At 31.3% G+C, this 130,887-nt stretch overlaps 16 protein-coding genes, 1 long non-coding RNA gene and 1 pseudogene across 20 annotated transcripts; 10 read left to right on the forward strand and 8 right to left on the reverse strand.

Annotated features, from left to right (window-relative positions):
• Window positions 1-12,456: 12,456 nt before the first annotated feature.
• On the reverse strand, window positions 12,457-15,703 carry LOC124912658 (annotated as a pseudogene).
• Window positions 15,704-19,757: 4,054 nt separating this feature from the next.
• On the forward strand, window positions 19,758-20,874 carry LOC124920360. The gene is made up of 3 exons (XM_047460835.1): window positions 19,758-20,059; window positions 20,140-20,424; window positions 20,504-20,874. The coding sequence occupies exons 1-3, from the start codon at window positions 19,828-19,830 to the stop codon at window positions 20,704-20,706; spliced, it is 720 nt and encodes a 239-aa protein (XP_047316791.1). The 5' UTR covers window positions 19,758-19,827; the 3' UTR covers window positions 20,707-20,874.
• A 55-nt stretch (window positions 20,875-20,929) lies between these two features.
• On the reverse strand, window positions 20,930-22,535 carry LOC124920361 (protein EMBRYO DEFECTIVE 514-like). The gene is made up of 2 exons (XM_047460836.1): window positions 22,138-22,535; window positions 20,930-21,382 (listed from the first exon to the last, which is right to left on the reverse strand). Exons 1-2 carry the CDS (start codon window positions 22,486-22,488, stop codon window positions 21,068-21,070), a joined length of 666 nt encoding a protein of 221 aa, XP_047316792.1. The 5' UTR covers window positions 22,489-22,535; the 3' UTR covers window positions 20,930-21,067.
• Window positions 22,536-24,067: 1,532 nt separating this feature from the next.
• LOC124917982 (pentatricopeptide repeat-containing protein At3g47530) lies at window positions 24,068-25,877 on the forward strand. The gene has a single exon (XM_047458248.1). It carries the CDS (start codon window positions 24,130-24,132, stop codon window positions 25,828-25,830), a length of 1,701 nt encoding a protein of 566 aa, XP_047314204.1. The 5' UTR covers window positions 24,068-24,129; the 3' UTR covers window positions 25,831-25,877.
• Window positions 25,878-26,749: 872 nt separating this feature from the next.
• LOC124917991 lies at window positions 26,750-27,639 on the reverse strand. Its single transcript, XM_047458260.1, has 3 exons — window positions 27,499-27,639; window positions 27,340-27,404; window positions 26,750-27,202 (listed from the first exon to the last, which is right to left on the reverse strand). The coding sequence occupies exons 1-3, from the start codon at window positions 27,608-27,610 to the stop codon at window positions 27,059-27,061; spliced, it is 321 nt and encodes a 106-aa protein (XP_047314216.1). The 5' UTR covers window positions 27,611-27,639; the 3' UTR covers window positions 26,750-27,058.
• A 20,326-nt stretch (window positions 27,640-47,965) lies between these two features.
• On the forward strand, window positions 47,966-49,437 carry LOC124920365 (agamous-like MADS-box protein AGL65). The gene is made up of 8 exons (XM_047460839.1): window positions 47,966-48,192; window positions 48,270-48,329; window positions 48,426-48,444; window positions 48,537-48,601; window positions 48,687-48,702; window positions 48,785-48,846; window positions 48,921-49,220; window positions 49,292-49,437. Exons 1-7 carry the CDS (start codon window positions 48,008-48,010, stop codon window positions 49,075-49,077), a joined length of 564 nt encoding a protein of 187 aa, XP_047316795.1. The 5' UTR covers window positions 47,966-48,007; the 3' UTR covers window positions 49,078-49,220; window positions 49,292-49,437.
• LOC124912668 lies at window positions 49,322-50,026 on the forward strand. Its single transcript, XM_047453317.1, has 3 exons — window positions 49,322-49,419; window positions 49,504-49,913; window positions 49,986-50,026. The coding sequence occupies exons 1-3, from the start codon at window positions 49,322-49,324 to the stop codon at window positions 50,024-50,026; spliced, it is 549 nt and encodes a 182-aa protein (XP_047309273.1).
• Window positions 50,027-51,082: 1,056 nt separating this feature from the next.
• LOC124920362 (chlorophyll a-b binding protein 4, chloroplastic-like) lies at window positions 51,083-53,025 on the forward strand. Its single transcript, XM_047460837.1, has 3 exons — window positions 51,083-51,348; window positions 52,212-52,627; window positions 52,711-53,025. The coding sequence occupies exons 1-3, from the start codon at window positions 51,143-51,145 to the stop codon at window positions 52,845-52,847; spliced, it is 759 nt and encodes a 252-aa protein (XP_047316793.1). The 5' UTR covers window positions 51,083-51,142; the 3' UTR covers window positions 52,848-53,025.
• Window positions 53,026-53,950: 925 nt separating this feature from the next.
• On the reverse strand, window positions 53,951-54,997 carry LOC124920364 (expansin-A15-like). The gene is made up of 3 exons (XM_047460838.1): window positions 54,862-54,997; window positions 54,473-54,785; window positions 53,951-54,293 (listed from the first exon to the last, which is right to left on the reverse strand). Exons 1-3 carry the CDS (start codon window positions 54,995-54,997, stop codon window positions 53,987-53,989), a joined length of 756 nt encoding a protein of 251 aa, XP_047316794.1. The 3' UTR covers window positions 53,951-53,986.
• A 30,706-nt stretch (window positions 54,998-85,703) lies between these two features.
• LOC124920367 (2-hydroxy-palmitic acid dioxygenase mpo1-like) lies at window positions 85,704-86,797 on the forward strand. Its single transcript, XM_047460842.1, has 4 exons — window positions 85,704-86,064; window positions 86,278-86,340; window positions 86,464-86,535; window positions 86,617-86,797. The coding sequence occupies exons 1-4, from the start codon at window positions 85,726-85,728 to the stop codon at window positions 86,722-86,724; spliced, it is 582 nt and encodes a 193-aa protein (XP_047316798.1). The 5' UTR covers window positions 85,704-85,725; the 3' UTR covers window positions 86,725-86,797.
• Window positions 86,798-87,828: 1,031 nt separating this feature from the next.
• Window positions 87,829-89,727, forward strand: LOC124920366 (2-hydroxy-palmitic acid dioxygenase mpo1-like). The gene is made up of 4 exons (XM_047460840.1): window positions 87,829-88,245; window positions 89,132-89,194; window positions 89,271-89,342; window positions 89,422-89,727. The coding sequence occupies exons 1-4, from the start codon at window positions 87,907-87,909 to the stop codon at window positions 89,527-89,529; spliced, it is 582 nt and encodes a 193-aa protein (XP_047316796.1). The 5' UTR covers window positions 87,829-87,906; the 3' UTR covers window positions 89,530-89,727.
• A 6,069-nt stretch (window positions 89,728-95,796) lies between these two features.
• On the forward strand, window positions 95,797-96,840 carry LOC124912682 (NAC domain-containing protein 79-like). Its single transcript, XM_047453333.1, has 3 exons — window positions 95,797-95,992; window positions 96,098-96,381; window positions 96,460-96,840. Exons 1-3 carry the CDS (start codon window positions 95,797-95,799, stop codon window positions 96,838-96,840), a joined length of 861 nt encoding a protein of 286 aa, XP_047309289.1.
• Window positions 96,841-99,914: 3,074 nt separating this feature from the next.
• Window positions 99,915-101,925, reverse strand: LOC124918019 (NEP1-interacting protein-like 2). Its single transcript, XM_047458290.1, has 5 exons — window positions 101,736-101,925; window positions 100,867-101,045; window positions 100,685-100,768; window positions 100,446-100,610; window positions 99,915-100,358 (listed from the first exon to the last, which is right to left on the reverse strand). Exons 1-5 carry the CDS (start codon window positions 101,848-101,850, stop codon window positions 100,230-100,232), a joined length of 672 nt encoding a protein of 223 aa, XP_047314246.1. The 5' UTR covers window positions 101,851-101,925; the 3' UTR covers window positions 99,915-100,229.
• Window positions 101,926-103,394: 1,469 nt separating this feature from the next.
• Window positions 103,395-107,074, reverse strand: LOC124920368 (pentatricopeptide repeat-containing protein At5g61400). Of its 3 annotated transcripts, none has more exons than XM_047460844.1 (3): window positions 106,922-107,074; window positions 105,747-105,834; window positions 103,395-105,644 (listed from the first exon to the last, which is right to left on the reverse strand). In XM_047460844.1, exon 3 carries the CDS (start codon window positions 105,520-105,522, stop codon window positions 103,549-103,551), a length of 1,974 nt encoding a protein of 657 aa, XP_047316800.1. In that variant the 5' UTR covers window positions 105,523-105,644; window positions 105,747-105,834; window positions 106,922-107,074; the 3' UTR covers window positions 103,395-103,548. The 3 variants fall into 3 exon arrangements, with proteins under 3 accessions (XP_047316800.1, XP_047316801.1, XP_047316799.1); XM_047460845.1 differs by having other exon boundaries at window positions 105,747-105,827; window positions 106,917-107,074; XM_047460843.1 differs by having other exon boundaries at window positions 103,395-105,834.
• A 1,448-nt stretch (window positions 107,075-108,522) lies between these two features.
• LOC124918030 (pentatricopeptide repeat-containing protein At5g66520-like) lies at window positions 108,523-110,064 on the forward strand. The gene has a single exon (XM_047458298.1). It carries the CDS (start codon window positions 108,560-108,562, stop codon window positions 110,054-110,056), a length of 1,497 nt encoding a protein of 498 aa, XP_047314254.1. The 5' UTR covers window positions 108,523-108,559; the 3' UTR covers window positions 110,057-110,064.
• A 2,085-nt stretch (window positions 110,065-112,149) lies between these two features.
• On the reverse strand, window positions 112,150-116,542 carry LOC124920371. Its single transcript, XR_007097636.1, has 4 exons — window positions 116,263-116,542; window positions 113,326-114,241; window positions 112,467-112,628; window positions 112,150-112,384 (listed from the first exon to the last, which is right to left on the reverse strand). It is a non-coding gene; the product is annotated as an uncharacterized LOC124920371 (long non-coding RNA).
• Window positions 116,543-117,288: 746 nt separating this feature from the next.
• LOC124920370 lies at window positions 117,289-119,290 on the reverse strand. The gene is made up of 2 exons (XM_047460848.1): window positions 118,341-119,290; window positions 117,289-117,659 (listed from the first exon to the last, which is right to left on the reverse strand). Exons 1-2 carry the CDS (start codon window positions 118,998-119,000, stop codon window positions 117,573-117,575), a joined length of 747 nt encoding a protein of 248 aa, XP_047316804.1. The 5' UTR covers window positions 119,001-119,290; the 3' UTR covers window positions 117,289-117,572.
• A 162-nt stretch (window positions 119,291-119,452) lies between these two features.
• On the forward strand, window positions 119,453-125,794 carry LOC124920369 (LON peptidase N-terminal domain and RING finger protein 1). 2 transcript variants are annotated; one of them, XM_047460846.1, is made up of 18 exons: window positions 119,453-119,658; window positions 119,941-120,045; window positions 121,005-121,087; window positions 121,212-121,296; window positions 121,386-121,472; window positions 121,744-121,805; window positions 121,913-122,091; window positions 122,168-122,228; window positions 122,794-122,971; window positions 123,954-123,992; window positions 124,080-124,141; window positions 124,230-124,266; window positions 124,395-124,444; window positions 124,529-124,598; window positions 125,113-125,194; window positions 125,282-125,361; window positions 125,430-125,498; window positions 125,569-125,794. In XM_047460846.1, exons 1-18 carry the CDS (start codon window positions 119,602-119,604, stop codon window positions 125,611-125,613), a joined length of 1,431 nt encoding a protein of 476 aa, XP_047316802.1. In that variant the 5' UTR covers window positions 119,453-119,601; the 3' UTR covers window positions 125,614-125,794. The 2 variants fall into 2 exon arrangements, with proteins under 2 accessions (XP_047316802.1, XP_047316803.1); XM_047460847.1 differs by having other exon boundaries at window positions 119,944-120,045.
• The last annotated feature ends 5,093 nt before the right edge of the window (window positions 125,795-130,887 follow it).

Consider the following 130,887-nt stretch of genomic DNA (forward strand, 5'->3'; position numbering starts at 1 on the left):
CCAATCCACAAAAATACTTGGGAAGCCATAAACAATCAATAACTCTTGGATAGTATCTCACCTAATAGAATCAAATGTATTCATAAAGGAAATTTACTTTTTACCATAACCCTTAAGAAGCCCTGCATAAGTAGAATGTTATGTGAAATGGAACGACTAGATATAATTGTTGATTGCCCAATACTTACTAAGTTCAAATAACGTTCTTAAACCGGTTTAAAATTATTTTTGAAATGATTTTGTAAATAACATTGCAATAGGATATATGATGAAAGTCATGATCTTTTTAGGAGTAACATTTTTTGGAATCAGATTTAAGACTTTAGAATTCTTTCGTTTTAACATTTTCCTGTTTTAGAAGAATTTCAGCACCCATCAATGGTATTTTTACCAACAAAATTCCCCAATTACTCTTAAAGAAAGTAGCATTAAAGTCGTTTGGTTCTAAGATTTTTATCACCGTTCATACAGAAGACAACATGTTCAACTTCCTTTCTAGTAACAACTTCTATAAGCTTTTTATTCATCTGATCATCAATCTGCTTCAGTCTAATCTGCCCAAGATAGTTAATGTTGCTGGAATAATCCCTTCTGTAATGTATTTGCGTTGTATAAATAAAATTCACATTTATAAAGTTGAAATAAAAATACTCATATCTTTGTCGTTGTCGATCATCATCTTTTTTGTCGTCAACACTATGGTCTGAATATGAGAGACTTCAATTGTTAGAACAACCTAGTGGTCGTCTTACTCCTCTCATTCATCGTTATTTCGTTATTCGTCAAAAAAAAAAAAAGATAACAAATTTGATAAGAGACATTCATTTTATTTTTTCTCATCAGTTCACCGACCTCTTACACTCATTTCTCGGTCAACCAATAATATCATTTCTTATCTAATAAACCTCTCAAATTACTAATATCGTGACCTCGCTTTTGCATCAAATCATGTCAATATTATGAACATTTTTACCCTCACTTTTGACAAACCAACAAACTTATCATATCACTAACTTCTTTATATTAACTTCTTCTATAAACCAATAATCTCATTCATATTTTAACCACTAATATATTTTTTTCCAATGAATCTCTCGTTACTAATCTCGTGATATCACTTTGAGTATTTTGTATCTCAACCATCTCATATCATTACCACGACCATTTTACTCTCACTTCGGTAAACCAACCACCAATCCAATCGACCTCTCATCTCGTGACTTCACTTTCAACTTTGGTCAACCAACCATCTCATTCATACATTTAACCACTAATATAATTTTCTCAACGGACAACTATCATTATTAATATAATGACCTCACACACTTTCACATGTCTCTTATCTTTCGTCAAACCAACCACAAAAATCTCAATTGACCTCTCAACTCGTGACCTCACGATATTTTGTTATCGGCCTTTTATCTCCCGGCAAACCACATCACAATCACAATGTTACCAACACTTTCATGGAGATCGACCTGAAATTCGAGATGTATAGTCTATGAATTCACGAGTTAGGAACTTATTGTTTCATAATTTTCTTAGGGTTTAACCGTTCAACTAAAAATTATGGCATCTACTGTTCTCGTCTGTATGTGATCCCTGAAGACGATCTTAATGATGTGGAAGTAAGAACTCAATTTTAACTTTTTCTCACTTTTTTTTAGGAATTTGTTTTTGAGCTCTTTTACCCTCCTTAAATCTGTTTAAGTAGATTTAATAACTAAGTCACTAATTGCTTGTCTTTCATACAAACAAATGTTGTTTATCTGAGTTTTCATCAATTTACCATACTCATTCCACCTAAAATTTGTTTATATCCACCAACATTATCTTTCCAATTTTTTCATTGTCTAAGTCTGAACTGACTAACTTGAGTGTGTTTAATGCTCTTAACTCTTAATATGATTTACAATTTTCAAGGTAATCGAATTTTGTTCTATTAGTCAATTAATTGATTTAATAGATGAAATTGAATGGATAATTAAACATTTCTAGAGAGTAAACACTTGAACTATTATGCTCTTACAAGCATATTTAACATACATTTCGAAATGTAATAAAACAAAGGTGTACACTATCATGAGCAACCCAAATAAAACTTGGCAAGAAGGAAATGTGTGGAATGGAAATGCCATGAGCGATCCAGAAAAGGGAAAATTCCAGATAGACATCTTATTCCCAAAGGTAATTACACTTGATCATCCGCACCGATTTGAGCTCCCACCCGAAATTGAAGAAAAATGTGTCAAGGCATGGGAGTTTGTCATAGTCGGTCATTTTATGGGCAACATGAAAGCACCATTTGCTGAGGTTAAAAGAACGTTGATGGGTCAGTGGGAATCCTCTGGTCTAGAGAGGATCACAATCAATGATCACGGATTCTACTTTCTATCCTTCAGGAATGGAAGCGAAATAAAGTCGATCATAGAGAGCGAATATACTTTTATCAGGGGAAAAAGATTCAAGTTGTACAAGTGGAGCGAGGAACTTAATACTAATCATAGACCGCCTGAACTTGAACAAATCTGGGTGAATCTCAAGAATGTTCCACCACACATGTGCAACCCGATGGGCCTGGCCTATATTTCAAGCATTATAGGCAAACCACTTATGTTTGACCCAGCAATGGAAGGTTACGAGCGTACATCTGTGGCCAGAGTTAGTGTCGAAATCCATCCAAGTAGCTCTCTTCCAATTAAGCTTGAACTTAAAGATAGACTGGGAAATTTATTTGACATTGGAGTACAATACGAATGGAAACCAAATTGATGTATATGGTGTAGCACTTTCACACACGCTACGAATAAATGTCCAGTCAATAATAATCTAAAATCGAAGGCCAATAACAACACTCAAGTAAGCGATATCAATGACTCTAACCAGGCTCAGGTTGAGAGAAATGTGAACAGGTCTGAACTTAACAGCAATGAACGCACTAAAGATGATAAGATGGGCAACCAAAAGCAAGAACAGATAAGGGTAAGGAAGAAGATAGGAAAAAGAATGAAGTGGGTAAGGGTACAAGCTGACCCTACTAACGTTGATCATATTGGTCATGTTCAGGGCACCAGTCCTAGGGATTCTGTTTTCTCAAGAATAGGTCCTGTTCAAAATGTCAGTCCTGGTCAGGGTATCGGTCCTGATAAAGCTGGACATAGACACACCGGTCCTAGAGCTTCTCATAAAGCTACTGTTTCTAGCCATATTGACCATATTAATCCTGGTTTTGGACTTGTTGATCATGAAACTACTCAAGCTACTGGACTTGCTACTAAAGGTCCTGATGAAAAATGTGCAACCATTGCTGATCCCGGCTATATTGGTCCTAATACTGGCACAAGTCCTATTATTGTGGATGATACTATTGTTGGTCCTAACTTCACCGATCCCAATACTGATCAAAGAACTGGTCTTGATGTAACTACATGTCCTAGTTCCAAAGTTTCTGAAATTCAAAGATCTATGGGACGGGGAATATTTGGCCCATATGAAACAAGCAAAATTGGATCTGAAGGCACTCCAATAGGTCGTGAGTCTACTCTTCACAGTTCTAGGAATGCAAGTAGGAACCTAAAAAACAATGTCATCAAAATTCGAAATGACCTGACCCTTGGGCTCAAAGCCACCTTTCGAGATGATGAACAGGAGAATCTTGGAATAAGTAATAAAGAAGCTCTTGAGAATGGACTGGGAAATCTTGGGTTTTGTGAAATCAAAATATCAAGTGCAGAAGAAGACAATTTGGTCTTGAATAAGGCAGTGAGCCTTAATTCTGAAGTAGGGCGAATAAAAACCGATAACAAACATGAATCTAGTAGTGAAGAGGTTCAAAGTCAGAAAAGACCTACTAAAGCAGAACAAGATGAAAATCGAAGACAAAGCAGAAAAATCCTAGATCCAGAAGCTACTAAATCTATCACGGGAGAAGATTAGATCTACATGAGGCAACCCTCACTCAATGGCAATAGTATTCCATGTAATCAAACTGTAGCCATTGAGGATAGTGAGGCAAGTGATGCTTATGATTTCTCTGATGAAGAGGTCCAGGACAGTCTGGAAAGTCAGGAACCCAACACTTATATTCATTCATGAATATAGTGACATGGAACATAAGGGGACTCAATGACCCTCTAAAATGTAAAGAAATCAGGAGGATCATTGAGAATCAGAAGATCACTATTATGGGTATTCTTGAGACAAAAGTCAAAAGTCGGAACGTTGAGAAGGTTAGCAAACTGTGTATTGATAGTAGCTGGGAAATCATTCACAACTCAAATGAAAAAACGGACAGAATCTGGGTTATTTGGGATAACAAAGTTGTTGAGGTGATGACTCTTTTTTCGAATGATCAAGCAATCCTAGTGGAGGTCAAAGACAGAATCACAAGAATCGTGTTTAATCTTGCTATTGTCTATGGTAGCAACTCAAGCACGGACAGAAGACTCCTCTAGAGTTGTCTTAGAAACTTGATCGGTATTGATAAATCTTGGGCTGTCCTCGGTGATTACAACGTAACTAGAAACGAATCTGATCGTAGCCCAGAATCTGAAATTACTCGGGATATGATTGAATTTAATGACTGCATCAGAGATATGGGTTGTATCGAGCCTACCAATTCTGGGAACTTCTTCATTTGGTCTTCTACGAGAGGGAATGAACAAATTAGAAAAAGTGGAATTGACAGATGTCTGGTAAATGAGAACTAGATTAACCAATTTCCGAGAAGTCAACTTCATGTTTTGAATCCGGGTATATCTGATCATTGCCCGATTAAATTGTTCTGGGAAAAGGAAGAAAGGTTCAAAAGGCCCTTTAAATTTTTCAATTTCTGGATGGATAACGATAAATTCAAGGGTATCCTCGAAAGTGTATGGTCAACAGATGTCAGAGGTTCCAACATGTACATGGTTTTTGAGAAGCTTAAGCTCCTGAAGAATCATCTCCAAAGCTTTGACAAGAAGAAGTTCAACAATATCTCCAATAGAGTTCTGGCTGCTAGAGAAGAATTGGAAGAGGTTCAGAAAAAGTTATTAAGGGATGATAGTGATGAACAACTCAATGAAACATAAAGATATGCGCTTGAAAACTTCAGGAAGTTGAGTCTGCTTGGAGAGAATTTTGTTAGACAGAAATCAAGACAGAGCTGGCTTTCGTTGGGTGACAAAAACACAGCTTTCTTCTACAGAAAATGCAAGGCTAGAAACATGAGAAACAATGTGTACAGGCTGAAGAATGATGATGGTGAATATGTTCAGGGTCAAAAGGGTGTCCAAGATCTGGCTATTGATTTTTATAAGCAGCTTATGGGTACAAGAAAGCAGCATCAAAGTCACCTGAATACCTTGTATCAAATTATTGATAGGAAAATCTCTGCAGAAGATAGTCGCGAGTTGATAAGGGTGGTCACGAAGGTTGAGGTTAAAGAAGCTCTATTTAGTATTGATAGGAATAAAAGCCCGGGTCCTGATGAGTTTAATGCACAGTTCTTCAAAGATAATTGGTCGGTTGTGGGTAAAGATGTTACTGATGGGGTTCTGGAATTTTTCAAAAACAGGAAAATGTTAAAGCAATGGAATACAGCGGTCCTAACCTTGATCCCCAAAACTGCGGTACCTGAGAAAGTACAAGATTTCAGACCAATTTCCTACTGCAATGTGATTTATAAAATAATTTCAAAAATCATTTCTAAACGTTTTAAAAATGTTATAGGAAAAATAATAAATCTTAATCAATCTGCATTCATCCCCGGTAGGACAATCTCTCATAATATTCTTCTCATGCAGAGCCTATTAAAAGGCTACGGGAAAAAGAAAATATCCTCGAGAGTGGCTTTCAAAATAGATATCAAGAAAGCTTTTGACTCTGTTAGATGGGAAGCCATTCGAGACTTTCTGGTTGTTTCTGCTTTTCATATGAATTTTATCGATTGGATTATGCAATGCGTTTCATCATCATGCTTTGTTGTTAGCGTCAATGGAGTCCACAGAGGCTATTTCAAGGGTGAAAACGGGGTAAGGCAAGGGGACCCCCTCTCTTCTTACCTTTTCGTAGCTATCATGGCGATCTTTGAGAGCATCTTCGCGATGTTCCGAAAGAATCGTCCATACATCTTTCACCCATTCTGTGAGGTAGAGGAGGTAACACATTTATGATTTGCTGACGATTTGTTCATTCTAGCGCACGCGGACGTTGATTCCATTAAAACTATTAGGGCTGCACTAACGTTCTTTTCTGAGGTAACATGTTTAACTATTAATGAAAGCAAAAGTGTGGCATTTTATGGAGGCGTGAAGGACGAAACAAAGCAGGACATCTTCAACATCATGGGCATCAAGGAAGGCAGATTTCCCATAAGGTACTTAGGAATTCCGTTAACTGCGAAGCAGATCGAGATCTCACACTACAAGCCGCTGATTGAAAAGGTAAAAAACATGATATCTGGCTGGGCAGCGAAAAAACTTTCTTATGCAGGGAGGATCGAACTTATCAAAACCGTGGTTATGGGCATAGTTGGCTATTGGGCGCAGCAAATGGTCATTCCGAAAAAGGTAATGAAGGAACTCGACACACTGATGAGAAACTTTATCTGGGGTAATAGTGGAAGAGGAGGAAAGAAAGTCAAATAGACCGCTCTCTACAAACCGAATGACGAGGGAGGCATCGACTTGAAAAACTGTATCGAGTGGAACAAGGCTCTAACCTTCAAGCATCTGTGGGCTTTGGAGCGCAATCAGGAGTCACTATGGATCAAATGGGTACATACGAGATTTATGAAACACGAAACCAGCATCTAGACCTGCAAAATTCACGAAGGTATGAGCTGGTCTCTAAAAAAGATTCTTAAACTAAGAAGCGATATTGCAGATCTTTATGACATCCGACTAGGGGACGGGAACGGCACTCTATTCTGGCACGACCCTTGGTTTGAAAACCATCCTATCATCGACAAGAAGCAGTTTCAAAATACTCGTATCAGAAGGGACTGCGCAAAAGCGAAAATCAGAGACATCAAATACGGGAATTGGAACTTGCTCTTGAGAAGAATTCCAGAAGGAAAGAGGATACTTGATCATATAAGTAACATACAACTACACGACAGACCGGATATTCATGAATGGAAAGCTGAGGACAATGGGAAACTGGTATTGAAGAAAATATGAGAGGTAATCTAGGAAAAAACGCCGAAAGTAGAATGAGCTCCTCTTGTATGGTCAACGAAGATTATCCATCGACACCAGTTCATCCTATGGCTCGCCTTCTGGGAAAGACTCAGCACACGTGATCATATTAGTAAGTATATGAGCATCCCGGACGCGAGCTGTCTTCTATGCATAGGAAATGAAGAAACCATAGATCACCTATTCGGGAGCTGTTGTATTGCTTCGGAGTTTTAGGGACAGATTCCATAAAAGCCTAGAGCTGATCAGTTTCCCGAGCGAATGGAATGAAATCAAAGAAGCGGCACTACTCAAAGCCAAGGGAAATAGATTTGCAACAAGCGTGTTCAAGTGCGGCTTTGGAGCAGTGATGTATAACATTTGGCAAGAACGGAATGCAAAGGTATATGACAGAACCCGCAGGAGCATTGATGAGTTATGGAAAGATATTGTATCGGATTGTAGCGCCCTCGCGAGAACGTGGAGAGGAATTCCAAACACGGAGCAGAACTGGAATATCTGCAGGAACTGGAATTTACCGTTTTTTAAACTCACTAGAATTGAAAGCATTGTAAACAGATAATTCATTTACGTTTTTGGTTTTTTTCAGAATGTTACGACTTCAAAATCATTCTAGGCCTGTCTAGAATGATCTCTTAAACTCGTGGTTTTTTTTCCCGTTTTTGGGAATTTTTAATGAAATGACGCTAAGTCGTTTTTCCAAAAAAAATAAAAAAAAAAAATCCTAATGTATCTACCTCTTCATCTTAGGGTTCTTCATTTCCCCATTACTTTCACTCCTTTTATTCACCATTTCTTTAGCTCGTCCATCTATTTTTCATTCATTCTTCACCATTTCTATGGCTTGCACAACTTTGAACTATTCTATCTCCATTAATTTCCACATTTGTTAATGACTGTCTGTGGCCTGTAAAAATCTGTTTCAGCTTTTGATACTTGATGTTAGTGGCGCCGTTGGGGGTGGCGGCGGCGGTGATAGAAGAGATTAATCGGCGACGGGGAATGAGAATCTATATATTTTATTAACGGTTCAGTTGATTTGACTCATACAACCGAATTTGGTTGCAGAGAAAGAAGAGTCGACGACGATGGTTGATTGGCGTTGCTGCTTCCATTTGGAATTGGGGAGATGAACGTTCTTGACTAATGATCCAGAACAGAGGACCATCGCCCATGAGGAAATGCAAGTGTCGAATATTTAGAATTTTAGATCATAAGTGTTGGGTGTATATGAAACAAGATGTTTATGTCTTAGGTGGTGTTATGCTAAAGGCTCAATATAATTTTTTTTTAATGAGTAGACATTAATATCGTTCGATTTGGGAATTTAGGTCTGACCGGTGAATTTGGTTCCTTTTGTAAACATGGCCGACCATCGACAATTTCATTTGTGTAGATTTAAGAAATCATGTGTGACTGTGTGAGAGAGAGAAAATGTGAGATTTATAGTGTGCAATTTTTTTTAACAAGGTGAACAAAGAGTAAATTAAAGAGAGATAGAAATAAAGAGTTTGTTTGATATTTGATTATTTTAATAATCTTGTCACACATATATTATTGTAAAGTAGTAAATTTAAGTAAAAAAATATTAGAGATATAAACCGGGTTTGATTTAAGAATTTAAGGTTTGGTGGATTTGAATTTTTTTAATGGATTTAAAAATATAACCGAAAAAATATGGATGAAATGAGTGGATAAATATGTTTTTCCTAATTTCTATAAATTTTGAAAATAAATTTGGTTTGAGTTCAAGTTTCGAGTCGAGTCGAGATTGTAGGTAAATAGTCGAGTCGAGTTCGAGTCGAGCTCGAGCTCAAGCTGGTTTGAGCTCGGCTCGACTCATTTGCAGCCCAGCACTAACAACTTGATTAATATGCATATAAGGGAATTTTTTTGTATGACCACTGTGTGGCACATTGGACCTTAATGACATGTATCTTGTCATGTTATCATTTTAATTTTCCTTCTGATGATAAGTTTTAATATTTTTTATTTCACCAAGATGAGTTTCTTCCTACTATTTTCTTTTGTTTGTGACATTAGACTGTTAATTTAATAAAGAAAGATGTTACATTTTCTAAAAAACAACATTAAATAATAAACAAAATAAGTTGACAAAGTTTTGAATTATATAAACCTCTCGTTACAATTTCTTCATTTTATACTCATTTCTTAGAGTTAATTCTCCAAGTTCCTTAAATATCATCTTTTCCAAAGATAACTATAATTGCAAGAAAACAGTATAATTAGTTTACATTTTTGTCGTGATTAAAGATTTGTACTTATCCAACCACCAATCACCAACTTCCACCACCATAACCAATTCTTATAAAAAAAGGAGTGTTGAATGGTGAGCAAAATTAGGGACGATGAGGTTGTTCCGTACAAATCTTTAATCACCACAAAAATGTAAGCTAGTTCCATCGTTTTCTTGCAATTATAGTTGTGTTGGGAAAGATGATATATAAGGAATTTGAAAAACTGACTCCAAGGAAAAAGATCTAAAAACAAAATGTCTAAAGTCTATTTTTATACATGTTTCCTTTTCTAGCATTCCCTTATTGCTTAATTGTATTAATATAAAATGAAGATATAAAATGAAGAAATTGTAATGAGAAATTTATATAATTCAAAACTTTGCAGTTTCAAATTTCAATATAAACTTATTTTGTTTATTATTTATTGTTGATTTTTAGAAAATGTAACGTCTTTCTTTAATAAATTAAAAGTCTAACATCACTTACAAATACAAAAAGAAATCAGTGGAATTAAACTCGTGAAATCAAAAAATATTAAATGAAAAATATAAAACTTATCAACAAGGGAAATTAAAATGCACATATGGCAAGATAAATGTCATGAAGGTACAATGTGTCAAATAGTGGCCATACAAAAGAACTCCTTATGCGCAAATTAATCAAGTTACTAGTACAATGAAGGTCTCATTCTTTGCAATATAGAATATTAAAAGTTTTACGAGGTAATACATAAGAACATGATTCTTTTCTTTCATTTATAAATTACATAAAAAAAATAGTCGTTTAAGCTGAACAAAAACATTAGACCATGTATAAGAAGAGATTTAAATACTCAATTTCTAAAAGTAACCGAGTTATACAAATCATTGTGACGAAAATGAGAGAGGTAAAGATTTGATAAATATGTCAAAATGTCCAACATGCACTTCAAATGAAACATAAATGTTTGCTCCCTAGCCTTTCAAATTTTAGTGAACGCAATTCAAATTCCAAACAAAAAAGAACAATCAAATGTATGTTAGTAATAGTTACTTCAAGTGTTTACTCTCTGGAAGTGCTTATTTATTCAATTTCATCTATTAAATCAATCAACATAATTTGACTACCTTTCAAACTCTAAATCAAATTAATAATTATGAAAATGAAAAGCACCTAAACTAGTTAGTTAAAACTTAGACATATGAACAATAAGGAAAGATAAAGTGGTGGATATAAACAAATTTTAGGCTAAATGAGTATTGTAAATCTATGAAAACTCAGAACAACTTTGTATGAGAGACAAGCAATCAGTGACTCAGTTACTGAATCTACTACGAATTTAAGGAGAGTAGAAAGCTCAAAAACGAATTCCACAAAGCAAAACGTGCCATAATTTAAAGTTGAACGGTTAACCTCTAAGAAAATTATAAAATGATAAGTTCCTAACTCGTGAATTCACAAACTATATATCCCAAATTCCACATCGATCTCCATTAAAGTGTAGGCCATTGCACACTTGTCTTAGAGGTTTCCCCCCAAAAGGGGCCAAAGAACACGCAAAGTTATCAGAATTCTTACCTTGTCTAGACGAGTCAACAAGTTTAGACGAGGATGCCGTTGATACTCCGATTTTCTTTTTCACGGGAAACTTCATAGCCCTAACTAAATCTGTCTTACTCGAATCGAGATCTTGAATCATAACCACATCACAGATCTGCCATGCCATTGATCATCTTCTCGTTTATAGTCGCATTGTCTAAATTTGTCATACTCACATTTAGATTTTGAATCATAGCCGCATCGAGAGATATGTCTGTCGTTGATCCTCTTCCAATTTATATCCGTATCGTCTAAATTTTCCCTAGCTAAAATAAAAATGGTTAGAGCGCGTAAATGCTGTGGATCTCCAAAATTTGCTATCAAGCGTTACCTTTTTTTTTTACTTAAAAAGTTAGCATACTTTCTTTCAAAATCATATTAACTAGTATAATCTCTTAGAAATTCTCTTAACACTTATTATATTGTCTTTTTTAGAATTTGAAAGATCAAATATTTATTATAACAAAATAAGATTCTTATTAAAAATATTTTATCATTATGTCTTTAAATTTAAATGTATTTTGGATTGTCTAATGACAATGGGAATGCCTTTATCTCTCCGTTCTACTCAGAAGGAGATTTTTTTTACTATTCTTACATTCGTTACCATTTATATCATATTTGAAAATATTAAAATTCTCTTATATTAAAATAAAATAAAATAAATTTTTTTTATAATATATATATATATATATATATATACATTAAAATTTGGGTCACTCAATTTATACCATTTTAAAATAAATTCTAAATCTTTAATTAATATTTTATTTAAAAAGACTCCCTAATAAAATAATGTTTTTAGATAAATTTTATTCATAAATTTAAAATAATTAACACAAATTAAATAAATATTTTGAATAAATGTTATATTTATTAAAATCTAAAATAATTCAAACAAATGCTAAAATCAAAATTTTGAACATAAATAAATAATAATTTTGATAAATGATTATATTTTTAATCTCAAAATGATTAAAAATGAGTTGATAAATAAATTAAATAATTATTTGGAATAATATTATATCCATTAATCCCAGTTTAATTAAATTTAGGACGGAATTAAATTAAATCATTATTTTGGACAAATTTTATAACTATTTAAATCCCAAAATAATTAAAAATAAAGTTATACAATACACAATATAATAAATAAAATAAACAAAAAATTAGATTTTTATGTCTATTATTTAATTTTATTTATTTTGTCCTTTAATTAAAACAAGGAGACAAATGGATTGACCTAAATCAAACAAGGTCAAGCGTGCGACCAACCATGCTAACGCCCATGCTAACGAAAGCACACGGGATCCTCTGCTACCAAAATATAGATGTTCCGGTGTTTCTCCACACAAAATTTGAAATAAAATAAATAAAAAAAACTGTATTTACTGATTTACCCTTTCCCCTGTGAGAGAGGAACAGGGGATAAGGAAATTTTAGTAGCAGAGGAACTTTGCTCTAACGAAGGATACACAAATTGCCAAATACTGACGAAACACCAAAAGAGCGCACATTCGCGGTTGGAGGTCATCTTCATCCTCGCGAAAGCCGTATAAGAAAAGTCGCAAAGTTTGATCTTCACGGATACTTGACCAAGCTTGGTGATCATTGCTCCTATGACCGGTCAAATTATAACATAAATGAATAAGCCACTAATTTGTTTTTGACGAAATCCTATCATCTTCAAGGATTAACCAACTTATGGTACCTATAAATAGGATCTCCTTGCCAAGACGAAGGAAAAGGACCAACCACAACCATCAATCAAGTTCCAAAGAAATTCGGCATTTAAAATTTTCAAGCATTTTTAAAAAACCTTGTACATAATTTCAAAGCTCGATTTCAGATTCATCCAAAAGTTTCAATAAGTGTGTAAGAAGGTTCTTCAACTCATTATAAACAATCATTCATTTTGTAATTAATATCATGAACAAAAATTAAAATTCACACATTTTAGTTCATGTGTTTTTAAATATTGTATTATAACCAAATTTCTTGATTGGAACTTCATCCGAAGACGATTTATAAACTTTCTATCGATCTAATTGAATCAATTCATTCTAACTAAAATAAATCCAAATTCAATTTTAAATTCTCTAAAAGTTAGGTTTTTGTTCTTAAGCCTTAACTTAGAAACACCAATCTCAAAAGTCTCCTAACACATTCTAAATGATGTTAGGAGTATTTTCAAACTCGAAGTAAATAAAGCTTATTTGCCCAAATTCAATATTTTCGAATAAAGCTTTGTATTTCGATTTAAAAAATGGCTATGATGAGTAGCCAGTGGTGTTTAAATGCTTATTAGCCTAAGGAAGCTTTTCGAAAGCTCATAATTCAAATTAAAGCTTTCAATCGAAAAAATGAATTTTCGGATTTGTTTTATCAGAGCTTTGTTGGAACCCATGCTAGTTGAATGATGTCTTGGGAATATGATCAAAGAATTCTAAACGGGAGACGAAGCTCTCGAGTGTTTGAATTCACGATCAAAGCCCTCTAGTCGAAACTACAAACCTACAGTTTAATTTGGTCATCGAGTGGTTGAAGACGGACTTCAACTCGGTCAAAACTCAACCTCTAACACACGAGTTATTGCATGCCTCACATGTTCAACCCGTGCCCCAACCTATGGCATATTTGTTTTCAACTTTCAATTTTAAATCTTTATCAACATTTAAAAGCACTAAATTATTTTTAAAAAATCGGAAAAAATAAAAAATAACTTTAAATATTTTTAGAATATTTTCATAAAAAAAGAATTTATTAAAAGCCCATTTGGATTTATTTTTAAATCTATCTTGTTTAAATTGATTTTTCAAGTATCATTTTTCACAATTTTCGACATCAAACGCAAATATTAACATTTATTTAATATTTAAAATTTAAAATATTAAATTTAAATATATGTTTAAAATGTGGAAAATAATTGGATGAATAAAATGTAAGGATCCAAAATTTCTATATAAATTTGAAGTAGATATTTTTTTAACGGATACGAATGACATAGTTAGATTGCATTTTTTTGGGTATTACTAAATATCGAATCCAGCAAGAATCTTTAATAAAACTAGGAAGATTCTCGTGCGATACACACGCATAAAAATATAAACAAAAAATATAATAATATGTATTTAAAATTTCATGAAAAATATATTAAAATAAAAAATAGAATACTTTCCTTTCATATTTTATTCACTTCGCTAAAACAACTCATCTTCTCACATATTTTATCACATATTTTTTTCCAATGAACCTCTTATCTCGTAATTTTACACTTTGATTAATCAAATATTTGATTCATATTTTTTAACATTTAGTATCGTGCCTCACATTTTGATCAATCAAATATTTTATTCATATTTTTTAACTACTTTCAATTTTATCGGTCTTATTATTTATCGACAAACCACATCCAATCATACTTGGTTAAAAGATTGTACTTGTTTTGTTAGGTTAAAAGTTCGAAATATACGTATAACATTTTTTATTTTACTTTTAACTGTTTTAAGTTTATGGGCGGGTCTATCCACAATCTGACTCAAGTATTCATTACTCTCACAAAAGTAATGACAAAAGTTCGAACTCGGATTAAGCCCTATTTGTCATGACAAAAGTAAATCTCAATTAAACAGAAACAGATAGAAAAAGACAAAAGATTATACAGAAGTAACAAAACAAAGATATGAATTTGTCTTCGATCCGTTCCTAAATAACAAATTATTAAAAAAACCTGAAGAAAATGAGATGAAAAATAAAAAATCATCTTTGACAGCACAAATATATTATTAGCCTAGTTTGTTGCTACTTCATCCACGGGTGTCAGGTAGAATCTGATATACCCAATCTCTGCAATATTGTATTCCACAACCATAGGCAGTTTTGATGACAGTCTTGTGGTAACAATGTTCGATAATGTCACTGCTTTAGTGAAAGAGTTCAAATACCTTAATGCAAATGTCAATGGAACTGACTCGTTCATCTCAACTACGGTGGCATCTTCAGGCTTATCAACTGTAGTTCTGCTTACAAACAATATTTAAATTATCCTTGTAATCTCTAGTAGAGAACTTCACTCCTTCATTTGTCATAGAAATCACAACTGTATCGCCAATGCTGCTTAGAAATTTGCAGATTCGACTAAACTTTGATGAAGGCATCCGAACAAAAGCATGGTAATCCGCTTCAGGTATCCGAGATGCTAGTTGTCAATATCCATCAGCTTCATCTCATAATAAGATATTTCATCCGGAGTTGGACTTTCAAATATAAATGTAACAGTATGCCATCATCGGCCTGATAGAGATGATATCGTCGTTACTAGAAAATTTCAACAACTTAACCCAAGTTATTGAGATTCATACCCATGGATATATTGCGGTCACACTGGTAGTGTTCAAAGCCTTCGGGTTGAAGGAGAAGAGACACGAGAGCAAAATTTCTAGAGTTCATGGCCTGAATAGAGAAACCAGTTGATGAACAGTCAAATTAACATCGTTTACAAGGTCCTTGATTGCCTCTATGACCGTCTTCAAAAGACTTCCTTGTACGAGATCAGTTCCAACATCTTGAATCGGATATATTTCAATGGATAGAATAGTCACAATAATTTGGAGAATATAAAAAAAGTTTTTAAATTATTTGGATTAAATGTCCAATTTCGATTTAGGTACTGTTTGGGATATCCATTATCTTACTTTTAATAGACATTACTTTCGAATATGCTTAAATAATAAATTTTACAATGTATTAATTACTTAAACTTAATTTTAAATAACTCATCATAAATAATTTCTATCTCTATAAACATTTATCATTAAAATTTCATTAAAATCAAGATATTAAAGAATAGGCAATTTCGAATATCTTGATTTGTTTGAGGAAACGATTTGTTGATTGGAAATCACTTAGGTAATTTATATAGTAATCTTAAACACTTGGGTGAAAACTTTGGAGATTTCACATCAAATAAGACTTATTATCACTCTAAGCATTTAAATTATTATTATTTATTTTATTTGATAAGAAAACAGTTTAATTTTATTAATCTAATAAATCCTGAAAATGCAACTAATAATAGAAAACTTATCCAAATAAATTTAGTTTAAACTAGCAATAATTTCTTGTATTTCCATGTAGTTGTACCGATAAGAATATATACAAAATATTATTTATCTATAAATATTTTAGATAAAAATAATATTATTCAAATTTAATTAATTTAAAATTAATTTTATTTTGTAAAAATTAAGTTTAATCTAAATTTAACCCCTAAATTAATCACTCATCTTATGATTCACATTTTTTCATGTCTCTATATCCCTCGATAAATCACTCACCAAACTTAGTCGACATCTCTTTTACTCTCACTTCAACAAATTAACAATCAATCTCAATTGATCACACATCTCTTATCCATCGTCAAAACTCAACCACTAACCCCCAAATTGACCCTCATCTTGTGACTCACACTTTTTCACGTCTCTTTATCCCATCATATGCTTCTTTATCCCTCGACAAACCACTCACTTATCATAATCTTGTGACTCACACTTTTTTATATGTCTCTTAATCCCTCGTCAAACCAACCACTAATTTCGACCTCACACTCGACAAACCACCCACCACCCGATCTCTTTTGACTCACACTTTTTTTATATGTCTCTTTATCCCTCGATAAATCACTCATCAATCTTACTCGATCTCTCTTTTACTCCACTTCAACAAATCAACAACCAATCTCAATTGATCACACATTTCTTAACCATTGTTAAAACTCAACAACTAACCCCCAAAATGACCATCATCTTGTGACTCACACTTTTTTATGTTTCTTTATCCCCTCGACAAACCACTCACTAACCTTAATTTTATGACTCACACTTTTTCATATCTCTCTTTATCTCTCACCAAACCAACCACTAATCCAACCTCACACTCGTCAAACCACCCACCACCCGATCTCCATCTCGTGATCTCACATTTTCAAATGTTCGCCAAACTAACCACTAATTCTGACCAATCTCAATTGATCACACATCTTTTATCCATTGTCAAAACCCAACCACTAACCTCCAAATTGACACTCATCTTGTGACTCACACATTTTCATGTCTCTTTATTTCTTCATATGTCTCTTTATACATTCGGTAAACCACTCACTGACCTTAATCTTGTGACTCACACTTTTTTATATGTCTCTATATTCCTTGTTAAACTAACAACTAATTCCGACCTCACACTCGACAAACCCGACATTCATCTCGTGACCTTACACTTTCAAAAGCTCTCCAAACCAACCACTAATTCCGACCTCACACTTTCAGATGCTTTAGGATTCGAACACTAATATTAAGCATAAAATGTGAATACTATAACCGCTAGACCACTTGATAATATTGAAATAATTTTATTATTTTATATATATATATATATATATATATATATATATATATTATGTATTTATATATATATATATATATATATATTAATTAATGAGAGAGAAAATAATTAATAAAGAAAAATTAATTATTATTATTATTATTTAAAATGTCACTACATTATTATGGAAAAAGATAAAGGGTGAAGACAGAGAAAATTTATTATTTTTTTGACTAAATTATTCTTCCAAGTCATTCCCTCCTAAATTCTCTTTCCTAATTTTCCTCCTTCAATTATTTCTCATATATTTATTATAGTGTTATTATATATATAATTATTGATAAGACAATACATATGATTAGTGAAAGAAAAAAATATAAGATAAAATATATTTATATATGGTTAAGAAAAAAAATTTAATTAAGAAAGGAAGAGAAATATAAAAAAAAAAGTTAATTAAAAAAAGAGAATGGGAGGAAAAATATATATATATATATATATTAGGAGAAAAATAATTTTTTTTTTTCTATTAGTTAGTTAAAAAGTTAAACTTATAGTGTTAAAATTTGGTGTTGAATTTAAAATATAAAATCTTATTAGCTTAGTTGATTAAATGGTTGTACTTGTGTTTTGTATTGTAATGTTACAAATTCTAAACCTACCTAGTATTTTTAATTTTATATTAATTAAGAAAGAAAAATATAAAAAATTAATTAAAAAAAATAGAGTGAGAAATATATATATATATATATATACTTAAATATATATATTTTTCTAATATATAGATTAATTAGTTAAAATGTTGAATGTTAAAATGTCACATTTATTCAATATAGTGTTGAATTTAAAATATAAAATCTTATTAGCTTAGTTGGTTAAAAGGTTGTAATGTGCTGTTAAGTTGAAAGTTCAAAATTTATAAATAACATTTTTTATTTTATTTTTGACCGTTTTAAATTTATGGGCGGGTCAACTCAAAAACCAACCCAAATATTTATTTACTCTCACATATATATCTAAATTAACCGCACCTCTCTATTAGACAATTCAGACACTTATAAAATTAAGTCTTATTAAATTAAGCATTATTATATATATACTATATTTATATACGTAAAAATATTCTCTCGTCGTTAATTTAATTTTATAAAATAATTTTTTTAAAACTAAAATTATTATTTAAATTCCTCATCTCTTTTGTGATTCATGAAGAGATAAATTATGATTTTTAATAGTAAATCTAAAAATTAATAAAAATTAATTATTTTTAATTAATTACCTAAAAACATTTAACCAAAATCCAAAGCCAATCTTGACCGCACGGACTTTTCAGGCACTTACAAATTACAATATCATAATATATTAAATATTCATATTATACCAGATAATTGCAATTTATAATTGTCACCATGGTTAGCAATCATGTTAATTTAGTATTTATAAAAATTAATTATTAAAAAATGTGACCGGGAATATAGGTGAGTGAGGTCGATTTAATTCATTTTGACATTTGTGTGTATACATAACTTTACATGTCAAAATTTGAATTTTTTAAAGGGAAATATTTTACAATTTTGTTTGAACTTTCAAATCAATTAGCTGTATGACCTTTCTTCTAGCTTTGTAGGGTGGTAGAAGAAGCCAAATTTTTCATGGACAAAAAATAACTTTTTTTTACCCTACATGTTGTATTCATTAAATTATGTTCACTATTTACCAGGTCTTGTTTGGACTACATAGAAGTAATGTAAACATTTAATCAATATAAAAAAGAGAAATGATTGGGTAGGAAATTTGAGAGAGAATGACTTGGCGCGCAATCTGATTCGCTGAAAAAATAATAATTTTTTTCTCTCTTCTCTCTCGGTTAATTCGATGCTACACACTACATGTATCCCACTCATGAAGTGACACATATACAAAAAAAAATGAAGCATCACCTCCCTCATTTGTTGATTTTTTTTTCTTTATACATGTGACGCTTTCTTAATGAATAAATACATTACCCTTTATCATTTTTACATTCAATGATGTGGTGACTCGTCATTTACTCCTCTCATTCACTCTCTCAAATTTCCTCACTTATTACTCCTCTGTAAATAATCTTCACCCTAGTTAAATGTAAATTTAATTAATAGAAAATGAAGATATTTTTTTATTGATAAATAAAAAGGTTGTAATTAAGAAGAAAAAAACATAGGAAAACATGTCGTTATACGAGGAAGAGATAAGTTACTAAAATCAAAACTTTTTTCAACCGACAGCCTTCGGGCTGTCTTTCCATCGTCTCCAAAGGTCAAAGAGTCCCGCCACATCTCTTAACAGTCTTTTTATGTTCATATAAAACAATGATAAAGAGACAAAAACCTGTTTCATATTAAAGAAATAACCGAAAACCCAAATCTATCAACAAACAGCAAGAACAAGAAGAAATGCAGGTCTTCAATTGCGCCGCCATTACAGCGCAATCTTCATCCTTATTCTTCAGCTCCCCTGCTTGCCTTTTTCCGGCTAGAGCACAATTGAAGAAATGCAGGTCTTCATTTGGATCGAGATTCATAGTTGCTTCATCTTCAGCAGTAACACCGGCGAGGTGGGAGGATTGGGCGCCGGAGAAGGGTTCTAAAACGCCTTCATTGAGTGATGTAGTATGGCCAGCGACAGGTTGTTTAGATTAAATTGATAATAATTTGTTGTTGGATTAATAATTTAGTAATTTTTGAGTAATGGGTGGTGAAGAACAGGGGCATTTGCAGCTATGGCTTTACTAGGAAAGATTGATCAGATTTTGATATCTAAAGGTGTTTCATCGATTACAATTGCACCTCTTGGCGCGGTTTGTGCTGTTCTTTTCGCAACTCCGACATCACCTGGTGCGAGGAAATACAACATGTTTATGGGTCAAATTGGATGTGCAGCAATTGGTGTAGCTTCATTAACGTTGTTTGGTCCTGGTTGGATTGCTAGAAGTGTTGGTTTATCTGCAGCTATTGCTTTCATGATCTACACTCGTTCAGTTCATCCACCAGGTAATAATCCCATTGATAATTCTTTACATTCTTTTCAAATTAATGTTTTTTATTTTTATATATTTGTGTAATTATGTAGCTGCAAGTTTGCCTATTTTATTCATCGATGGCGCAAAGCTCCACCACTTGAACTTCTGGTTTGCCTTGTTCCCCGGAGCTGCTGCCTGCCTTATTCTCTGCCTAATCGTAAGTAATTTTATCGATAATGCCCTACTTTATACAGTTTTACCTACCCTAATAACAAACATTTCATTCTCCAGCAAGAAGCTGTGTTGTACATGAAGCACAATTTCAAATTCTGATGCATTTCATCGAGATAAGTCGAAGATCAAAACAATCAAAGCTCGGGTTTACATTTACTTTCTTATGAATGTATAGCTAGCTAGCAATGTAGAATAAACTCGGGGGTGAGTTACCTGTAATCATACAATTTATTTTAATTTGTGTAAAGAAAAAGGAATGCAATGAAATTGGAAATCAACATCTACCATAAAATAACCTCAAAAAATCAAGATTGAATCCATATAATGACACCAAATAACATAAAAAAGAAGAGAAACCACACCGGATAGTGATTGTTTATCAAAAAAAAAAAGTAGACAAAAAGAAAGTGCTCAAAAATTTCAAAATCAGCTGATCATCATCACCTTCTTCCACGGCCACCACCACCTCTACCAAACCTACCTCCTCTTCCACCACCACCACCACCAAACCTACCTCCAAATCCCCTGCTCACTTCAGATTTCACTTTCAGATTATCTGGAAGTGGACTAATGTGATCAACACACTTTCTGAAACTAAAGTCATCAGCTGAACCATTGTCTTTCACAATGAAGAAGCACCTGCTTTTGTATTCTGGGTGAAACCGAACTTGAAAAGCACGAACCCCATTACCAATTTTCTTCTCTGGTTCAAGATGACCCTTTTTAAGCAGATCCAGCAACAACAGGTACTCATACTATCATTGAAAACATAATTTGTTAGGGTTTTTAAAAGGATCTACAAAATTGTATTCTTAATCAATGTCCTGCAAAAGCTTCTGCATTTTTAACAAAAAGAATACAAAGAAACTCGTAGATGGCTAATCAAGATATCAAACAGACAATCACCATTTAGCAACAAAGATCAAACAACCAATAGAGATACAATGCAATCAAAGAAGAGGCTTACATACTCGATCTAACAAAATTGTATTCTTAATCAATACACTGCAAAAGCTTCTGCCTTTTTAGCAAAAGAACACAAAGAGACTCGAAGATGACTAATCAAACAGACAATCCCCAAAGTTAGCTTCTTAAAAATAACATGTTAGGGTTTTTAAAGGATCTATAAAATTGTATTCTTAATCAATATGCTACAAAAGCTTCTGCCTTTTCAGCAAAAATAATACAAAGGACTCAAAAATGGCTAATCAAGATAACAAACAGACAATCCCCATTACTTTGCAGCAGGAGTCAGCTTCTTAAAAATGACTTGTTAGGGTTTGTAGAGGATCTATGAAATTGTATTCTTAATGAATATGCTGCAAAAGCTTCTGCCTTTTTAGCAAAAAGAATATAAACAGACTCAAAAATGGCTAATCAAGATATCAAACAGACAATCCCCATTTCTTTGCAGCAACAAACAATCAATAGAGATACATACAATGCAATAATCAAAGAAGATAATCCCAATGGATTTCAGCAAAACAATCAATAAAGATAAATTAAGTACCTTGTTGATATCGATATTAACAGTCCAAGAATGAAGCAACTTGAAGAAGAAATCAAACATCTCAACCGACGACCCAAAGTTCTTCGGTCCCAAGCTTATAGGACTTGCTTCATCCTTCTTCTCCTCACCTCCTACAAGTTTCTCCATCCTCTCCTCCTCAATAGACTTCTCCTCCTTCAGCTTCTTCGCTACACCGCCTCCATTCTCGTCCGTTTCAGCGCCTTCGTCTTCTCTCGCACGCTTGGAGTTACCGTTATACTCCACGATGGCGGCGGTTTCTTCAACGAGTTCCATATCTACAGTAGAAGTAATCTTCTCTACTTCAGTAGTAACCGCTTCTAGATCGGCCATTGTTAATGAAGGTTTTAGAGAAACCCTAAATCTCAATTTATATCTACGAAACCCTACTGTCAAAAAAAAAACGTACGCAATATTAATTTGTTTTAGTCAAACATAATATATATCCTCAAATTATGCAATATATTTATATTTACACTCTTATTTATGATCACGCGAAATTGTGACCTTAATTTGTTTGGAATATCAACCCTACCCTAGAAATTGAATCTAATTGGTTTAAATTGAACCGGAAAGTTAATAAAATCGACCAACCGGAGTCAAATGCATTTTTTTATAATTCAATTGCAACAAATTAAGTTACATTTTTTAAATTATAGATAAAATTATTATTGTTTTTATTATTGTTGTTGTTTAAAATAAATTTTAGGTATATTTGTATTATTTAGTAATAATTTTTATAAACTAATAAAAATTTAGTGAAATATTTTTGTACCAATCTAAATAACCAAACAGCTTTATGAATTAAAAACAGTAACAATGAAATGACATTATTTCCTAAATAAAAAAAGTTAAATAAGTACGAACATGTATCATAACCTGATTAAATATATCCTATTAATTTTAATTGACTGCTAGACTCATTTAGAACATTTTGTTGAGAGAAATAACCGTTTCAAAAATTGATTATGTTATATTTATGTTCGTTAAATTAAATTAAATTAAAAGTGAATTGAGATTTCGAACATTTTTTTTAAAATATAATTTATGACTCTATTAAAACTATATATATACTTTTAACCATATAAAAATACGTTAACTTATTATTTATGTGGCATTTAAAATAAATAAAAGAACAATGTTACTAATTTAACTACCGAATTTTAATAAATTGAAAGTTTTGATTACAAATTATCTGAAATTCATTGTTAAAATTCTCACTCTACTTAAATTAGATAATTAAATTAGTAATATTGATATTTTAATTATTCATAAATGACACGTAATTAATAAGTTAACGGTATTTGAAACGGTTAAAAATAATTTTAACTTTAACAATAATGAGACTGAATTTGAATTCACCGAATTTCAATTTTCGAATTGAATTTAAACCAATTCGAATTCAATTACGGTTTTCGGTTTGATTTTCAAGTTGGGTTTCAACTCGAAAACAAATAATTTTTTATTATAATTATATTAGATATAATTAAATAATTATATGTTTTATTAGATATTAAATTATGTGAACGGATAACCTTCTCAATCTATTTGACTTTAACTCTTAAAAGTGGTTACATTGATAAAAAAAAAATACAAATGCAATTATTATAATAAATAGTACAATTTTGTAAGTGTGTTCAATAATTGATTTAAACCGAATATTCAACCATAAATAGAATTTGAATTTCACGATTTGGTTTTTAAATTTTTGTTTCAAAATAAATTTAAAAAATTTGAATTGAATAACTCGAAACTGAACTGAATACCCTTAAAAGAGGTTTAAAGAATATATATATGTGAATATCAATTGACCCTAATAAGAAGTCTTAAATAGACAATTTGAATTTGACCATTTATCAATACAAACAATTGTAATTGAAAAGTTGAATTACAAACAAGCCTTCTAATTTTCCCTCTTCTACCTTATATTTGTAAGCAAGGTCTAAGAAACAAACTGATGATAGAATCTCCAAAATGATCGAAAGATATAAATCGTTGATAGATCTCATAAGATCATCTTCTCAACCTGCCCAATTGCTTCAAATTCACGCCCATCTTTACCGCGCATCATTTATACACGATCCATATGCATCTCTCTGTCTTTTAACCTCCGTCGCCCGCTTATTCCATCACAACTTAACTTATCTCCGACGGATTTTCAATCTCACGCGAAACCCAAAATTGAATCATTACACCGCCATAATCAGAGCTTACTCAAACAGCAAATTTCCTCATGAAGGATTCAAATTATACAGAGAGATGCGACAGAGAGGTATTTCCCCTGACGCCTTATCGTCTTCTTTATCCACTAAGTCATGTACTAAAATGTCTTGGTTATTCGGTGGTTTACAGCTTCATGCTAAGATTCTAATAGATGGGTATCAATCCGATAGTTTATTACTAACTACATTGATGGATTTTTACTCAATTTGTCACAAGAGTGATGATGCATGTAAGGTGTTCGATGAAATGCCAATTAGAGATACTATCTCATGGAATGTATTGATTTCTTGTTACACCCGTAATAAACGAACTCTAGACGCATTATCTGCGTTCGATACAATGCAATCGCTAGAATTCGACTGTAAACCGGATCAAGTAACTTGCTTGTTAGCACTTCAGGCTTGCACCACGCATTCGGGAAAACTTGAATTCGGAGAGAGAATTCACGATTACATTGAAAGAAACGGGTACAGTTCCATTCCTAATATATGTCACGCCCTCGTATCGATGTATTCGCGATTCAATCGTATCGAAAAGGCTTACAAAGTATTCACCACATCTGCTAATAAAGACTTGGTCTCTTGGACATCGATCATCTCGGGTTTTGCGACGAATGGACATGGAAAAGTAGCGATTGATGCTTTTATTGAGATGGAGGAATCGGGTATTTCTCCTGATGAACATGCCTACACTGCAGTTCTCTCCGCCTGCAGTCGCTCGGGACTTATCGATGAAGGTTTGATGATTTTCGACCGGTTGTTAAAAGAAACCATAATAAAGCCAACCATACATCATTACGGATGTATGGTCGATCTTCTAGCTCGTGAAGGCTATCTCAAGAAAGCATACGATCTTATTCTTTCGATGCAGGTTAAGCCAGATGCTAAGATATGGAGAACACTATTGTCAGCTTGTAGAACTCAAAACCAAAATCATTCTGTCATAGCTGGGAATGTGGTTGAGCATTTGGTCGAACTTAGAGCTCGAGAACTCGGGGACTACGTATTATTACTGAATATATATTCTTCGTTGGGAAACCACGATAAGGTTGAGGAAACGAAGGCCATGATGGGTGAGAAAGGAATCGGGCTATCATCTGATTGCAGCACGATCGAAGTGAATCGGAAGTTGTATGAGTTTTTTGCAGACGATATCTCGCATTATCGAAAGACAGAAGTTTACAGAATGGTGGAAGAGGTTGGACAGCAACTGAGGATTGCGGGTTATGATGGAGATGGATTTGATTTGCATAGTGAAAAGTTGGCGATTGCTTTTGGACTTTTGTCGACTAATCCTGGATCGACAATAAGAGTTGCGAAGAATCTGGATGTTTGTTCTGATTGTCATAGTTATGTTAAGTTGCTTTCTAGTGTTTATAATCGAGAAATTATTATTAGGGATAGAACCAAATCGCATAGTTTCTGGCTTGGGCGGTGCTCGTGTAATGCCTAGTTTTGAATTCAAAACACTTTCTCGATCTGAATCTGAATATTTGTTTGACAAAAATTGAAACATTTCATTTGTGAGGTATCTCAACTAGAACACATGGTCCAAATCCAAGATTAGAAAGTGCCTCCAATTGGTGGATTGATCCTTTAAAATATAGGTAAACATTACATTATTCTTTCAAACCAACTTTTACTTTCATTTATGTCAATTGGGACTTCAAATTGTGGGACATTTTGAATGATTCAATAAATTTATGAATTTATATTCAATTTGTCAATATGTTATAAAGTAATGTGTAAGAAATTGTATAGTGGGGATGTTGGGGGAAAAGTAGTGGGGAAGAAGAAAGTGGTAGAATTCCACAAATACACCTCACATGTCCACTTCAATCATCACCATTTTCTAAGCTAATATAATATAATAAAATAAAATAAAAATGGGTAGGGCCTAACATAATTAGGTAATGATAAATGCTTCTTAATTATTGAATCTTAAATTAATAATAGGTTAATGATACAAGTATTTTTTTAGATTACAACATTGGAAACGAGATATTTTTTAAGACAATTTTTTTCAATTTGACAAAGGATCATATTTACATTTTTTCCATGTCTCAAATTAAAAAATATAAAATGAGAGGATTTGTTATATTTTACCTATTTATGTGGAGTTCACATTCACGTTTTATGTGTATATTTTTCACAATATGAACATGAACCCACCTTAGGACACATGGTATGAAACAACCAATTATCTCCCAACGAAGAAGGTGAGATCACCTATTACGGATCATTCTCTGCTCCCACTCACAGGGAGGGATAAAAGAGTAAAAAAACTTATTTTTAAATTGGACTGTTTTGCGCCTCATGGTGAGGAAGAACATAATAGCAGAGGATGATCGATAATAGATGATCTCTCAATCTGTAAAATAAATACAATTTGAAGAAGTGGACACTTTGGGGGCACATGGTAGAAAACAACATATCCTCCCATAATATAAAAGAGAGGTACATGGCCTTGTCTTATTATTTATAACAATAAAAAACATTAAATAATAATTTAACAACATTAATGTACCCCTAACACTAAATGGTGATACATATATTATAACCATGAGAAATATTGTTCTCAAAACTAAATTGAACTAAAATGGCTATAGATTACCCACAAATAATGAGTAATTCTAACATGTTTCATGAGAATTTTGGAGCAAATCATGTCCATGAACGAATCAACAATCAAAACAGCCTCGACCTAGTTGTGGCTTTGGATTGTGGCGATTATTAGCTCCTGATCCCGGGTAATCATGGAGCTCAACATCCATTCTTCTTATCATACTCGTCTCTTCCACATCAATCATTTTCTTCTCGGGTTCCTATCCATTATAAGAAGAGAGAAAAAACTCAACTCAACAACAAGAATATGAGCCATTCTCTTTAGGTTAATTAATCCGGAGATATATAGAATCATAGATCGACATACATCTATAAATCATGATGAGTTTGTACATACCAAATTGATAAGGGTGTTCTTCGAATCTTTAAAACCTTGAACTTCATGCATTATGGCTATTGTTCCTATAACACAAAAATGTAAGAGATGATGAAGAATATGAAGGAAATATAATCAAGATGAATGAGTAGAAATAGAATAAGGCTTTTGAAAACTCACTTGTAAGTGGAATGGCATTCAATGAGTTCATATGAGAAAACCCTAGTAGAACAACCACTAATATAAGGAGAAAATTTATCTTCATGGCTGCAATTCTATCTCTAGTAACCATTTACAGGCTTTCAAACTTTGTTGTGATAATAAAAGATAGCCAACTAGTATTTATATATAACAGCCAACTTATTATGTTCATGCACTATGTGTGGCTACTTTAATTTGCATGAGAATAGCCAACAATCTTGCTTTTAAAAGTCAAAAAGATGTTGCAATAAACCTTTTTTATTTGGTCAAAATTTCACATTCATGTATATTGAATTTAAAGAAATATCTTAAATATCATTTTGAAAATATTATTTTGTTATTTTTTCAATATTTTTTAAACAAAGATGATTAAAGTGAAGATAAAATGAAACATAAAAAATACAACAAATACTATTATTGTACTTAGATTGTCATAACCTTTTATAGTTGATTTTTTTAATTTATTTAATCACATTACATATAATAATTCTCTATTCCTTTCCATATATGTTACTACTACTTTTTTTTTTGTTGTTTTCAATACAATTAAAACTTGCAAGTTGGGAAATTGAATGTGAACCATATATAGAAAGATATGAAAGGAGATAGTACTGTGAGGTACAGTTGGATATTTTTCTCTTTATAAGTGGGGTGGGGGGGTTTAGTGGAAATTGTGAATGATCATCAATAAATTAAGTCAAATTGGAAGCAAAAGTGGGCACTCATGATATATTGCTAAGTGGACTTTGGAAAAATAATAATAATTGCACTTCAATAATATAAACAATTGTTTAGTCAAATTAATGATTTTTTTTTGTTACAAAGATCTGAGAAAGATACAAACAAACCAAAAAAACGTTAAAAAGGTGGGTTGATAATGTTTCACGCTGTAGAAAAAATATTATTAAGGAGATTCTCACGCCGTAAAAAAAATATTATTTAGGAGATTAGAACCGATATTACAATGTTATAGTTTATGGTGATAAACAACTTTATATAATACTCGGTCCCAGAGGCGGAGACAGGATGAAAAATTACATGGGGCTGACTCCAACTTGCATATCAGATTTAACTTTCTATGCTCCGCTTTTTTTTTTCAATAAAATTTCCACGATTATTAGAAGATGGAGACTCGTCATGCCCTCTCAATGCACACGCTTGTAAAGTGAGCAACCGAGTGCTTTCAATAGTTGTTGTAAGCCGTAATCTGTTATTTTGTTTTTCATCTGAAAACTATGCATTCAGTACTTTGTCAATATGACAAGGATATTCATTAGATTATCAAGATATTTAACTGTGGTGAAATATTACATCCTATATGCATAACAAAAGAGCATCTATTCCCATCATTAACTCGTTTTCAATATTTGAATCCATCTATTGTAAATGTAGGTTTATAGAGTTGCTTATGTTCAAACAATAAACATGGGAAACAAAAAGCAACATCTTTCAAAAGAGAGTATTCTAACCAAGTAAATTTCTTAAACCAATGACTTTGGAACCGTCGATTTTGATTTCCAAATTTGGTCGGTGGATACTCATCCTTAATAGGTTGATATGACCCCATCTTGATATAAGTTCGTCTAATTTCATCCCTTTGATTAGAAGGATATTCCCATATCGGAATACGTAATGCTGGATCAAGTTTAAGAGAACTTACATTAACATCAATTCTAGGAGATTTGTTAGGTTTTGAGCAGGGATATCAAATTCTTTATTTAAATACCGAATCAAACCAATGTAACTATTTTAACTTGTTTATTAATATTAGTTTATATTTTCTTATAAAATTTTGAAATAATTTAAAATTAAAAAATATAAAACACTATTATTATTTTAATTTTTATATTTTAAATCTTATTTATATATTAATTAAAATTTATGTATTATTATAAAATTAAAGGTGAGGTCGGGATTTGATCACTGACCTCATGTTCAAAGTTTAGTTACATAGTCAATTGGGCTATATGTCAAGTTTATATATAAAATGTTTTATTTTAAAATTTTTAATTTAGGTGGGGCTGAAGCCCACCCTAGTCCATGCGTGGATCCGTCCCTGCTCGGTCCCTTGAAACCATAACATATACAAAATTGAATTTAAAATAAAAACTTTGATTTCTAAAATGTCAAGTTTCATTTTAAATAAATTTTAATTAAATTAATATTAATATTTTGTTCAAAATTCTCCAAAAATCTTTAAAATTTTGTCGCAATCTTTTTCTAGTTTCGTTGTCATACCAACCAAAAAAATATATAATTTTTTTTTGTGTTAATCTTATTTTATTAAGATTATACACTAAAAATAATATTTTATTTTATTTAATATTCTCTTTCTTTTATCAAACAATTTAATATTCTTCAACAATTATAATTATTAAAAAGTTAGTTTGAATTCTCACCTCAAAAAGTTCTAATTTAAAGAAATGTTATAACTATAAGAGTTAATTTTCTAAGAAACCAAATGTCATTATTCAATTTTCATTAAGATTACCTTAAGATAGAGTGAACTGTGTATGATAATGCTACCATTATATATTAAAAATATCTGGAATGATTATGTTACTTACTCCTAAGAATAAACTCATATAAAAGATAACTGGAAAATATCTTGTCATTTTTCTTAGATTCATATGCATTTTTTATTATTATTTAAACATATATATTATAAATTAATAAGAGTATATATTATTTGTAGTTATATTTATCATAAAATTATCTTTGACTTAAATTATATTAGAACACGATCATATCCATTATCAAATTATTAATAGCAACAGAATTTATAATTTGATTTGATTTGCACTAGAACTTCCTCAAATAAGTATTTGTGAGCTCAAATTTTAGAATTTATATCATGTTTGACAATGGTTATCTTAACCAACCTGTTGGAAGAGTGAATCTATTTTCAAATTCAATTTTTAATTTACTAATAGATCATGACATTAAATTCGACAAGTATCTTTATTTATATCTCTATTACCGATTTGTCGAGTACTCGATTCTCGACGGGTACCTCATTACCTAATTAAAGTGTGAATTTATATATTTTATTAAAAATGTTACAAAGTAGAGATCGAAGATTAACTAAATAATAAATAACTTTAAAATTAATAATATTGAAGTAAAAAAACAAATAAAATCATTATTTACTCATATATGTATGTAAGTTGTAAATATTGAAAAATATAATAAATTTGTTGTTATTATAATTGGAAAAAAATATAAAGTAAATGTTGAATAAAATTTAAGGATTAAAGATGAATATATAGAAATTAGAAATAGAGTGACTAAAGAAATATATATTTTTTATATTAGAAAAAGATTTGGTGTGGAGCAATAAGTATGGGTTAAATAAATTATATAAATATTATGATGGAGGTAACAATGACATATGAAATGTCACGTTAATGCTTGCAAGATAAAAAAATATTTTTTTAATGTTAATATATTCGAGTTTGAGGTTTGAGTTTCACATATTCTCTATTTCTAACCTTAAACTCGATCAAATATCTTATCTACTGCCTCAAAAATATTTCTAACACTTCTCAAAATTATCATTAATCATTATTTTTCATCTGAACAAAGCTTAATAGGTAAGAGATTAAAAAATAGAGGGATATCACAACTTATAATATTATAAGTCTGAGGTTATTTTTATTCTTCGATATCAAAATTATCCTAAAATTAGGATCTAATTTGAATTTTTGGTCAGTTGGAAGGAGATGGAAATTCTCTTACCATCCATAAGTCGATTGGAACCATAAGTATGGGAAGATAAAAAATAATGGCAACTTATTTTTGATAAATATGAACGAAACTTTAGGGATTTATTGATCGTGCATAAATGCTCATTGTTAGAGGTTAAAACTATCATGAGATAGGGATCAACTCAATTAGCTAGGGTTGATTATCCATTTAATTTTCACTTATGAATATTATGATTTAATAATAATACTAATTTTCTCAATTAAAATAATAATTTCAAAATTTATAAATTTTATAAATTTGATTTGTTTGGAAAAGGTCAAACTCTGGCAATTCTACGTTAAAATTCTGATACATTTATTTTTAAAATCAAACTTTTAGGTAAGGTTAGGGGTGTAAGCAAAAAAAAAAACCGAATTGAACCGATGAAAAACTGACCAAATAATTATAAACTGACTTGTTAAGAACGACTACAATAATAGAAGGGGAGTTGAATATTGTTGTTGTATTTTTGACTTTTATGCGATTTTAATCCTGTTAAAGATTGAAAATATGTTTCTATTCTTCGATAAATTGTAGCAAACTCTTGAACGGTTTCAAGTGCGGAAATGCTTGCATGATTTAAAGCGGCATATATAAGAATAAGACGGTAAGAAGCAATAATGAAATAACACAAGATTTTATGGATGTTCGGAAATAAAACTCTTATGTCACCCTTTCTTCTGTTTCTAGAAGGATTCCACTAGAAGACTTTCATTTGTATAACCTCTACACAAACCCACTCAGATCACAATTCTTAACACCTGCCTGTTCTGAACTCCTTGCTATCACACTCTTTGTTGAACAAACAACATTCTGTCCAACTTACAATACTGAAATTACTATCAAATAATACAAGAAATTATCGCTCAGTGTAATGTAATGATTTACCGAATAGTTTGAACAATGATTTTCCTGAAAATGAAGAAAGAACTAGAAAAAAGTCAGAGAATTGAGAGACGAGAGAGATCAAGCGCATAAAAATATCAAGCGATTTGTCGTTGTACTCTAATGCCTTTTTATATTTGATGCATGACAACGGTCGAATCTATCTCATAGATACGTGTCAGCTTTTCGTTTGTTGTACACCTAACGTACGAGGTAGCGCGCATAAGAATAATATTCGTTGGTGCGTGGCGTGCATGATTGTAGTGCACGAACTTGATGGAATATTCGGTAGAACGTGGTGTATTGGATAGTACTGCTCGGGCTAATAGAATAATCATGTGTGGCAATTGTACATTTTTGGCGTATTAAGCTAGTTGTGGAAGTCTGTTAATAGCGAACACAACTGTCGGCGCAACACTACTGTTAGCTACTCGGTTGTTAACGTATATTCAGTTTTGCTGACATCAACTCTACTGCTCGTGAGTCTGCTGTTGGTTACTCATCTATTAGCGCAAAAAAGTTGTTGACGCAACACTGATGTTCGTTACTCTATTGTTAGCACAACACATCTGTGTGGATGGAGCAAGACTTCTGCCAGCGCTTCTTCAGCTCTGCTGTTTGAGCAAGTCTGCTGTCAGCGCTTCTTCAACTCTTTTATTGGAGTAATGTTGCTGCATGCGTTTCGTCAACTCTGTTGTTGGAGCAAGGCTAGTGTCAGCGCCTCTTCAACTCTACTATTGGAGCAAGGCTGCTGCCAATGCCTCTTCAACTCTACTGTTGAGGCAAGGCTGCTGCCAGCGCCTTTTCAACTCTATTGTTGGGGCAAGGCTGCTGCCAACGTCTCTTCAACTCTGTTGTTGGAGCAAGGCTGCCAGTGCCTCTTCAACTCTACTGTTGAGGCAAGGCTGCTTCCAACGCCTCTTCAACTCTGCTGCTTGAACAAGTCTACTGTCAGCGTGCTGAAGTCAACTCTACTGTTGTTGTTGCCAACGCCTCTTCAAATTTACCTACGCATTAAAATATTTACAGAACTTAGTTTTATTCATTTATCAACGCATCATCAAAATATTGATTAAGTTCATTTTAATCAATTAAAACGTTTTTCATATTTCAACTTGATTAACAATTTCTCTTTAATCTTAATTTAATAATTTCCGCATTTTTTTCTTTAACTTAATCTAACAATTTCCCCCTTTTGATGATGTTAAAATTAAGTTATAAGAGTAGTGAATTTAAGGATAAATTATATATTTATATATGAACATAAATACACAAAATATTCAGAGTATAGATATCCCCCTTTTTAATTTCTTCCCCCTTTGCTAGCTTTCTCTTCCAGGTTCCCCCCTTTAACGCTCTGCCTCCTCTACCACTTTCCCCCTTTTTAACATCAACATCTTCTATTTGATTGTCTGCTGCATGTTTGAGTAAGTATGTTACTTCGGCAATTTGCATACCAATAGTATCAATCTTCGCGAAGAGATCCCGATTATAACCCTCAATGGAGTTATGGAGAATAGTTTTCAACCTGGTCATAAATTCCCTAATAATGGAAATCTCAACACTGCCCCTCGTAACCTGGCTTAGGATTTGATCATGCGCCGATTCTATTGAGGCCGAGGCTTTGGAAGTAGCTGCATTCTGCTCCTTCAGGAATTCCATTTCACTAGCGATGGATGCAATACTCTGTTGCAGGGGAGCAATGGTGTCCTAGATGAGGCTACGGAGATCCACCGTTCCCAAAGATGACTCTTCTGGAGAATGAGGAGTCGACTGTTCAAGTTGGGAAACGGCTGGTAGAATCTATAGAGGAGTGACTTGCTGAGAGCTTTCCTGAATGGAAGCTGACTTTGGATCATTAGAAGAAGGATAAGATCGAGGAGAAGGCACATCAATCAGCGCTTAAGATAAGAAGTCGACCTCCTAAATCTCCGCACAGATGTCTTTGATAAGGCCAATTACCGCTACAGAATGATTGGATACAGCCGAAAAGAGTTGCTGCTCAGTCGGAAGGGATTGCAACTCGGTTGAAGACGAAGGCTTCTCGACAACTAGACTGACTTGCTGCTCAGAGTCTGAGGAGATTTACTGCACAACAACTTGGGAGAGAGGCTTCTCAGGAGCAGAATAAGATTGATGTTCAGCAGTAGAGAGTAGAGGAGGGCTGCTACTCAGCAGTTGGGAACAACAACTTTTCAACATAGAAAAGTTGATGTTCGACATTTGGAGAGTTAGGAATTACCATAGAGTTGGAGGCCAAAAAATCTCTACTTGAAGCAAAAACTGGTGCCATTTGCTGCTCAGCATCCCTGGAAGATTCAGTGCCATGTATGAATGGCATGGCTGTTGAGCTGAATGAGTCTAGGATCTGTTGAAGCTTGTCGTTTACTCTTGCATCCAACCAAGTAGTTTTATCAAGATGATCGTAATTTGCCTGTCTTTGGAGAAGTATTGGGTGCAGGGCACCTCCTATAGCGTTGACCGCGACTAATTCTCTCCTCTTGAGAGCTTCCTAAACGTTTTTAGTGCAGGCCCACTTCAGGATAGAATTCTCCATAAATATTCAAAGAAGGAATTCAAAGAACCTCCCGTGGAGCATTTTATTTCTCTAGTTGTCGAACATTCTCAGCCTCTCCGTCGTTGTCGTCTCAACCTCCTCCATAATTAGATCGATGGTTTGTTGCACTAGGGAGGGAGCCTTAGGGACAAAGACCGCTAGATCTTTTCATTTTCCTGCAACTTCCACTATTTTAAAATAGGATAATAGCGACGATGTTTACTGTCTCTATTGATCAATTTACTGTCGCTAAAGATCAATAGCCACAATAAATAGACCCGTTGCCATTCGTCACTACTGGTTCTGCAACTAAAAAATAGCTACAAGAATAAATACTGTGGCTAAAAGATGGCTACGGGAATAAATTACTGTGGCTAAAAGATGGAAACGGGAATAAATTACTGTGGTTAAAAATGTTATTACTGAAATAAATTATTGTAGCCAAATATACATAAATTACTATTTTTTTACCAAATCAATTTACCTATAAAAATGTTCAAATTTATTAAAATATAAATTTTTAATACTAAATTAAATCATTTCATTATCAAAAGAATCAAACATAATATTTGTATCATAAACAAATATAATTTTTAAATCTTATAAAGTGAGTTCAAAATAAAATCAAATATAAGTTTAAATCTCTTATAACAATTTTCTCCCTTTTACAAAATCTTCTTTTAGCATTATCATTTATAGTCATCAAAGTAATCCTTGTCAAAGATCAAACTGTGAAATATTATTAGTAATCATAAAGTACATAATATTTAAATCTTGGTAATCAATGATTTAGTTAATAAAATACTTAACCATCAATAGTTAAATATTGATATTGTATGAAAAATACAACTATTTCAAGATTATTAGTGAAACCAAACTAAAAAAATACAATTATTTCAAGATTATTAGTGAAACCAAACTCTCTCAGTGAAGAATACAACTATTTTAAGATTATTAGTGAAACACTCACCAATTGATAAAATATAGTTCTAATTTAGTAGTCCCTATTGAAAATTACAACTATTTCAAGATTATTAGTGAAATTAAACACCCCAACACCAACCAAAAAAAGTTGATATGATATGAATGAACCAAGATTCTTAATAAAACCAAACTCCTTAACCAATATTTTGAAAACTCACCAAGATATACAAGAACATAGACAACAACTAGCTTCACCAAATGACTAATATAAAAATTCTCTATGTAATAGATGAAATCCCACGTTATTCCACGTACTGAGCTGAAACGATAAGCAATTGATAATGAACTTAATTGAAGACATAAAAAATACTTTGTTCAATTAGATCCAAAACTAAATACCATAAAAAAAGGTTTTGTTCAATTAGATCCAAAACTAAATACCTACATAACTTTCCTGAAAGAAAATCTAGAGCAGAGCCAAATAATTCTGATAAAGCATTACCAAATCTAGAAAGGAATGAACTCGATAAATTTCCTATTTTCTCACTTCACAATCACGAAATCTATGTTCCCCTATTAGTTTAGAATTAAGTATAAGAAAGATAATCAGAATTCCAAAACTAAAGTTGGAATTTATAGTTCAATATTTTATTCCGATCAGTTAAGTAGGAATGACCTAATTCTTGTATAAGATATGTGAATATGCCTAAAAGAACTCACGTTTGAAATTAACATCTAGAATTGAAAAAACAAAATTACAACTAATAATGTTATCTATCATTATATTACTCATTTACATTCAATGGATTTTTCAAAAAAATCAGCAAATATAATTTTATGTCATTTCAAGACATTATACCTCAAAATCTGTTAATTACTCCTTGTTGTTGAGTTGAACAAGATTTTCATCATTATACTTGTTGGTAAATTCAGCCCCTTCAACATTGACATAGAAATTAGGGAACATTTATTTCTAAGTTTTACATTGTAAAAACTAACCTTGACTTATTTTATAGATTCTCAGAAATTGATGCACTCAATTGCACATTAGCTTGGAAGTTGTTCTTTAACAACACTTTTATAGCTTTAACTTCTAACTTCTAAGTTCTCTACTTTTGATTGTAGCAAATCATTATTCATATTTACCCGTTGTTTGGTTAGAATAGGTACTCTTAGATCTTTTGGCTTTACTCCACCTCCATAACCAAATACATTACTATGTTTCTGAGTTCCAAAGCATTTCTCCACGACTTGAACATAATATATTAATTAAAAAAATATCTCTTTTGTACATAATCATTTTGTCTATCATTTTATTGAATCATCACAAGTTTATTAAAATAACATAAACATGATAAAAATAAAATCAATAAATGAATTAATAGATTACAAAGATATAGCACGCTTAAGTTGAACAACTAAGTGAAACTCTTTCATAAATGGGATAACTAATTTGCATTCTTCCCAAATAATGTCTTTAAATAGGTAGGACAATATAGCACAATTGGAACTTTAGATAGAAATGGTATTTTAACATGACATCATACTTCAATAAACTTATAAACAAACTTAAAATATGTTTTTTTCATTGAACACTACATTCAGAATTTTATCTTGTAAATTATGTAAGCATCAACTTTTTAAAAATTATAGTCAATATATTAAAATACTATTTCGATTAATATTATTTGTACGGTAAAATACTAATAGGTTCAAATGCAGCCCTATTATGGGTAATGTTAAATATTATGTAAATTGTTAAATTAGAGAAAATAGACATGTATCATTAATTACACTCTCTGAATAAATGTTAAAGTACAATTTATTTTGATGAAATTTTTTAAAAGGAATACCAAAATAGATACATTTCCATTGATAAATATGTGGAGATCCAAACAGAAAACTATTGACCAGAAGAATATAAAATCTTACATAGATTTAACCATGTTGTTTATAGGGTTGTATTATGAATGATGAAAAAATTTTGAATTAGAAACATGACATGATCTGGGTAAAGTTTACATAAATTTATCTCGATGGCAGGATGCCCAATTATGTATTTCGAAATGCGAAGGCATCAACTAATATTCTTCTTCGACATGGAATCTTAAGGGTATACAAATTTTTGTTCACTACTAATGAAAATCTATGTTTTATGGGCAATTGATTATATATGAAATGTTGTGGGTGGGGAGTAGAGGATGTGATGGGGTTTAATCTTTTTTACTTTGAACATGTTTGATTCATCAAGTGAAGAGTGAGAAGAAATAATTTGTTAGAGATTTCTCAAACTCTCTAGTAATTGAGTTGAGGCACATCCCAAACCACAATGGAAGTTATTCTGAGGGAAGAGGGAAGGCAGGGTAGTTGTTGGCTGAAGCCTTCTGACAAAAGTAGTGAAATTGGATAGGATGAATGCTTCAGCTTCTTATAATCTTGGAGTTCTTTATAGAAGTCATTCATAATACCACCCACTTATATTATTAAATTTGGTGAAATCTAAATGACATATCCAAACCTATAATGATCTTTAACTCATAGTATATCCCATGTATGAACATTCAAAAATAGTTGAAAGAGGCAACTAATTGATTTCAATTTTTCATCTTATTCCATAATCAACCATACATGAATAAATGTATTTTAAATAAACAATAAATCCAAAAGATGGTTCAATTAACCTATTTTAGGGAAATTGAAAAATTCAGCTTCCCACATACTTCTGGACATGATAAATAGGAATTTAACTGTAATTTGTATTAGTTGATTAAGTTGTCCTTAGTCTCAAATAGTTTTTGAATAAGACAAAGAAGAAGTCCTTGTGGACATTTTTTTAACACCTTTGTGGACAGGTAATTGAAAAATATGAATAATCAACTATGGCAGAGACTAAAGAATATGAATAATCAACTGGTATAAAACAAACAAATAAAGAGGATGGACTTTATTTTTGTATGACCAAGAAGATAAAAGAATAACAACATAACTATCATACCTTCGAAGTGATCTCTTCGTCAAAATGTAGAAGTATTTGCTGAAAAATAACATAGTCTAACGAAACGATCTCAACGGAACATAATGTTGCCAACTCCGAATGCATCTTCTGACTTGGTCATCGTCAAAGTTTATCCGTCGTCCAGAGATCAAAAGAAGCAAGAAAGAAGTTGATGTTTTTAATCGATGAACTGAACAAGAATCAAGGAGATCGCACAAATAAAAATCGACGAACTGAATAATAGACAGAGAATCAAGGAGATCGCAATACGAAACAATCTCCTCGTCAAAATGTGTAAAAGTGTTTGCACACTTGAAAAACAAACCTAATCTAATGGAACATCTCAACATAACTTAACATAATTTGGTGTAGCTCAATATTTTTAATTCATTTTCTTTATTTAAAATAATAATTAATAATTAATCTTTTAAATAATTTAGTCACAAGATATAATAACTGCAACTAATTCCAGACACCTGTCGGATTGGATATTTCCTTTGTTTTTAAAAGTTGATCGAACCTGTTTGCCTATTTGACAAGCTGGACAAACCTTATCTTTACTAAATTTCAGTTTAGAAATACAAGTTATAAAATCTTTTGAACAAATGCTGTTAATTGTTTTAAAGTTTAGGTGATTTAGTCTTTTATGTAACAACTAGTTTTGATCATTTTTAGCAAACATGCATACATGGTCACACGTTTTATTCTTCCAGTTCATCTTATATGAATTTCCTATTCTACTTCTTGTCAATAGGGTGTTCCCCTACTGATCTTTAACAAGACATGTATATTTTTGAAAATCTATTATGTACCCGTTATCACACATCTAACTTATACTAATTAAGTTATAACATAGATTTTCTACTAACACATTATTAATAGTAAGGTTATCGTGGACAATCTTACCCTTACCCACATTTTTATCTTTACTATTATCATTGATGGTGATCTTTAGTCCTGTGCCCTTTGTTATGTCTGTCAGCAGCCGACTGTTGCCATCTGCCTTGAGAAGCCTCTGTCCAGATACCAAATAGAGTCATCCAGGTAGTTGTCCTTATTTACCTACACATATATATATACATTTACAACTTTGATACCCATATTCATTTAGGTCCATGGTTAATCAGTCCCTTGGAGATCCATATTTGAGTTATTTTTATGGATCTTTCACTTTGCGTTGTTAATAGTGCATATGATTTAAACTCGGTAGATGTCTTCCTTCCTGCTGATGATCCCTTAACTTTAGAAGATGAATTTTGATAAAAACTTCTTAACTTTTTGTCAAGTTTTTGTTTGCCAGACCAGACAGTTGCCCTATACTTGGGCTTAAGCTAGTTTGACTTTTGGTCAATCGGCTTAACATATATAACTTCATCTTTTAAAGTCAATTCAACACAATTTCGGTAAGTTCCACTATCAGTTAAATTTCCCTTGACAAAGCTTATGAGATTAAAATCGCCTTTTACTAGGTTCAACTTGTTACTGGACTTAGTTGGATTTCCCCCAACAAATCCTAGACCGGATTTGTATCCGGCAGGCCTTTACTACTGAATCAGCTGCTTGACAGCATTTTCTGACTTCGTCCAAGAACTAACCACATAGTTTAATCTTTGATTTTCAGCAGAAAAAGTCTGAATTATTTCTTTGAGCTTCTCATTCTCAACCGAGAGCTCATTTATTTTGTTTTTCAAAACTGCTAGTTCAATGGTTTGAGTTGAAAAACTTGTACTATCAAATTTATTTTTCAAATTTATTTTATTAAAAGAATCTGACAGTTTCTTGTACTCAATGACCATGTCATTGAATGCAATGGTTAAATCATCTCTTGTGAATTTGTCAGAGGTGAAGTCAAATACCTCATTGTCGTTTGCCATGAAGCATTTGACACTTTTGTCCTCACTTTCACTTGATGAGCTCTCATTTGAGTTACTGTCAGCCCATTTTCTCTTACTTTCCTCATCCAGTAGAGTTTTTTGTTCTTTCTTGTTCCTCCTATCAAAAGACGTCATCCCTTTTTAGTTTTTTGCAGTTAGACTTGAAGTGACTTGGTTTATCAAAGTTAAAGTATTTTAAGTTAGCATTTGATTCATTTTTATAATTATTTCTGTTTGAATTAGAGTTAAAATGATTCTTCCTCATGAATTTGCCAAACGTCTTGACAAATAATGACATAGCATCTTCATTGATCTTTTTCAGCAGACTTCACAGCTGTCGAAGCTGGTGACTCTTCAACAGTCATCAGTACTTTTGTTATGATGGACGTGTATGACTCATCTTCATTCCTTAAGTTTATTTCAAACTCGTAGGCTTTAAGATCATTGAACAGATCATACAACTCAATCTTATTGAGGTATTTAGATTCCCTCATAACCATCGTCTTGATATCACATTCTCTAGGAAAATCTCTCATAACTTTGATAACAACATCTCTATTGCTATATGTCTTTCCCAAAGTTGAGAGTTCAATGACTGCTGCTGAATCTTTCGTCGAATTCAGTCATAGTCTCTCTAGGACGCATCTTGATACTGTCGAACTTTTGTGTGGAAACCATCGGCTTATTTTCTTTTGTTTGGTCGTTGCCTTCACAGAGTTGAGCCAACTTCTCCCAAATCTCTTTGGTAGTAGAACATGACTTGATCTTGCTGAACATGTTCTTGTCCAGAGTTTTGTAAAGAATATCTTTGGCCACGTTGTCGAGGTTGACTTTCCTCTTGTCTTTAGTAATCCACTCGTATCTAAGCTTCTTCTTCATCTCAAGATCACCCTCAATTATAGTTGTGGTTGCACTGACCTTATAAATCTTCATGGGACCGTTAGTGATAACATACCATATATCATCATCTTTATTCGCCAAGTGTGTTTGCATTCTGATCTTCCAGTCATCATAATCTTCCTTTGAGAATATTGAGATTTGTTTAGGAGAAACATGATTCAGTTTTCTACAGTTGCTTGAGAATAGAAAACCTCGTTTTGATACCACTTGCTAGGATCGACTACAACAATAGAAGGGGGTTGAATATTGTTGTTGTATTTTTGACTTTTATGTGATTTTAATCCTGTTAGAGATTGAAATTTTGTTTCTATTTTTCGACAAATCGTAGCAAGCTCTTGAATAGTTTCAAGTGCGGAAAATGCTTGCAAGATTTGAAGCGACATATATAAGACTATAAAAAGCAGTCATGAAATAACACAAGATTTTATGGATGTTCAGAGATAAAACTCCTACGTCACCCCTTCTTATATTTTCAGAAGGACTCCACTAGAAGACTTTGATTTGTATGGTCTCTACACAAACCCACTAAGATCACAAGTCTTAACACTTGTCTATTCTGAACTCCTAGTTATCATACTCTCTATTGAACAGACAACATTCTGTCCAACTTACAATACTAAGATTACTATCAACTAATACAAGAAATTATCGCTCAGCGTAACGTTATGATTTATAAAATAGCTTGAACAATGATTTTCCTAATAGCGAAAATGAGTCAAAGAGAACTAGAGAATCGAGACACAAGAGAGATCAAGCATAAAAAATATCATAGATACGTGTAAGCTTTTCATTTGTTGTACACCTGATGTACGGGGTAGTGCGCATAAGAATAATATTCGTTGGTGCATGACGTACATGATTGTAGTGCGCGGACTTGATGGAATATTCGGTAGAACGTGGTGCACTGGATAGTACTGTTTGGGCTAGTAGAATAATCGTGTACGTGGCAGTTGTACATTTTTGGCGTATTAAGCTGGTTGTGGAAGTCTGCTGACGAACAACTGTTTCCGCAACAATGTTGTTGCCGCAACACTGCTGTTGTCGCAACATTGTTGTTTTCGTAACGTTGTTGTTAAATACTCGGCTATTAGCGCATCTTCATCTCTACTAACGTCAGCTCTACAACTCGTGAGTCTGCTATTGGCTACTCATCTGTTAGCACAACACAGTTGTTGACGCAACACTGCTACTCGCTACTCTGCTATTAGCGCAACACATCTGTGTTGATGGAGTAAGGCTGATGTCAGCGCTTCTTCATCTCTACTGTTGGAGCAAGGTTGCTGCAAATGCTTATTCAACTCTGCTGTTGGAGCAAGGCTGCTGCCAGCGCCTCTTCAACTCTGATGTTGAGGCAAGGCTGCTGCTAGCGCCTCTTCAACAATACTATTGGGGCAAGACTGCTGTCAACGCCTCTTCAACTTTGTTGTTGGAGCAAGGCTGCTGCCATCGCCTCTTCAACTCTGCTTCTTGAACAAGTTTTCTGCCAGCGTGCTGAAGTCAGCTCTACTGTTGGCAACCTGCTGCCAACGCCTCTTCAAATTTACCTGCGCATTAAAACATTTGTAGAACATAGTTTTATTTATTTATCAACGCATCATCAAAATTATGTCGTATTGATTTTAATTATCCTAAGTTCATTTTAATCAATTAAAGTGTTTTCATATTTCAACTTGAGTAACGATTTCCTCTTTAATCTTAATTTAATAATTTTCTCCCTTTTTCTTTCTTTAACTTAATCTAACACGACCGAACCGAGTTCTCGGCTTAAAATTCCTGTACCAACCCTGACCGGTTCGGTTGATAGTTTATATAATAAAAAGACGGACAGTTTAACCGACCGACCGTATATACATGTGTTTTGATATATTTTTAAACATATGTCTTTTTTTGCTTAGTGGTAAGGAACATAAGTTTTCTTTTGGTTCAGGATTCGAATCTAATCACACATATTTATTATTTTGTATATTTAATTTTTTTTTTCTTAAACTCAAAATTATTTAATTAATATTTTAATATATATTTTTTAAGTTAAATATTTTTTATTATTTAATTTATTAGAATTTTATTGATTTTTTTATTATTTAATTTATTATATTATATATATATATATATATTTTAAAAATGGTACGAAACTTAACTAATTATTTAATCTTTAATTATTATATTATATATATTTATTATTTTTTCAAATGATTAAACTAATAAATCGACTAAACCGATTTTATAACCGATCAAACCGAACCGACCTATAACCGTCAAACGACATATTAAGATTTTGAAAAACCGACACCAACAGTTATGATGATTTTTTCGATAAAAAAATTGACCGAACTATTTACACAATTAGGTAAAGCTATTTAAATAACCATAACCTTAAAATATCATACCATTCCTCGTCTTTTTCATAGTATCGATCAATTAATTACTCAAAATACTAAAATTACATCTATCTTAAATTATTATTATTTTATCATTATATATAAATACATTTTAAATATTTATACTAAAAATATATAAATTAAATAGCTTCTTCGAAGGAGAAGGTCAATTCCACTCATGAAAAAAAGATGGAAAAATATATATTTATTTTTAATTTTAATATATATTTATATTAATTAAAAAAACTTAAAAGGTTTCTGCAATTTATTTATGTCAAATTACAGTATTTTTAATTGTGTCAGTGTTGTTTTTTTAATTTGAGAAATGATAAACCCAACGAAACTTCAGCGAAAGCAAGGTCTCGAATTCTACGTGGCAGGGAGAGAGAATATATATATATATATATAAATATTAGAAAATGTTTCAGTTCCTAGTTCCCTCTCTTTCTTCTTTTCATTTCTCATTTCTAGCTATCGTTCTCTTTCTTATCTAGCGATTTGGCTCTCCGCTCCGGCATCCCGATTTCTTCTCTTTTCTTCATCTTCTTCCGATCAAAAATGGTAAGTTTTGAAGCTCTCCTTCGTGTATCTTCACTCCCTTCATTTAGGTTTAGGGTAGGTCCATGTTCATATTACTCTTCTTTTCAGGTTGGTGTTGGTCCAAGTACATCGCCCGACAAGACTCCAAGATCTCCAAGGACTCCAAAGTAAATAAGAATTCTTATCTTTTAAAAACGTAGATGATTTTGATATCGGTTAGGGTTTAGCGATTAGGGTTTCACGATAGAAAAGTATATAGCGTAGAAACGTTTTTGATATATTATGTCCCAAAAGGTTTATTAGTTGCATATTGTGTCCTGAAAGTATGGTTTCAAGACCCAAAAGTATGATTTAGGGTCCCGAAATGGTGGTTTCTTATCCTAAAAGTGAGGTTTTTTGTCCCGAAAGTGATGTTTTGGGACCTAAAAGTGTAATTTTGGGTCCCGAAAGTGTGGTTTCAGGTCCCGAAATGGTTGTTTCTTGTCCCAAAATGTGGTTTTGAGACCCAAAAGTATGGTTTATAGTTATATTGTTTTTGATATCCATAAAGTGTCCCTGAAATTGGATGTATATTGTATCCCGAAAGTTTGGTTTCTTGTCCCGAAAGTGTGGTTTCGGGACCCGAAAATATGGTTTAGGGCTATATTGTTTTTGATATCCATAGTGTCCTTGAAGTTTGGTGCATTTTGTGTCCCGAAAGTATTGTTTCGGGACCTGTGGTTTTGGGACCCGAAAGTGTGGTTTCAGAATAAGATACCACACTTTCGGGTCCCGAAACAACACTTTCAGGACACAATATGATGGTTTCTTTTCCTGAAACCGTAGTTTCAGGACCCGAATTGGTTCATTTATTTGATTATCTATCTACTTTGTGGTTTTTAAATGCTTATCTTTTGTTTTTGTAGAGCAAGTAAATGTTAAAGGAATGCCCAAGAAACTAAAGTAGCCCCAAAGCAGCCCCCCACAACTTGTTTTTAACTAGGACCTCGTCTTTTGGCTTTTCAATCTTCTTCAACTGCTGTCTAATGAACAAAAACAGGCTGTGAAGTTAATAATCTTTGGCTCTCTCCTATCATTATCGCTTTCAAGATACCCCGGAGAAATCTCTCGTTATCTAGTCAGACAATTTGACTATACTAAATGTGCATTCACCTTAGAGAGTGGCGAAGAAGTGAAGATCGAAGAAGAGGATGTTCAAATCATATTGGGTCTCCACATAAGGGAATTGGACATTGTAGAATACGAGCATAACGAGACCGATGACAATTTGAAGGCATATAGGACTCCATGGGGTAGCCCTGTTAATGGCGCCCCTATAATGACTGATATGCCAATGAAAATCATGCAGAACAAAACAACTGACAACAATTTCAAGATAGACTTCGTATTATTTGTTGTCAGCTGCTTTCTCTAGTGTGATCACCTGGGTCAACTAACCAGGTATATCTCATTTCTGTTTTTTCACTTGCAGCTGACAACATATATGTATGGTATATGCATTATTAAATAATTCTCAAATCTGTTTTTTTTACTTGCAGATTTAGAATTCTAAAATCTATTTCAGATGTTGATAATATCAAAAAGTTCAATTGGTGCAAATTTGTACTTGAAGGATTAGTTAAATCATGTGAAAAATGGAAGGCGGATAAAAACGACATTTCCAAGGACCACAGACGTTCCTTATTGTAAGTTATCACTAATTTATTTTCCTGGTTGTAAAAATAAATGGTTTTAACATATGTATGTTTTATTTTCAGCTGTGCTACGTATATAGGGTGAGCAACCCTGAACTGGGAGGAGTTGATGAACGTCGATTTCCTATACTGTCATGTTGGAATGACACAAAGTTGAAGTTTAGGCTAGATACAGAGTGGGCAAATGGAGGATTCGGACGTGGAAGCAATGTTGGATGCATTCCACTATCACCTCTTCAAAACGAGGAGACAGATGGGGATGAGGGGGAATACGAAAAGACATATCAAGATAGGGGGCGAACGAGGATGCATATAAGGGGGTGCTTGAGCCTCAAAAGGCAGCACCTAAGGAGGCAACACCTAAGAAGGCAACACCTATGAATTCACCGCCTATGAATTTTCCACATATGAATTCACCACCTCTGAAGATAACACCTCTAAACACAGCAACACTTCGGTGTGCGACTTTTATAGAGCGTTTGGTTTTCATTTCTAAAGCCACCCTGATGTTTGAAAAAGCCACTAGAAATTTGGCAAATTTAAGTTCCGTCTGGGACACAACGTCATTGTATGACAACGTCATGGATATCTTATACAAAGCCATGGACAATAATAAACTTTTTAGGGATGCCATACACAAATACTTCAAAGATCGAACACCCACTGCAGAAAATGAAGATGGTTTACACGAAGATATGGTACACGAAGAGGATGTACACGAAGAGGGGGTACCAAAAGAGGGAGTACCAAAAGAGCGGTACCAAAAGAGGGAGTACCAAAAGAGGTAGTACCCGAAGTGGGGGTACCAAAAGAGGGAGTACCCGAAGTGGGGTACCAACAGAGGGAGTACTCGAAGTGGTGGTTAGTCAAAAGAACAGAATTGGTGGCTAAAGAAAAAGTCAGAAGAAAAAATCCCTTGCGGAATGCGAAAATTCCGGCACGCCTTCAATCTCCATATATGATGAAGAACAAGGAAAGAAATCAACCTTACTTTGAGTCTGCCCAAATAAATTATCGAGATGAAATCATTATGGGGTTCATTTTTGCAAATGAAGATGATAAGAGTGCGAGGTAATTAACAATGTTTATATTTATTAGTTTAATGGTATTTTCGGGTCCCGAAACCAGCCTTTCGAGTATCGAAACCACACTTTAAGGTTTTAAAACCATAATTTCGGGACCCAAAATGCTAATTTTGGGATCCGAAATCATAAGAAGTTTCAGAGAAAGAAATAAATGAAGCCGGAAATATTTTAACTATTTTTTTGAAAAGCACCTCTAACTCATTCAACTATACTGTTAAAATAAATAAATCAACTCTAATTCAAGATTTTGATTTGGTTCGAATTATTTCAATAATCCAAAACCAAAAAACATAATTTGATTCACCTCTTCTTTATTTATTTTTCAAATAATCCAAGGTTAGAATGAAAGTACAACACAATTCTCGGTCCGGCGGGGCGCTCCTCCGATGAACGTCCTTACCCTCCGATCATCTCTTTCTCTAGACCCAACCGAACACAAACATGGACAATGTACAAATTCTCATAGGAAGATGTCAAATTTATAGTAACATGTTTGCGACCAGGTCCACTCCCTATTCTCTCGGTCGATTTCACACGACCGACATTACAGCACTTCTCTCTTCTTCACCCTCCCCTTTATCCACAATTTCTTATTTTCTGTTACCATATTTCTCTCCCCCTTGTTAGTTTCCGTTGCTTTCAATTCAATTCATCAAATACTCCAATCTCTCTCTGCTTTTTCCTACCACCTTTCGACTTCTCAGGTATTGCATAACATTCCTTGTTTTTTTCTTCTGTTTATGTTTCATTTTATACAATCATTAATCTATCTCTTATATGTTTATATGTTTGTGTGTGAATCTGAATATGTTCTTATAGAATTTGGGCAATTGAACTGATAAATGGAATAACTCACATATAAAATAATAATGGTGGAGAAAGTGCTATTGGTTTTAGTTTCTTAGAGTCATGGGAAGGGTTAAGTTGAAAATAAAGAGATTGGAGAACACTGCAAATAGACAAGTGACATATTCAAAAAGAAGAAATGGAATTTTGAAGAAAGCTCAAGAACTGTCGATACTATGCGACATAGAAATTATACTTCTCATGTTTTCGCCTACTGGAAAACCAACATTATTCCGTGGAGAACGCAGGTATGTATCATCATAATGATGGCCAACATAGACACATGTAAATTGCTAGCTTAGAATCATTTTGTTTATTACTTCAGCAATATTGAAGAGGTTATTGGAAAATTTGCTCAGCTAACGCCCCAAGAAAGGGCGAAAAGGTTTTTTTTTTTTCATTTGGTTTACTCTTATGTTCTTCATGTTGGAGATTCATTCATTGTCATGTAACAGTTTTTTCTTTCTTTTTCTTGGAATAGGAAACTTGAGAGCCTTGAAGTAAGATCTCATACATATCAGAATTAGAAGGATTTTTTACTTATTTGGGGTGGTTTTGTTTTTCATAGTTGATCTTCTATTTGAGAATGTAGGCACTGAAGAAAACCTTTAAGAAGATGGATCATGACGTGAATATACAAGAGTTTTTGGGTTCAAGGTGTGTCTTAACTTTGTGTTTGTCTACTAGCATTAACAGTTGTTTGTAAGATGAATTATGATCTTTAAATTGTTTTTTCGGGCAGGGTTAGATCAATTGAGGTAAGTTCTTGTCTTTTGAATTACAATTGGCTTCGTTTGTTTGTTATTACTCTTCAATATGATTTTCATTGCTCATATTTAGGAATTAGCCAATCAAGTTAGGACATTGAAGGCACAATTAACAGAAGTGCATAGAAGATTGAGGTGCCTAAATTTAGTTGTTTGCAATTCTCATTCATATTTTTTTCACTTATTTTTTCATTTTGAATTTTCATCAGCTGTTGGAGTAGTCCTGAAAAAGTTGACAATGTTGAACATCTTATGCAGATGGAAGATTCCCTAAAGGAATCACTCAATCGAATCCGAATACATAGGGTTTCTTCATATTCTTATAATCTAATTTCCTTTTTCAAAATATGTTATTATAGAATATGATTAGAGATGACCTCAAAAGTCACTCAAAACCATCTATTAATATTGATTATGAGAAATTATGTTAACTTGTTGAATGCTCTTACATAATTTTGCAGGAAAATTTCGCAAAATTCCCACTAATGTCAATGGAATCCACAAGCCAGGTAAATGGCCATTTTCCTAAATTTCTTCATTGTTGTAGCATAACCGCGTTTCCCTTATCCCTTAATCGCAGTTCCGGACTGGGATGTGCATGCCTTTAACAATGGCTGGAACATCAGAAGGCCAACCATTATCATGGCTTTCTTCTAACGAGGATCAACACATGACAATGTCGATTGAGCCCAATTTTCTTTCTCAGAGGTGAGTTAATACTTATTACATGGGCTTTGATCAAATTAAAGAAAGATCCTTAATTTAAGGTTTTTTTGTGTTGTTTTGGTATAGAGAGTTCGGTTGCAGTTCAGATCCATCAATTCAAACGTACTCCGGTTACATTGAGAATTGCAGAAACGAGATAAAGAATAATACGAATGGACAAGTTGATAACAGGGGACAGGAATGCGGGTCGCTTGATGATGGTTCATGCTTGAGTATGTTTATGAGAGACCAATTTTCTTACAATCCTTATAGTAATTTAGTTCTACATGAAACAAATAAAATGAAGTCTGAAACTGGGATTAACTGTCATAATAACCACCACCACCCTTTGGATTTTCACTTTGACGAGGGCTTTGGATCGACCCATGGACAGCAGCCTATCTTCGACAACATTCCTCCTACTCAGACTGCTTGGATTCATCCGCCCGATCCTTGTCCTATCTCTATTTTTGGTCAAAAGTCATTTGAACAGGCGGGTAACTCTCAATTCTTGTCATGTTTATCAATCTCGTTCTCTCAAATTTGTCTTGTTTTTGTTTTTGTTTCAGCAACAACGTTAAACATTGGAAGAAACCCGATTTGGAGGTAGGTGCAAGGATAAAGTTGTATAGTGGAGATTTTGTTTGTAATTAAAACTAATTATACTAGCATATTACAAATGTATTCATTTTTTTGTATTCTTAATCTTCTTCTATTCTTTTGTTCATGTTGGAGAAACCATTGTAATAAGACAGGATCGACGATCCGCACAGTTTTGGAGCTCATTATGCTTGGTTTGACATGTTCTGAGGTAGGTTTATAAAAATGGAAAACAGTACACCATTGTTGATATCTAACTGCTAGTAGTGATGTAAAAAATGATATCTTTACACACAACAAAAGACATATGACAAAAAAAAAATAACAAAACAAAAGAATTGGATCCTAAGATCTTCTAAAAAGCATTAAAATTTAGGGTACAAGTAAAACTGACCAAACTGAATAATTGACGACCTAAGCTCGGTTTAGTGAAGGTACTTATTATAGTTAAAATTAAAAAATATATTACATAATTTAGTTGGAACTTATAATTGATACATGAACATTTGTTTTAATATAATTAAATTTTCAACTAATGAATTATAATTGTCTTTTATTTCTCAAAACTAATATACATCGCTATTATAGAATCAATTAAACAGATAGAAACTAACCAATAAACTAAAAGTTTAAAACTAATTCTTAAACCAACATGCAATAACTTAATTTTGTATTTCCTTATATAAACAGATAAAACTAAATACCATTATCATGAAATTTTTGAAAATTAAAAAAGAATTAACATGATGATACCATTTCTCAATTAGAAATATTTTTATTAATTTAACTTGGGACAGAAAAGTTGTCCACGTGTTAGTGACCTTCCCCAATACATATGCCAACCTGGCATATATTCATATCCAACAACAACTAAAAAAAAAAAGATTTGAAGATATAACAGTCATCTTCAAGGATAAGGATGAGACATATTTGCTTCTCATTGGCTGATCCGAATTCCTCACAACCGTTGGATCCCCAAAAATCTAAGTAATGTACTACTTCTAATACACAAGCAACCATATCCACTAGAATAACACAAATCAAATACTACAAATATTCCACTTACAAAAAAATATGTCCATTCTCATTTTCCAACCTTCTCAAAAGACTTTTGCCAAAAAAAAAAATGGCAACCGTCACCACACAAGCATCCATGGCCGCCGTCGCCCTCCGGCCATGCACTACCAAATCAAGGTTCCTCACTGGTTACTCCGGCAAGCTAAACAGAGAAATCTCCTTGAATCCGGCGTTTTCCATTAGCCCATTGAGAATTGAAGCCAAGAAAGGTGAATGGCTACCTGGTTTGGCTTCACCAATTTACCTCAATGGCAGGTAAAAGAACCAGGCCGATTGGAATCACATTTGATTTAAATGATCCATGAAAAATAATGTATAGTTAAAGAAGAGAAAACAAAGAAATTGAGAAAACTTTGATGAAAAATTATCGAGCACCACTTATAAGATATTTAAGAAGCTTTTTTTGTATTAGAATCTTTAATCTAGATTAGTCCTTATCTCTAAAGCTGTGAAAACATACATTAATTTGCAATAAAAAACGGTTGATTAAGTAATTTTTCGAATTTTCTCTCAATCTTGAATCTCTTAGATCTAGTCTTAGATCGGAATGTTTGATTTAAGTAAGTAGGTTTAGGCATTCCAATCCTTTATCGATAACCTTTGAGTGTTCTTAAGAGTAAACAAAAACTCATATTTTTAATCTTAACATATAGGTAGATTATCTATATGGGTTGGAACTTTGCACTAATATAACTATTTACTATTCGGCCCATCAACCAAACTGTAAATGTATTTATGTTTTTACAGAAATAAATCATCATATTTATTATAAATGTCTAAATAAATTTTTTATATTTATATTTTAATAAATTACTTTAATTGGTTTTGTTTTTTACATTATAACAACTAATATACCATTACTAAAAAATAATATATATACATAAATATTGGAATTTCTTTGTTTGTTATTTGAATTTTTTATTTAAAGTTTATTGATGATTGTAACATTTAAATAGGTGAAATAAAACTGATTAAATGAAGGGTATTTTAATATTTGGATGAATAAATAAAATTTCAAAATATCAAAAATATTGGGTTATAAGTAAAAATTAAAAATTAAATATATATATGTTATATATATATATATCAAATAATTAACATTGATTGATATGTTGCAGTCTAGCAGGGGACAACGGGTTTGACCCATTGGGTCTAGCAGAGGACCCGGAAAACCTAAGATGGTTCGTGCAAGCGGAGCTAGTAAACGGGCGATGGGCAATGCTTGGAGTCGCCGGAATGTTACTACCGGAGGTACTTACATCCACCGGAATCTTAAACGTACCAAAATGGTATGATGCTGGAAAACAAGAATATTTCGCATCATCATCAACCCTTTTCGTGATCGAATTCATCCTTTTCCACTATGTTGAGATCCGAAGATGGCAAGATATAAAGAACTCGGGAAGTGTAAATCAAGACCCTATTTTTAAAAGTTATAAATTACCACCCAATGAAGTCGGATATCCGGGTGGGATTTTTAACCCATTAAGCTTTGCTCCTACACAAGAGGCTAAAGAGAAGGAAATTGCTAATGGTGAGGATAAAATAATATATATAATAGTCCTTAAATTTTATTCATTTTGTTAATTTTGTTCTCTTATTCTTAATTTGATGTAGGGAGATTGGCTATGTTGGCGTTTTTAGGGTTTGTGGTGCATAATAATGTGACGGGTAAGGGTCCGTTTGATAATTTGTTGCAACATCTCTCTGATCCATGGCATTCTACCATTGTTCAAACATTTGCTAGCAACTAAATCCAAACAGGTCGCTAGAAAAATAGAGAGATCAAGATCATGAATATGTTTGCTTAATCTATTTAATTTGATCTGTCTAATTAATTGATGAGATTTTAGAAGGTTTAAATCTATCAATATATCAAGTTGGGTAACAATTAATTAAATTAATGTTATAAATTCAAAACATTTAGTTTAATCTCATCTTAATTAAATATTGTTAATTTGGTAATTTTATAGATACATGTGAAAATAACCGAAATACTCTTTGCATTTTTTTTTCTTCTTAAAATCCACCTCAAACGTTATTGATTTTTTTTTCTGAGTTTTATCCTAAAAAACATTGTTTTATTAAATTTAAAAACAAAATTAGTTTTTAAAGCTAAAAAATTAAAAATATTTTTTAATTTTAAATATAAATTAATTTTATATAATTAAATAAAGAATCATTTTAATATTTAAATATATAAAATGATTGATTAAGTTGGAATGATATATGAAATAATATTTGAATTTTAGGATAAAATTCGAGAAAAATCTAAAAAAACAGTTCATCATAATCATTCTAAACAACTTTTCCATATGAGAATATGATTTGTAAATTCTAAATACAAGATTAATGAGTTGGTTTAGATGGATATTAACCAACAATTAAGATTTTCTCAATATCAAACTTAGGATACCAAATTAAGATAAGGAATAAGAACAATTACACACATTTTTGACTCATAATCCATTAAGGAAATTTATTTAAAAAAACACACACATGACAATGACACCTTATGAAAAGACATGACACATATCCCCAACTTAAAACCCAATAAAAAAAAAAACAAGAGCTTGCCCTAAAAACATATAAGACAGAAACCCCATTTTTGTCCTAAAAACATATAAGACAGGCCCCCCGTTGTTCATAAACAACCAAATTTACGGCCATTTTAAAACCAAGCCCACACCTTTTTGTTGGTTCTAACTTTTAATTTGATATAAAACTCTTAATTAGAACTCTTAAGATAAGTACCATAGAACCGTCATTAGTTCTATATATTACATATAACTGCAAATATATAGATGACTCAACAACTTAATTAAAACTAGAACATTTTAAACAAAAGATGGAAATAAGTAGTTTTCTTCAAGATGGAAATAAGTAGTTTTCTTCAGTTATATTGAACGCCCGCGAAGGTTTGTCCAAACGACCAGTTCGGCGGAGCCACATTGTTTGAGACCACGGTTCGTCCATCGCTAGTTGTAACCTTGAAAGACAGGGCTTGACCGTTAAGATAAGAGCTCGATTGCCAATTTTGCCCCCAGTTTCTTGACATCGGTTGCCACTCGGTTTTCGACCCCTTGATTGAAACTGCATGTACATCTCCTGCTCCGCCAACGTTGGTGATCAAAACCAAGTTGAAGTAAGAGTGTCCGTTAATAGTAAACCGAATTCCTCCACTCTTCTTGCATGAAACCCTATAATAGTAATAGAGATTATAAGTTAATTTGATCCTTCAACAATAGATCTGGGGTTTATTTGATAAAAATCACACATGCAAATGTCCCCTGTGACATATCAAGGCTGTCAAAAACTGTCTAATATGACGTCATCATTCAACATAAAGAAAAGAGAAAAAATGGACATATATTTATACCTTCTATAATTGACCGGAATAATGCCAGCTTTGTAACGGGCAATCTGTTGGAATACGGGTTGAGATAGATCAAAGTGATGGAGTGGCGGGTTGCACCACCCACCTGCATTACTGGGTAAGGCGTTGTTGGGCGGGCAGAAATTGGTAGCGGTTATAACAATTGAACCCGAAAGACACCATTTTTCATCTTGAACACACTTTATTTCAAAACATGCACCGCAGCTTAACCCATTATTAAATAGAGCCGTACTCAACGCCGCCGTACTTGTACCGTACCCTTGACTGTACAAATTCCCATACCCACACGCGCCACCTGCACGCGCCGCCGTATAAACAAAATTAGACATATCCCATATTAAAATTAATTCTTTTTGACATATAAGACATACCCATTGTTCCAGATGCATCTCCGCCACCGTAGAAGGTGGCCTGAGCATTGATCCAGGTCCCATCTTGTCCATGGACAAGAGAGAGAAGAGACAGAAAACCGATGAAGATCTGAAGGAGTGAAAGAAAGCTAGACATGTTCTGTTTCCGATGACCAGAGGTGAGATTTATGAAGAGACTATAGACCTTATTTATAATCTAGGATGAGTGAATGGAGAAAAGTTCTGTTTGATTTACTTATTTGTTACATTAGGTTTTTTCACAATTTCTTCGTTAAAATCGAGATGAAAAAACTTAACCAAACAAGGCGAATATGCAAAAAGGGGGACCTTAATACTAAATTTACAACCAACAACTGATTGCGCTGCACTAAGGGACCGTGTGGTGTTGTGGTTTAACCTAAAACCGACACCTGCGTCACGAGCCAACCTGTTTCCTCTGTTTTGTTGACGGGTATCATTTATTGAATCAAATCAAATTTGAAGTCTAGTAATAAATGAAAAACTCCTTTCAAATATTATAAAATTTCAAATTAAACTCCAAACTTTACTTCTTTTATTTGGGTCCCTTAAATTTTATTTTGTTTTAAATAACTATCTGTGTAATGAAAGTGAATTTTCTATTCTACACGTGTTAGAGGTCATACAAAATTTATGACAACATGAGAGATATAGATATAACATTGTAATTTTAGACATTTCTTAATTTAATTAATTAGTCTAGTTTGTTGTTATTAATATTTAAGAAAAAAAAACTTAGATAAAAATATAACACGTTCAACTGTTACATTTTAAATGATATTCGCCAACTATTTTTGTTTTAATATTGATAAAACAAATATGCTCGATTAGACACGGTATAGATATCTCGTGACATTGTAATGTGCTGTATAACATATTTTTTTAGTAAGAGAACAAATACTACATATTATAATGTGTTATAGCATAAACTATGAAACATACATTAGTACTACCCTAACATGTTTCTGTTTTTAAAGTAGTCTATTAATTAAACAAATTAATATAGTTTAATAATTTGAAAAAAATCTTTAAATATTAAAATTTTGATATTAAATTACAAATTATTTATTTTTCGGTTTAGTAAGTTTTTGTTTGGTTATAATTTTTTTATATCAACACATAGACATCTACATATAACTTGTGTATCTACGTGTATTTAACTTGTATATCAAAGAAAATAATCTTAAAATTAAATTCAAAATTGTTTAGTACTTTAGTCTATTGGACTATTCTTGATATTTTAATTTTTTGATTTTAAACTTCTATCCAATTTTGGTGATAGATTGGTTCGTGAATTTGAAGTTGAGATTTTGAAAGTTTAAAAACATGTTTGGTTATGAAATACCAATATTTGAAGTTAGATTTGAGTTTGAAGTTTTTTTTTTAAAAATTTAATAATATATATATATTTTAAATATCTTGTTTCAAAGTTTAATTTAAATAAAATAATATTCTAAAATAACATTTACAAAGATTATTATATATATTTTAGAATAAAATAATTAGCCCGGATATACATTATACATCCCAATAAAAGTATGACAAACTTATGTCTCGTGCCACACATAAATAGTAAAATCTTTAAGCTAACATAAAATTATTAATATCAAAATTAATAATTTAAATTATAATTTCTTAAATTAGAGAGATAAGATGAATATCAAATTTGAATGTTTGAAATAATTTATATATAATGTTTTAATAATATATTATTTAATTAAAATATTAAACCATTTAATGATAATAAATTGCTACTAATATCATTATTTGTATCTTTAATATTTTTACTTTAAAATTTAAATTGATAGTCATCTTTTTATTTTTCCTAGTAATTACTAAATACTACTGTATAGTACAGACAGTCATACTCTGTCCTATTTATTTTAACTTTTTTCTGAAAACACAGAACAGATGGTTATTTGAGTTTTGCTGTAAACAACTGTTTTGCATTACTATTATTTTGGTTTAATAAAAAATTGTTTATTGTTTTCAACACGTGGTTGTATATTTATTATAAAAAATAAAGAAATGAAACATTTTAAAATTTGAAATTATAGATGAAATCCAAAAGAAATCAAATATTTATAAAAAATTGTTGTATAAGCAATAACAATGGATACCATAAAATCATCAAGTGCTATAGCTATTCCTTTTACATATATCAAATTGGAATTTGAATTTACAAAATAATGAAATACATTTTTTATATAAAAAATAATATTTATTTAATTAAACTGTGTAAGGTATGCATACATGCATGCAATTAAATACTTGGAACTAATGTTCTGAACAAAGACAGACCATATTATATATATATATATATATATATATATATATATATATATATATATATATATATATATATATATATATATATATATATGTTGTTGGATGCCACTTTGTCGGCTCCACCACCTCCCAGGCTAATTCCAATTTTCCTCTGATAAAAGTCACAGAAACAGTTGTATTTTTACTGCAATAAATATATATATATATATACCTTAGTTGTATTTGTTATTATTTTCTTATTTGGATTTATCGTAAAAATTCTCTGTATTACTATTATATATTGAGTAGTCAATTCATTTTTTGTTTTAACAGTTGGTAAAAAGTAATCACATAATAGTTGTTTTACATCTTTACATATTCAATCTGACGGTAAAGACTAAAGATGGTTCCTTAGATAATAGTTGTTTTTCTATTTGAATTGTTTACTTATATTTTAAATTATTATTATTATTTATTTATGTTTATGTCTACTTTATTGTTTTAGTTGTATTTCAAAAATAAATAATATGACATTAATTTACCAAATTAATATTATCCAACATTTTAATCAATATAAGCATATATTAACCTCAAATTTTCAATGAAATGGAGATATATACAAGTATAGTTTCAAGATTTGTTTGGTTATTAAAAACATATTTTAAGATGGTGGCATAATAGACTGTAATTCGTATTCTTCTTGATTTCTAATTCGTTCGCAACATTTGAGGGATATTATAGTCGACTTTAGGGATCGAATGAGTTATGTCTGGTTTATTTAAGGGTTGTTGTGGTTGTGTAAAGTGTTTTCATATTTGGATGATATTCTAGTGTATTAGCTTATTCAAGCAACACATTTCTAATAAGACTCGATTTGTCCGTTTATATTTTCATGACTTTCTTAGAGGTTGAAGAATGTGGCCTAACGTATGTTAACTCATATTGTGGACTTGATCAAAGAACGAATACCTCGTTGTTTTATTCTTTTGTCGGATTCTCTCTATAAATGTTGTTTTTACATATTCTCGGAACATTTGCTTTATTGTTGTTATAATGGCTTAAGATAGTTTATCCACATAAACTTTAAAAAATTAATTTAATTAAAAACAACGATAAATATATAAATAGAGACGGTGGTAGTATCTAAGACTAAAACACAATCAAATTTGAAAATATTACAAATGCAAGAAAATAGTTATTTAAAATAAAATAAAATAATGTACCTAAATAATAGAAAAATAATTTATGTGTGAATATCAAACTCTGATAATAATTGAGGGGCAGAAAAAAGAGAATATAATTGCATGTTTTGGAATAATAAAGTTCTTAAAAAGAAGCCACGTACATATCTGAACCAGAGCCATGGGCTCATTATTTTCTGATACTAATGTGTTAGATTTTTCTCTCTTGGCTTTTTGTATAATGTATTTTAAGAGTTAATTTTGTTTTTTATTGTTATTTTTTAAATATTTAATAATAACATAGTTGGAATCCATAATAAATATTAAAATTATATATTTTTAATTAAATGTTACAAAATAATATATATCTTGATGTAATACAAATTAGAAAATGATGATATTTTATTAATTTCTATTAGACTATATATGACATAGTTGGTACCTTAGCATTTGATTGAAATTTGAATTATATCTTTGAATTTGAATTTTATTTTATTTGTTCATTATTTAATCAGTTTGAAACAGGAAAAAAAATATATAAATTGTGCAAATTCTTTATATCTGGGTGGACAGAAGGCAAGAAATAAATTTTCAAAAGGTGTATATAATACTTTTTTTTTTAATATTGTATTTTGGTAAAAAGAAATTCTGCAAATTTGACCAAAATAATAAACACTTCATGTATGATGTACCACTATTATTTGGGTTCTAATATGAATATTTTTTATTTTTTATTTATCTTTTTTATTAAATGAGACTCGAATTTTGAATTATGTTAGGAGAGATTCAAATTATCAAAATTTTAAAAATTTAAGACATTTTTTCAAATGAATAAACATGTATTTTCTTATTATAACATATCATTTTGAAATGATATTTATATACATTTTAGAATATATCATAAGTTGTTAAAATTAGTCTGGGTGATTAAAAATGTATAATTTAAGAAAAGATATGATAGGATAAAATTCAAATGTAGATAGATTTGATATTTTTTTAAAAAAATTTTAAAATGACATAACTTTGTGTTTGGATTATCAATTTGGACGTATTTTATATTTTAAATCAAATATTTTTTTTTTGAGATATATGTGCCATAAATACGGTTGAATGCTTAAAAAAGTGTAATATGAAAAATTGAAAAAAGGGATATTTGTTATTTAGTTTATACAAATAGAGTAAATTGAAAATGAAAATACTATTTAAAATAAGGAAACAGACGAGTGAGTTTGTTCATTTGAGAAAAGTTTAGGGTTTAAAATTTAGAATTCGTTTGAGAAAAGTTTAAAATGACTAGAATTTAATTAAATATCAGTTAATAGTTCAATTAATAAAAACTATAAAAATTCTGACATCAAATAACAATTGGGCAAATATTTAATGATTTGTTAAATTATTAAAACAAATTCTTTTTTTATGTAACAAAACAAGTAAGATTAATTTATCAAAATGTTTATAGATAAATATTATTTGATTAACTCTAAATAGGTTAATATGAAAATTTGATTTTTTTTTTTTATTGGAAATCGATATAATTTGAAACAATTTAAGACGGACAAAATTGTACACATTCTTACTTAAAAATTGATAGCGAATTTTTTGTTTGGCCCATTCAGATGAGCAATTATATGAGATTCCATTTAGTTTGTCAATTTTGATAAAGGCCAACTCCAATTACACTTTTTCACCCTCTTATATTAATTTATTACTAAAATTAAATAATAATGGTATAAAATACTTACCACCCTTTATTTTAAAATCGTTTTAGGTTTTCATCAAATGTATTTTTTTAATATAATACATATTAAAGGAACCATTTAATAAAATAACTATAAATTATTTATTATTTTATTTGTGTGGACTTTCTTGTAAATAATAAATTATCTTCTTTTTTTCCTAGTGCATTTAATACTATCAACTATCCTAACAAAATAATAACAATCACAAAAATTTATTATTTTATATAAAACATTCATGACTATGAGACAAATTAAATGAACATATTTTAAAATATTTTAGTATCAAAGTGTGACAATTTAATATATTCAATTTAAAATTTAATTTAATTTATTAAAAAATAAACATATTTAAAATTAATTTTCATCTAACATATGTAGTCAGACGAATATTATAAAAATAGAATATTCATAATGATGGGTAAAATAAATGAGTTTATTAGAGATTTTTTAGCACTCAAAATTGTGACTACATAAACAAAATAAACACATTTATAATGGACAAAATAAACACATTTATAATGGTGTGATTCATAGAATATTACTAATTAGTATTAAAAGCCTCAAATATAATATAAAATTATCTTAATTTTTTATTTTATTTTTATTGTATCATTGAATTATAATTAAATATCTGCAAATAAATAAAGTAAAATTTTAAAATTGATATAAATACCAACCAGATTAATAAATTAAAAATAAAATTAATAAATTAAAATTTGGTTTCGATCATATTTGTTTATACCAAATGTAATTAAAAATGTATCTATACATCATTTCTTGGTTTCTCAGATAGACTCAGTTCTAACTCTCAGAGTCAGACTTAAATAATATATTTTTTTTCAATAGGGAAGATGGTTGAGTGGACTAAAAAGTCGGATTAGCGGATTGCTAATCCGTTGTATAAGTTATTTACCAAGGGTTCGAATCCATCTCTTTCCGTTTTCATTTTAATTACTTTTGTTTTTCCGCTAACTTTGAAGATTTTAAAAAATATTAAAAGTTCGCAATAACATGTATGCTATATATGTTTATTTTAAAATAAACAGTGTCATGGTTTGTTAACATAGTTTTATAAAACAAAATGTCTGATTAATGAATGAAGAAAAGGATAATGTTCGAAAACAATAATAATTTAACAATAACAGCTTGAAAAATTAGATTTGAAGAAGAATATTAAAGTATAAGAAAACAAGTAATTGAATGTTTTTAAAAATGACTTGACAAGTAAATTATGATGCACAATACAATCAACTAATCCATATAAATAACAACAAAATGTATATATAAATTTTGAGTATGTATTATTTAAAATTTTGATTGATTACTTATTTTTTGAACTTTCAATTATTTTTATTATATTATTTAAAAAATAAAATTTGTTGTTAATTTGTATATTTTAAAATCAAATTTTAATTAAAAATAGCTGCAATCAAGTAAAAAAAAACGTTTAAAACAGTCAAATTTTCATTTTTTTTTAATTTGGAAAAATACTAAACGAAATTTATTTTTTCAATCATATTTATTTACTAAATATATAAAAAAAAAACAATTTATTTTGATTTTTTTTAAAAGTATGACTGAATTGAGAGCCAATAATATAGACAAGATAAAAAATAATAACATAAAAATTTATGCAATTTTAATCTTAATCAATTCCACATTCTTTAATTTGCAAGAAAATATAATGTCTTAACTCAAATTATTAGTTTGGGTATTTTGACTAAAATCTTACAATGTATTAAATCAAAGTTTTATCAGAATTAGAATCCATCTAAGTCATTATAGGTATGTGTCAAAGTATTTCTTGTTTTTTTGTTAATTTTCTGAAAAAACATTTAATGAGTTACTCTTTATTCAGTCTTTACTAAATTATGTTAATATATAACCCAAAAAACTTATTTGTTTTGCAATCTCAAAAGAAGAAGGTTGTTAGAGAATAAAGGCCTACATGGGCTAGTCACAAATAAATAACCAAAGTTTTTTTTTATTCATTTTCTAAAATTTAGTTGGGTTATTCGGCCCAAGATTTTGATACCTTTGACTAATGTTTAAAGAATACTAAGTAAAATTGCACAACAATCCAATTATACAGTATTATTAGTTATAATTGAATATTGAGATCTTAATAAATTATAAATTTCTCATTGAAGCTCTTAAAATTGAAATACCAATGATGAATGAACAGTACTTGTTTTTTACAAAATAAAATAAAAATCATATACAGCTCATTTACCCTATTGTGAATATCAAGTTGAATACAATTTTTGACTAACGGAGTTTCCTTGCACAATTTCAATTAATTAGTGACTATATACGGCTGAATTGGGGTTTTAACAAAAATAAATAAAAAATATTATAAATTATTAAAAAAAAATTGAAGTATATTTATTTTATTGATAAAATATTTTAATTTTTTTTAATAATATATATATATATATATTAATAAATTTAATACCGTTTTTTCGATTTAATTTTATTCTATAAACACCAAATTTTGGAGTTTTCAAAAACCCAAATTGGTTAAAGAGGGGTAGTTATTTTCGTATCAAATCTTTGTTAGAAATTAAATTAATAATAATAATAATTAAGGAGTTTTTTTTTTTTTGTTATTAAAGAGTCTCTTGGATTGTCCAAGCCTCTTGGTCTTATTAAATGAGACTCTTCATGTCTCTTAATTTAATGTCTAAGTTTTGTTTTAATGTCTAAGTTTTGTTTTTACTGTATATAAGTTTGTAATAGTATTTTTATTTCAATAAGCCAATAGAAAGAATTTCATTCCAGTTTAGTTCATTCTCTAAAGTCTTTATTCATTTCTAATAAGTTTATTCACGGTTCGATCATCGAAATCCTGTTTGTGATTTCGTTACATGGTATTAGAGTTTTGGTTGCATTCGTGAAAATGTATCGTAGTTATTTGATATGGAAAGTGATGGTCGTGTAGCTGGACTCGGTTTAGAGTTATTAAACCAGTCAAACTACCGGATATGGAAGACCTGTATGGAATCGTACCTGGTCGGAGACGATTTGTGGGACATCGTCGTAGACGATGGTGATGTAACTCCTGAGGATGTTGCTGAAAATGCGGATGCATCGAAGAAACGGAAGAGACTCAACGTGAAAGCAGAATTTGTGTTGAAGAGGTCAATCTCCCACAATATGTTCGAGCACATCATCAGCTATGAATCTGCTCGTGAGATCTGGGAAACGTTTGATCGTCTTTTCAACAAGAAGAACGAGGCTTGTCTCCAAATGCTTGAAAACGAGTTAGCAGTTGCGAAGCAAATCGGACATGTCTCAGAGTTCTTTCTTAAGGTAAAGAACATATGCTCATAAATTTCTTTATTAAACCCAGATAAGAAAATTTAAGAGGCTCGAACTAAGAGACATATTGTTCGAGGGTTTCGACACGAATATACGCCATTCATCACCTCGATTCAAGGTTAAGCCAACAACCTTCACTCGAGAAGTTTAAAAATCTCTTGTCATCTCAAGAGTCGTTGGTCGCACAAATGACTGGAACGAGTATAAAGGAGGAGTCGAACAATCCGTTGTTCGTGAAGAAATCGAGCTGGAAAAGGGAAAGTCGAAGAAAGAAACAAGTCAGTATTCTTCAAATACTCATAAAAAGACCTTTAAGTGTTTCAGGTGCGGTAAGACTGAACACTTCAAGAGAGATTGTCTAGTAAATTTGGATGAAAATTTTGCTAGTTCAATTATAAGAGAAAAGTCTGACCAGCGTGTTGAGGAGGAATGGGACAAGGCTTTTCATGTCGATGTGATGACTTCGAAGGAAAAGCAAATAATGTCGTCTCATGGTAAACATGAGATCGATCAAAGGTGGATCGTCAATTCAGGGTGCGGACATCACGTTGCTAGAGATGATTATGTGTTCTCATCGAGTCGAGATCATCATGGTGGCAGTGACATTGTCACGGTAGATAACTCGGTTCACGAAGTTAGAAAGGAATGATCGGCTGCTATTGATAGCGACAAAGGAGAATCTATTACTCTGAAGAATGTCTACCATGTTCCAGGAATCCGGAATAATCTATTCTCGGTAGAAAATGATGTAGACGCCGTAAATCTTGTATTGTTTGGTCCACATAATGTGAAGTTTTTAAAGAACGTGAAAGAAAATAAGGCGAATGTGGTTCACACTAGAACTCAGGTAAATGATCTCTTTTCCCTTTCAGCATCAAATTCATACATTGAAAAGATGAACGACAAAAACACTTCCTTTTTATGGCACGTAAGGCTTGTGCATGTCAATATGACTAAATTCAGTGTAATGTCTCGAAAGAAACTTGTCGAAGGTCTACTTGAAGATCTGAGAATTGAGAAGGGTAGTGTGTGTGAAGAATGTCAATATGGGAAGGCTCATCGACTTCCATTTGACAACTCTGTATAAGGGTCCTTTTATAAGCATGAAAATTTGACTTACACTTTTTTTCAAAATAATATTACTATGTTTAATAATATTAAAATAGTATTTTAGATTTTTATATTCAAAATAACTTAAAATTAATTTGAGAATAAAATATTTTATATATTTTACCCAAATTAAACCAAAGAAGGAGTTAAAAATATTTGATTGTGATTTAATCATAAATTATGTTTAATTTATGACTTAAGGCAATTAAATAAAATATCCAACATTCAAAAAAAAAAATTAAAATATGATCATAATTGTTATTATGATTCCAGAAATATTTTTTGTAAAATTTTTGGTGAAAAAATGGATTTAAAAGGGATTAAAAACCGATTTTTAATAACCTTTTAAATAAAAATATAATTGCATAATCCTGTGTAACTAAAATTATGTTTAATCTCTGTAGTAGGATTCTGGACCATCAGATGAGCGTCCAGATCTCATCCAACAGCCCAGACGCTCCTATGTAGTTGAATGTAGCGAAACCACGCGAGCGCGCCCACACTAAATTAACTAACGGGATAGACTAACCCTGTTAGTCAACTAGGATGACCGCGGACGGAACTCGACGTCCCGTTACACAAAACAATGTTGTTTTGTTTGTCTTCTTCGTTGGGATGCAGGGGTCGCCGGATTTGCGATCATCTCTAGCGCGTTTCTTTCAAAAGCTCTAGCTTCGGCCACATGTGATCAAATCCACTGATTTCTTTGTCTACACATTCCTCTTGTCAGCGCCTATGATAACCCTCTATCTAGAAGCTTTATCATGCCCTAGATAAGGTTACTAGCTGCCGAAAAGGATATCAAGGATAAGCCCGCCAGAGGTTAATTTCGTCTCAAATTAACCCTCATTGACCGACCTTCTCCTACTATAAATACCCTATACCCTTCCACTACCAAATCATCAAACAATATCCATCAATTACACCCCAATTCACTTCGGACGAAGATCTGCAAATTCCGACCAAGAATAATTTTTTTCAAAACTTTCTCCGGTGAGCCAAGCTTCGATCCAGACTTCTGGATCACTTCCAACACCTCCCAGGAGTGTTCTCCATCTGTTGTTATGAATCCAAAAGCCTTGAATTTCGATTTGTAATTGAAAATTTTGAATTTCTTCAAATTTTATTGTTTGATCTTGTTCTTATGCTTGATCATGTGTTTTCTTTGTTAAGAATCATTATGTATGTCATGTATAAGTTTTCTGTAAAAAGAAATAAGATCAAATTCACCAAAAACAAAATTTTGAAAAATTTGGTTTGAAAACTGATTATTTAAAATGTTTCTATTCTTAGTTTAAATTTGGATTTGTTGGTCCAGATAGTTACTATATATATGTTTGTAAACATGTTTGGATGATTTTCAAACAACTGTAATCAAGTTTTGATCTTGTTTGATCAATTGAAATTTGAGAAAAAAAAACTTGAAAATCTGGAATTTTGAAATTTCATGTTCTTGCTTTTAATATGGATTTATTGATTCAATTAGTTGTTATACATGTTTGTTAACATGTTATGATGAATTCTAAACAATTGTTTCATCACTTTGATTATGTTTGATCAAATTGAGTTTTTGAAAAAAAATAGATTTTGATTCAATCTTCAAAAACTTTTGAATGATGTTATGATGCTCTTGTTTTAGTTTAGATTAACTATATTCATCATTTCAAAGTTAATGGAACAAAAATCAGGTTTTAAATGGTCTAATTTAAAAGATCTCAAAATTTGACCTCGAAATGGTGTTTTAAAATTGATCTTTATAAGGACTTCAAAATCGTAATTTATATTAGGGCTTTTGTTTTTCATGATCATATGAAATTACTGTAGTTTACCGATCTTGATTTCATCATTCCAATCAAAAGTTATGGACTTCTGAAATTTTGGACCAAAACAAGAACACCCGGTCCTAAGGTTTTTTGACTAGGACCGAGGGCCACGACCAAAGTTATGCAGCTAAGACCGAGGGCCATGACCAATGTTCTTCAGTCATGATCGAGGGCCACGGTCGATGTTCTTCAGCTAGGACCGAGGGCCACAACCGACATTCTTCAAGTTTGTTGGTCCTAGGCTAAGGGAGGCTCGATCCTAAGGTTAGGTTTTCTCCGTCCTAAGTTAAGTGGAGGCTCAGTCCTAAGGTTAGATTTTTTAGTCCCAGTCCTCGATCCTAATCCTCGGTCCTAGCTGAAGAACGCTGGTCATGTCCCTCAGTCCTAATTGAAGAACACTGGTCGTGGCCCTCAGTCTTGACTTAAGAACATCGGTCGTGGCCCTCGGTCCTAGCTGAATAACACCAGTCGTGGCCTTCGGTCCTAGCTAAAAAACGTCGGTCGTGGCCCTCGGTCCTAGATGAAGAACACCAATCATGGCCTTCGGTCCTAGCTAAAAAACGTCGGTCGTAACCCTCGGTCATAGTCTATTTTGCAAAAAACCTTAGGACCGGGTGTTCTTATTTTGGTTCAAAATTTCAAAAGTCCATAACTTTTGATTGTGATGATAAAATTAAGATCCGTAAACTACAGTAAGTTCATATTATCACGAAGAATAAAAACCCTAACATAAATTACGATTTTGAAGCCTTTACAAGGATCAATTTTAAAACACCATTTCTAGGTCAAATTTTGGGATTTTTTAAATTAGGCCATTTCAAGGCCGATTTTTGTTCTATTAGTTTTAAAATGTTGAATATAGTTGATCTGAACCAAAACATGAACATCATAACATCATTAAAACAATTTTTGAAGATTGAATCAAAATCCAAATTTTTTCAAAAACTCAATTTGATCAAACATGATCAAAGTGATGAAACAGTTGCTTAGAATTCATCCTAACATGTTAACAAACATGTATAATACCTAATTGGATTAACAAATCCAGATTAAAAACAAGAACATGAAATTTCAAAATTTCAGATTTTCAAACTTTTTTCTCAAATTTCAGTTTAATCAAAAATGATAAAACTTGATTACAGTTGTTTGGAAATCATTCAAACATGTTTACAAACATGTATATCAACTATCTGGACCAACAAATCTAGATTTAAACCAAGAACATAAATATTTTAAAAAATTAGTTTTTAAACCAATATTTTCAAAATTTTGTTTTTTTTTATTTGATCTTGTTTCTTTCTATAGAAAACTTATACATGACATACATAATGATTCCCAACAAAGAAAATACATTATCAAGCATAAGAACAAGATTAAACTGATCAAATAAGAAAATTTGAATAAATTCAAATTTTTTTATTTACAAATCGAAATTTAAGGCTTCTGGATTCATACCAACAGCTGGAGAACACTCCTGGGAGGTGTTGGAAGTAATTTACAAGCTTGGATCAAAGCTTGGTTTATCGGAAAACTGTTCATGGCCGGAATTTACAGGTCGTCGATTGAAGTGAATTGGTGTGTAATTGATGGCTATTGTTTGATGATTTGGTAGTGGAAGGGTATGGGGTATTTATAGTAGGGGAAGGTCGGTCGAGGATGGTTAATTTGAGACGAAATTAATCTACGACGAGCTTATCCCTAAAATCCTATCTGGCAGATGACAACCTTATCTATAATGGGATAAGGCTTCTAGATAGAGGGCTATCGTAGGCACTGGTGAAAGGAACGTGTTGGCGAAGAAATTAGTGGATTTGATCACTTGTGGACAAAGCTAGAGCTTTTAGAAGAAACGCGCCTACGACGATCGAGAATCCGGCGACCCCTGCATCCCAAGGAAGAAGACGAACAAAATGATGTCGTTTTGTGTAACGGGACGTTGAGTTTCATCTGTTACGTCTGCGGTCAGACTAGTTGACTAACGGGGTTAGTCTCTCCCGTTAGTTGATTTAGTGCGGGCGTGCGCGCGTGGCTTCGCTACATCCGGCTGCGTGGGAGCGTCTGGACTGTTGGATGAGATCTGAGCGCTCATCTGATGATCTAGAATTCTGCTGCAGAGATTAAACATAATTTCAACTACACAGAATTATGCAATTATATTTTTATTTAAAAAATTATTAAAATTGGTTTTTAATTCCTTTCAAATGCATTATTTTACTAAAAAAAAATAAAAAAAAATATTCTAGAATCATAATAACAATTATGATCATATTTTATTTTATTTTTAAAATTTTTAGGAATTTTGAGATATTTTATTTAATTACCTTAAGTCATAAATTTAACATAATTTTTATGATTAAATCAAAATTAAATATTTTTAATCCCTTCTTTAGTCTAATTTAAGTAAAATATATACAATATTTTATACTCAAATTATTTTTGACATTTTAGAAAATTTCTTTAATTAAGATTTAATTATCATAATAATTAATTCTTAATTAAATTTTAATTCATTCTTTAAATTATTTTAAATATAAAAATCTAAAATACTATTTTAATATTATTAAACATAATAATATTATTTTAAAAATAAGATAGGTTAATTTTTCATGCTTACACATGTTAAATTAAATTTACAATAACTAAATAAGGTAATGTCACTTGTACTAATTTTATTTTTATGTATTTATTTTTAAAATTTTATTTCTGTAAAACTATTTGACGTAAAAATCTATTTTTTAACCATTAACTGAAACAACTTGATTTAGGTCTAATTATAAATGTCAATTTTAAAGAATCTAATTATTTGATTGTAAGTTCAATTAAATTATAAAACTTAAAACTAAAAACATATTTTATAAAAATAAAATGACCAAATATTTTTTGATAATATAATAAAAAACTAATTTTAATCTATTTTTTATCTTTAATTTTTTTAATCTAATTCAATCATACTTTCAATTTAAAATAAAATCACTCTCATTTCTTAATCATACTTTCAATTTAAAACAAAATGGCTCTCATTTCTTATTTTATCCTTTAAAAATATATAATTATGACAAAATATTTGATTTTCAAAACTGATCATTTAGTAGCTGTCACTTCTACCATGAAGAAGTCATGTAGCTTAACAATTCCATAATTAAGTTCATTTTGAGAAAAAAAAATAATATTGGGCTACAAATATTTGTTGGATAACCCAAATACAATATTTTTAAAGAAAGCCACTATTCTCATAAAATGTTTATATCATTACAAAATAACTTATACTACAATTGTGATTAAACACAAATAATCTTACAAACACTACTTAATTATATCATCTCTATTGTCTCTAAAACTTGATTATGTTCTTACTACATCCTTTCTCAAAATTCATTCTCCACTTAATCAAACTCACAAAATAAGCATATAACCCAAGCACCAAATACATCTCAATTCCACCTAATTAACCATTCGATAAAGAAAAAGTCAACGACATCAAAGTCATATATTTTTTTTTAGAACACGGGATCCGCTGCTCTTATGGAGTGCGACTAATCCCTGCAAGTTAAACACATAGTCTACAAACACATTTAACCAGACGCAGAACTTGTCGCCTGACGGGCTCGAACGCAGGACCTCAGGGAGACCAGGAGATATTCACCTCTTGTTGTCGATAGGCTAAAAGAGAAGATATCAAAAGTCATATTTGAATACAATTTATCTGTCAAAATTGTCTAAACTTGTTTTATTAAATTTATTAGTTACATTTCATACAGCTTATTTAGATTTTTTTTTCAAGTTTATTTGTTAAAATCGATTAAACTATATCAATGTTTTTCGATTAAACAAGTCGAAGAAGCAAAAGGGAGACATTAATACTAAATTTACAACCAACGACTAATTGCTCAACACAAATGGACCGTGTGGTGTTGTGGTTTAACCTAAATCCGACACCTGGTCACCACCCAACCTGTCTTTGTTTTGTAGACGGTATCATTTAATTAATCAAATTTGAAGTCCAGTAATTAATGAAAAAAATCTTTCAAATATTATAAAATTTCGATATTAAACTCCACACTTTATTTTTTTTATTTGGGTCCCTTAAGTTTTATTTTGTTTTAAATAACTATCTGTGCAATTGAGGTAAATTTTGTATTTTACATGTGTTTTAGGTCATACAAAATTTATGACAACATGAGTATACCTAAAAATCATAATGAAATTAAGTCTAAACATTATATTTTTCTTTTAGATATGTCTTCATTTACTAATAGTCTAGTTTGTTGTTTAAGTTTGTGAAAAAAAATACTTATATTAAAATGTAACACATCAAATGCTTTTAATATTGATAAAACTGATAGGCCCAGTTAGACACTATACATACATCGTACACTGTGCTATACATAAAAATGTTTGGTAAAAGAACAAAAAAGACATTACGTTTTGATATATCATAATAACACAACATACATTAGTATCACCCTAACTTGTCTCTATTTTTAAGGTGGTATTTTAATTAAACAAATGAATATAGTCTAATAATTTGAAAAATTCTCTAAATATTAAAATTTTGATATTAAAATCCAACTTTTAATTTTTTTTTATTGGGATCTTAAATTTTGTTTGGTTATAAATGTTGTATAAGAACACATAAATAATCTTAAAATTCAATTCAAAGCTGCTTAGTCCATTTGGACTATTCTTGATATTTTATTTTTTTAAATCTATCCAGTTTAATCCAGTTTTGATGATAATAGGTTCGTGAATTTGAAGTTGAGATTTTGAAAGTTTAAAAAATGTTATTATTATGAAGTACCAATATTTGAAGTTAGATCTGAGTTTGCAAGTGTTTTTTTTTAATTTATTAATATATATATATATATATATTTTAAAATATCTTGTTTCAGAATTTAATTTAAATAAAATAATATTCCAAAATAACACTTACAACAATAATTTTATATATATTTTAGAATAAAAGAATTATCACGGTAATAAACGAAAAAGGCCGATAAAAATACTACAAATTTATGTTGTGCCACACATAAATGTCTATAAAATTAACCAAAAAATCATAATTTAAAAAGTTTATTTACAATTTATTAAATTAGATCAATATAAAATTGATTATTGAAAGAATTGTTTAATAACATCAATAAATTATTACTAATATCATTATTTATACCTTTAATATTTAAACTAATAATTATCTTTTTTATTTTTTTTTAATTACTAAATACTGTAACATATACAGTCAGACCCTGCCCTATTTTTTTAACTATTTTTTGAAATTTCACCTATATGGGTTTTTGCTGTACACAACTGTTTTGCATTATTATAAAAAAAGTGGTCCAAATTTATTTTTAACACGTGTTTTTATTTATTATAAAAAAATATGAATTATCATGATAAAGTTTTAAATTTTGAAATTATCAAAAAATCCAAATCCAAATCTAAAGCAAAATCAAATATTTATAAAATTTTGTTGTTTTTTAAGCATTGATAACAATGCCATATCATAAAAGCATTTGTGTAAGTAGTTATTTCTTTATTTACCTATACCAAAATTGGAATTTGAATTTATTAAATAATGAAAATACATTTGTATATAACAAATATGAATTAATATAAATACAATAATATGCATGCATGCAATTAAAGACTTGGGACTAGTGTTCTGAACAAAGACAAATCATATTATATATATGTTGGATGCCACCCACTTTGTCGGCTCCATCAGTTTTCAGGCTAATTCCAATTTTCCTGTCTGAAACAGTTGTTTTTTTATTTTATTTTGACCACAATTAATATATATAATATCTTAGTTGTATTTTTTAATTATTATTTTTGTTTGCATTTAATGTAAAAATTATCTTTTTATTGCTATTATATATTGTGTTGTCACTTCAGATTTTTGTTTAGAGTTGATAAGAAGGAACCACATAATAGTATATTTTACATCTTTAAATATTCAACCTGACATTGAAGATTGTCACTTACTTATTTTTAGTTTTATTTTTAACTTTTTTATTATTATGTATATTTATGTCTATTTTATTTTGTACGCTTATTTCGGTTTAAATTTATTTAATAATTCAAATAAAATTAAATATCATTTCATTCTTTTCCCAATTTCATCCATATTATGATCACTCAATTTATTAACCAAAATACTAAAATAATATTTATTTTACATTATTATTTTTTATTTTATTTATATATATGAATACCCTTAAAGTCTTTTTTATCAAAAATAATCGCATCCTCAAAAGTATCAATTAATTATTATTATTTTCTCCTCTCGATTATTCAAATAACTCAATCCAAACAAGGCCTTAGTTGTATTTAAAAAATAATTAACATTAAACTTTTTTTGTTTGATTTATCAAATTAATATTATCCAACATTTTAATAAATATAAACGTATATTTAAGATATCTTTGGTTATTACAAAGTATATTTTAACAAAAAAAATAGATATTTTAAGATGTTGCGTAAAATAGACCATACCTCGTAATTTCTTGATTTCTTATTCCTTTGCAATATCCAAAGGATATTATATATAGTTGACTTTAGGATAAATGAGTTATGTCTAGTTTATTTAAGGGTTGTTGAAAGGCTTGGATTGATATTCTAATGTATAAGCTTGTTCGAGCTTAAAATGAACGCATTTATAACAAGACTCTTTTTGTTTGTTTATATTTTCATGACTTTCTAAGAGGTGAAGAATTTGACCTATGTTAACTCATGATACTGTTGAATTGATCAAAGAACGAATACCTTATTATTTATTTTTTGTTGGTGTTATTAAACGATTTTTTTTTATAGTTTGACGGTATAAAAATTGTTTTAACATTAAACATTAACCAATTTAGGGCTTATTGGGCTTGACTAGGTCCAGTTGGAGAAGTGTGTCTTTGATGTTAGTCAAGTTATGTATAATTTCCGAGCAAACAAATATATTAAGCATTCGGTTTAAGATTTAATTTGAAATCTATCACTGCTTTTAGTTTATTTACATAAATTTTAAACCTTTAATTTCATTAGAAACCGATAAACATATAAATAGCGACAGTGATATCTAAAACATGACCAAATTTGAAGCTGGAATCGAGTTAACCCAAAATACATAGGTGAGAAAATGGTTATTTAAAAATAAATAAAATAATGGACCTAAATAAAAGAAAAATAACTTATGTGTGAATATCAAACTTTGATAACAATATAGGGCAGAAAAAATATATATTGCAAATTTTGCTAATAATAAATTAAGGTCTTAAGAAGAAGACACATATTTGAACTAGAGCCATGGGTTCATTATTTTCATAATTAGTAATACTAATGTGTTGATTTCTCTTTTTTCTTTTTCTTTTTTCATAATGTCTTTTCAGTATTTAATTTTGTTATAATTTCCTTTCTTTCAGTGGTTAGCCTCATGTCTCTCACCATGTGGTTCAATGAATTTGTATCGATGTCATCCCATTTAATCACTCTAGTTAGACATATATTTCTATCTTGTACGATTAAACCGATATTTCTAATAAAATTTTTATGATTAGTAATACTACACGACTAAGTGAAGTCGGTGCTAAAAACAATTCATTTCTTGTCTTCAATTTACCCCATGAGTTGCATTTATTTTTTACTCGTAATCTGAAACTTCATTCTATAGGTATGGATGAACTGTCTTCATTAACTAGTTTACACAAGTTGGTTGCAATGTAATATACATATGGTTATATCCTTGAGTAGAGTTACATTCGTTGATGTTGAAGCTCTCAAAAGTTTGTCACATCCTTTACCAAGTGAAGTCCGTGCTACAAACAATTTTCTTTTGACAATTACCTAATTAGTGGATCTTTTATCCAAATTATCTAAATTTATATAAAATATTTCAAATCCCCTCTTCTAATTTAATAGCAATAAGAGGTGAATATTAATCCTAAGTTCCTAAGTTCGAGCTCGTCATGCGGCAAATTCTACGCTTGGTTAAATGTTTAAGTGTGTTTGCAGGTTACATACTTAATTCGTTGTCCAATTTTTTCTTATAAGATATTGCAAATTAAACTTATTTATTACTTCAATAAATCAACAAAATTAATTTTTTAAATAAAATTAAACAGTTTAAGAACATAACTAAAATTTAAACCTCCATCTTTATTTCTTAAAATAATTCAAACAAACTGAAATCAAACATTAATCTTCCAAAATTTAAACCAAATAAATAATTTAAAAAGTATATATATATATAATATTAGTTGAATGGACAGTTAAAAAATTAAATATATATATAACATATTACCTTCCTTAAGACAGACGGAATTTTATGTTTGAGTTTTGATAAGTTTCATGAATATCACTAATATCTATAGAAATTGAATTTCTCACTTTAATATATAGTTTCATCACACACCGCGTCAAACACACGGTATAAATACCAATTTTTAAAAATACTCAAAATTTGAATTATTTCATACTAATTGGTACGGAAAATTGTAAATTTTTAATAAAATTTTGCTATTTTGTAAAATGCACCGAACAACTAATTAAACGTTCGTTTTTGTGTCCAAACATAACCTTGCAAAAATACTCGGCATTTGGAAGAGCTGATACATTTAGATTAACTGAGTCGAAAAATTATAAAATTTGAATATAATATTGTTTCTCGGAATATTTCATGGAGGTGCTCCAGAATTAAAAAAAAAAAAAAAGAAAACCAAATCAACTTGGCCGTTCAAGACTTGATCAACACAAGTCAACATGCTTGAACCAATCAACCGTGTTGAGTGATGTTAGTGGCTTCTTTCACGAAACCTATGCACTCCTCTATTGATTCCAGCTGAAGGAATATCAACATCAACACAACTTAAAATAATTACCTAGGTCGCAATACTTAATGAATTTGGATAATTTTGGATATTTTGAAAGCTGAGAGAGTCTTCTACAAAACATCTTAATCAGATCTTGGTTTGAAAACCTGGAACACGACACAGTTTTGAAACAAGGAAATTTGCCCAAAATCATACCAAAACTAACATTCCCTCGGTTTTAAATCCATAACTTGAGCTATAGTGTTTCAAAAATGGATTTTTACTCATGTGTGGAAAACTGAGATGTATCCCGATCAGATCTCACTGGTCTTATGTCGTCATTCGATGTGTAAAGGACCTTCCATGCTCTCACAAGATGATGCAAGTGCACTAGCTTAACTCCTGTAGAGAAATGATGTTAGGTGCCACTTTTAAAATTCATAACTTTTGTTTTACTCAATCATTTGGAGAAAGTGAGCTGCCGTTGAAAAGGTCATTGAGTTATTTTTTGATTGATGCTAAGTAGGTTCGGCTTACAGCCCACGCAAGATTGCCCCATAAGTCAAGTTATCTAATTCGAGGCCATTGACGTTCCATCACAAAATGCATGGACCTATTACTTGTCTTGACAAGTGACAACAACATGAAATTTGTAGCTGACTAACTCACATTTCCAACAAACTCACATCTCCAACAAACTCAAGTTTAGCCTATATGGTGGTGTGAGTCATTTACAAGAGCCCGTGGAAGTTTCTGTTTACACAAGGCGGTTGAAGATGAAATTCAAAAATGGCTCAAACTTTAAAAAAATAATAACTTGGGCTACATGACAGAAACCAACTAGTTCAAGTTGGATAATGTAGCTAGACTGGTTACCTACTTAGTCCACTCGACCAAAACTTAGCCCAGGTCCAAGACACGGCCGAGTCGACTAATTAAGACGGTAACAATTGGAAACTAGCCTACCCCTGCCTTGAGGATATTTAAGAAAAATATTCCTCATTTTTAAGGTAGTTAACTGGATCCCGAAAACTATTTTCTAAATTCCAAGGAGAGATACACTTCAGAGAACTCTAAACCTAACAATGAAAATTGAGAGAGCTACCTCAGACAAAGAGGCTTGCGGCCAACCCAGAATCTGCACGTAGATCTTGTATTGCATTTTCTTCTACTTAAGGTGAGTTCTAATTCCATTGTAATTATATCATATTGAGGTTACAATAATGTAGTACTGACTAAATCATCAATTTGTTTGAAATTAAGTTTAAATTATTCATAATGATTGATTGTTAGATTTATTGGACGAATTGTTTCTCATTTTTTGGTTGGAGTGTTATTCACGGCGAAATTCTCATTGACGATAGATGTATGAAAAAAGACATGATTATTGTGAGTTGTTGTTGTATGTGCTATAAAGAGGTTGAGACAACTTCTCATCTACTTTTACATTGTCACGTTGTTGCAAATATATGGAGTATTTTGTGAAATTGACTGGAATACAATGGGTTATGTCGGAAACTGTTAGTGGTTATTGGGAGGCAGGGATTGGGGCGACTAAAAATGTGAGATTTAGAAGATGAGTCTCTATTCCTATAATTTTCTGGTGGATTATCTGGTTGAAAAAAAATCAGAGACTTTTAACAACGAAAGTAGGACGTTAAGGATTATTCATAATGCCATTATCATGACGATGTCGGAAATTAGATCTGGAAAACCAATGAATTCGTGTGGAGATCTTATTGCCCTTCTTGAAGATATTCGAGTCAATTAATTATTCTTATGTAATCAATTTGTACATAACTTTTTTTTTCATGTCATATTTTTATCGTTTTGTTTAAACGAATTTTTATTAAATGGAACATTTTAAAAAAAAATTGTTTGTTGATTGTTTGCTTACCCTTACCTGATTAGGGGTTTAAGGTTTATGATTTTAGCGAATCTTCAGACATTGAATCGTTACCAGACGAACAAGATGCGATGAAGAAGAGATTCCCGTAGTAACAAAATAATGTGCTGAGAATAATGATTTAATAAGAACAGATTGAAAATTGAGATTTGAAGAAGAAAATTAAAAAATAAGAAAACATTTAACTAACTCTTATTAATAATGATTTGACAAGTAAATGTAGAGAAGATGTATGATTGAAAAAGGAATAATTGTATATATGAATGAGAAATGTACATGTTATTTATATTACAATTTGTTATATGTAAAGTCTAAATATGGGTAAGAATTAGCTGTGCAATCGCTAAGATTATGGAGGAATATATTGTGACTTGATTGCATCTTTGACTTGCAGATTTTGTGGAGTCTAATATGGGTAACAATTAGCTGTGCAATCACTAAGATTATGGAGGAATATATTGTGACTTGATTGCATCTTTGACTTGCAGATTTTGTGGAGTAAGATTGTCTGGTTCCTTAACATTCTCCCTAAAGATGGACCTTCCATTGAAGAGGCCAATCTTGGATAATAGGAACTCAAAACGCGGGCGAGGGAGAGGTTTGGTGAGGCCGTCGGCGAGCTGATCATGTCCACTGATGTGTTGTACCCAAAGTGTTCCAGCTTGGACTTGTTCACGAACAAAATGAAAATCGAGAGCAACATGCTTCATTCGAGAGTGAAAAATCGGATTGGCGGAGTAATTTGTAGCACTTAAGTTATCACAATATATAACAGGTGTAGAAGGTAAGTGGATGTCGAGTTCTTGTAGAAGGGATTTTATCCAATTGAGTTCGGAAGTGGTGTCAACAATGGCACGAAATTCAGCTTCGGTTGAGGATCGGGCTATCGTTTTTTGTTTGCGAGATGTCCAGGAGATAACATTTTTGCCGAGATATATGATATAACCTGTAGGGGAGATGAAGTTATCAACATCGCTTGCCCAATCTGCGTCACTAAAGGCATGTAGTGATGACAGAGTATTGCGATGTAATTGTAAACCAAGGTGAGAAGTCCCGTGAAGGTAGCGGAGGAGCTTCTTGAGAGCTGTCTAGTGAGCTTCTTGCGGGTGTTGCATGAACTGGGCTAACTTGTTGACAGAGTAAGCAATGTCAGGACGTGTGAGGTATAAGTATTGGAGGCTTCCAACAGCAGAACGATAAGTAGTAGGATCACATGGAGGTGTGGATGTATTTTGTAGCAGTTGAGGGTGAGCAAGCATAGGGGTAGTTGATGGTTTGCAGTCAAGCATGTCATGACGTTGAAGGAGGTCGTGTATGTACTTTCTTTGGGAGAGAAGGAGACCAGAAGTGTTGTGTTGTACTTCCACCCCTAAGAAGAAGGAGAGTTGCCCCAAGTCCTTGAGAGAAAAGCGTTTGACAAAGTTGGAAATAAAAACCGAGACAAAATCAGGTGAAGGACCAGTTACGATAATGTCATCGATATAAACAAGTGCATATAGGAGATCGCCATTTTTTTGTAAATGAAGAGAGAGGGGTCGGCGAGAGATGCTGTAAAACCGAATTGTAGTAGATAGGAGGTGAGGGCTGTAAACCATGCGCGTGAAGCCTGTTTTAACCCGTATATGGCTTTGTTTAAACGACACACATAAGAAGGGTTGTTAGCGTCGATGAAGCCGGATGGTTACTGCATGAAGATTGTCTCTTGGAGATCACCTTGGAGAAAGGCGTTGTTGATGTCGAGTTGGCGTAATATCCAGTTGTGTTGGAGAGCAATTGAGAGGATGAGTCGAATCGTGACTGGTTTGATAACTGGACTGAAGGTGGCAGAGTAGTCAAGACCAGCTTGTTGATGAAAACCTTTTGCGACAAGCCGAGCTTTGTATTTGTGAATCGTGTTATCAGGATTATATTTGATTCTGAAGACCCATTTACAACCAATGACATTTCGAGCTTCACTAGGTGGTGCGAGAGTCCATGTATTGTGTTTCCGTAGAGCATTGTATTCAGCAAGCATAGCATCACACCAATGAGGGATGGAAAGTGCTTGTTTGGGGGTGGTTGGTAGTGACGTGGGTGAGGAGATAGTGGTAAGTTGGGCATACTTTGAGTTAGGTTTGGTTATGTTGTTTGTGAGACGAGTTACAGGACGAGGGAGAATGGGCGGAGGGGGGGGGTGGATGTGGTGGCGTAGGAGGTGTGTTTTGTGGGGGTGTGGCAGTGGTGGACGGTGTTGTAGGGTTATGTGATGGATGTGGTGGCGTAGGAGGTGTGTTCTGTGGGGGTGTGGCAGTGGTGGATGGTGTTGTAGGGTTATGTGATGAAATATGTATGAGAGGAGTGGGAAACCATTCGTGAGGTGAGGGAAGCGAAGTTGAATTTTGTTGGTTTGATAGACGGTGGAATGGAAAATCATGCTCAATGAAAGTGACATGACGAGAAGTGTAGATTTTGTTTGTGGTAAGATTTAGGCAGAGAAAAGCGCTTTGAGTTAGGGAACGACCAAGATAAATGCATGGTTGAGATCGAGGATCTAGTTTATTGGAAGCATAAGGTCGTAGTAATGGGTAGCATAGACAGCCAAAGGAGTGTAATTGGGAATAGATAGGTTTGACATTTAGGAGTCGATAGTAGGGAGAGTCATTTTGTAAGGTTGGTGTAGGTAATCAATTTATGAGATACACAGCGGTGGAGAATGCATGTGTCTAGTAAGTGACAGGTAGATTGACATGAGATAGGAGAGAGAGACCAGTTTCGACAATGTGACGATGACGGCGTTCTGTATAGCCGTTGTGTTCAGGGGTATGGGGAGGTGTAGTAAGATGTGAGATGCCATTAGCGCGTAAGGTGGGAGCCAATTTGATGAACTCGCCTCCATTGTCAGAGAATAGGGTTATGATCGTTCTTTTGAAATAGTTTTCAACTAATTTTTTGAAGTCAAGAAAGACTGTGAGAGAGTCGGATTTATTTTTGAGAGGGTAAAACCATACATATTTAGTGTAATGGTCCACAAAGATTAGATAATATTTGTAGTTGTCATGTAAGAGGTGGGGTGAGGTCCAAACATCTGAAAATAATAATTCAAGGGGAGTTGTAGACGTAAGAATGGATTGAGAGAAAGGAAGTTTGTGTGCTTTATTAATCTTGCAAGAATTGCAGTAATCAAGGGATGAAATTGAACCTAAATTACATAAATTTGAAATATAAGAAAAAATTTTAAATGACGGATGGCCAAGACGGTGATGCCATAGGAGAGCAGACGTGGTGGATAGCTTTAAAGTAGATGATGTGAGAGATGTTTGAAGGGCACATTTGTAGGAAGAAGACCAGGTGTACATGCCATGATTAAAAGTTCCTTGGAGTAGGATAGTGTTCGTGGAGATAGCCTTGAAACGAAAGGAAGAAGAGGTAAACTCAATTTGTGTATTATTATCAAGGCAAAACTTGGAGACAGAAATAATGTTTTGTGCACTTTTTGGAACATAAAGAACATTTTAAAAGAGTAAAGATTTGTTTTGAGAGGTGATAGTGAATGAACCTGTGTGAGAGATTGGAAGAGATGAGCCATCACCGATGATAACATCATCGTTGCCTGTATAAGGAGTGTGAAGGGATAGATTATCGAGATCATGTGTGACATGGTGAGTAGCACCGCTATCTATAATCCAGTCACATGGAGGGGCGTGAGATGAATAGGCAGTGTTGGCTTGAGGACGAGTGTAGCGAGATTGACGTACAAAGGGTTTGAGTGTAAAGTTAGGATGGGCGCGAGAGAAGTGGCGACAGACGGAGATGGTGTGACCAGTGTAGCCGCAATATTGGCAGACATCAGGTGATTTGGTGTTTGATGAGGAGGAGGGGTTGGGGTAGTGTGGTGAGGACTGTCGGCTGTTGTCTTTAGAGTATTGGGGTCGGGAGTAATTGTTATTTTGGCGAGTATTGGATGATGGTTTGTAGGTTGCGACAAAAGCGGTGGTAGGTGTTGATGAGGTGGAGTCGGTGGTGTTGTTTGTAGTTTGTAAGGGTTTGCATTGCGATAGGTTGACAAAGAAGATGGGATAGCCGGGGTCGGTAGGGTTTGGGACGGAGAAGGCGTTTGATGACATTGTAGGATCTAGACTTCTGATACCATGTAGAGAAAATGCATGATTGAAAAAGGAATAATTGTATATATGAATGAGAAATGTACATGTTATTTATATTACAATTTGTTATATGTAAAGTTTAAATATGGGTAAGAATTAGTTGTGCAATCACTAAGATTATGGAGGAATATATTGTGACTTGATTGCATCTTTGACTTGCAGATTTTGTGGAGTCTAAATATGGGTAACAATTAGCTGTGCAATCACTAAGATTATGGAGGAATATATTGTGACTTGATTGCATCTTTGACATGCAGATTTTGTGGAGTAAGATTGTCTGGTTCCTTAATAGTAAATTATGATGGACGATATACCCGTCAATTAATTCATATAGATAACAACAAAACGTATTAATAATAGATTTTTGAGTATGTGTTATTTTCTTAAAAAAAATTAAAATTTTGATTAATAACTTAATTTTTGAACTTTCAATTATTTTCATTATATTATTTAAAATTATTTCGAAAATAAAATTTGTTGTTAGTTTGTATATTGTAAATCAGTTCTTAATTAAAAAGGTGCTGCAATCAAGTAAAAAATAAAATGTAAATGATACAACAAAAATAAAATAGTCAAAATTTATTTTTATTTTTTAAATTGGAAATAATATTAAAGTGGAATTTGTTTTTTTTCAATCATATTCACATACTAAATACTAAAATAAATCAATTTATTTTGAATTTTGTTTTAAAGTAATTGTGATTGAATTGGGAGCCAATAATATAGACAAGATAAAAAATTAACATAAAAAATTATACAATTTTAATTTTAATCAATTCCGCATTCCTTGCAAGAAAACATAATGCCTTAACTCAAATTATTAGTTTTTGTAATTTGACTAAAATCTTACAATATATTAAACCAAAATTTTATAAGTTATAAGTAAGTGTGAAAGTATTTTATTATTTTTATAAAAATCATTTAATGAATTATCTCTTATATTATTTAAGAAAATCTTTTATAAATGAATGGTATTGAAAGTTTGTTGAGATAAAGAAAACAGATGAATCACTAGGTTAGGTTAGTTGCATTAATAATGTGAAAAACAATGTGCTTTGGTACATCATTGAAAAATTAATCTCTAAGCTTAGAAAACCACAGGCATGACTTAGTCTTGTTTGTTTGGCCAAAATAGTAGTATTGTTTCAAATAATATTACTTTTTAACTTTGACTTTTGTATATTATTGATAAAATAATGGAATTCAAGGTAAAAATAAAATAATATACCTCTTTATTGTCTTTATTAAATTAAGTTAATGTATAACTCAAAATAACTTATTTGTTTTGCAATCTTAAACCAAGAAGTTTGTTAGAGAATAACCTTAAAGAATCTATAAACAAACAAGGCCGGCTACTTGTCACACATTGATTAACCAAAGTTTTTTTATTCATTTTTTAAAATTTAATTAGGTCATACTGGCCAATTTTTTTACAACTTAGTCTAACCTATAAAGAATAATAGTAAAATTGGATAACATTCTATTAAGGTAGTTCAAGTGGTAGATGCGATTCCTAATAAATAAAATATCATTTGTTCGATTTTCACTTAAAATGTCTTAGGTTAAAGTGATTGTGTTATAGTTATGAACGGATCTATGTAGGGGTTCAGCCCACTCAAAAAATAAAATATAATTTTTTTTACAATAAAAATGTGACATTACTAGGGCTGGCAAAAAAACCGAAAAATCGATAACCCAACCGAATCGATAATTTACCGGTTTATTGGTTAATCAATTCTAACGGTTCCGATTAACCGATTTTTTACCGGTTAAATGTTTCGATTTTCTGTTGAACTATTTTTCTAGTGGTTTAACCGATAAACCGGTAATAATTTAATCACATATATTTATATTAATTATTTTGTAAATATTAGATATATTATAAATAATATTTAATAATAAATATATAGATGTGTTTTTTTAATTTTAAATTATAATTTGTATAGAATTGTTTTAAAATAAATTTAATTTATATAATTATTAGTTTAAAAATAAATACTTTTTAAATATATTATATTGTTAGAATAATATAATATACTATAAAATATTTCTAAATATATCTATCAAATATTATTATAAAATATTTTTAAATATATCTATAAAATATTATTATAATATATTATATTATAAGAATAATATAATATATTATAATATAGATAAAAAAAATGGAGAATAATATGACACAAATAAGGATTTTGAAAAATAAAATTATTTAATAAATTTAATACTTAATTTAAAAAAATTCAATTATCTGTAAACTGTTAAACCGGTTAATCGATTGGTACTGACCGAAACCAATAGTTTCAAAATCGGTAAAATCGATACCAATACTGATCGGTTAACCGGTTTATAAAATAAGAGGTAAACCGGATTTAACCGGAACCGTTTAACCCGTTAACCGACCGGTTGAACACCCCTATACATTACCCACTATTTTTTAAAAAAAATTTAATATAATTTATTGTTTTGTTTATATAATTATTAAAAAAATGGTAAAATTTAACTTTATTTATTTGTTTTATCCACAAAAAAATTAGATATTTATTTAAGTTCATCTTAAAATAATTTTCAAGCTCACCTGACTACTAAATCTTGGGTCCGTTCCTGGTTATAGTTGTTTGTTCGTACTAACCTTTTATATTTAAAAAAAAAATATTGACATCTTAATATATTATAATTCCTATTTAAGCTTTTAAAATTGAAATACCGGGTGAATAGTACTAGTTTTAAATAATTTAATGAAAAATAAAATAAAAAAACATATACAGCTCATTTACCCTTGTTGTGAATATCAAGTTGAATACAGTTTTTGACTAACGGAGGTTCCTTGCACAATTTCAAACAAGGATTATTGAGTATTGATTATGAAAGTATTATTTATTTATTTTAATTTTAGGACTGAATTTGAGTTTTAAAAAAAAATATTAAAATACTGATTTAAATAAGATAATATTTTAATTTTTTTAATTATATATATATATATATATATATTAATAAATTTAATAACGTTTTTTTTATTCTAATTCTATTTTATTCGTTCCAACTTTTGGTGTTTTCAAAATTTTCAGACCGGATCTCTCATTAGTTTGTATTTCTATCAATTGTTTTAATATCTAACCCAACAAAGAAGTATAAATTCAAGAAGACATTAAAGTGGACAAAAACAAGATTTCAAACTTAATTTAAGAAATCATTGACATTTCAAGACCAATTTAAAGCTCATGGTATTAGTCATTTTCAGCGTGTAGATTACTTAATACTAACTAACTTGTCTAAATGTTTTGAGGCGTGTGAAAGTTTGACACTGGCATAATATTTAACGACATTAAATAATAGCTTAATAACAATTAAAAATGATAATTATAATTCGCTCGGGGTTTTCGATCTGAATTGTCTCGTTTAAGATGTTTTTTTCTTGGTTTGACCGGAGATGAGGCGAAATGATATATGTGTCTCATGTTCCCGACTATGTCCCGATTCCGTTCCGAGAACATCACTAATATCTTTATTTATTATTCATATTTTATAATTTTAAGTTTATCTTTTATAATAATATGAATTTTATTGTGGATTTTTTTAGAATATTGTATAATAGGTGTCCCACGGGGATTCCTTAAAATCGAATGGGACGAAAATTGTTGTAAAGAAAAATCTTTGAATTAGAACATAACGGAGATGATAAACGCATTATCCGCCTCATTCTCATCCCTAATAACAATATTATTTCATTCATCAAAAAAAATAATATCCATATATTAGTTATCAAGGACTTGGTTATTGCTTATTAAAAACCACATATTTACATTTTTTAGTATCAAATAACAACTAAATATAATGGTTTAGTGTTTAAGGAGGTGAAACAAAATTTGGTTAAAAATATAAGAAAGAAATATAAATATTTATATATATATATATATCACAAATTTGTATTTTATGTTTTATTACATAAATATAATAAGTTTATATTATTTTTAACAAAACTAACATAACTTAATTAGTTAGATGTTATGTTAACATATTTTTATTTTTCTAATTTTAGACGCATTGTGAAAGGGGTTATGTTAACATAGTATGTTATGTTTACATAGAGATCTAAAGATTAAACTTTATTAGTGTTATTAATTTTAATTTTTATTTTAATTTTAGTCTTGTAAAAGGGGTCTAAATTACCGCCTAGCCGGTCATACCTAGAGCCGGTCCTGAACATATATTCTAAAAACATGCAAAGCATAGACTAAGTGCAATAGGGACCGTAACTTAACAATATTGTTATTGATTTATCAATACCGTGGTTAATACTCTTACTAATTATCATTTCAAAAGAATCCTTCAAATTAGCTTCCCTAGCTAGGTAGATTTACTAGTAAGATTAGACCAATAGTTTTGCATTCAATCATAGGTATAGTTACAAAAAAGAATTATTATCATATTTACTCCATGTAGAAGCTAAAGTATTCAATTATCATAAGCAAAATAATTGACCCTATTGTGAACCACTAATTGTCCCTTTTATAGGGACAATTTTCCCCTCAATTCCAAGCAACTCCTCTTTGTTTATGAGCTGATGGGTAAGATAGGATTGTTTGATCTGGAGAAACATTTCTCCTTTTATGGAGCATATCATAGTAATCCAATTAATATTTTGATCCATATTATATTTGTGTGGCCAATCTTTTTCACTGCCCAAGTTATCTTATACTTCACGCCCGCTCTTATCGAGTGCCATTTCCCCTGCCGAATGGGGTTGATTCCAAATATTGGTTTCGTCGTAGCGTTGATCTATTCTATGTTTTATATCTGTTTGGACAAGAAAGTTGGAACTTTGGCTGCTTTTCTCTGTTTTGTTTGTTGGGTTTTCGGAGGTTTGATCGCAAAGAATCTTGGTTTCTCTATGGCTTGGAAGGTATATATATAAATCTAAAATTGTGTTAATCTTTGTTGTTTTTAAAATTTTATTGTACTGTCTTTTTTTTTTTTTTATCATTTTCAAATTATCTAACATGGTACTTAGGTGCATGTCTTAGGTTGAAATTTGTGTCATTATTAACTTTAATCTTTAACTAGGATAAAAATCATTGAAAATGTAATTATTTTAATATTGACAATTACATTTCAGGTTGTTTTGGTGGTTCAAATGCTTTGTTGGACCGGACAATTCATAGGACATGGTGTTTTTGAGGTGATGGTTCCTAGCTTACTTCCTAGAAACCATGCACAAACATGTTTTTTTTAATATATGGAATATAAGTCATATGATTGTTAAATTCTTAACTGCGACTAAACGCTTTCTATGATTAATTAGAAACGGGCGCCAACGCTCCTTGACAATGTTCTCCAACCTATGCTAATGGCTCCTTTTTTTGTGGTGCTAGAGGTAATTAATCGACGCTTATCTACTAAACAAAACCGAATAATCGCTTAAGACAACCTAATCGTGATTTATTATCTGGCGCAGGTTCTTTGGTTGGGATTTGGGTACGAGCCGTTTCTTGGGTTCCATGCCAAAGTGAAAAACAACATTGATGCTGAGATTAAAAGCTTCAAGGAGAAAAAGACTATGTAAAAGTGATCTATGATCTTACTCAACATATGTTTTTGATGTAAAGAATTGTGGAAACAATAACTTCCAAATCAATGGATTATGTGCATTGGAAAACAAGTCTATTTAGAAATTAATAAAAAATCATTTATTTTAATTTTTTTTTTAAATTAAGGAAAACTAGCATGACACCCACAGTCATGATCCTTCGCTTCAACACAAAGCGTTGTTTTTAGATGAAATCGAATTCTTGACATTTTGGTCTTTTAAGTAGACTTTTATCACTGGTCTACCATGGTGAGTCATTTATTTTAATTAATTATAAACCGATAATAAAATCTTGGTTTATCGATCAATTAGATAAACGTGATTGAATTGAGGTACACAACTAATTAACCAAGTCCATACTCCATAGTGTGGAACCATACTTTTTTAATTTTAGAAAGCTAATCCAATCTTCAATAGTATGTCCCAATAACTTTGATCTCTTATATAATATATTTGCACTAGAATTACCTTAATGCCTCACACAATCACTTTTTTTTAATATAAAAATTTATTAGAGTCAATGATAGAGCATATGAATTTATGTTCTCAAGGTTATGAGTTTTTGAGTCTTCACACTCAAATTATTTATAAAAATAAATAAATAATAATAATAATTCTTTCACAAAAATATAAAAAAAAAAAAAATCTTTAACATTGTCTAAAAATTTATAAAAAAAATTACCTTTTTCATATATATTTTCTTTAAAAATAAATTTTATCTAAATTTAATCCATCTTTCTATATCAAAAAATACTAAACTTCTAAATTATTAATTTTAAAAAATAATTATAACTAAGGGATCAATTATGTAAGAAACCAAAGACAAGCTACCACATATGTTTTGCAAGACATTAAATTATTAATTAAAATATTTTTATTTTATTATTTTTAATATTTCAAAACATTAATTACATAAGAAAAGAAGTCATTATCCAATGAGAAGTATTATTTTAGGCAAAGTATTAAATTATCATAAATAAATAATTGAATCGGCTCTGGTTTTGTTAAGTCTGTTGTCCTGCCTTCCTGGCCTCCTTCTCTCCTTTCTAAAGCTATATATCTTGGGCTTCAATTCTTCCCAAATTGCAATTCCATCATTTTCGTTATCGTTCTTAGATCTTTCTTCTTACGGGTCCCTGAAATCTCACTAAAAAGCTGATGGGTAAGATAGGATTGTTCGATCTGGAGAAACATTTCTCCTTTTATGGAGCATATCATAGTAATCCGATTAATATTTTGATCCATACTATCTTCGTATGGCCATTATTGTTCACTGCTCTTGTTATCTTGTACTTTACGCCTGCCCTTATTGAGTGTCCTTTCCAATGTAAAATTGGGTTGATTCCCAATATTGGGTTCGTCTTTACTTTGATCTATGCTGGGTTTTATATCTGTTTGGATAGGAAAGCCGGGACTTTGGCTGCTTTCCTCTGTTTAGTTTGTTGGGTTTTCGGTAGTTTGCTGGCGAAGAATCTTGGTTTCTCTCTGGCTTGGAAGGTATGTATATAAAGACCTGATTTTTCTTAATCTCTGCTGTTGTTATTGATATTTTTATGGGTTTGGGGTTTGGGGAATGATTATGTCAGATTCCTATTGATTCAAATACTATGATATGAAAGTATTAGCTTTAGCTTAAATGAAGAAGAAAACATGGTTAATTCATGTTCTGCACTTATATGTGTGTTTGTTGAATGAGGAGACAGAGTAAGCCCTAACTAGATTGCTGATTTGACTTATTGGGTCAAGATCATTTCACATGAGATTTGGTCTTTCTTATGTGTTTTCTAATATTTATAATCTGGCGATTAAAAGATGTCTCATTTGCTTATTTTGGGGGATTTGTTATGGAACCCTCTTAACCTTATTTTTGGATATGCCATATTTCATTGATGGGTTTTGATAGTTTTGGACTGATTGTAGTAAGGGAATTTGTCTTGATAAGATTTGGCACACAATTTTGGTGGATCTTATGAAAAGAAAGGAACCTGAAGTTATTTTTACTACAAGGAATGATTTTTTCCAAGTTTTAAGATCAATTTCCTTAGTGTTGTCAGCAATATTCTAGGTGTGGGATATTATGGACATGATTTAGAGCCTTAGACAATGGGTTTTTTTTTTTTGGTTGAGTTTCATTTGCTTTGCGGGGTGTACTGTTGCTCTCTAGATGTCTTTTTAATGAAATTGATGTGGATAATGTACATGGCACTTTGGTACTTAGGTTGAAATTTGTGTCATTGTTAAACTTTGTCTATTGATAGGATAATTGGTGCAGTTTACCATGAAATAGTTGTAATTTTGATCATTCTTGGTATTTAAACGATTGAAACATAGGTTTACATGAAAATATTGATTCGGATTCTTAATTTCGACAATTACATGTCAGGTTGTTTTGGCGGCTCAGATAATCTGCTGGACTGGACAGTTCATAGGACATGGTGTTTTTGAGGTAACAGTTTTTTTTTTCTGAATCATGTCATATGGGTATTATCTTACTAACAATCCTATACACTTTCTATGATTAGAGACGGGCACCAGCGCTCCTTGACAACCTCCTCCAAGCTTTTGTAATGGCTCCTTTCTTCGTGGTGCTAGAGGTATATTATCTTAATCAGATCTCGTCCATTAAATAGAACCGGAAAATATTCTAAGACTGTAATTTATTATTTGTGGCAGGTTCTTCAGATGGGATTCGGGTATGAGCCATATCCCGGGTTCCATGCCAGAGTGAAAGACAACATTGACGCCGAGATCAAAATCTATAAAGAGAAGAAGAAGATGTAAAGGTAAAGGTGTTCCTTAAGATTGAACAAAACTCACACTGAAACTTATTTGTTCTTATGATGTAAAGATTGGTTAAAAACATATGTGGAAAACTCTCAACTTCCTAATACAGTGTGTGTGTAATCTAATTAAGATAATTTATATCGAGTCTGTTTGGAATATCAATAAATTTGATTATGTAGTTTAATCATTCCTTAAGTTTGGAATTTCAATAAACAATTTTTTGTACCATGATCAACAAACCTGACAAAAGTCTTCTCATTCGTATATATTTTCAAACGAGTCCCTGGAAGCCCACCAAGATTTTTCCTACGAAAAACCCCAGTAAACAGCTAATGGGTAAGAATCTTGGTTTCTCTCTCGCTTGGAAGGTTTTTTTAGATCTGATTTTTCTTAATCTGTGTTGTTGTTATTGACATTTTTATGGGTTTTGTGGGCAGATAGATTGTTGTGACATGAATGCTAGAATTCCCATTGATTCAGATACTATGATATGAAAAATGTTAGTTTGAGCTTTAATGTAAATTGTTGTGAATTCATGTTCTGCAAACGTTTGTTGAATTAAGAGACATATTAAACCCTGATTAGAATTGCTGATTTGGTATTGAGATGTCTGAAACTTAAAAGAATGACTTATAAATGCATTGGGTCAAAAACATTTCATAGGAAACAATAAATGTCAAGTTTTGAGGTTTGTTTTGGAGCTAGAGCCTTATTTGGGTTATGGTATATTCCATTGATGGGTTTTTGAGAGTTTTGGACGATTCTCGTTCAGAATTCTTATTATCTTTTGATGGATCTTATGAAACGAAAGCAACATTAAATTATTTTTAAGATCAATTTACTTAGTGATTAAGAGCACGAGACAATGATTCAATTTGTAACCTAGTAAGGTAACAAGTTTTGGAAAGAAATTTGTCTACAATATCAAATGATTCATATTCGAATTTTACTTAAAACGTTCTAAATTACTCGAAGTCATTTAAAACCTATGGTGTGAAAGACTCTTGGTAGATGAGATATATATAAGAAAGACTGGTTGATAGACCAAGACAATTGTATTGTCTATTAAGAAAAGGATTGCATTTGAAGGCTTGCCATGAAAATAGAATTGGAAACAACTTTTGTGACCTTTGCCTAATTTTCAAGTCCTTTGCCTAGGTTTGCGGGGTTTTCAACCAATAAAATACTGACATATGTTACCGTTGCTTTAGGACTGAAAGGGACAAAAAAACCTGATTGCCAGCTCGGAACTAATTCTATGGTTTAAGGGTCAACCCTTGAGTTAATTAACTAACCTTGGTTTGGTTAAAGAATTGGTGAAAAATCTTCAATACAAATTCTATTTTACATGTTTGTCTTAATACAAATTTAAGGGTAAAAAAACATGATGTAAAGGATGATGGTGGAGATAAGATAAACTAAGATTGTCAATCATGTACCAAACTAAGGGAGGAAGATAAGATTGCATAGTGCCATAAATTATATGAGGAGAAAAGAAAGAGAATAATAGTGGAGATAAAGCCACCATTACTATGGGGTAATGTTTGAGACAATGTTGGAGATGGACTTGATGTGGATAAGTAAGCATTCGTAACTTGATTGTCATCGTGGATGTGACGATTGTCGAAAGATGAGGGGAGAATCCCGTTACTTTATATATATTTCTGTGCATGAGTAACTCGTGATTTTTGCTAAGCAATTATCTAATTGAAGCTTTAATACTTCATTTTATTTTTGTTTGTTTTTTTCAATAACTAATTCGAATTGACTGTGAATAAATTAAAAGTATTTCTATTTAAAAAGATTTGGCTAACTTTGATCATTAAAAAAAAAAAATAATAATAAAAAAATTTATAAAATAGTAAGAGTGGAGACATGTGGTTGCCGTACCATTGAGTTTGGTAAGGGTGAGAAGTAGTGCAATTAGTGAAAAAGTTTGAAATTTGGGTATATTTTATTTTAATTTTAAAAAAAGGAACTTTTAACCAAAAAATTTTAATTTGGAAAATGATAGTTAAATAATTATGGATTTTGTGAATTTGTGGATGGTGTTATCCGTTTTATCGTAGGAAAAGAATGTTGTTTCTTACATTTATGAAAAGTCAAATCTGTTGTTCTAGATTTGGTGCTCCACCTACACTACCTTTATAAAAATTTATCATTTTATGAAAAGAGTTAAAATTAATAAAAATAAAATAAAAAGTCAATATATTGTGAAGGTGGTGTATGGTGAAACACCAAATTTAGAACAACAAATTTGAGCTCGATAATATGTGTTTCCAAACATGAAGACATTGATTCCAAATTTTTTACATTCTTCAAATAGTTGTTAAGGTAGTGTTAGTGACAATTTTGTTCCAGTTTGGATCGGCTGATCTTTGGTATTATTCCTTTCAATATGTTCATTTAAAAAAATGGTTTTGAATTAAATTTTGAATTTATATTAACTAACATGTATCCCGTGCATTTGCACGAGTAATAATATAAAACACCGTGAAAAAATATTACGGTAAAAATTTTATGGCGGGTCAACCCACAATCCGACCCAAGTATCCATTTACTCTCACATATATTCAAATTAACCACAGCTCTCGACCCGGGCACTTTAAAAATTAAGCATCATTATATATATAGATAGATTAATTAGTTAAAAAGTTGAACTTATATTGTTAAAATGTCACGCGTTTATCAAATTTTGGGTTGACTTTAAAATATAAATTGTTATTAGCCTAGTTGGTTAAAAGGTTGTACTTGTTTTGTTAGATTGAAAGTTCGAACCATATTTATAGCATTTTTAATTTTATTTTTAACCGTTTTAAGTTTATGGGCGGGTCAACCCACAATCCGACCCAAGTATCCATTTACTCTCACATATATCCAAATTAACCACAGCTCTCGACCCGACAAATCGGACACTTTAAAAATTAAGCATCATTATATATATATAGAGAGAGATTAGTTAGTTAAAAAGTTGAACTTATATTGTTAAAATGTCACGCGTTTATCAAATTTTGGGTTGAATTTAAAATATAAATTGTTATTAGCTTAGTTGGTTAAACGGTTGTACTTGTTTTGTTAGGTTGAAAGTTCGAACCATATCTATAGTATTTTTAATTTTATTTTTAACCGTTTTAAGTTTATGGGCGGGTCAACCCACAATCCGACCCAAGTATCCATTTACTCTCACATATATCCAAATTAACCACAGCTCTCGACCCGACAAATCGGACACTTTAAAAATTAAGCATCATTATATATATATATAGATTAGTTAGTTAAAAAGTTGAACTTATATTGTTAAAATGTCACGCGTTTATCAAATTTTGGGTTGAATTTAAAATATAAATTGTTATTAGTCTAGTTGGTTAAAAGATTGTACTTGTTTTGTTAGGTTGAAAGTTCGAACCATATCTATAGCATTTTTAATTTTATTTTTAACCGTTTTAAGTTTATGGACGGGTCAACCCACAATCCGACCCAAGTATCCATTTACTCTCACATATATCCAAATTAACCACAGCTCTCGACCCAGCAATCCGGACACTTTAAAAATTAAGCATCATTATATATATAGATTAGTTAGTTAAAAAGTTGAACTTATATTGTTAAAATGTCACGCGTTTATCAAATTTTGGGTTGAATTTAAAATATAAATTGTTATTAGCCTAGTTGGTTAAAAGGTTGTACTTATTTTGTTAAGTTGCAAGTTCGAACCATACCTATAGCATTTTTAATTTTATTTTTAACCGTTTTAAGTTTATGGGCGGGTCAACACACAATCCGACCCAAGTATCCATTTACTCTCACATATATCCAAATTAACCACAGTTCTCGACCCGGCAATCCGGACACTTTAAAAATTAAGCATTATTATATATATATAGATATGAGAAAATATTAATAAATTTATAAAAATATATAATTAAATTATGTTTGAAAATATTATCTTATCTAAATTAATATTTGAATAATATTCTTACATAAAAAAAAAAATATAAAACAAATTTATTAATTTATCTTGTGCATAGAAAAGTTTAATATGCAGCCAAACAAAAAGTAATATGGGTAGAATATAATATAATATATCGGTAAGATATTATCACAATATAATAAATTTTGATAATATCAATATTTTATTAAATTTTTTTTTATCAATTTAGTTATGTAAAATATAATCACAATACGATAAATTGTGATAACATCACTATTATATTATATTATTTTCCTTAAAAATTTAATCTAATGTCTATATATTAGACATAACATATGTAACTCTATGACATATTATTTAACAATTTTATTTCTTATAATAAGTTATCTATGACAAAGAAATTAATATTATAATATAATATAATATTGATATTATAGCAATTTATTATATTGTGTTAATATGTTAAAGATATATTATATTATATTATATTTTATAATATTTGAATTACTATTTTCTTATTCTTAATATTTTATTTTGTTGCGATTTTTTTATATAAAAAATGGACAACTTAAACTCTATAACTTATTGTAGCTTATGTACCAAACATGGTTCTTGTGACACTAATTTAATTTAGTTTAGTTTGAACACAAGACTTTTTTCTTTTTATAAAACCCTAAACACAAGCTTGAATTTCAAAGAGAAATTTAAACTTAGTAGGTTCATTCACATTTAAATTTGATTATTATAATTTTAAGCAAATACACTATCATCTAAAGTTGCATAAACACATCTACGTGTTTTGTTTGGTTTTGAAAGTAAGTTTCAATTAATTTGGTAATTTTGACGAAATTTAAAATATCATACCCTTTAAAAAAAAAAATTGCCATGAAAATTGCATTTAATGATATTTTATTTTTATTTTGAAGGATAAAATATTTTCATTAGCCAAAGATACAATAATGATGGTTGAACATTCAAACAATTTAAAAAAAATAATTATTACAAGTTATGACTTTAGTTATCATAATACAACATATCAATGTTACAAATGTAAAAAAAAAAGTGATTATTCAATTTTGTAATTCTATAGTACTTATTTTATTTTGAGCTCAATTCTTAGTTATTAATAACCTTCTCAATTTTATTAGTATTAATAAATATTTTTTATTTTATTTTTTTAATATGTATTTTATGGGTTTTTGTACATTTTATTTGAATTGTTCTTCATTTCATTATAGTTCTTTAGATAATTAAGCATTATAGAAACAATGCTCATTATTTTTTTAATCAAGATATGTTTTAAATAAGATTCAAAATTAAAACCATAGTTTAATAAACCATTCGACTAAACCTCTTAATCTCATCACTAAGTTATCTATGTGAGCTAATCGACAAAACTCTCATATTCACTAAATTTGTCTTCCGGATAAACTTGTACTATTTTTACTTTTTTCATTCTCGCTCATATTTTTTATTTTTATTTATATGTAACGGTTGCTTTATTAGATTCTCCGGATTATAATAATATTTCTACAAATAAACCGTTCACATTTTCTTAAACTGATATTTTACAACACGTGTTTATCGATCCGTATAAATGTGAATATTTTAAGAAAACAAAACAATAGTTTATTTACGTTAAAGTTGTTATTTTAGTTTAAAACAAACCATCCAAAAAAACTAAATTAATATAAATGATTTAATCAAAGAAGATTATGGGATTAGAATGGTGATTGAAATTGAATGTTATTAATTAATTGAATATAAAACAACCTATTAGAATTGCTAAAAATGAAGTGTACGTATGTACTCGTTTAAGAATTAACATACGATTTTACTCCAAAAAGAAAATAAAATGGTACCTAAAAACATTTAATCTATAAACCAAACAAACTTATTAATTTAATTTCTGAATTTAGTCACTGAAAACTTTGCAACATTTAGCAAAAAAAGAGGCCCATAAAGCAACCATCTTTATAGTTTCACTTATGTATCACGTCTCTAGCTATCTCCTAAGTTCTTGTTTGATTTTTTTTATCGAAAATATATTAATACCCTTTTAAGTATTTTTACCAAATAAGAAAAACCCACGTTCTCAAAATTATTATTTTTAAATAAACCTATACCAAACATGTCCTTATAGGATTAGTATTTATGAGAAGAAGGTGTTTGTTCTGTTCTTCCAATGTTCTTTCTTGAACATAACTAAATTCTTCAATTCTCCAATTTCAGAAACAACCCATATATCTTCTTCTGTAATGTGTATATTTGAATTGAATTGAATTATGTTTCTTTTTCCTAGATCTACAATAAAAGAAGAAGAAATTCAAAGAATGGATACTAGAGGGAAATCTTCTTCTAATGGAAAGGATGGAGATGGGATAGTTTTATTACCAGGGTTTCGATTTCATCCTATGGATGAAGAACTTATTACTCATTACTTGTCTCCGAAAGTAATTGACAGAGATTTCACTGCTATAGCCATTGGTGATGTTGATCTTAACCAAGTTGAACCATGGGATTTGCCTAGTAAGAATGTTTCTTTGTTTTGTTTTGTTTTGGTTTGGTTTGGTTTGGTTTGGTTTGGTTTGGTTTGGTTTTGGCTTACTTTTGGTGTGTGTTTTGGGGATGAAGGGAAAGCGAAAATGGGTGAAAAGGAATGGTATTTCTTCTGTTTGAGGGATAAGAAATACCCAACTGGTTTGAGAACAAACAGAGCAACTGCTGCTGGTTATTGGAAGGCGACAGGAAAAGACAAGGAGATTTTAGGGGGACAACATCAATCCATCATAGGAATGAAGAAAACTCTTGTGTTCTACAAAGGAAGAGCACCCAAAGGTGAGAAAACCAATTGGGTCATGCATGAATACAGATTGGAAGGAGAACATTCTCTTCAGAATCTTCCTAAATATGTTAAGGTAAATTTGTAATAATACCCATAAATGAATTTCATAACTTGATTCATTTCTGAATTCTGACAAACATTTTCTTGGTAGAATGATTGGGTGATTAGTAGAGTTTTTCAGAAAAATTCATCTGGGAAGAAAATACCATATTCTCATCCAACACATGTGCCCTGCTTCTCCAAACTTATGGAAGTTCAAGGAATCTGTTCGTCTTCAAATTCTATGATGAACCCACCACCGATGAATTCGATGTATACATCGACATCGAATCCTGTTCAGAATTGGTCGAATCTGCAATACCCGAGTCTGGTTATGAACATTGAGATGAACAATGTGAATGGTATCAGTGCAAACTATGTTGAAAAGAATGAGGTGGAAAATGGAGGAGTTAGAAATGATGATGATCGTGATGATGTTAAGATGAATTTGAGTGGACAATTGGATCTTGATCGAATGTGGTTTCGTTACTGAGATGCTCAATTATATATATATATATATTATATTGCAATGTTGGAACATATTACTATTATTATCTACTAATATTATGTATTTGTACTTGAATCTATTATTGTTATTATTAAGTATTACAAACAAGATGAACATTGAATATTGTTAATATACTTTGTTATATATATATATTATATAATTTGTTTTTGAATTTTAAAAGTTGGTATGTATAAGTTAATATTATTATTTTTAAATGATTTGAATATATTCATACTAGGTGGGTCATAGTTTTCTTTTCTATGCCTTATTTCAAAACTTTGTTATATTTTTGTAAATTATTAGTTTAAAAATGGGGGACAATGCATTAGTTTATTATCGCTAAAGGTTAATAAAGACAGTAGTTTTATCTATTACTCATTGTTATTTTTCCGTTAATAATTGTTTATCGTTCACTATCATTTCTTTCTTTTTCTTTTTTTTTTGTTAAATAATAGGGACGGAAATAATGAAGAACAACCTGTAATTCCTTTTCTTACTCAATTTAGATGCTATTTACTTTTATATAAATTTGGCAGTAGGTTGATTTTTTTATTTTCGTTAGAACACGGTTCTGTTTTTCTCATTCGGAGTGCGATTAATTCTCACGGGTTAAGCACATATTCCGCAAATCTAATTAACCAATTTAACATATAAGCGGAACTTGTCGTCTGACAGGTTCGAACCCAGGACCTCAGAAAGGCCGGTGAGCTAGGGTATTCATTTCTTTTATCGTAAACTAGAGGGGATGTAGTAGGTTTAGTATATTTGTATTTAATATATGTATATATATAATAAACTGCATTCTAATGTACTTTATTACAAAATAATTTTAAGTTGTTTGAATAATGAACAACTTTCAGATATCAAATGTTCAAGAGATGATATCAAGATTATTAATTGAATATTTAAATCATTGCTTAATCTTTTAATATAAATTTTAACAAAAGTATGATGAACTTTATTAACATAACTTTATTATTTCAACAAAAATAAGTTGATATTTAGATCTCTATACTTTGGGTTGTTTTGGGATATTATTTGGTCAATGATTTGTTTTGAAATAGATTATAATAGATACTCTAATTAATAGGATGTTAGAGTTCTTTTTTAATTTTCTTCTTAACCATTTAATGCAAACTATGATAAGAATGTATTAATCATAGAGATACAATCAATTTTGAAGATGTTAATAAAATGAAATTTACAAAATTATAATGCAGAAAAGGTATGTTTTGAATCAATAATAATTCTGGGTGGTGGGTTATTTTTGTAATATTATACATAAGATGGAAGCTTGATGATAACATGAATATCATTTGTTGGTTGAATTGTTCAATAATTAACATTGTGATTAGGCTTCTTAAACTTATTTTATATTATTAAGTATGAAACCAATTATTCTTGTTTGATGGTTACAAAAAAAATTAGGGTATATATTTTTGACATTACTCACTAATTTTTTAAATATTTTAATTTAATACATTATTTTTATTTAATTTTAAAAAATAGCAGTTTATCTTTATTCATTTAAGTTTTCGTTGTTTTTGTAAGTTCACCTCAAGTTTTTTTCAAAGCACGCCCCTAACTTGGATTTCTGGATCCGTTTTAGAGTTATTCTAACTTTCTATAGCGACAACTTAATAGTTCAATTAAAAAAAGTTAAATTTATAGCGAAAACTTAATAGTTCAATTAACAAAAGTTAAATTTATAAGTATAGATATGTTGAAAAAGAATTGAAGGATGGTTTCAAAATTAAAATATAAATGAAAAAAAGGAAGTTGGTGGCAAAAGATTGATAAAATTCACCAACTAATGTATAAAGTGAGTCAAACTAATTTATTCAATCAGTTTTTTTCTTACTTAATTTGACCCTTAAAAAAAATAATTTGTTAGAAGCTGAATTATTCACATTAATCAATTAACATATTAATATATATTTTTTGGGTATGAAAATACTTTATTATATCCTTTGTTAGACAGTTAGTTTGACTTTAATACCTTGTATTTAGCCAAATTAACTTACAGTTTATCATTTTAAACTTCTTTTAGAATATCTTTATATTTTTATTTTTATTTTGAAAATCAAAATTATATATTAAATAATCTTTATATATTATGATGTTTAATTATAGTCAACCATTTCATTTACATCCACACATTTTAATTTCTTTTTATAGGTTGTCTCCCACCAATTCTTAAAACCTTAATATCAAACTTCAATTGATTTTATAATTGAGTATCATTTTCAATACAAACTTTTAACTTCATTACAAGAAAATATATAGCATGGTCAACAATCAACATGACTTTTAATTATTATTTTTAACTTAAATTTATTATCCTAATTTAAATTAAAATATTTTCAATAAAAATATATATTTTAGTGTTTTAACTTATGTACCATAAAGACCTTAGACATAAGTCTAGTTTTTCACAATTGACTTGACTCAAGTCTAATTTCAATTCCAGACATTTATTTATTAATTTTTTAGAACGTTAAGTTTCGTACATAAAAACACACTTAATCATTTAACCAGGTGCATAATTTATCGTCTGACGGGCTCGAACCCAGACCTCAAATAGACGGAGGATATTCACCTCTAATTTTTTCACGATTGGCTCAGCAACTAGGAATAGAACTCTCTAAATAAACCAGAATTATCTTTATCGCTCCAAGTCAAACAATGCGAAAATCACAATGATCCAAGTTCAAAAAAAAGAAAATGTAAGTATCATTAAAATGTTACCAAATAATTAGTTAATCAAGTATCCATATTATAACCAAATTGAAAACAATAACCAAAACTACCAATTTGTTTTTTTATTATATAGGATGATAGCATGACTCCATATCAACTTAAGTAGCTTGAAGATATTCGAACTCGTGACATTCGGTCTCTTACAAAACACTCTTGTCACTTGAGCCATCAAACCTCGACAATACAATTCAAATGACTATGAAATCAACAAAACCAAAACCGTCTGATTAGCATGTTTTTGTTTCGATCATGTTCGCCTAGTTTAATCTAAAACACATAGCCTAATAGATTTTCAAGCATGAATGTAAATATCATAGTATGGTATATATAAAAGAAGTAGATAATGATCCATAACAACATTTATAAACACACACACAAAACTTGACATTTCTCTTCCCCAAAGACAAATGGGTATACAAAAGCTAATTCTTTTGCCTAGCATTAAGACCTAATTTGGCTCCTTTGATCCCTTATTAGAAGAATAGCCATATTAAGAGAAGATGAAAGGCCTAATTATCAATAATGCTCTAATAAACTTTCAGAACAACAAAACCCATGTACAAAATATTTACTAAATATATATATATATATATACACAAATTATGCAAATATTATCAGATTTTCACATCTTGTCGACATACCGGGCACGACCCATGTTTCATAAGCCACTTGTCCACACAAGCCAAGTGGAACATATGAAGACATTGGGGTAGACTTCTTGCAACTTCCCCAACTTCAATATCCTATTGTAAAAAATCAACTTATCAATTTATTATTCTGATAGCAGAGGTTTATGAATTATGTTAATAAACAGGAAACAGAACAAGAACCTGTAAACATATAGTGCAACAAACATTTGAAGCTTCCTTTTGTTTATCTGAGATTACATGGCATGGTAATCTTTTCAACGAATCGCCTGACAATCCTCTAGGTACAGCTACAGCTCCGTCATAGACATCATATATCTCATCATACGATACATTTGAAATACTCACCTGTGTTCATCAAAATCCCCCATAAGGAACAGTTCAAAAGGTGAAGATTATCATTTACATGAACAAAGAATTACCTGCCAACGATAAGATGTCAGCATTGTTTGTGGAATCTGTTCTCCTACAAATCTACCATGAAGAAGCTCCTCAAAGAGATCTGCCTGGTTAATAATAATGAATAGGTAAAGATCAAAAACCTTCATTTATGATTTACAATTAATCCAATTGATTCAAAAGAAGAATGCTATTGCTAACTAACCATGGGAGATGAAATCCTTGAACCGGAAAGCTCTGAATACCAATAAGCACGGGAAGCTTCTAAAACTTCTACAGAAAGAACAGCTCCAGCAACCGCGCCTAGTCCAGCGCCACGAATGATACCACTATCAGATGCTCTACCAGCCAAAGCACCAGTTACAGCACCTGTAATAGCACCAGCTGCCATTGCAACAACATGTATATCATTTTGTTATACCTTGAACTATAAAAGTATAATTGATAAAATATACAAGAATTATATTGAGATTTGTAGTGAAAAATTAATAAAAATATATAAAACCCTAACGGCTAAGGTGAATACAAAGGGAATAATCTAATTTTTATTCGTAACTCCTATTAAAAAGAGCATAAGATGCGTTCAAATGTTACAAAATGAAAGAAAAACAGTAAATAAGAAAACAACATGCAAATTTTAAATGCCAATAAGATCGAAAAATTATTATCTTTAGAAGCCCCTCTTTTTCGGATTGAGCAGAACGCGTGTAACATTGATCCATAGGTAAAGTTGTAATGTTCTATTTATACTATTATTAATAACTGTCACTTCTTCTTAGACCTAATACCATTTCCTATCACAATTGCAGAAGAACAATTAAGTAAAATCTATCTACAAACAAGGATCAATAAGAATCAATGATCAAGAAGATCAAACCTAGAGAAATTAGATGTTCATCTAGTATTGAAACAACAACAGTATTCATTGAATCGATTTGACAATCATTTTAGCATTTTAATTAAGGAATCGGGAGCACCGTCTCATAAGAAATTCGAAGATCAGGTAAGGATCATCATATTGAAATACAGAATGAAGAGATCAAGATCGAAAAGAGCAGAGCAAATGAATGTTACCTAGCGCGAAGAGGCCAGTAAGAGCTCCAGAAATTGTGTCGGCAATCAATTGAGGAACATAGTTATGAAGTCTAATATCAGTTCCTTCTGGCCATTCATCGATTCCTTCTTCCATTGAAATCTGCAAAAATTCGATCGATTGGCGGTTGTAAGCTTCAGATGTATGTCAGTTCATTGAAGATAGCGAACGAACTCGTTTGTACTATATAGAGAGAGAAAGAGTATTTCTTTTATTTATTTTTATAACCAAAAATCGATTATTTGTCTCTACAAATGTTATATTTATTCAAATAAAATAAGAGAAGTATAAAAATTCAGCGAAAACAAGTTTACGAATTCGACGTGGCCTACCAGGTTGTTTTCATATTCCGAAAACGCTCATTTCTGGTCCAAAACAGCCATTTCGAGAAGAAGAATAGATCGTTTCAGAACATCGTGAAACCGTTTCGGAACATTTTAAATTTCGTTGAATTTTTGGTTGAGTTTATTATTTTTTATAAAATAAATAGGCGGTGATACAATTAAACATCACATAAAATTGGACCTACATTTTTTTATAAAAAATTAAAATTGGATTGAATCACTTACAAGAGAATTAAATTTAAAAAATGTCAATTATTTTTTAAATATTTATTAATTTAATTTAATAAACACCATAATATTGAAAAAGAAAGTACTTGTTCTAACATTTAATTGACGATGGCCTACAACTTTTCCTACAGCTCACTGAAACTTCTAGAAGGTATTAAGAAACTTGAGAGTGAAGATTCCAATCCAATTTTATTTTATTTATAAAAACAAATTGGTCCAATTTATGTAATGTTGAATTGAATCACCACCTTAAATGAGTATAGTTGTCTTTGTCTATTTATTTTTTCTATAAAGAACAATATTGTTTGTGGAGGCAAATAATCGAGACTTTTGGTTATAAAAAAAATGAAATAAAACTCTTTCTCTCTCCTACAAACGAGTTCAATAAGATGTTCTTTTATCATTTTTTAATATTGAATCGATAACTAACTTATTTTTATATTTTCGATGGATGACTAATATTTTAAATTTTTTGTGAAATATTACTAGGATACATTAGTTGATGTCCGAGTTTTTGGGAAATTAATGAGAAGTTTGAATTGATGCGGTTGATAGGATAGACAGACATACATATTTAGGTTATCATTCCAATTATTTTTTTGGTAGACTATCTAGTTTAAGAAAAATCATTGAATTTTTAATGATCGTAGTCGTCTGATGCGTATCTGAAAAGTCGGTAGAGACTATTGAGAACTTAATTGTTCTTTTTGAAAACTTACGAGTTCGATATCTATTGAGTAACAAGTTTTTTCATGTCGTTATGTTTAAACGATTTTTTATCATTTTTAATATGAGAAATGATTGAGAGAATAACGTGACGCAAAAAAATAATAATTTTCATTCCCTCCCAAATCACTCCTCCCATAATATATATATTGATATTTTTCAAATATATATATATATTAATTTTGAAAAGTTTTTGTTCCAGAGTATACCAAAAATAATCAAAATAGGTCCATACCTTATTGGGGACCCATCCACCAACCGTTCAAGATTTTAATTTCTAAAAGATTACATTAAAAGCCTATAGTTTGGTACCTTATTTTCACTGAAAGCAGCTCAAAATGTATCTAAATTTCTACTTGTATAAATTAATACAATCAATTATACAAATAGTTCATTCTTGAAAAAAAAAAAAAAAAAAGCTAAATCTGTTACCATTGATTGATGTTCCTTCTTCCTGATCTTGATCATCCACCATTGATTCAATTCAAGGAATTATTCAGGAATTTACACAACCTAAATTGGTTAGATCTTCCGAAAAAATTGAAGCTGATTCGAAACAGCCAACCTCTCTATAACCTCTAGCCATCATACAATATATAAGTACATTAGGAACAATGCCCATTTTCAACATATCGGCGTGAAACATCGTCACATCAAACAAATTCCTCCATCGAAAATGACTCCGAACAAGAACCGAATAAGTATAAACATCCGGTTTCATGTTATGGCGTCGCATTTGTGAAAAAAACTCGCTAGCTTCAAAAATCTTCCCATTATCGCTAAGACCCTGTATTAAAGCAGTATAAACAACATGATTCAAATGAACCTGGCTAGTTTTCTCAGAGAATAGTTTCACCGCCTCCTCGGTTTTCCCCTCTTTACATAACCCGTGAATCAAGCAACAAAGAGTGAACACGTTTGGCGCGACCCCGTTTTCAACCATCTCTTTGTACAGACGATGAGCTGCCTTTGGATTATCGTTATTGAAATGCCCCGAAATCAAAGAAGTGTAGACCACAACGTCTGGCAAAATGCCTTTGATTAGCATTTCGGTGTATATTCCCATGGCAGCCTTTGTATTCTTCATTTTGCAATAACCGTCTATGAGAGTCGAGTAGGTAACTGAATTCGGTTCTATACCGTGTTTATTCATTTGGGAACAAACTTCTAAAGCTTTCTCTATATTCCCGTTTTTGCAATAACCGTCGATGAGAGTATTGTATGTGATGGAATTCAAACTAACCCCCTCCTCGTCCATTTTCTGTAATAAAATACTCGCCTCTTCCAGTTTTCCGACTGCACAAAGCCCTTTGATGAAAGAATTGTTGGTGAATATGTCGGGCAGAATCCCTGCCCGAATCATATTCGAGTGTAAATCTACAGCTGGGGGAAGATCACCGATTTGACAATAGCCTTCGATGAACGAGTTGTACACGAATATATTCGGAATAACCCCGAGTTTTGTCAGATAAGCGAAGAAGCTTCTAGAAGCTTCCAGCTCGCCGGTTTTGCAGAAAAGATCCATTACCGCACCAAACGTTACCACATTTGGAAACATGTTATGTTCCAACATGTCACGGAATAGGTTTATTGCCCGTTTGAAGTTTGCAACTTTACCATGAGCGTGGATCAGAGTACTGTAAGCAAATAGGTTGGGGAATTCGTTTGATTTCCTCATTTTATCGAACAATTCGTCTGCTTCTGCCAATTTACCGACGAAGCAGAAGCCACGTAGTAATGTTGTGTAGATCACCATATTGGGTTTGATTTCGTTCTTGACCATTTCATCAATCAAAATGCTTGCTTTTGATATGTTTCCGTCCTCACAAGCTGCGTCAATCAGTACACCATAAGTGAAAACAGTGGGAATTGCCCCTCGAGAGACCATCTCTGCGTATAACTCCCACATCAATTCGAATCTTTCGGTCTTGACTAAACCATCTAACAATGCATTGCAAGATTGTATAGATGGTAAATCTGCAGTCTTGCGATATACCCAATATGCTTCTTCAACTAAACCCATCTGGGATAGAGCGATGATTAAAACCCCATATACGTTAATAGTACGTCTAGATATTCCTAATTCGGTAATAACGTCATAAAACGAGACGCACGCCTTGTGGGGATTCCGTTTCTTGAGGTTTTCCTGGATGAGGTCTTTTATCAAACATCTGGCGTGCAGGTATAATCTTTTCCATACCAAGACATGAACGATAGCTGCATAGAGCCTGAGATTTCTCTTTGCATCTTTTTGGGTTGTGGCCCAGTTATACATCTCTAATGCTTGCTTAGTGCTTCTGCAATTGAGGACATTATCCACCATATTTGGTCGATTCAAAGAATAAGAATATGATGTTGATGAACATTCCTCAGTACAAGACGAGAATAACATTGAAGAGAATGGCTTCAAAACTATTGACGGATTTCCGGTGAAATTTTTGGATTTTGGCCGGAGATGCCTCCACATCATTCAGCTGAAAAAGGTGCTTCCTTTAATCGTCTCATGTCCAGTAACGGGAGAATGGTGGAAAATATAACGGAACTTGAAACAGAACAGTGTAGTCCTTTGGAGATTGCTGCAGCAGGTTTAGTCTGAGAAAACACAAGAGTTCCAACAAAATTAACTTCTAAAGGATCTGGTTTTCTTCGGTTATAAAGTTATTAAGGGTGCAAAAGCAGAAATAGAGAAATTACAGAGATTATAGCATCTTGACGATCAATTGTAGTTCGAAATAGCTTCTTCAGTAGTAGTATACAGCAAGTCTCCGACAGGGACTGTATCCTTCATAGTCAAATTCAAGATAATCAAATGACTCTATCAAATTCACTTCATTTTGATGTGTAGGCAATCCATTTGATTTTAAGAAGAAACCAAAAAAAATCAATTTCCTGAAATCTCAGATATTGTCTTCAATTTGGCCTTAGCAAGTAACCATAGATTTTTTTACCAACATGGAAATTTTTCAGCTACAAAGACAAAATGTCTACCATCTATTCTCATGCCGTACAAGCCTCTATTATTTGAACCTAAGCATATACAATCAGTCTACCATCTATTAAAATGTCTGCAATGGAGTTAAACATCATCTTCAATCTTGGTTTTAAATCAGTAGCCATTTGACTTTCCAGTTTTGTTTTTCAGTTCTGCAGCAGTTTCTGCAGACTTCAAATGCAAGAACTTAAAACATGAAACATGTTCATACCAGTTTTCCATCGAGTACTCTTTAAAGGCAAACTCATCTTTTCAGCTTGTTCGAGAGACTATCTCAAACTACAGCAAGTTTTTGAATCTGAAATTTTGCTTTGTCACATTTTATGTTTTCATCAAATTGAAGTTCAATTCTAAGTGAAATCAAGTGCACACCATCATTTAAAACATATGAACTGCAATTTGGTTAATTTTGAGGCCATTCTCATGAAAAGAAAGAAGTTAAGTCAACTTCTCTTTGAAAACGACTCTCAATTTGTTTGAAAAATAACTTCAATCAGCTAATTACAACCCTAGGCAACCTATTAAACTACAACTTGACCAAATTTCAAGGCATCCTATCTGCTATATCACAAACTACGACCTAAATTTCAGCAAAGTTTTAACAGAACAGTTTCTGAAACTTCCTTTTCTCACTTTCTACCTTTTCCAATCAAATCAACACCAAATCTTCACTCAAAACTCAAACTCTTCATATGCATAAAATCAGTAACTACATTCAATTCAATGTTCATCATCCTTTCATCAAAATCTCATTTCATTGCATTAGAATCAACGGTTATTACAACTAAGCAACTAGATTATGAACAGGATTCATCTTAAACTATCGCATCTTATAATAATAACATTCTAGTTTGTTATAGCAGTAAATATACCTTACTTTGATGATGATGAGTTGAAACGCAGCTGGAATTTGGAAGTAGAATAGGAGGCATCTTCTTCTTCTTCTTCCTCCCGGCAGCAATGGAGGAAAGCGGAAGCTCCAATGGAAGTTCTTCTCTTTCGGCTCTCTTCTCCAATGGAGGCAAAAATCGGAATCCCGGCCCTGGACCTTCTTTCCCTCTTTTTTTAAGTAGAAGATGCAAAAAGTTCAAAGTAGAACTCAAATTTATATTAGCAGTCTAAATTAGAACCTTAACCTTTTTAATATCCAATCTTCTTCTTCATTAACCTCTATATAAAGTAAGGGGCAAGTAGTTCGGTTTGTCCGGTTATTGACCAAGATGCACATTCAAATCGTTGACTCGTTGACGTCAGTTTACTAAACTTTAAACCGTTTAAACCGTTCATTAACGTCAGTTTGTTCGGTTTGATTTGAACTGTTTGAAGATCGATTGAATTTGTTTGATCCAATGAGATCCCATTTCATTTTGAGATTTATTTTACTATCATTTTTGTACAGTTGGGTTTCGATAAATTTTTATGAGTTACCGTTTTACTTTATTTTCTAATAAAATAATAAAAAATATTTGATTAAATGATATAAATACTTTTAATATTATTGAAATTTTATATTTTTATAAAGAAATAAATATAAAACTCTTATAAAATATGAAAAACAAATAAATATATTGGTGATGTTATATATTTAGTTTTATTTATTAATGTTCGGAGCAAAATCGGAATAAGATCAAAGCAGGAGCGGAGTCGAGTGGGGACACAAATATCGTTCTCGCTCCATCCCTGGTTAACTATCGGTCAAATCAGAGAAAAACCGCTCTTACTAATGGGGAATTTTTTCTATTTTAAATTGAGGTGATTAAATTTGAACTTTCAAAATAGAAACCATTTATCATGACTTCTGCTTATTGCATACATTGATCTAGGTATCCCTATTCTTGTACCCCTGAATTAACCAGTACAGTCAGAGGACCAAGAAACTACCCGATGTCTTACATCTATAACAAACAGCGACAATGATATTATTTTGCACTCTTTGCACTCTTCATTCTAGTTCCTACTACTTTTCTCCTTATTATTTACGTAAAAGTAGTAAGTCAAAATAATTGATTTTTTTTAAATAAAACTCGACTTCTAGTAACTAAACACGAGGGTTGCGCTCGTTGCGAAACTTAACACAACACCTTACGGCACGAGCTGACGACAGCCATACACCACCTGTGTCTGCGTTCCCGAGGGTACCCCTCTTTTTCAAGAGGATTCGCAGCATGTCAAGCCCTGGTAAGATTCTTCGTTTTGCATCGAATTAAACCAATCCTCTTTTATGTCTAAATAAAAATATTACCTAGTCTTTATGGCAATTTTGTTTTTACATGTGATCTCAACCAGGAAGATTCAGATAAATCAATTTTCTAATTCCTCACGCCACCTCGTTTTATTGTTCGTTTTTTATTTCTATTTTATTTAAATATTTGATTGAACGGTTTGAAGGATTTAAATGAAATTGAACCGACAAAAGACAAAACGAACCGTTGAAATCGTTTTTATAAAAATAAATAGTAATGTAATTCGCTTTGGTTCGTTAATTTAGGCTATCCAATCTTTTTTATTCATTCAAATGTTCATCACCAAAGCAATAACGTTCAGAGCTCTCCAACATACCATCTTCACTCTCTTGCAGACCTGCAATGGCGGCAGCATCAGAAATGTCACTCAAATTCATACCCAAGTGATCATCAACGGCCTTACTCAAAAGAATAACATCGTTGCAAAGTTAATCTCTCTTTATATAACCTCAGGCTTTCTCGCCAATGCCGATACAATTTTCAATCAAATCAATAACCCAAGTACCACTATTTGGAATCAGATGATTAGAGTTCATGGTAGGTCTGGGAATTCAAAGACGTCATTTGAAATTTATAAACAGATGGAATCAGCAAAAGAAGCTGTATCAAATGGGTTCACTTTTTCATTTCTTCTAAGTGCTTGTGCACGGTCTGGATTGCTGCGAGAAGGCCAACAATTACACGCGAAAGTTGTGTCTAATGGCTTTTCCTCGAATTTATTCGTTCAAACAAATCTAGTCAATTTATATGAAATCAAAGATGCAGCAAAGGTGTTTGATGAAATGTCTGAGAGAAATGTTGTCACTTGGAATACATTGCTTGAAGGGTATTTAAGATCAAATGATATAACCAATGCAGTTAAACTATTCGACGAAATGCCTGAGAAAACCATTGTTTCGTGGACGATGATGATTACAGGTTACGCGAGGAATGGTAGATCTAAACAAGCTATTTGTTTGTTTCAAATGATGCAGAAATCATCCATGGAATTCGACCAGGTTTCATTAGTGACTGCGTTATCTGCCTGCGCTGAAATGGGTAATCTTGAACTAGGGAAATGGATACATTCATATATTTACAATAACTTCAAGAACAAGAACAAGCCTTTATTAGTCTCATTAAACAATTCCCTCATAAACATGTACTCTAAGTGTGGTTTAGTTAATGAGGCCTACAATGTGTTCAATGAAATGCCTCAAAGAACATCGGTTTCTTGGACAAGCATGATCAATGGCTTCTCCAAACACGGCCTTCCTGACGAAGCCCTTAACGTATTTCATCAGATGCAAAGCGATGAAACTAAGCGACCAGACGAGATAACATTTATAGGTGTATTGTCTGCTTGTAGCCATGGGGGTTATGTTGAAAAGGGTCGTAATGTTTTCAATTCTATGGTTCGAGTTTGGGGAATTCAACCGAGAATTGAGCATTATGGATGCATGGTTGATCTTCTGAGCCGAGCTGGTTTACTCGAGGAAGCTTATAATTTGGTTGAAACAATGCCAATGAAGGCAAATGATGTAGTTTGGGGTGCTTTACTTGGCGGTTGTAGAATTCATAAGAATGTGGAACTTGGTTCTCGAGTAGGTTTAAGGTTGTTAAGTGATTTGGACCCGGGTAGAGCAGCCGAGGGATATTTTGTTCTTTTATCGCACGTTTATGGAAATAGTATGAGGTGGTGGGATGCAGCCCGCGTGAGACAGAAGATGGCGGAGATGGGGATGAAAACGAAACCGGGAAAAAGTGTGGTTGAATTACTCTGTTCGTAACCTTGAATATTGAATTTAAGTGTGAATAAGTTAAAAATAAATAAATATTAACTTTTGTCCATATATATATTCTTGTTATATGGGCTCATATCCCCAAACAAACATCCTAAGTTCGTTTAGTAAATTTTTGAACTTGGTTTGAGCTTTTATATTAGAGCTTGAATTGGTTCACGAGCTCGTTTACAACCTAGAAAAATGTTTGACGTTAGGGGAAGAGTTTCACCTTTTTTCGGGATTATTAAATATTATATGAAATTTTAAATGAGCCTCTAAACGAAATGTTTGAGATCATAAAAAGTCTCTAAACGAACATGTTTACAAGCTCATTAACGAGTCTATAAACGAACATTTTCACAAGTCTTCAATCGAACATGTTCACAAGCTCATTAACGAGTATCTAAACGAACATGTTCATGAACTGACGAGTCGAATATCTAAAAAATCTAACTTCAACTCTAACTTTTATACGAGCTCAACTCGTTAAAACTAACCAACGAGCTCTAACGAGCTTTTTTTTTTACCGAGTCCATAATCGAATAATTCATGGGTTTCTACTTTTAACACAAATTTCAATAAAAAAATGGAAAAAATACAATTATGCTTAAAAGTGGATTGAAGCTAGGGATGGCAATTTGAAATTGCCCCGCGAAAACCGAACCGAATTGCCCCGTTTGGGATGGTTTTTCCCCGAAACCGAATGGGAATGGGGCGGGGATGGTATTTGTGTCCCCCGCCCCGACCCGCCCCGCCCCGATTTCACCCCGAATCTACCCCGAATCTGTCCCGAACACCATAAACATAATTAAATATATTAAATTATCAATATATTTATTTATTTAATATATTTTATAAGAGTAGTAATGTTATTTCTTTATAATAATATAAATTTTAATATATTATAATATATATTATATTAAAAAACTTGTTTATATAATTTTATTGTATAATTTTTATTTTATTTTAAATAAAATTAATTATTAACGGTGCCCCGCGGGATTTCCCGAAACCGAAAAAAACCGAACGGGGTGGGGATGGTATTAAAAAATTCCCCGAAATTAAAACGGTGCGGGAACGGTAAATGCATTCCCCGCCCCGAACCGCCACATTGCCATCCCTAATTGAAGCCAATTGGAGTTCTTTAAAGAGCATTATTAACTTTTTTTTTTAATATTAAATTTTGTATGAATAAAATTTTCTATGTTTGGTATGAGTTATTAAAATACTTTTTAAGTGAATATAAATTGTAGTTTGAGTGTCAATTAGATATAAAATAATAATTTATTGGAAATTGTGTAGGCTTGTAAAAACGATAGTATTATTAATTTTTTTTTTTAATATTTTTATGATAATTAAATATTACTTTTTATTAATATACTATTCAGTAATAAAACAAAATAAAAATAAAGTAAATATTAAAATAGTAAATAAAATTAATTATATAAATATAAAGGTCAAATTATTCTTATACTACTTAACAAAAAAAAATTATACAATTTATAACTATATTTTACTCTTAAATCAAACACCAATAACATATATAATTTATACCTCTTAATATCCATATCAAATATCTAGATCCAAATTCAGTGTCCAATTGAGCACATCTTGAAGAAATCTCTAAAACAACAATTCATGATCATCAAAATGTTGAATTGTTGATGAGTCGTTTTGAAAACGGCACAAAAGTGTACCTTTTATATCAATCTTCGCGAAACAAAAGCGTTTCCAAATAGGGCGCCATGACAGTTTCAACCTAGCAAGGTTCTTAAAAAGAAATGGAGATCCAGAAAGAAAAGGAAAACAACTGACATGGCCTTATACTGAATCAAAGACAAATTGTTTTGGTAGATCAACGACGGAAATAATAAAAGCTTAGATAACACTAGATAACACGATAACGGAAAAAAAAAACACAACACAACAGACTTCCATGCAGTTGGTTATGTCTGCATGGAGAAGATAAGATAATTACTAAAACACAGACAAACATTAATTGTCCACCATCCATTAACAAGTTCTATTAATGAATAAAATGGAACCAGACATCAATTATATCAGAGTTTCAAACACCATTCTCTCCATTGCGACCTGAGAAAATATCCAAATTTCGTATGAGAGGAAAAGATCGAGAGAGAAAAAGAAAGACGAGATGTTTACACATACCAGTTGGACCAACTGCAACACAAACAGCATTAGTATGGATTGCCTGCTGTTTATACATCCACAAATTCAGCAGTTCATTGTCACTCAAAGGCATGAGAAGATAATCAGTCGCTCCAAACCTCAAACATTTCACAATGATAGAGATCTCATCCGGGCTCGACACAACTTGAGAAGAAAACAAAAATGAGAAGCAATCGAGAAACCAACACTTTCTTTTAATAAAAATAAGTTAAATTATTATTAATACCAACGACAGGAATGTGATGCATTTCTCTATCATGCAAAATATACTTCAACAATTTCGCTTCATTAGCTGCTAGCAGATTAGCTTCAGCAAGTATGATATCAATCCCCGGATCATCCCTATTCAATACATCGATCAACTCTCTAGCAGTCCTCGAACAAGTTACTGCATGAATAACATTAAATGTCTTTTTATGAAAAAAATACATTATTTGTTGGTTGTTGGGATAGAGAAAGGACAATTGGTGTTTTAGTAATTAAAATAACTGATTAATATTATGCAGGATACCAAATTAGGAAACAAACACAAATTAGGTAAACTAATGAGCATGTCATTAGTTTCTGCTTAAGACACTTTCAGGAATTGACAGGGATTTTTTTTTTATGATTCAAATCTCACCAACTTAACTTTATGAAGCATGAATAAAACTTTTTATAATGAGAAAATAAAACTGAAATAGATAAAGAAATGGAAGGCTCTACCCTCGTAAGAGAATCTGAGAAGAAGAGTAGATACTTCTTCGCATCTCTCGGGAATACTATCACATAGCAAAATCCTAAGTTGGTTATGAGCATTAGTTTCAATGCTCTGCCTTCCACAGGTATTGTTATTAGGGTTTCCTATCATAATACCCTTACTCTTGTCCATTTTTTTTTGGCAATAACATGCATGCAAATATAGTATCTGGTAAACTTATCACCACGAGTATATATATATATATATAGGTTACAGGGACACTTACAACATGTGACGAAAATAACATTTAGAAAACGTGACTAAATTTTTTTAAATAAAGGTATTGCTTGGTACTGCCATGTTCAAGCTGACAAGGAGTTTGGCTTGCCAAACTTTCATGCTTTACCTAATTGTTAGTTATTACTGACTGCAACTGCTGGCTGACATAAAGATACCTTTGCATCTTTCTCACTGAAAGAAAGACCTTATTCTGCCTGCAAAATGGAAAGAAAGAAAGAAATTAAAAGACTATTTGCAATCTTCTAACAATATTAATTCCTTCAACTTGCAAAGTTATGATATCAGCTTATAACCAAATCACGTTCTGTTGTCCACAAGATATTTCTCATATTCCCTCGCGTGTGCATGTATAAAGATGGCCAATATGAACCTAGTGCAGGTTTGCTGCAAAAATGGTTCTTGGCTAAGCCCATCCATGTCCTAGTAACTGCTTATTGATTAACATATTAATATCTACATTCGATCTTTCATAAAATGTTTTAGAGAAATTCATCAATAAATACTTATATATGAATAATCCATTCCCCTTAGATCCATATCTTCCTCTGTTTTTTTAAAGTTAAAGTCTGTATAAAAATAGTTGTCGCGATAGCGACTTCTAATAATACAACTGTGTCCATATAAAGTATTCAACATGTGCAGTACTTGATCGTTGTTCATTGAACAATTCAATCATCAACTAACACTGAATTGATTTTCATGCTATTTAGTTTATTTATTTTAATTGAAAGAATGCTTTTCCTAGTGAAGTCATATATGGTTTTAGCATTCATTTATATACTTAAAAGAATTTACCCTACCACAAAACATCATTAAGCAGCTCAGTTGAAAGGTTACAGAAATATTAAAAGGAAGACTTGAAAAGAGTATCGATGCTTATGTGCTCAGAATCTGAAGTCTTAAAAGTGATGCTTTTTTCGCACCAAACAGCATGGATGTGGATGTCTTCCTGAATCAGCATCGACCTTCATGAAACCATTAACACAACAAAAGCACGCTCTTCATGTCCTAGATTCTTTAATCTGCAAAATTAAAAGTTGCACCCTTCACTATGAAGATATTCAAATGGGACATAAAATCTTACATGTGTTAATTTTAGCATCTTGAAGAGAAATTAGAATTTATTGCATAACAATATAAGAAGCATGCTAAAGAAAGCCAGTGCATAAAGAAAGCAACTGAGCAACCACCATCATGGCATTAAATTTGACTGATGATACCAATTGTAACTTCTATTGATATCAAACTAAAATATATACAAGAATAATGGAAATAAAATAAACCTGACCATTGGATGTTGTGACAAATGTTCAATAGCGAAAACCAATCAAACTATAGAAGCAAAACAACTGCTGAACAATTGGCTGTCTTCCCACTTTCCAATCATGCTGCCTTTAAGAGGTCGTGTTTGAACTCTGACATAGGGTTCTTTGTTAAAAACTAATGTTTTGCACAAAATATCCCGCTTGAAGTACCATTGAAAAAACGGTCTAATTATGGGGTTTTACCTATATACCCTTATCTTTAATGGCTCGCCTATGGGGTGGGGGTTTCCAAAGTTCCCAGCTACCTTGAAGGACAGCCCATATAGAATTTCTTGTTCAACTCCAAAGATGATAAACTTTCTGTTCTGTGGAGTTTCTTTCTTTGTAGACGGTGAATATTTGTACTCTCCATATGAACCTAGAACCGACGAGGGAATGGGGGGAACTCTAACAAGAGTAAGGGTGAGGATGGGATTTTTTAGGAATTAAACGTGAATTAATAAAAATATAACAGGAATTAAGTGTGACAATTAAACTAAAACCATATAAGCCACATTACCAGATACATGTATTAACTTTTAAAATTAGTGAGAGATATGTTTCAGACTTTTTCTGTAAGTAAAGAAAACAATATCCGACACTATGTACTTTAGGAGGTATCCGAGAATTAAGACAAGTACAGGGAGGAAACTACTAATTATCCATACTTTTTATACCATATTGCGAGTTTTGAAAATCCTCACCCTTTGATCAAAGTCTCTCATTGGTGCTAAGTGATGGTGTCTGAGTTCACATGGAGTGTGCATATATTCATGGGTAGCATGTTTGTAGGAAAAAAGCTTCTCCAACATTTCATTATCCGGGATGGGCTTGTCTTTCAACTTGAACAAGCCTCGTCAATCTAAAAATAACAATTATAACAATAACATAAGTCAATTTTTTGTTTTTGAGACCTTGGTTTGTTAATGAAGGGAGCTAACACGATTCTCCCACTTAACTCGTGTCGTTCTTAGTGGGAATCTAACATAAGACATTTGTTCTCTTAAAAACATTGTAAAGAGTCTGAAATATAAAAAGTGTAATCAATAGTCAAACATATTGATTAATAAGTATGATAACTTCTAGTCTCCACAATCTAAATCAATAAACTGTATTTTTCAAATACACTTTTTTTAACAGTATACTAATAAATACACTTTTTATTTTTCGAAACATTGATATGGGGTAGATTTTCAACATGTATGAGTTTGCTTAACCTCCCAAACGAATGGCGTACCGTACCATCAAGAAGTTTGTGTTAATCAAAGCGAGAGGCGGTGACTTTTACTCAAATGTCTTCAAATGTTTCTTTGCCACCATCACTTACCAAATCTGGGCAGAACAAAATGCAAGGGTCTTCACGAGGACCCTGAAGAACCATGGATCAAATCTTGAGGGATGTGGTCAACGATGGTAACTAACACATTCATACGTGGAGGCGAATCCCCATTACTCAACAAAACTGCACCCTTTATCAAAATTGGAATATCCGATACAATAGTCACGAAAACAACTATCTAGCTCTCTTATGTTTCCTTTTGTTCATTTCGTGTCAATTTCATTTTAGTCAATAATTCAGTGAAGGCTGTTTTGACCTTTTGTCAAACTCTTGTACCTCCAACTTTTTTGGGTGTCTTTAACAAATGACGTTATGTTTGATTCCCAACAAAAAACAGTAAACTAACAAAACACATTTGATTCATCTCTGAATAAACGAGATTTGCTGAAGAGAAATCTACCTGGTTAATCATAAAATGGATTGCTTATAAGGGGAGGTCGATTTCAAGTTCTTGTTGTGGAGGTCGATTCCTAACGCTTCTCTGGTTAATTCAGTGTGGCGAGCACAAATCACTCCTCGACGTTTGCTGATGAAGACGAAGTCCTGCCTTATATCTCATCCGTCTATGGAGTTGAACAATAAATCCCAAATTGGGGAACCCATCAGCGCAAAGAGATTCCCTGCAAAGTTTCTTTCTGTAAAGCTGGGAACTTTGGAAGAAACAAGGGACAAAGTCACTTTGCAGAATTTGATAATACAAACCGCTGTAGGGTCTAGCATAATCTGGTGTAAAATTTATAAAAATAAATAAAAACCTGTTTCAAATAAACCTATATATATGCTAAACAATATTTTTACACAGTTCTTTATTTGTAACATAAAATTTTAGAAAAAAAATGTAGAATTTTGTATCTGTTTTAATTCTCAGATTTGTCTTTTTAGCTAATGTAAAGACATTTTAACCCTATTGAGAATATATCGGGAAAGAGTCTGATGATGTTATATTTGCACTAAAAACCTAAAAAATTTAAGTGTAGAGTCATGACGTAGGGTCTGTTGGGTCGCTGCCAACTTCCAAAATTAAAAAAATTAAAAAAAAATCAAACCTAAAGACAATGCTATGTTCATAACACACACTAGTCAACCAAATTGTCATTTATTGGCTGGTTTTAAGAATTGGAGAATGGTAACTTGTTGCGATCTGCCATTGTAGCCAACAAACTTAAGGCCTCGCCTTGTCAAGGTTTTTCATCTTCATTTGGAGAAATCACGATTCAGCATACAAGGACTGTTTGTTTTTCGCTTTTACATGGCATTTTGTTACATTTGTTGCAACTGAACCGCCGAAAAGCACTATGATTTGGTACTTTGTCACAAATCAATGCCGCCTAATGTAGTTAACATTCCCAGACAAAAATTGGAAAACAAAATAGTACAAGGAATAGTCATATGATCATATCCATCAAAGGACAGTACAAGAAAAAAGAAGAAGCAAATATTGACATTCTTTGTGCAAGACCATACCAAGCAAGGATCATCCTTATCATATATGTGCATAATCAAAGCAAAGAAATAGAATGAAAGGAGATCAATTGTCAAAAAAATGAGAATTCTTGAATTTCTATTTACAGAAATATAATTCATGGGTAATCAATCTAAGGGAATAAAAACCAATGCATAACATCAGAAAACCTAGTTTTACTAACTATGAGAGAACATAAATTGTTCAGCCATTGGATACTGAGCTTCTTTGAACCCAGAAAACATAGGTCAACCACCTTTGGACAATGAATCTTTATGAAGAGACAGCAATAGTTGATTCATTTGAGCAATTTGATTCAAGAGTTGATTAATTTTCTGCACGCAAAAATAAACAGATTAGTTTATCAGGAGAGACTAACACCCAGCTTGTGTTTTCGAGTGCATTGCTTATGTATGTGTAGCTAGGGCCTCATTCTTTTATCATAACAGCATAAAAACAGATTTGTGAATCTATGTCAGACTAAATTTTGTTTTCAAATGTGATTTGTATCCACTTCCGAATGTTAAATTTGACAAACCCTAAAACTCACAACTGATCTACTTGGGTGGGTACTTTCTACTATAAACCCTAAAACTCATTATTACGTGTGATACTGCAATTAAAGACATAGTTGTCAATTGCGTGTAGCGCTCATATAGCGATGGCTTTCACAAACCGTGTAGCCCATTGCGCCTTATAGCCTTCCATCGTTGCTTCGTTGCGCTATTGGCACTATTGACAACTATAATCAATGATAACGAAAACCTCAGCCAATGCTCGTCATTCATCTAACTGAAGACTGTCTATACTATATCATGTAACCTAATAATAGCCAAAGAAGCTAAAGAGATCAAATTTTCATTCTACTGCCTCCTAATAAAACTTCACAGTAAACATTTTTATCTTGCATATTAAAAAATCCAAAAAATTCTGCAAGGATAACCTTAGTTTTCACTTAGAACTGCAGGGTTACATCAAATCTTCAGGTAGTTCAAATTGTTGAGAAAAGAACTAACCTCGTCTCTCTCTTTGATCATATGAATCAAATGACCCCTGCTCTTTGTCTTATTCGGTAAACGTTTTCTCCTCCATTGCACCATCGCGCTAAACAACCCAACCAACAGCACAGTGGTTGCTGAACCATATGACCAATTCAGTCTCCTTAAAATGGTAAAACGACCCAATGAAACCACAACACGAGCTAATTTATCCCGCCAAAGTTGAAACAAATAACCCCAGTTCGCAAACTCACTCACCATCAGAAGCTGGGTAACTACTACCTTTGTAGACACCGGCAAAGACGAAATTTTAAACCCTTCTTGATTTCCCTCGACATAATTACACCCATCTTTGTTGTTAATGTCAGAATGTGACGAAGATGAGACATGAAGCCCTTCATGGTTGACCGGGGGAAATACAACCGGATAATCATTATCAATCTCAAGAATGGGATCTCCAACGACAGCTAAAGAGTATGATCGTAAGTGGGTATTGGAGAAATGGGGTCGTTTCCATTCTACCTTTAGTTCATCAAGTGAAAGGTCTTGTTTTTGTTGTTGATTTCCTTTGTCTGCAACTGTTTGAGAGAAGATCAAAGCTTGATGAACTGAACAATGAAGGCCGTGGCATCGAATCGTGTTTTGACAAGGAATTTCGGAGAGGCAACAGAAACACATTTCGGTAGAACAGTGGACTGATTTTGGACGAAAAGAAAAGTGAAAGCAGCCACTCTTCAGCCGTTCAATGTGATGACTAATCTATTTTTCTGGGTCTCACTCACTGTTCATGAAAAAAATGATATTTTTATATTTCAAGTAAGGAATAGAAGTAGAACCCGAAAGCTTAAACCGAATTTGGGGTTTATGACGACCCACCCATTATACCCATTAACCCATCCCATATTTGAATCCGACCCAGGAAAGGAGTTAGCTGCGTCCTGCGAGGCTGCGAGAGTATCGTGTTCATCGATACTAGGTGTGAAGTGGGTGACAGACAGGTGGGTTTATGAAGGTTGAAGAGTAGGAGAAGAGGGAGGGGGAAGAGGGAAAACACGTATATGAATATTGTCCGTGTATACAAAGTACTACAATACGGGGACGAACGTTGAACAACGAGGCGTTTACTTATCCACTGCATTTACCCCCACCCCACCACTATCTTCTTCCTTCTTCTTCATTTTCTTCTCTTTCTTCTTCTTCTTCGATTCGTTCTCTCCTCCGTCTTTCTTTCTTCTTACCCTTTTTGCTAATTGGTAGTTCCATTCATCTTTATGAGTCAATGGAAGCATCTGGACTTTCATTTGAAGGCCTCGAAGATGTCGAAGATTTCACCCGAGTAAGTTTTCTCCTTCCATTTCCTCCTCTCAGATGTTCATATATTGAATGGGTCATGTTAATGGACTAGTTTGAACAAAGATTTGACATTTTCTTGCTGATCTTGAGATCTAAATAGTATTTTATATCTCTATCTATCTCTGTAATGATGTTTATATTGGCATCCACCCATTTCGAATTGATTGGACTCATTACTTTTTTCAGTTGGTTCTTCTTTCATAGTATCATTCTGTTTTAGCTTGCCTTTTGAATTGATTAGACTTTTCCTGATCAATTAAAACAGCAGGTAGATGAAGGGGAATCATCAATGTCATTTGAACGATTATGTCACGTTTCTGATCACATTCAAAAGGGGAACCGGGCATTCAGAAACAAGGATTTTGAAGAGGTGAGATACCTTAGCACACATTTGATCATATTGAGCAGTTTTGTTTTTCAATCTTAGAAGTATTGGGTACTTACAATCTTGATTGTCTGTATATTGGTATATATGGATATTTGATACCAGCTGTTTTATGCACTTGATTGAGTCCTGGCATGATCAAATTGAAATGTTGTTAATTAGACAAATGTAATCATTGTATGATTTAAGAATTAAGATTAGTTAAAGTACAAAATATGTTGATTAGATAACCCCACATAAGCATAATGATTTGGTCTATATGTATACTGCTGTCACGCATAATTAGGTTTGATTCTCACTAAAACACTCTGATTTAAGTGCTAGCCTCCTCCAGGAATAAACTCTGGTCGAGAAAAAAAGATAAAAATTGAATATACATCCACCAACTAACCACTTCTTCTCGTTTTTCCTTTTTATCCTTATCTTTCTTGTAACATTTATTATATTACTAACTTGATCCCTTACATCAAGAAATATTGCCTCCAGATCTTCCTTCTTCACTATTTACCAACTCCTTTTCCCCAAAGCTTCCACTTTGTTTCCTGTCTCTATCAACCACAGTTCTTTGGTTATTCGTTCTTGATATAAAACAAGTTTAATCTCCTTTGTCTGTTTCCACATCTTGGAACATTGAAAATGCGTTCATAACTAATTAGATCATCTGCTATTTTCTAGATCTTTTGTTGATCCTTGTGTGAGATAAGATTAGTTGAACTGATAATCCAAGGTTCGATGATCTACTTTTAGTTGCAAGACATGTGATTATATTTTTTCAGTTACTATTTTTAGTATTTCAGTAATTTTTTGTTATAAAACTCTGTGATTGCAAGATCACTACACATTGGGATTTTATTTTAGCTTTTTTGACGTCTAGTAAGTGGATATTCGGAGGTTCATTTGTGTCGACCCAGATTAACTGATAATGAATTCTGATGTTTCTTTAGGCAATTCTTTGTTACTCTACAGCGCATGCTATCAAACCAGGGGATCCTATCATTCTCAGCAATCGATGCAATGCGTATCTAAGGTGGATCCTTGGTCACAATTATAATGCAGTTTTTTTAACTCCTTGTTTCAAAATAGCATAAGGTTTAGGAATATCATTTCTACTATATAGGCATTGCTGACAGTGTTCGTTTTACTGTATACAGGCTTTGCCAATTTCTGAAAGGCAGACCTCCGTTAGCTTCTGAATATAGGCCTTTGCGTGGGTTAGATCCTACTACACATGCAGAAGTATGTTTTACATAATTTTTCCTAAACCTGGTGATGACTTTACCTACAGCTGTTGCCTTCATATTGCTTATACTTTCACATCATTTCAGTTTGCACTAATGGATGCTGAGAAGGTGATGAGCCTTCGCAGTAACTCAATAAAGTCATACATTATGAAAGCTAATGCACTAATCTTGGTAAGAACACTATTTTATATTGTGTTTCATATTTCTATTTGGTGAACTTTTTATCTACTAGTTTATGTATTTACCAGATATATTGTATAAATGGATTTACTAGCTAAGAGATTAGTTACCTTCCTTATCTTTTAGTATTTCCTGCTTTCTTTGGTTTTGAATATACGGGAATGGTTTCCTCTAGTGGTCTTTCTCAAACTCGACAGTACCTAAATAATCTCCAGATTTTTATCAGTATATTTTCTGACTCTACATTGATAATAATTGACAGTTAGAAAAATATGAACTTGCCCGTGACGTTATTAATTCAGGTCTTCAGCTCGATCCTCTAAGGTAGTTATGCTCTGCCCCTTAACCCAGTTTAATGAGAAAATAAGTACTTTATGGTTATTTATTTACTTTGGATGAGTATACTTAATATTTTATCTGGCAATATGTAGCAATCCGCTTAAGGTTTTAGAGAAGGAAACAGACAATGTTTCCAGGAAGATCCTTACGAAACCAGAGCGTACTGATGACTTTGATTGCACTCTTTGCCTGAAGTTATTATATGAACCTGTAACTACACCTTGTGGGCATTCTTTCTGCCGGTCATGCCTGTTCCAGTCAATGGATCGAGGTGATTTCTAAGAGAGCTCTGTGTAATATAATTCATGGTTATTTAGTAATTACTTACTTGAAACAAAAACTTCTAGGTAACAGGTGTCCATTATGCAGAACAATTTTGTTTATTTGTCCGAAAACATGTTCGACCAGGTGAGTTTACTACTTCTAGACACGCAAATGATCTGTTTTGGGAAACTAGTTTAGTTTTCCTATTGGAGCTTGTTGGTTATTTGAGGGTTTTCTGGGATTTTGTCCAAAAGACCTTGTTTGATGAAAAATGTAGGTTATTTGGGTTTTTAATTGGTTGAATTACTATAATGCCATTTTGTATTTAAATTTTATAAAAATAAAGTAAGGATATTTTAGTATTTTAATTAATGAAATGAGTGATTTGATAGTTAGAATGATAGTGATGTGATATAGAGAGAATTTCTAAAAAAACAGGGTAAAATCTCAAAATATTCCCAAAAAATCTTATATTAAACGAGCTCTTGGAGACTACATATTGCTAAAACTTTTTATATAAAAATTAATGGGACAATGGAAACAAATTACCTGAACTAGAAATCCAGTTAGTTACTTCATATAAATGAGTTACTCTAACCTCTAATTTGTCTCCAAAATTTAGTTAGATACAATACAACACAAAAATATTTAGTCATGGAACCTCAAATTCAATTGTACTATATAACAACACTTTCTAATTTTGGATCAGTGTCACACTGAACAATATTATACAAAAGATCTTCCCAGAGGAGTATACTGAAAGGAAGTTGGAGCATGAGAGTACGATATACCATGGCGCGGATTTCATGCCTCTTTTTGTCATGGATGTAGTTCTTCCATGCCAGAAATTTCAGCTCAACATATTTGAACCTCGTTATAGACTTCTGGTAAGTTTGTGTCTGTTCGCTTCTTTTTCGTGAAGTACTTTTTATAAGTTCACTGGAAGATTTGACTTATTTATTACTTTGTTGGCCTTGTTCACTGGTGTCGTCTATGAGAGAGTTTGCAGGATTGATCATGTAAATTTGTCTGTTTTCTTTAAAAAGGGGAACTCTTGTTTTAAGCAAATAATTATTGTTAATGTGGATCTGTGAGAATGTGGCAATGTAATTAACATATGTCATGAATAACAAGACATTTGAATAGGGAATGTGTTAACACTTATAATATTGATACTCCAAAAGGAGAATAGAGATTAGGGCTTACAACTTAAGAAGGGGATGATATATTAGAGAAAGGGAGTGAGACTTAGCAGAAAGGGGATGGGAATACAGACTTTCTAAGTGGGCTCACATCAAATGACCCATGACAGAATGACAACCAAAAGGGGGGAGGATATTACCTTTAATTCTCCTTTAATATATCAATCCAATTCATGTCCATTTGAGTCAATATTAAATAGAAAAGGGGTTTATGTAAAAGTGTAGAATAAACCCCTGTTTAGGAGAGGGACAAAGATTTAAGTTTATTTCTAACTTATATTTTCTTGGTGGGGTGATTTGATATAAAATGGTGGAATAAAAAGTTTTCCTAAAGATGTGGGGAAAAGGTTTTGATGCAGAAAGATTTTTTGTGAAGAATAAGATGGGATCCAACAGGCTTAAGAGCATCTTGATATAATTGGCATCCCATGCTCACACTTATTAAGCAGCGTACTTTTAAATATAGCATTACAGAATGGCTTGTAAACGCAGTCATTAGTTATTTTTTCTGGTGCGAATATAATCAAACAATCCAAATGTCAATGAGTTAAAGGGTATGTTGGAATATTCAGTAAAATGGTCTGCTAAATCTGGAATATTGTTATGTTTCATCTCTTTTATATGCACCCTACAAAGGATGGTTATCTTACTTTTTGGTCTCAAACAGGTGAGGAGGATAATGGAAGGAAATCGCCGAATGGGAATGGTAGATTATATAGCTGGTCTTTTCTTTATGTTCCTTGTTTCCTATCCTCTTGTCTGACTCTCTGGCCTTGGTCTATTGATCATGCAGGCAATCCTTGATGCATCAACAGGTTCTATAGCAGATTTTGCTTGTGAAGTGGAGGTTACTGAGTAGGTGTTAGGCTTTACACAGATTATAATTATCTTCATTTTACATACTTTTTTCCTTGTTGAATTTATTAGTCGTAAATAACTACAGGTGCGAGCCACTTCCTGATGGGCGTTTCTTTCTAGAGGTAGAATAAGAATACTATGTTTCATTCAGTTACTACATCTTTAAAAGCCCGAAGCTTGAGAAATTGCTTCTGAATTCTTGTTTGCTAAAAAATGTGTTCTCTAAGTCTTGTAAAACGTTACAATGCAGCTTGAGAGCCGTAGAAGGTTTCTTATCATCCGCAATTGGGATCAAGATGGGTTGGTTTAATTTTTATTTTATTACTTTCCTTGGAACTCGTTTTTACCGGCTCTGAACTTGTTTTTATATTCTCTATTCCAAAGATATCGTGTTGCTGAGGTCCAGTGGGTGCAAGATTTATACCCCGCAGAAGGAACAAAAGAACAGATAGATGTGAGTATTAGATTCTCTCTTTTCCTTAACAAAAATTGGTTAGACAATTAAGGAATTAATTTGAAGCTTGCTGATACAATACTAATAGAATAAAAGCAAATTATTTAAGGATAAGGTAATGATAATTTTATGAATGTATAAAAAAAATGTTTCCTGTAGTTATTATTGAGAAGTGTATAAACATGTATCTAATTCAAGCCTTAAGATTGGTATCTAAGATATCTATTTTGGAATTTTTTTAATGAGATTGTTTAATTAGGCAGATGACAAATACTTGGAAGATGGTCTGATTTAAGTCTCCTCAGCTCCATTTTGTATAAAAATAATAATACCTAATTTGCAGTTAATGTTTATTAAAAGCAGTTTCTAGTTTAGAGCTGCTACTATATAAACCAGATTATGACGGTTTTGTATTCAATTCAACAAGTTCAATAATCTCATTTCGAATCTTCTCTGAAATTTCACACATTTCCCTATTACATGGTTTTTAATGTGTCTGTATGTTTTCTTGCAGTTACAGGAAATGACGAATAATGCTGCTGCCTTTGCTCGTTCATGGATGAGGACTGCACGAGAAGCAGCTCAACAGCATCTAGGTGACAAAGAATTTACTTCCATTCAAATTGTCAAGTTTAGGATAAGGATCTGAATTTTTTTTCCTAAGAATCAGATATTTGTTGCAGATAGAAGAAGACTTTTGGAACTAGATAAATTCGAATCACTAATGCCTACAACACGCGATCCTGAACGCTTCAGTTTTTGGGTAAGTTCATAAGATTTGACAAAATGTTTGTTTTTCCGAAGTTCTGATCTTTTCTTTTTCTACTACAGCTTGCTACTTTGACAAACCGAAGGCCATCTGAAAGATTGCAGCTCCTTCAAATGAGAGATACATTAGAGGTAAGTTTTCATGTCAATAAAAGTTACAACTTTTATGAAATAACTTGTTTTCTCGATAATGGATTTACAGAGGATGAGAAGGTCACTTGTTTTCTTGAGAGCCGGCGGAGATTGAGCCTGAACAGTGCGATAATATAAGTAAATATTTCTACTGGCCATACAAAAAAACCGATACTTTCGCTTAAATTCTTTTTTTTGGCTGGAGTATTCAATATTTCATTGTTTCAATCAAATATAATAAGTGGTGAATGTTTTTTTTTGTAAAATTCTTTTTTATAATCCTTTACTTTGGAAATGTTAAATCCAGACTATATTATGATTGTTTAATATTTTTTTTCTTGGATAAGTTATAGCTTTGATGTGAATGATTTTTATTTTTTTAATCAAATACATTAATATTTTATTATTAAGGTAGTCTTATTTGGGTTATTTGAAACATAAATTAAAGGGAATTATTTGGGTTAATATAAAAAATATGTATTTAATATTTTAAATTTTATTAAAAAATAAAGTATGGATAATTTGTTGTTTTAATTGATAATTTGAATTTTTTGGATAGTTTGTGTGTCAGTATTTTGGTTAGTGCAAGTTTTTAAAATAAAAAATATATATATATAATTTGAATGTTGAAGGATTATTACAAATGTTATAATTTGATAGTGTAAATATTATGTTTTGTTTTAAAAATATGTTATACTTTAAATTGAAGGGAAGGTTTTTAATTATGTTAGATTTTTATATTTAAAAGTATGTTATTTGTTGTAATTAAAATTTTAAATTATTTTTAAAAGTTGTCAAAAGTAAAATGCAAAGTGAATGATTATGTTTGTCCAATTATATGAAAAAAAATTAAATGAGAAGTTGATGAAAACATTAATTTTTTTAATAAATATTTACTTCCTAAAAAAAATTGTTATCAGGGATACCAATAGAATGATAATAGGGCTGAAATGCATTTAACATTTTTCATTCTGTTTTACTTTGTAATTTTCTTTTACAACATTTCTTGTCCATTACATTTCGAGAAATCCATGCACAGTATCTTTTATATCATATTCTAAAAAAATATTTTATATAATAAAATTATATGATAATATATTAAAAATTTATATTATTATAAAAAAATAAACTTAAAATTCTTATAAAATATAATGAATAAATAAATATATTAGTAATTTTATATAGGAAGCTCACTTAGACGTATGTACTTGTACCACTAGCTCACTTAAACGTATGTACTAATAAAATCTCATTTAAACGTATCGTACTATCAAAAATTGGCTCATTTAGCCTCTTTTAGTAACCATGGTTAACTTTTAATTTTAAATTTACATATTTATTAATTAAATATTAATATATTTTCTCTCTCTTTCCTTTTCATTTATTATTTCATTTATTACTAATAAATGAATCTTCTATTTTTATATTTTTTATAATTTTTTATTATTTCTATATGAGTATTTATAATTGATTATTTTAATTTTATTTTATATATACAAACATTTATCATTAATTATTTTAACTCTATATTTCTTCTTTTTTATATATTCTTTTTATATTTACATTAATTATTAATTATTTTAAAATTGTTTGATCCTAATAATTGAATATAACAATGAAAATTCTTTCAACAATAAAAAAACCTTCAACACAAAAATAAATTAATTAAGAATTAAGAATTGAATAATAATAAAAACTCAATTATCAAACACTAAAAGAGTAATAATCAAATATTAGATAAAACAATTCCTTTACTACTAATATAAGTCGTGAATAAAAATTAAATAAAAAATTATTAATTTCATTTTTATTTATATTAAACTAAATAAGAAAAAACTCTTTTTTATTTTTATTATATTAAATTAAATAAGAAAAAACTCTTTAAAAAAATATTACAATAAAATATAAAATTCATAAATAAGTTGTTAAATTAAAAAAAAATGAGAATTTAAGAAAGATTGAGAAATAAAAACTAATAAAAAAGGAAGATAAAATATAATAGAGAAATTAATATTAAAGTAATAAAAAGATTTAAAAATAAAATAAATTACTTGTTTAATTAATGAAAAAGAAGGAGAGAGAAAATGTATTAAAATTTAATTAATAAATATATAAATTTAAAACTAAAAGTTAACCATGGTTATTAAAAGAGGCTAAATGAGCCAATTTTTGATAGTACATATGTTTAAATGACCTTTTATTAGTACATACGTCTAAGTGAGCTAGCTGTACAAGTACATACGTCTAAGTGAGCTTTTTTCCTTTTATATATTAATTGTGTTTACCCTAAATTAAGGTAAAATCGGGGGCGGAGATACAAATACCATTTCCGTCCCATTCTCGATCAAGTACAGGTCGAACAGAGGAAAAAACATCCCAACAAGATAATTCGGTTCAATTATCGAGGGAAGATTTCAAATTGACATACTTAATTACCAATAGTTTGATAATTTTGTTCATTGCTTAATTATTCATTTATTTTTATAATGTCTTAATCTTTTTTTAAAAATGACACAACATTTATATTTTTTTTGTTTGTAGATAGACTAAATATTATAATATACATAATAGATTATTAAAGTATATGATATATATTTGAATAACTTTGTTAGGATCGGGATTGTCGAAAGAAACGGGGTCTCGCAACGTTAAACGCTTATACACACTTTTGTCGATAATAACCCTGTTAGAGGTTGATTATATGGTTTTTATTTTACACAAGCCGTCACAAACTCTTGACAAAGTCAAATGCGGAATTGTTTGTTTTGACTTGAAGCGACAAATAAATGGTTGGAAGATTCAGAAAGAAAAGAACACAAGACACAAGAGTTGTTTATGGATGTTCGAAGGAAACTCTCCTACGTCACCCCTTCTTCTCGATTTTGAAAAGGATATTCTTCTCAACCTTAGGAAAATATTCACTAGAAGATTTTGGTTTGAATACAACGCTTATACAAATCCAGTTGGACAACTAGGATTTAGACACTGCCTGTTTCCGAATTTCTAGTACACAACACTTGTTGAATATATACAGTCTATTCAACTTACAAACAATCACACATATTTAAAGATTAATACAATGCTTTATATGTACTGTCTCTCACAGATAAGAAAACGCTAAGTCAAAAACTTGAATATATATATTTGTAAAGAGTTTAATTAGTCAGAGAGCCCAAATCATCAAGTCTGATAAATATATATAGAATATAGAAATAAATGGATATCCTAATATTCTAAGTTATCACAGACGACGACACAATAGAGAAGAGGAATAAATAGTTGATCACTGGACTGGACCTGCTTTTGGGATGAATAGTGACCAAACTGAAGAGAAAAAAATTAGAAAGAGAGTTCTAAGCTTGGAAGAGGAGGGGTTGGAGCTTCTAAGATCGATTAACTCTTAAACTAAGCTTTGGATTAATCAGTTTAATTTTGCTAAGTTGCCTGATTCTATGGATTAATGGTGATTCATATAAGAAGGAATCACGCTTATGATGAATCATGATTGATTGATTGATTATAAGAATCATAATGTTTTTAATTGATGCATCCTCAATCCGATCGATCACGGTCATGTTCATGCAGATGAGTTTGAGTTCTGGTTGTTTGTTTGTTTGTTTGTTCTAGGATTGTGATGTGGTTGATAAATCATTGAGTTTATATTTCGATTTCCTAAGCGTTTAGTTTCAGATTGGAGGTAATTAAAACCAAATACATAATTAGCAGTTTTAGAATCTGTTAAGCTGAAAAGTAACTTGAAGAAAATCAAAGGTGTTACACAAGGTCCTAAATCTGGTTAATATTCGATTTGAATCCTAATCCGTAAGCTGGATTGTGTAGTTTTTTCATTCTGAAATCATTAGCTCGTCCTGGTCCTGATCTGGTTTGATTACTTGGTTTATTTTGATAAGGCAAAAGGCATGTTTATTTCATTTAATATGAGTGAGCAATTTGGTCATTTTACCTCATCTTATGTGTGTCCATAATTGGTGCTACAAGTGACTTAAAAATATTATGAAAATTTTAGAATAATTCTGAAATCTTGATGGACACGTTACAGGTTTAAGTCATTGCCGACCCGAATTGTTTATCGGTTTTCGGTTCATATTTTACCATCTACGCTACAGGTACTTTTGCTAGACCTAAATGAACATTTTGCTTTCTGAATGTTTTAGTCTAGATGCATATTAGGACTGAAAAAAACATGTCTCCTTTAAATCCTAAGCTAAGGCATAGGTAGAGAAACGTTCAGGATTTTTAATGAATTTATTCCCTCTTCTTCATTTAAAAGAATATATTTTTAATCTCTGATTTGGATCCTCATCAATCATGATCTTTTTCTTCCCCAGGAATTGTGCCTCATGCTCTTCATTACTTTAACCTTGTCTATGCCTCGTGAATATGATTAGCCCCTACAAAATGATTAAGATTTTCTCACACAAACAAAATAGTTCTGAACTCAGAATGAAAACGTAACCATCCTTCAAACATCAACTGACCAATTACTTAGGAGTAGAGACTGTCTGTAAAGACAAGCGTATAGAACATAACGTCTTAAGCTCTTTCTTAATACGTAACTAAACACCGAACTCTTAAAACGAATCTCTGATTTTCTTTTCTTTAGTTTTTTGAGAAAAAACTAAAATGATGACTCTAAAGTCAATTAAATCGATACATCCGCGAGTGGATTGATTTGAAACCTGTATGGGCCAATTCAAAATGTTTATGCTAAAGAACTCTATTTTCGGTTTCTCGTCCCTTTCCACTCTTTATGGGATGTAGAGGAATGTAAGTCATTGAGTTCTTTAACATAGCTCGCTTAACACACGAAAAACGTTTTCTCTTAAAAAATAGTGCACGGATCGAACCTACCATAAAAATCTCTCGTCTCCTACCGCGAGAGCACACGAGGAAGGTAAGGCATGGGATCGATAATTTTTGGATCGCACAAACCGCCCTTAAAGTTGGGGTGATTTTTTTAGAAGGAAACGAGAATGAGAAAAAACTTGTACAAGATCCAACTATAGATGGTCTGAAAAATTGAGTCTTCTAAGCAAATTAAAGGAAACAACTCAAATATGGTTCAAGCTTAGAAACATCCCAAAACACATGTATAATGCAGAAGTTTTAAGTCACTTTTCTAGTCTATTAGGAAAACCATTATATATGGGCTCAATTATAGAGGGAGGAGAGAATCTTATTTTTACTAGAATAAGAATTGAAGTGCATCCTCTAAGTACACTGCCAAAGAACATTACAATTGTTGATAGGAAGAGAAAGCCCACAGTCATAGAAATCTCATATGAATTGAGGCTAAATAGGTGTATTTTTTGTAATATTTTTCAACATGCTAGTACTAAATGTGCAAAATCAATTGAGAAATAACAGA

The sequence above is a fragment of the Impatiens glandulifera genome, chromosome 1 (assembly GCF_907164915.1).
Source record: "Impatiens glandulifera chromosome 1, dImpGla2.1, whole genome shotgun sequence".
In the NCBI taxonomy this organism is placed as follows: Eukaryota; Viridiplantae; Streptophyta; class Magnoliopsida; order Ericales; family Balsaminaceae; genus Impatiens; species Impatiens glandulifera.

What these genes read in the sequence shown, in the direction of transcription:
- LOC124920370 (XM_047460848.1), bottom strand. Translation starts at nt 119,000, where the DNA reads ATGTGTTTCTGTTGCCTCTCCGAAATTCCTTGTCAAAACACGATTCGA. An exon ending in TGATCAAAGAGAGAGACGAG is followed by an intron (nt 117,660 to 118,340) that starts GTTAGTTCTTTT and finishes TTTTGCGTGCAG; the next exon opens with AAAATTAATCAACTCTTGAA.
- LOC124920365 (XM_047460839.1), top strand. Translation starts at nt 48,008, where the DNA reads ATGGGAAGGGTTAAGTTGAAAATAAAGAGATTGGAGAACACTGCAAAT. An exon ending in TTATTCCGTGGAGAACGCAG is followed by an intron (nt 48,193 to 48,269) that starts GTATGTATCATC and finishes TTATTACTTCAG; the next exon opens with CAATATTGAAGAGGTTATTG. An exon ending in GAAGTGCATAGAAGATTGAG is followed by an intron (nt 48,847 to 48,920) that starts GTGCCTAAATTT and finishes AATTTTCATCAG; the next exon opens with CTGTTGGAGTAGTCCTGAAA.
- LOC124920361 (XM_047460836.1), bottom strand. Translation starts at nt 22,488, where the DNA reads ATGGCCGATCTAGAAGCGGTTACTACTGAAGTAGAGAAGATTACTTCT. An exon ending in TTAATATCGATATCAACAAG is followed by an intron (nt 21,383 to 22,137) that starts GTACTTAATTTA and finishes TTTCAATGATAG; the next exon opens with TATGAGTACCTGTTGTTGCT.
- LOC124920364 (XM_047460838.1), bottom strand. Translation starts at nt 54,997, where the DNA reads ATGTCTAGCTTTCTTTCACTCCTTCAGATCTTCATCGGTTTTCTGTCT. An exon ending in AGATGCATCTGGAACAATGG is followed by an intron (nt 54,786 to 54,861) that starts GTATGTCTTATA and finishes CGGCGCGTGCAG; the next exon opens with GTGGCGCGTGTGGGTATGGG. An exon ending in ATTCCGGTCAATTATAGAAG is followed by an intron (nt 54,294 to 54,472) that starts GTATAAATATAT and finishes TTACTATTATAG; the next exon opens with GGTTTCATGCAAGAAGAGTG.
- LOC124918030 (XM_047458298.1), top strand. Translation starts at nt 108,560, where the DNA reads ATGTTCATCACCAAAGCAATAACGTTCAGAGCTCTCCAACATACCATC.
- LOC124912668 (XM_047453317.1), top strand. Translation starts at nt 49,322, where the DNA reads ATGGCTGGAACATCAGAAGGCCAACCATTATCATGGCTTTCTTCTAAC. An exon ending in CCCAATTTTCTTTCTCAGAG is followed by an intron (nt 49,420 to 49,503) that starts GTGAGTTAATAC and finishes GTTTTGGTATAG; the next exon opens with AGAGTTCGGTTGCAGTTCAG. An exon ending in AAAGTCATTTGAACAGGCGG is followed by an intron (nt 49,914 to 49,985) that starts GTAACTCTCAAT and finishes TTTTTGTTTCAG; the next exon opens with CAACAACGTTAAACATTGGA.
- LOC124920367 (XM_047460842.1), top strand. Translation starts at nt 85,726, where the DNA reads ATGGGTAAGATAGGATTGTTTGATCTGGAGAAACATTTCTCCTTTTAT. An exon ending in GTTTCTCTATGGCTTGGAAG is followed by an intron (nt 86,065 to 86,277) that starts GTATATATATAA and finishes ATTACATTTCAG; the next exon opens with GTTGTTTTGGTGGTTCAAAT. An exon ending in TAGGACATGGTGTTTTTGAG is followed by an intron (nt 86,341 to 86,463) that starts GTGATGGTTCCT and finishes ATGATTAATTAG; the next exon opens with AAACGGGCGCCAACGCTCCT.
- LOC124920369 (XM_047460846.1), top strand. Translation starts at nt 119,602, where the DNA reads ATGGAAGCATCTGGACTTTCATTTGAAGGCCTCGAAGATGTCGAAGAT. An exon ending in CTTCAGCTCGATCCTCTAAG is followed by an intron (nt 121,806 to 121,912) that starts GTAGTTATGCTC and finishes GGCAATATGTAG; the next exon opens with CAATCCGCTTAAGGTTTTAG. An exon ending in CCGAAAACATGTTCGACCAG is followed by an intron (nt 122,229 to 122,793) that starts GTGAGTTTACTA and finishes ATTTTGGATCAG; the next exon opens with TGTCACACTGAACAATATTA.
- LOC124920368 (XM_047460844.1), bottom strand. Translation starts at nt 105,522, where the DNA reads ATGATGTGGAGGCATCTCCGGCCAAAATCCAAAAATTTCACCGGAAAT.
- LOC124917982 (XM_047458248.1), top strand. Translation starts at nt 24,130, where the DNA reads ATGATCGAAAGATATAAATCGTTGATAGATCTCATAAGATCATCTTCT.
- LOC124918019 (XM_047458290.1), bottom strand. Translation starts at nt 101,850, where the DNA reads ATGGAAGAAGGAATCGATGAATGGCCAGAAGGAACTGATATTAGACTT. An exon ending in CAAGGATTTCATCTCCCATG is followed by an intron (nt 100,769 to 100,866) that starts GTTAGTTAGCAA and finishes ATTATTAACCAG; the next exon opens with GCAGATCTCTTTGAGGAGCT. An exon ending in GTTGCACTATATGTTTACAG is followed by an intron (nt 100,359 to 100,445) that starts GTTCTTGTTCTG and finishes TTTTTACAATAG; the next exon opens with GATATTGAAGTTGGGGAAGT.
- LOC124920366 (XM_047460840.1), top strand. Translation starts at nt 87,907, where the DNA reads ATGGGTAAGATAGGATTGTTCGATCTGGAGAAACATTTCTCCTTTTAT. An exon ending in GTTTCTCTCTGGCTTGGAAG is followed by an intron (nt 88,246 to 89,131) that starts GTATGTATATAA and finishes ATTACATGTCAG; the next exon opens with GTTGTTTTGGCGGCTCAGAT. An exon ending in TAGGACATGGTGTTTTTGAG is followed by an intron (nt 89,195 to 89,270) that starts GTAACAGTTTTT and finishes TTCTATGATTAG; the next exon opens with AGACGGGCACCAGCGCTCCT.
- LOC124917991 (XM_047458260.1), bottom strand. Translation starts at nt 27,610, where the DNA reads ATGGTTACTAGAGATAGAATTGCAGCCATGAAGATAAATTTTCTCCTT. An exon ending in GAATGCCATTCCACTTACAA is followed by an intron (nt 27,405 to 27,498) that starts GTGAGTTTTCAA and finishes TTTGTGTTATAG; the next exon opens with GAACAATAGCCATAATGCAT. An exon ending in AGAACACCCTTATCAATTTG is followed by an intron (nt 27,203 to 27,339) that starts GTATGTACAAAC and finishes TATAATGGATAG; the next exon opens with GAACCCGAGAAGAAAATGAT.
- LOC124912682 (XM_047453333.1), top strand. Translation starts at nt 95,797, where the DNA reads ATGGATACTAGAGGGAAATCTTCTTCTAATGGAAAGGATGGAGATGGG. An exon ending in TGAACCATGGGATTTGCCTA is followed by an intron (nt 95,993 to 96,097) that starts GTAAGAATGTTT and finishes TTGGGGATGAAG; the next exon opens with GGAAAGCGAAAATGGGTGAA. An exon ending in ATCTTCCTAAATATGTTAAG is followed by an intron (nt 96,382 to 96,459) that starts GTAAATTTGTAA and finishes TTTTCTTGGTAG; the next exon opens with AATGATTGGGTGATTAGTAG.
- LOC124920360 (XM_047460835.1), top strand. Translation starts at nt 19,828, where the DNA reads ATGCAGGTCTTCAATTGCGCCGCCATTACAGCGCAATCTTCATCCTTA. An exon ending in TGTAGTATGGCCAGCGACAG is followed by an intron (nt 20,060 to 20,139) that starts GTTGTTTAGATT and finishes GGTGAAGAACAG; the next exon opens with GGGCATTTGCAGCTATGGCT. An exon ending in TCGTTCAGTTCATCCACCAG is followed by an intron (nt 20,425 to 20,503) that starts GTAATAATCCCA and finishes GTAATTATGTAG; the next exon opens with CTGCAAGTTTGCCTATTTTA.
- LOC124920362 (XM_047460837.1), top strand. Translation starts at nt 51,143, where the DNA reads ATGGCAACCGTCACCACACAAGCATCCATGGCCGCCGTCGCCCTCCGG. An exon ending in CCAATTTACCTCAATGGCAG is followed by an intron (nt 51,349 to 52,211) that starts GTAAAAGAACCA and finishes GATATGTTGCAG; the next exon opens with TCTAGCAGGGGACAACGGGT. An exon ending in AGAGAAGGAAATTGCTAATG is followed by an intron (nt 52,628 to 52,710) that starts GTGAGGATAAAA and finishes AATTTGATGTAG; the next exon opens with GGAGATTGGCTATGTTGGCG.